General features: G+C 45.4%; 1 protein-coding gene across 1 annotated transcript; it reads right to left on the bottom strand.

Annotated features, from left to right (window-relative positions):
• Positions 1-3,197: 3,197 nt before the first annotated feature.
• Positions 3,198-120,132, bottom strand: BIRC5 (baculoviral IAP repeat containing 5). Its single transcript, XM_085614425.1, has 4 exons — positions 119,775-120,132; positions 45,178-45,287; positions 39,246-39,363; positions 3,198-3,468 (listed from the first exon to the last, which is right to left on the bottom strand). The coding sequence occupies exons 1-4, from the start codon at positions 119,904-119,906 to the stop codon at positions 3,367-3,369; spliced, it is 462 nt and encodes a 153-aa protein (XP_085470551.1). The 5' UTR covers positions 119,907-120,132; the 3' UTR covers positions 3,198-3,366.
• Between the last annotated feature and the right edge of the window lie 24,047 nt (positions 120,133-144,179).

Consider the following 144,179-nt stretch of genomic DNA (forward strand, 5'->3'; position numbering starts at 1 on the left):
TTCGTTCTACCTGGGCAGGGGCTGCCCAATTGTGCAGGGGATGTGGCCCCTGGTCCCGGCGCAGACGGGCTTGCCTTTGGCGCGCCTTCGGCGCGCCCGCTGCGCTGGTCATCGGGTTTTAACTTGTTTTGCCCTTAGCTGATTGGAGGGTTTGGACCGGAAGTGCCGGCCCCTTCCTGTTGCACGTGACTCCCTCCACACAATCCGAAAAATCGGTGGTGGACCGGGGATTATGTGCTTCGTAAGGCGGTAAGAATGCGGTGCTGATATTTGTTTAGTTAAAATGTAATTTTTAAAAGATACACAATTTTACACAATGTTAAAATAGTAAAACAATGTTAAAACTTAAGTGAATCTTACTAACGGCGATGTTGGGAGCCCTTTGCCAGGCGCTCCTCTAACGTAAAAGCAGGCACTCTCGTTCTCGCTCTCACCATTCACTTTAAGCGCGTCCCTCTTGTGCACTCCCCTTTGTGGCTCCCCCTAGCAACCCTCCTGACCAGACCGTGTCAGTACCCATCTTTATCTCTCGCCTCAAACCGCTCTCCCTAACAAATTTAGGACCTCCTGCCCTCCACCTGCTCTCATGTGCCCCCCGTGCCTCAGTCACGTTCCCCGTGGTAGAACCATCTATTCGCTAACTCTGCCCACCTCAACACGCCCTCACCTTCACACCCCTTCACTCTATAACCAGGTGTTCATTTTCATCGTTTTAGCAGTAGTCTCTCCCCTGGTCTCCTCCACCAGACCCTTGTGGCCCTCTTTACCCCATGCTTCTTCGACACCCGTCGTTCCCTCCTCCACTCCATTTCTTCAGGCCCCTCCTCTTTTGGACACATTCATGGGTGGATTATGCCGAATATTTTCTGTTCCATTTTATTTTCATCCTTTCCCTTCTCTCTCCCTCCCATCTGTCACCTTCACCAATTTAGCTCCCTCCTGATTTCTTTACATGCACCTGTCTTTTGTTATCTGTCTATTGTTATCGGTCTCTTTGCTCCTCTCAATTTTTTTCTCTCCTCGATTTTTACCATTCCTCCCCTCTTTCAATAATGTCTCCATTATCTCTTAACTCATTCCTCCCGACCCCTTACCGTCCACACTTCCTTCATCTCCTGTTGTACCTTCCCCTCTCACTCCTCCACATTTTGTACCATTCCCTCCTCAATCTTTGCCTTTATTTGCGTCTATCCTTGAGTCCCCCCAACCACACTTTTGCCTCCTCACTCAGCTCTTTTCTATATCTCTGTACCCTCCTCTATACCCCCCTCTCTTCTTTAGCTCTCTGTGGCTCTCCCTCCACCACCCATTCTGTTACCACCTCCTCTGTGTTTATCCCACTTCATTTCTTTCTCGCTCGCTAGCCTTCTTCGCCTGTGTGCCCTGCTCTTTACACCAACACCTTTTACGCCCCATCATGCTCCCCCTTTTTTACAGCATACACCTGTCCGGTTTCCTCTTGTCGCACTCCTTCCTTTGCCTGCATTCTCTCCTCCTTTCTCACAAACCTTCTCCAGCAGTTTCACATCCATATCCTCACTTCCACCTCTTTTCTCGGTTTGATTTCCCTTTACATCTTCAATTAATGCCCCCATACGCCTTCCCCCTCACCCTCACTCCTCCTGCCCACTCATGTTAATTCCGTATTTACTTCCGCCCACAAATTCCCACCTCGGCCCTGCCTTTCCTCTCTTGACCCATCTCGGCTTCCCTACAACCCCCAAGGTCTCTCTTACCCCCACAGCCATAGATTCTTTTCTCGCCCACTTCACAACCCTTAACTTCCCCGAAACCGCTCCGAATTACCAGTTTATCCCTCACCCTGAAAATTTATTCTAACCCTCTTCCACATCTTCCCTTCCACACCTCCTTTCGCTGCCCTCCCGTACTCATTTGTCTCGGACACCAATATTCTTTGAGTTCCATCTTGCCTCCACAGCCCTCAGTGGGTCCCCATCTCACTTCCACGCCCCTCATACGCTCCTTCTCTCGTGCACTTATGCCCTCCTTTTACTACCTGCCCCATCCTCACCGTGATACTTCGCCTCCCTCATTCCTAGTCTCCTCCTGTACCACCTCACCACATCCTTCGGAGCTACGTCCATTCCTTCCGTCGCTCACCTTCACCCTCTTTACTCTTCATTCCTTGTTCCGCCAGCCATTGATCACACCTGCTTCTTGCCCTCTTTCTTCCCCATTTCTCTCCCACTGAGATCCACTCATCTCTCCCCCCCCCCCCATCATACTAACAAACTCCATGCCCACTCATTCCTTCACCCATTCTGTCCTCAGTGTTGTACGTGTAGCACGTGCTCTGCGTTTACCTTGTATTGTGTACTTTACTCTACGTACTCGTCTTCTGGTACTTGATTTACGTGGACAAGGATGTATCAGTTTGCTAATGTCCACATTTATGGAATAAATGTATCCCACGATTTACAGCGTAAGCTACACTTTTTTTCTCACGACTATTGTCACACTTCGAGCGGTGTGATGATAGTAAAATATTTAAATAGTTTTGCAGACAAAGGAGTGGAAAGTAGGTGTAAAATTAGCAAAACCTGTTTAAAAAGATACCATTTTTAACAAGCATTGGCATAGCCAATAGGTCTCGCCTTTGGGATCTTATAAGTGTTTAGTCATGCAACACTTGATGTGGTTGCACCAAGGATATTGTGCTGGATAACTTCAGCACAATATCCTTGGCGCAACAACATCAACTGTTGCATGATGAAACACTTATAAGGTACAAGGTTTTTTAGCCATGCAACAGGTGATGCTGTTGCACCAAGGATATTGTGCTGCAAAACTAAATACTTATAAGGTCCTAAAAGCGACACCTATTGGCTATGCCAATGCTTGTTTATGGGGGGGGGGGGGGGGTGAAGAGAGAAGATACACTCCTGCTCTTGTGTAGTGAAAATACATATCCCTGGTCAAACCTGTAGCTCATCAAAACGCGCATCGGATTAACAGAGAGCAATAACTATGAACACAAATTAACCGAGACTGAAGTGGTGCGCGAACACCGCACAACTCCTCGCGCACGCATCTCAACGAGGGTCCCCGCTGCGGGCCATCATGCAAGCGGGGACCCGGGCACCCGGGAGCGGCAGCGGGTGAGGTCGTCCGTTTTCAAAACCATGTACTTAGTCTGATCAGTGAAGAAGGCATGCCAAGAAATACTTCAAACACACTAGGTTTTACCACCAATCCCAGGTTTATTTTTATACAGAATAAAATCCATGGAAAGGGTTTGTACAAAAATAAAACGAGCACAAACAAACAGAATAAAAACAGGACAAAGGCGAATTTTACAAGCGTAAAAAATACATGTCATTTTCCCGGGGAGAGAAAAGATAAAAATCAATCTGTTACAGAGATGTCCATTCCCAGTTTCTCAATCGAGGACCGCACCTGTTTTGCAACTTCTTGAAACTGTTCAATTTTTTGAGTGTACTTCTTTTGCTGAAAAAAATTAAAACAGGTCTTAGTTGTCTGTTATTTTGGTTTCACCAAATAATACAATACACCCTTTGTTTAGATATTAAAATGTGCATTCTGCTGCCAAGAAAATAACCAAACGTTACAAATGCAAACATGAGACTGTCAGGTGCGCCAAAAGTGAACATAAGCGAAAAGAAAATTCATGTATACAACTCGAGTTCTATGCAGGAGACACTAACATCGAACACATGCGCGAGCACACTGGAGTAAGTCCTGACGAAGACGATCCATTCAAGTGTTTGTCCGAGCACGCAGCGCCCTCTCCTGGTTAAAGGGAGATAACCGTCATAAAATACAAGTGTCACAACGAAGGTAACGATTCAGACTAAGGCGTAATAACACGCACCTAAGTGCATGCTACGGAAATGCGCCAAGAACAAGCATTTGCAATGCAATCGGTCTCGCCTTTGGGACCTTATAAATATTTATCCATGCAGCACATTATCCTGGGTGCTGCAACCACCGGCTCAAATTAAGCAGGGGGAGAGGTGAGCAACGAGGGAGGGACGAGAAGCCTGTAGGGAGAGAATAGCAACGAGGGAGGGACTAGTAGCAGGGAGGGACGAGCAGCAACAAGGGAGGGACAAGAAGCCTGGAGGGGAGGGAAAAGAAGGCTGGAGGGAGAGGCGAGCAGCAGAGGGGGGAGAGGCCTGGAGGGAGAAAGCAGCAATGAGGGAGGGACGAGAAATCACATCACAACACACCATGACAAATAACGAAATTAATACAACACAGGATGTTTGTCGTTAGATGGGGGTGGGTGTATGCAACCCTCTAGTTTCTGTGCCGAGCGAGGCGAGGCTCCCCGCAAACTCTGCCTCGAGTGCATCTCTGAGAATGAGGAGTGGAGGGGGCGCAGTGCCCCAGCAGTGCATGTTCTGCCACCCTAGGTTGTGCCAACTCCTATCTACAATTCTCAGAGGAGGGGCGAACAATTCGGAGTGCAAATGGGAGGCGAGGGAGGGACGAAAAGCCTGGAAGGAGAGGGGAGCAGTAAGGGAAGGGTGGTAGGGGAAAGGGGGCAAACGAGCAAGTGTGTGTGAAAGATAAGTGCTGCGTCCATGAATTGGGCACTAAGCGAGACAGGAAAATGCTCATTAAGAGTGATGGCGAAGGGCGCTGAAGGGTTAAAAGTAACAGGCAGTTACGGAGGGAGGGACACGGTAGTTTCTCTAAAGAAGATTTAAGGGTTTCAGACCATACCATGAAGCGCAGCATTTTCACTGTATGTTTATGATCAGTGCACACAAGGAAATGTGGAAATCTACCACCAAGTCCCGCTCCAGTTTATGTTCTCGTTTAGCTGGTGCCCAGAAGGTGGTGAGAGCTTACCGGGCCTGCAGTGCGACTGTTTTAATAAATCCCAGTGCTCTGCATTACGAGGTGGTGGTGGGGAATTGCACGGGGATAGTAAGTGACCGCGAGGGGCAATGAGAAGGATTAACAAGCAAAAGTAAAAACAGCAGGAAAAAGAGAGAGACCGTGGTGTAACCTTCAGAACTGCCGACTTTGGACCTGGAAAACCGGGTTTGAGAGTCTGCAGTGGTAAAACTGTGCATTTAAAAATAAAAAATAAATGACGATCATCACTAAAACTATGGCAGGAATGCAGATTAACCAAAAAAAGAAATATATGCAGCAAGAACTATTACGTTGAGACGACTAGGAGGATCACTGAAGGTCAGAAGGAAAGTGGCAAGGAATGACTAAGGGAGCTACCAAAACCAAAACCAGGCACGGCCTCCTCCTGCGGGACAACCAAAAAAACAAACATTTGTGAAATCGCCATGGGAGGAAGGAGCCACATAAAGGAGGGACAATTGCAGTGATAGATAAGAATGCCGCAGCTAACAGCCAATAGCAATGGGTGGGTTTGGCAAAGCCCCAGAGAGAGATACAACAGGTCCTCGCTAATGCTCGACCTAAAAATGGGGGAGGAATCCTCATGTGTAAGCACCAAAGGGTCCTGTTAATACACCCTCAGTGTTGGTCAATGCGGATGTATAGCACACTAAAGGGGTTAAACAAAGGCACCTGGCTCCCTCCAGTGGTAATTATTAGTAATTGCAGTTCAAATTAATTATGATAAATGGTGGCAGAATTCTGGCATTTTATAGGATTTCCAAAATGTATCTTAAAATTTGCATTCAAATATCAACCCTTATCCGTCATTTCCCCCCTTGAAAATTGTGACAAGTATGTAGATCAGTTTTGCGGGTTCTTTTAACGTGCCCTCCCCCCCAACAATATTTAAGTAGCAGATCTTTTAGGTTACATGACCGTACTTCGAGAAAAAGAAAATGTGTGTCGGCATACATAAGATTTTCTATTTGGGGTCAAATGTTCTAATATGGCTACTTTTACAGTTTGACATGTAATACTCTACATAGGGAGTACTAAGTGCACAATTGCAGATCAATAACGACAGGGGTATTTTCAAGCACTAAATCACTGTAACTGCTAGTTAGATGCCGCTGACGTGCTATTTTATGAATTTTTTAGTTTGTTATTGAACAATATTAGCATGCTAGAATGGTTTTCTTTTCCATCATGACTAGTTTTCTGAGGCTCTAAGTTCATAAACAAATTACTCCTCTGAATTTGCATAACTGTCAGCTGTACCTCTGAGCAGCCTTCCTCCTCAGTTTGAATCTAGAAGTGACCACATTGCCTTCCGCCGAGAGCGCACTTTACCTGCAACAACTGCATCTGCCCTGAAGAAGCTTCTCAGGGCGCATTCTGTGCTGGGGTTGAGTTGTATGGCTTGAGGTAGTGTGCAGAATAGAGCTGACTTTTGTGTCTCTACAAGCAGTAGTACTCAGCAAGCTGTTATAATTAACTCTGAGTTTCAGATGTAAGAATCTCAAAGAATATCGACTTGCAGCATGGGGCAACAGATTCGTCAGCTGGCTCGAAACAGTGCTGAGATCACGGTTTGATGAAATTCAGGTGGTGGACAGTAGAACTACCCAGTTTTCATTCACTCCTAGGCATGGCCTGTTTCTTCTTACCTTAACTCTGGATGCTTCAATACCTGTCCCCCAGAAAGGCCTGGGACACTTGGCTCCTGTGTAGAACATGGATCCCTTACGGACAAGCAAGTAGTAGTGTTAGGTCGATGTCAGCAAATATGTTGCCTCCTGTGTGCGTGCTTCAAGACAGACAGATGAAACTTCTCCTGGCTGCCAGGGCACAGAGACACAAGTCAGTGCTGTTTCAGTGAGACACAGTTGGCCTTTTATATGTTTATTTACACCGGAACTCGACTCCATTTGCACACCCTCCTTTCCCACATACACAGGCACTGGGTTCCAGCATTTTAGGACTTCCAGAGTCAGGCGCGCAACGCCCATAGGGCTGAAAGGGCTTCAGCCCCCATCGTTTGTGTCAGACCGGGCTGAGACAGCATCCGGGGTATACACACACACACACAGTTTGAGCTTATCGCAGCCGAGTACTTCACAGATCTTTAAAGGACCATTTAGGTGTTAACGAGTCTTTGTTGTTTTTTCACTCCTTCATCTCCACCCTGCCCCGAAATTTGGCTCTAGTTGCGCCTCTGTCCAGAGTGTATTCCTGTGGCCACCGTGAAGCTTGGACCCTCTCTTGCTGTTCAAGGTTACAGCTCCAGCGGCTAAAGAAGCCCGACCATTCCGTCGAGGAGCAACAGTGAACGTGAGGACAAGTCGGGACAGAGGGCCCAGTTCAGGGTGTGGGTTCGGGCTCTTGAACATTTCAGGCCTGTAGTGCACGTGTGCGGCCCAGGAGGGAGACTGAACAACACTGTCGCTGCTGCTAGAAAGCAGAGTATGGCCAACTGCATGCTCTGGAGGTCAGAAGCGCTCATGTGGGCGCTTTAGGGTTAGTAAGACCATCTGTCTTTGCCTTCCACCCACTTCAGAGGCCTGGGCAATATCCTGACAGAGGGACGGAGCAGGAACAGGATCTCCCCACCACTGATTAAAGGAAGTGGCACAGAGGGCAGTTTATGTGGACTCATTGTGCAGAGGAGGGTAAAAGCAGATAGTAGTCCCTAAAATGAGCAGCAATGATAATTCCTTACAGTTCACAAGTGGATGAGCCTGCCACACACTTAGGTCCTACGGCAATTCCTCCCGATTTATATTCAGATTTGAGTCATGTGACCCAGACCTCACCAAAACATTTGTGATCTTGGCTCCCATGTTTCCTCAGAGCTTCTCTCTACCTCGACTCGTGCGTTTAACTTCAGACGCTTCACCCCCGAATCAAGGCGCACACAAGAGCTAGCGCCGCGGCTGGAGCACTGCAGAGTGAGGCTGCGCTGTGGTGTATGTGTTCTCTATCCTTTGCATGGACAAACAGGAAGAAGTTACCAAAAACTCTTGGCAACATCTTTGAGTGCAGAGATGCAGATAATGGTTAGAAGTAGTGTTTAATTTGTGAGGTGTCCAAAGTTCTGCTCAGATGCCCACAGTCATTTCAATTAAAGATCGGCGCGCCGAACACAAACGGTGATGCTCTTGCACTCAGCAAGTACCTGTGAGGAAAATAAGTGCCGGCCTACCCACCGGCTGAAATTAAGCATGGATTGGAAGACTCCTTGCCAGTCAATGTGCTTCTCTGCATTGGGAGTAGCACTGCAGCTTTGTATTTAACTGGTCTGCTCTGAAGTAGCAATCAGCGATTATCCAGTGTCACGATGCATAGAAAAAGTGTCACCTTTTCAGCGTCTCATTGTGCGCTATGGTGCTTGCCGGCCTGCCTGATGACAACAGTAAAACGGAGACTACACATAATAACAAGCCCGCGAGTGGTGCGCGCGCTGTAAGGAATGCAGCTGCCATCGTGCCCGCCGCTGCACGCGAAAGTGAAACCTGATCCAGAACAGATGGCTCCCTGCGCGCTCCCGATACCCCTAGGCCATGGGAGTGAAAGTTTTGAGGAGAGGCGGGACATGCACCAGTCTTTGGCCATTTGCGTGCTTTCAATTATTGAAAGCCACACGCAAAGGTCAATGGGATGTGTGGGAGGAGGCACACCCACACGGAGAAGGCTCTTGGAAGTCTAAAGGGATTCCAAGAGTCCTCTCCAAGATCGGCGAATGCACGCTGTGCTATAGGCGAGACCTAAAAAGGTAGATAGCTTTCCAAACAAGGCTGGAAATTAAGCAAAAAAAAAATTACACAGGGATACCATAAATAGGGTTGGGGAGGCCCAAGGTGGTGTTGCAGCAGAAAGAAGTGGAGTCACAAGGGGCAGGCAGAGCCATGAAAAGCAGAGTCGGACAGTCAACCTATAGACTTAAAAATAAAAAATAAACTCTGCTTCAAAGAAGTTTAACAAGGGCAAACGTGATAGCAAATATGTTCTGGCTTAATTGTGACTTAGTCACAAACAAGCTGCATTTTAAAATATCGGACAGGTTAAGGCACCTAGCTTTGGGCGCCAAGGAATTTCTAAGTGATTGTAAGGGAAAGATAACTTGCCGTTAATGCAGTTGCTGGAGAGGTAGGTTTCTAGTCTACACACAGTTTTGACTCAAAGTAGCACAGTGTGTTAATGTGCCTGCTGCAAAGCACGTTTAACCTGCAGATCACAGATTAGTATTTTTTGTTAATAGCTCTGTGGGTTAATGCTTTTGCCACAAAGATCCTTTTGTTAATTGCAGTCCATAAAGTGCAATCCTAGTACAAGCACAGCGAGCTATAAACCACCATCAAGGAGGTGCCAGCAAATAGCAAGACATAGGTTGAGAACCTTATTGCACCTCTCCTCCCCATCCCCAAACACCACAAACTCATTATTCTAAGGTGGCTAAAAGGGGTTCCTTTAAAATAGACAACCCCAACCACTGCGATAAGTTTTAAATCCCAACTTTGTTTCTTCCCAGCCCAAGCGCTCTTAAAACAATCTCTACCAGTATGGATGTTGTGACTATTACACCTTGTGACCCTCCTTGTCTTATGTGAAACTTCCAAGACAATGATTTACACACTTGCAGGACTTCTCTGTACAGTGGGTGATATGTAAAACAGATGAGTTCGAAATAGGGTCATAGAACAATAACTGTCCACACTACCCGCAAGATATTGTTTTTACTTTCCCCACCGTCTCCACCAATAAAGGGATACCTTGGAGAAGGTGAGGGATTTTTAATCTCTAGTAAAGCCCTTTGGTCACCCTTCTAATAAGTGCTCCCTGAAATATGGCTGAGCCCACCCTGACCTTTGGGAGTCAGGGTAACCCCGATGATGAAGCAGGACCCTATTAGAGTGTGAGGGAGATTATATATATATATATATACACACACACACACACACACACACACATATACACACACACACACACACACACATATATATAAGGATTTTTTTCTTTCCCCGCACTAGTCACATTGAGCTAACATACCCACTTGGGGTGACCCACCCCTCTATCCCTGGTCCCTCTGTATTGGAAAGGACCACCCCTATGATCCTTGGTGGGATACCTGTTCAAAAGATGTAAAACACTCAGACACCCTACTCTGGGATGAGCAGCACCATAAAAGAAATTAAATAAATATACTAAGTGAAATTTAAATCGTTGTGTGTAAATACTCAAAAGCAGATACATCCAACATTACTACAGTGCATGCATCTCTAATACAGTGAGTGAAAGACCTGCCTCCAAATCATAATTTCTCTTCAGTACTTGAAGTGATTAACAAGCCTTGTTTACCTCCATTTCATTGGCATTTAGGTACTAAGCTCAATATAGCAACCAGCCAAGGTGAGACTCCCAACTAAACGGCTGATGGCCCTTTAAGGGAGGTTTTTATGTTGGGCTTGGCTGGAAATGAAAAGATCCCTCCTCTCACCAGCCACACCTACACCCTATGCAGGCTGGTGCTCTGAACAGAAAGCTTATGCAGCAGGAGCGGCCATTTGACCACTTAGAACCAGTATCAAATAACACAGCAAAGAACCAAGATCGCTTGTGGTAATATTCTTCCAATATATAAATCACAATAACAATTTCATGAATAACATTTTTACAGAAAGGAACTGAGCAATAGAAAAGACCGTTACCACCTGTTGCCAACAAAAAAAAAAAAGTTGATCAGAATCAGCGCTCAGAGAGTAGGTGATCACACAGTGAATAAAAACATTCACTGGAAGAGTGTACGACGTAAAATGGCAATGTAACATACATTGAATTGCCAATGTTGGTACAAATATAGGCAAAGTTCAAATTAGAACAGGTATCACATTCAGTCATCCAATTAACAGAATTGATGGCGTTTCAACTTAAGATGATTTAGACCACAAAGTCCCATTTTAGGTTTTTTGCTCATGTGTATGGCTGGTTCAGGACGGGTTTAAGTTACAAGGTGATTGGATTAAGATTCAAACAAAGAGAAGAGGAGTTGGCCTAACGGCTAGGGCGGTCGACATCGAATCTGGGGAACTGGGTTCGATTCTCGGCAATGATGCTGAACATCCTGTGACCCTGGGCAAATCACTTAATTTACCTTTGCCTAACAAAACAGAACAAAAAAATGAATGTGTCCTCATGTAATGCAACTGTTGCTATGTAAAGCTCTCCGATGCCAGATTCGGGTCAAGTTCGCGCTATATAAAACTCTGTGAAATAAAAAAATAAACAATTTGTAAGGCGCAACTCTGTCACCCCTAGGGGTATCTGGATGCAGGGAGTGTGTGTATATGTCTGTATGTATGTATGTGTGTGTGTGTGTGTGTGTGAGTGTATGTGTGTGAGAGAGAGACGGAGAGACACAGAGAGAGAGACACAGAGAGAGAGACACACAGAGAGAGACACACAGAGAGAGAGACACAGAGAGAGAGACACAGAGAGAGAGACACAGAGAGAGAGAGGGCAAGCGAAGAGGACCGCAGGGGTCTAGTGGGTTGGAAGTTCTGTCGTTGGTTGAGGTAGGCAGGTCAGAGGTTGAGGAGGACTTTTTAGGAGTGCGTGAGAATCTTGAATTGGCATCTTTTCTGGTTGGGGAGCCAGTGGAGGTCTCTCAGTTGGGGTGTGATGTGTGTTCGTTTGGGGCGGTCCAGGATGAGTCTGCCTGCAGCATTCTGTATTTCTTCTGAGGAGCTGGGTGGAGATGCCGGCGTAGCATACTGGGACCAGTTTCAGGGTTACACCCCTCATCAGCCAGGCTAGCTTGAATCCGGTGGAAAAGTGAGCAAGGGACCCACGTCTGAGCAAAAGTTTCAGCACTCCGTCCATCTCCTTGCGTTTGCTTTGTTCGCCCTAAGATGGCAGGGTATGCCCAGATGTGGATCCCTTGCTTACTTTGTCAGTGGATTCAAGTTAGCCTGGCTGATGAGGGGTGTTACCCCCGAAACCTGTCCTAGGATGCTCGTTTCCAGTCCAGGGAAGACATGGCTTGGCAGCTCTGGGTGGACTGTTCCCATAAGAAACAGGGTCAAGGCTGATTTGCATATGGCTAGTTCTGACCTGGGGTGGCAAAGTGAGCTAAAGAATGATAATGGATTCAACCCAGATCTGTGATTGGGGGTGAGTGTTTGAAACGTTTCAGCGCTCTGTCTATCATCTCCTTGTGTTCACTTTAACAAAGTTGTCATTTTTCTGCCCAAAAGATTCTAAGGCTTTCTGGAGTTTCCTGCTGCCTGGGGCTGTATTGGGTTCCCCGTAAAAATTGCGTTTTGGGCACAGACAGTAAACATTAGGGGACTAGGTGTGGGCAGATTGGGCCATTCTGCCACGATTGTTAGGAGTGGAACTGTTCCCCACCACACTTAAATTTCACAGGGCGAATCTACAGCACACACAAACCTAACACTAGTCTTTTGTGACCCTAGACTTCTTTGAACTTTGACAGGGGATGGAATAACTTTCCACAACAAGGTGTGGTTGTAGCCTAGAAAATTCACCCACTTCAAAGGATGGCACTATATATAGATATTGGACCTCCTGAGTCACACTTCAGTACACTCCTGGGCCTGCAGACATTACAGAGGAGGGACTGCCTTGATCCCCAGAGAAGTGGTTATTAAACTTTTGACTTCTGTGGACCGCCAATGAATTACTGGAATCTGGGGCACCCTGACAGTCATTATTGTTAGCCGGGGACACAGAGCCTGAGGAAATTCTATGATTGGTACGTCAAAACTGTATACAAAAATAAGTATACACGAAACAAATGCTCAAATATTGAAATATTTTGTGCGATTCACAAACAGAAAATGTTTGCATATTTTCAAATGTGCTTCTTTATGTGAATGCACTTTTAATTGATTAGTTTTAATATTTAATTGTGTCAAACAGTTGTGACCCTCCAAGTAGGCCTCGCAGATACCTTCAGGGGTCCTCAGACCACAGGTTAAGAACCACTGCTCCAGAGCACTGTCCTGCTGCTTGAGGCCTGCCCTGCTGCTTGAGGCCTGCCCTGCTGCTTGAGGCCTGCCCTGCTGCTTGAGGCCTGCCCTGCTGTCTGTGAAGGAAGACTGGACCTGCTTCCTTCATCCCATGCTACCAGAGTGACTCCAAGGGTCAGTTGGCTGACCTACTGTTCTGAACTATAGGGTAACAACAAGCTCCAGAGGCCTCCCTGTGCCCTGGTGGCTTCTGTTAAAGTGAATCCCTGATCCCCGCGAGGATCCTCCCCAGGCCCTGGCCCATTGGCTCGTATAAGAGTGCACTCCTCTACAACAAAAGGAGAAATCCTCAAGTTCTGGGCTTGGAGCCAGATTTTGAGACAGTAACTTTTTCAGTGGGGCTAACCTGGTTCCTGCATCCGGCCTGCTCACCAGCAAAGTCAACCTTAACTTGTGACTTTTCCCCGTTCTAACACTATCAGATGACCGCAAGTGGCCTTAGTTCTTTTAGGCACTATACTTACCTAAAACGTTAAAATTGCACATCTCTGGTTCTACAGATTGGATTTTTGTGGTGGGATTTTAATTGTGTCACATTTTCACTTTACCTTTTGAGAGCGGCATACACAGCTTACACAGTGCCTCCAAGTTAAGCCCGCCTAATTTTGTGCCAAGCTACCAGAGGGTTAAGCACAGGTTAATGTAGTGAGTTTTGAGGTTCACCCAAACAAAGATTATTGGTGTTGCTTGGGTAGGGTTTTCACCCCCCAATCAATAACACAATTTCTTACATTGGTGCTCAGTGGTGGGATCTATTACTTGCGCTTGTACAGTGCCTGTATGCAAAACTAAAAATCCCATATGAATAATTTGATACCAGATTTGACATTTTTCAATTCCCCTGGATTGTCTTTTGCTTTTTCCAAATTCCCTTCAATTCTACTTGACTTTCTGCACCTATAACTCTACCTGCAAGCGCGTAGTTTGAACTCCGCAACCTAGAGAGCTACACTGTGGCTGAGCTCAAGGGATTATGTGGGGGGTGATAACCAAGAGCACCAAGAAAAAGGAGCTTGATGAACAGATCAGCGATGGACTGCTACACGTGCAAAAAAGCCACACCTTTCAGTAGAAAGGCCATTCTGGTCATCAGCACTAGTTTGTCTGGAAAGAGGGTGGAAGAAGAATGGACGGACAGACCTTGAAGCTCACTCACACAAGCGAAAGTGATCGCAATGAGAAGGGGAGGTAGGGAATAGATGTCCAACAGCTCAAAAGTGATACACAAAGAAAATAAGGGCTAGAGTAAGGTTCCACACTCTGGCATCACAAAAGTTTTAGGAGGAAACATGTGAAAAACACACCTTTGAGGAAACAGGCGCTATTACCAAGGATGGTCAGTTCAGCAAAAACAAAAAGGCTGAGAGATACACAGTGCTCACTGCAAGTTCTTGCTGGCCACAGACAGGACAAACAGTAACACATCCGACAGTCTAGCCTGCAATGGGTCTGTGTTACGGGTGCCCCAACAAGCCACAAACTTGTCCCAGCATCTGGCATAAACAGATATTGTAGAAGGCCTCAAGAAATAGCATCCACTGCTTTGGGAGGCAGATCGAATGCAGCTAACTGCTCAATCTGCACGCATGGAGGTATAGCTTGTGCACAATCCTACCCTGTTATTGTGACAGTCAAACTTCCCGAAGTGGGAGCCTGATCAGAGGACACATGCTCATTCTGGGTACTAAGTTCTCCTGGCTCAATCTGGAGCCCTTCAGGTGACGCGAGACCCGTTCTTGATCATTTTCAAAATTTGGAGCAATAGAATAAGCAGTGCTAAGGCATTCAGGAGTCATGTGTTTCACTCTATGTGGAATGAGTCTCAGAGAGAGAGAGCCTTATTGAGATCTTCAATGCAACAAAGTGTTGATGCTGCATGTTCTCGGCGGCGGAGAAGAGATCAAGCGCGGGTTCACCCCAATGCTTGAAAGACCCTGTGCACCTCTGGGTATTGCTGGCTAAATTCATCTACCCCGGTATTTAAAGATCCCGCAAGGTGGTGTACAATCAGGAAGATGCCCTGATTCAGCCAGTTCTAGATGCGCAGGGCCTCCAGGCACAGAGCCCAGGACCACACCGCCACCCTCCCCGTTGCAAAACCACAGGCAGTGGTGGTGTTAAGGATCTGAACCAGCTTTCCCTCGACAAACAGCAGGAAGGCTTTCATCGACAAGCAGATGGGCCGCAACTCCAGCAGGTTGATTTGGGGTAGGTCTCCGCCAGACACCAGAGTCCTCTGATATCTTCCTCCCACTAATGACTTCCGCAACCTAGCAGTGACTCGTCGGTCACCTCTATCAGCTCTTGGTGGGGTAGAGAGACGTCTGCCACTGGTCCAATTGTGGTTGAGCAGTTGCCACTGTAGATCTTTTGGAGTGGGATCGCATATTTGCTTCACTCTTAACAGGGCTCCATGGCAGAGTTTGCCTTCTCACCAAAGAAGCAAGACCAGTCTAAAAGCACATCCTTGAGTGATACCTGAACGTGATATGAAAAGTCCATGGATCTTTTCTGTGTGACACCAGAGCACCATGCTAGTGCCGATGGTGCTGCATAGAAAGTCGGTCGTGTCCAGACCTTACTTCATGACATCCTTGGCCGCACACCGCCCATCCTGGATGGTGTGTGCCAAACTGGCACAAAATTAAGGTGCAAGTGATAAGATCTCCACAACCAAGATCCATAAATCATGGTAGTAATTTCCCAACAAACAGCTGGTGTGGACTGATCTGAAGGTGAAGTTTGTGGAAGAAAACATCCTGCCAAAATTCCTCTATTTTTTCATCTCTCTGGCCATGGTGCAAGGGAAGTAGTAAGAACATAATGGTTGTTAAACCTTCTAGTGGAGGCTTGTCCTACCAGGCTCTCTGGGGTAGGGTGCTGTGTTAAGAAAGCAGGATCTCTCGGACAACATGCAAACTGTCTGTTTACAGGTGGGCAAGAGAAGGGTTAGTACAAGTGCCCAATAGGGTGTCAGTCAGGTCTTTGTTGAGCTGCAGTAGTGGTTCAGATGCGGATTGTCCGGGTAGTAACTCTTCTGTGATGACTTGGGTTTTTACCTCAACAGAAGGCAGCTGCAGATCTAAGCTGTCAGCCACCGGTGTAATGACCATGGCGAATGAAGCAGACTCTTCTGTGGAATGGCCACGGGGAGAAACCAGTCCTGTGTCAGGTGAGGTATCCAGCCCACTACCCTCTTGTAGATTCAACTAAGCTGGTTGGCACCGATCACAGTCCAATCCAAACAGTAGTTTGAGCACTGTGTAGGGGAGGCTCCTATGCAAAGGTATTATCTTGTCAGAGTATGTGGGCCTGACTTGTAGGAATGGAGCCAGAATATGGCTTCGGCCCAGGTTGAGATTCCATTTGTAGTCGGACAAAATAATGGGTTAGACTTTGACACAGCAGAAACAGGCATGGATCTTGGGGCTGGGTGTGAAGTCTGCTCTGGAGCTGGCAGGGAACCAAATGTGGGCTCAGGAGGCCCAACTGGTGCGAAGGATGGACTCTATTGCAGGCCTCTGAGAACCTTAGGGACTGAGGCCAGAGGGTGCCAGAACGGTATTGGAGAAGAACATGGCCTACTTAAACGTTGCAATCGGTTGTGGATTTGCCAGACTGAGAATTCTGGGTGCATAGGAATCTGCTTCTTGGTAGGGGACCAGGAGCGAGAATGCAGGTTATCTTGAGGTCTTTGCAACTTCTCAGAGAGTGGAGGCGTTGGGACGAGGCTTCTTGAGCATCCTCTGCTTTTTGGATTTTGACTTACATGAAGACTTGGACCGCAATGGCGTGTTGCAGGACTGCCCCAGAGTAGGAATGGGTCTGTGCCCTTAACTTTGTGCAGGTGCTGCCCATAGGTCATCGCTTACGCTGATGACACTCAGCTCCTCTTTACCTGGAATAAAGATGACTCTTCTCCGGCTGAGGCCAGAGCCTGCCTGTCGGCTATTGTTAAATGGATTTGTGCTGCGGAGCTTAAGTGCAACGAGGATAAGTCTGAAATCCTCTTGTACGGTTCCTTTCCAATTCAAGGAATCCCTTTGGCCGCCCAAATATCCTATTCCTAATTCAGAGGGCCGATCTATAAAAAATCTGGGGGTCTGGTTCAATGAAGATCTTAGGTTTACCACTCAGATAAAAAAAGTAGCCAGACAATGTTTTGGTGTCCTAAGATCTCTTAGGAAATTTCTGCCACTTCTACCACAGCTGGCTAAAGAGATGGTCATTCGCGCCCTAATATTGTCACACATTGATTATGCGAATGCTCTTTATGTGGGCGTTCCTGGTTACCAGTTGAAAAAACTCCAGTCTATCCAGAATGTCGCAGCCAGGGTTTTACTGAATATTCCTCGAAGGCCAAGCATACGACAACATTTGCGTGATCTCCACTGGCTGGCTGTCGCAGAGAGAGTGAGATTTAAAGCCCTTACCACAGCGCACGCAGCCCTGTATCAGTCTGGCCCTGGCTACCTTAGGAAGCGTTTTAAATTCTACGTGCCCCCAAGAAACCTACGTTATATGGCACAGTTCCTCGCAGTGATTACGCGTTGCCGCCGGGTGAGAATGGGCAGTAGCTCTTTGGCTTATAAGGCTGCTGTGGCTTGGAACGCACTGCCCTTGGAACTGTGCTGCATCCAAGATGTCAAGCTGTTCAGGAAACGGTTGAAAACATTGCTCTTTGTATAGAACTCCGTTGACTGACTCCCATCTGCTCGCAAGGTACCGCGCCGGGACACTCCCGAGTAGCCGCGCGCGATATAAATGCATATAACATACACGACCTCCTGCGGTGCTTCACAATGTGCAGATAGTCTTCGCTGTGCAGGATCACCTTCATGTGCATCGGGGGCACTCCACTCAAGACTTGGAGTCATGGCTTTACCCCAAACATGACACCTTGTGAAGCTCTGTTCCAGACATCTGTTTGCAACAGTCCCTAGAAGGCTTAAACCATTTAAATTTTAGGAGGGGACACGCTCCTTTGCACACTATATATAAATCGGAAGAGAGGAGCCAACTAGCCAGAAAAATAGAAGTTACCGCCAGCTCCACTTACAAAGGAGGGAAAAGAAAAGACCAGACATCAGTGTGCTTAGGTGGCACCTATATGCACCTCCACTGCAGAGCAGAATGGAGTAGGTGCAGAGCCACACAACCCCATTCTCTGTTGTGGAGAGCTTATGCTAAAATCTCTTCTGGATCCAGTGTAGTAATTTGGGATATCCCAAAGGTTAGGAGCCTACAGGTAGAAGTATCCATAAAAAATTGGGAGGCTGGAGATAGACGCTCCAAAGATTGAGTAGTTGAGACTTTCCTTAAACGGTTCTACCTCCCATTGAGCTATTTTTCCAAGTAACCTGGACACCTTAAAGGAAACCTCAATTAGGGCAGTTTGCTAGTCTCCAGTAAACCTGGTTTAAATCATCCAGGCAAGCCTAAGCACAACACTGGTGCCAATAGCACTACCTATGTAGTCTGTAGAATCCAAACCAGTATGCAGTAAATACTTGGCCACATCTTAACCTCTTGCATTGTTGGAGCCAACGAGGTCTTCAGGACACTCAGGAAGGTCTCGCTGGCCAGGTTTCAAAAAGCATGGGTGTACCTGCCAAAAAAGGTATACTTCATTAGAGAAGCAAAGGCCAAGCTCGCCGGAGAGAACAATTTCCATCAGAAAGCATAGATTTGTTTCTACTCCCCCACTGTAGGATTGGTCAGAAAATAATTAAGGTTCACTTTGCTTGGTGATGCCTAAACCACCAGGCTTTCAGGTGTAGGGTGTTTAGGTGGAAAATCCAGGTCCCTGGGGTCAGTCTGTCGCCTAACCGCTAATCAGAATAAGACTTAGCCAATGTAGCCATCAAGTGAATGGCAAGAGTGGTTCACACAAAGCTGATCCTGGTTCGAAAAATTCAGTTAGCAAATTCACCTCCGCTTCTAGAATGATCTATTGCAAGTCCAAAACATCAGCTGCCCTTCACACCACTTGTGCGAAAGAAGCACTTACTTCAGTGCAGTGCTCAGGTGGCAAGTCGAGCTCCATCTTGGGGGATGTGTCTAGCACACAGGCTGTATAATAACTGGCTGCGCCTTTATGATTTTGTAGCACACTACCAGCACGAACCAGGCATCAATTTGGAATCAGAGACCAGCAATCGAATCGCAGGTCAGTGCCTGAAAGAAACGTATAGTTTCTCGTCTGTATAGTTTTACAGCTTGAAGACTTTTCTGGATTCACTATGCTGTGCATTATTCTGCCATCTAGTGGTTGGGTCCAGAATTTTATTTCTTCTCTTTTTTTCCCCCGTAGCCTGGTGGGCGTCGACATACCACCATTTGGTGTCCTTCTGTGACGTCTACGTGCTTCCTGCGGAAGCTCCCACCGTTGGTCGCCATCTTCGGATTTTTTTTTCTCTCCAGTTCTTGTTCCCTTTTATTTATTCCTCCTGTGTCATCTTCCTGGTGGAGGCGGGTGGGTTCGCTAACAAATCCAGAAAAGTCTTAAAGCTGCAAAACTACACAGACAGGAAAGAAACTATACGTTTTGCAGTGTGAATCTTTTCTGGATTCACTAGCGAACCCACCCGCCTCCGCCAGGAAGAGGAGACAGGAGGAATAAATAAAAGGGAACAAGAACTGGAGGGAAGAAAATAATAATCATTAGATGGCGACCAAAGGTGGGAGCTTCCGGAGGAAGTACATCGGCATCAGAGAAGGACACCAAATGGTGGTATGTCGACGCCCACCAGGCCGCGAAAAAAAAAAAAAAAAGAAGAAATACTACAATTCCGGACCCAACCACTAGATGGCGGAATGCACAGCATAGTGAATCCAGAAAAGAATCACGCTGCAAAACTACACCGACAGGTAAGAAACTATACGATCAGCGTGAACGCCACCATGTGGCGCACTAGGGATATAGGCAGTGTTCCCTGGCACAAAGGCTCTTGCTGTGTATTATTACTCAACCCAAGGTCATTTCATTATTCCCAATCTTGGTGCCACCCACCAATCGCCTCCAGGCGCAAGCAGGGAACTCCATGCACATGACAGCACTGGAGAGGAAATTAGAGAACCCAACTATGCAGCAAAGAGGTATTACTTGTGATCTACTGTCTTTTAGAGCAAATTTCCTAAACGCAAAAAGTTAACTTGAGCCATCTTCAAGGGGGCATCCATTCAAGGCCATGTCTTAAATCATGCTAGTCCTGTATCTGCTGCAAGAAAAGATCTTAGCCACATTCTTAGAGGACGTAGGGTTTTGACTTCATAGAGAACGTCCTTGTTTACACAGTGCAATCAATTCTCAACTTACAGACTGAAATCAACAGATGTGTCAATACCAGAGCACAGGACCTTTGCAAAATAAGTGTTACCAGTAGCAGGGATGTCTACTAACTGCTTTCCTCAGTATTTACTTGGGGACTTTACAGGAAAACTGCAAGAAGTCCGAGAGGATGTACCAAAAAATTGCAGGAGGAAAAACTAATCCTATTGTGCATTGATGATTGGACTGCAGGTGTCCCACATAAGATGGGAAAAAACCTGCAGTAGTTAATGCTGAAAACAAACTCACATACTCCATCACGTCTATGATCTGATCTGGGCTAGTGTTGTCACAGACGGAAAAAGGTAGCTTCTTAAGGGAACCAGTAAAAAAATGATGCATCTTATTTGGCCACGCTGGTTCCATCATAAATATATTGTTTAAAATCAGGTTAAAACCAACATTAAGACAACTACAGTAGTAAAAAGAATATCAAGGTTCACATGCCATTTGGAAGAATTCAATCCATCTTACGAGCGCCAGAATTCTGGGATGACAAAGACTCACCCAGCACTCTTGCACCAGCCAAGATAAACGTATCAAAGAAGCTGTTAATGCTTCTACAGAATTAAAAAAAGCAATTCTCAGGCAGATTCTGCCATGAGGGACTTCGAGCTGGTGGCAAGCGAGGTGTTTTTGCCCTCAGTACAGCCGGACCAGTTACATTCTAGAACTATGACATTATACAAGGGAGTGCCACTTCCACTTCAATATTTATGTGCCCCCATCCCCCGCAGCCACAGTGATAAGATAGTGAGACTTTAGGGGTCATCTCATATGCAGAGGACAGTCATTACCATGGTGCCCAAACTTTAATCAACAAAACTAAAGTTCAGGGAATATACGACTAAGATTGCTGCATGGATGCCCATTTATTATCTTCAAATGAACTGAACACCGGCAAGGTAGAGATACTGATTTTTGGGAAAGCTCATTCCTTTTGGGGCAGTGATTGGTGGCCTAGGGAACTGTTCTCATTCCAAAAAAGGGAAAAAACTAGGCGTTCTAGTTGACAAAAACCTGTCTATGAAAGAACATGTGGATTCAAACTCTGGAACATGCTGCAGCCTGATGTGCATGCTCAGAAAAGCTTCTCAGTGACTACCTTTGCAGACCAGGCAATCACTTACCCAGGCACTTATTGTGAATCGTCTGGACTATGGAAATTAGCTAATGGTTGCAATGAATGAGGTTCTTTTACCAAGCCCCAGATGATCCAGAACACACAGCACGGTTGGTTTGCAACCTACCCTTTCGCTCTCCTTCTGACACATTGAGATCTCTGCACTGGCTGCATATAAGAAAGCACCCTCTTTTTAATCTTTTATGTTTGGTCCATAGGTCTCTTCATGGCAGTGGGGCTCGTTACCTACAAAATAGGTTGCAACCTTACATTCCTATTCACATCCTTAGATCCATTGAGCAACTGCTATTACGCCCTGGCGCACCTGTAGTGTCCGGTACGGCGGGTCGGCCTCTCTTTTTTGCCCCCCACCACTGGAATTAGCTACTGCTATATCTACGTTCCTGCGTCAATCTAGCATATCTTTAAAAAATCTTAAAACAAGGCTTTTTAATCTGTAGATTTTTACCAAATAGATTGTGTGGTCTGCCAGAGCACCGAGCGACCCATGAGGGGCGGGAAGGGGCGATGTGCTTTCTTTACAAATATCTATACCATAACATATGTTGACATGAGAAGTGATGCAAAGGGACCTCCTGCTGGGAATATGTAAAAGTACATGGTCTTCAAGTAGAAACCCACCAAACATGCCCTTCCAGGAGAATATTTACCGGCAGTTGATAATGCCTTGAAACTTCAACACACAAGTTCACCTAAGAGCAAACATTAAGAGTAAAATTGCAGGAGAAAATGTCAAAGCTAAAAAATAAACAACCACTAGCCAGGAATTTAGGATTTTGATGAGGCTGTGTAACTCTACTCTATGCAAAAACCAAAGGAAATGATGGACGGAGTGTTGAACATTGTAAGCACTCACCCCCAGTCAACTGATTTGGGTTTAATCCATCACCGTTCTTTAGCCCACTCTGCCACCCCAGTTCAGACATGACCATATGCAAATCAGTCTGACCCTGTGCCTCATGGAAACAGTCCAGCCCGAACTGCCAAGCCATGTCTTCCCTGGACCGGAAACAAGCTTCCTAGGACCGGTTTCTGGCATTTCAGCCATCTTCAGCCAGGCTTGCTTGAATCCAGTGGCAAAGTGAGCAAGGGACTCACGTCTGAGCATACCCTGCCAACTTATGGCGAACAAAGCAAAAACCAAAGGAAATGATGGACGGAGTGTTGAACATTGTAAGCACTCACCCCCAGTCAACTGATCTGGGTTTAATCCATCACCGTTCTTTAGCCCACTCTGCCACCCTAGTTCAGACATGACCATATGCAAATCAGTCTGACCCTGTGCCTCATGGAAACAGTCCAGCCCGAACTGCCAAGCCATGTCTTCCCTGGACCGGAAACAAGCTTCCTAGGACCGGTTTCTGGCATTTCAGCCATCTTCTCATACATGTAGGGAGTGCTGTTTCACCTTGTCTAGTGCTGAGTTCTGGACACAAATTCAACCTGGAACAAGCATGTCAAAGCCTCTACCATCTGGGCTATTTTACACAAATGAGTTCTTTATATTTTTGGCTGTCTGTATGTGGAGCATGGTGTGTAATGAGGAACGGGTGTTGTATGTGTGTATAGGAGACCACAATGGTGTTTGAGGGACACAGCTATGATTGCCATTGGTGGGAGCTGTATGTGGGGGCAGTGGGAGTGGAAAGAGGAATTTTTCAGCACTGAACTGATTAATGTTCCGTTTGTATCAGTAAAGAGTAGAAAGAACTGAAAAAAGCAGACTACCCTCAAGAAGGGAGATTACCTAATGCTGCGTATGGCTGAATGAAGAGATATTCCATTGAAAGCTTCTAAATGTCATGACAACTGCGAGCAAACTCCACTTTAGTCCAAACATTTGGAACACATTTGAGAAGGCACCAATCATGTACTATTTTGCCACAGATATTAACGCAAAACTGTGCCAGAGCAAAGTTTTCCAAGGGGAGACCAACATTTGTTAACCTTGTACCCAATATCTCAAATCTAGCAATCTATTCATGTTTCCCAACATCTTCAGCATCTTTGGTTCTGTGCCTACACCGCAAGCTCACTGGTTCTTCTGATTCAGAACACCAAGAGGGAACAGAACAGTACACAATAAAGCCCCAAAATATACTGCCTGACCAAATTCGGAAGGTGTGCTCTGAAAGCGTTCATGGTCCCAGGCTTGTCCAACGGTGCCCTACCTCGGGTTTAAATCACCTTCACAAAATAGGAACGCCGTATGTTGCACTCACAAATGCTCAAAAATAAAATAAATATCCCTTGCAGAGCACCTCATCTAGTATTAGAGAGAGTGCAGAGCACCGCCCAGTGAGGTGCCCCGACCCAGCAGAGATCTGCATGTACACTGACCAGAAAAAGGACCCAAAAAGGGCTCTCCACGCAATATTAAGAAACACTGTCCGCCGTCAGAGCAACCTGGCGACATTAAGAAGTTGTGTCCCCGGGAAAAATCACACTATGCAACACTAAGGGGCGCCACAACAAAAGGAGCTTTGCCACTCACTATGCAGCCCTGCCTTCAGCACATTTCGCGATCTGATGTGGTCATCTCCAACGCACTCAGCCCCATCCGGTTTAGAGACACCATCCACAGCACAACTCCCTCCATGGTATGACCACAGTGTGACCGGTCCGAAGCAAAGTACTCCATGAAATATCAAGGATTCCTGCTTCCCGGACCAGGTCGCGTTTAATATTAAAGTGCACAACTGCAAATCTGTCCACATGTTTAGCTGAGCATCAGGGTGATTTTATATAGGCCCTGTTCTAGTGCATACTAGTTCCGACTCTAAGAGCTGCCCCCCGCCACCCCCCTCCCACACTGAACAGATCCACCCAAGCAGATACCTCAATTCAACATTATGGATTTTTCATTGAAACAAGAGTGTTCCTTCCAATATTAAGACAATTGCAAAGCGCAGTGTGCCAACAAGTGCCACGTTACTATATTAAGGACCATTGTTTCCAGCACAACACACCCAATAATCGAGAACTCAGTTCTTGACAAAGTACCCTATTTAAGTAGCTCCATGCCATGCAGATCATCCCATCTATCAGTCACAGTGCATCAAAACCAAGCTATACAAAGTTAAAGACTTCCACTGCCAGCAAAGCAGTCTAGATATTTAAAACAAAAATCCTCTTTTTGGTGGATGCAAAGCCCGATACATACCACTCCTAGCCTCCTGAGGCTCATCTCCCCTACTTCCGATCTCACCCTTGCTCAGCCAGATATGTTACTTCCTGCTTTCAAAATAACTAACTAAGACAACCTACCCGCGCACACAAATCGGTCTTCCCAATACATCCTACTCTAGTCCCGACCACCGCTTCCAGGGACGCCATTTTCTTAAGCCATTACTGCTCAGGGTACAAAGGCGTGACTGGAGATTTCCTGAAGTATCGCTCATTCTCCGACGGCCAGGCCCGCATAAAACTAGCACCACAGTTGGTCATATGCAATATTAGACCCAGATTTAAAATTGCCATGCTCATGGTACTTAGGACCGGAGGTCAGAAGCTATGCAAATAAAGCCATGCTGCCTGGTCTACGATGTAAAGAATATTCCAAGCAATAGCTGAAGGGGGTTAACCGAAAGCACTCGTATTTTTTTTTGTAATTCTTGATAAAATTTATATTACAGAACTCTGGCGAGACTCTAGCCCTACCCTAGCAAGCACCTTCAAACCCAGTTGGTCTCGCTTCGACAATGCTGAGGGAGAGACAATTTGCTTTGCGAAATCCTGACTAGCCATGTTAAAAATAGGGAAAGAAATTAAAACAGGGCATTCTATAATTTCAAGTGGGTCATCAAGTTGTACGACATGGTGCAGATTTACAAGCCCCTTGCGCCACTTTTGCGTCACTTTTCCCATGTTAAAAGTGGCGCAAGGGGCATGTAAATCTGCCCCTATGTGCTTTGCATCATCACGTTTCACTGAAGTGAAGATACAAAGTGTCTGTTCTCTTGAAAATATACAAGATAGTTTGTATTGATTTCTATACTTTTAACAAGCAAGTCTCTGCTATTGCTTTTACAAGCGACGTCTGTGTTTAAAGCCTTCAGCACGGACAAAGTTCAGATTAACTGTTTTCATTATCTGTACAAAAATGTCTTAGAGGGAGGTGAACATTAGAAAATAAACAGTTAGTGGTGAATAAGCATTGGTAATGAACAAGTTACTTACCTTCGGTAACGCTTTTTCTGGTGGATACAGTATCTGCCTGTGGATTCCTCACCTTGTGAATATCCCCTGCGCCAGCATTCCACGGAACTTTTCTTTCCCAGCACTCCACGTTGACGTGGGCGACGTCATAATGCATCGGCTCCGCTCGCAACTCCATTCGACGTCACCGGAGCCATAAGAAGCACACGTCGGCATGATGACGTCAGTTCCACCCATTTTTTCCGTGCCTTCGAGGCGAACAGGTGGACTAACGACAGACTCAAAGAATACACAGTATACAATATACTAATACATATACATAATATGCAAAGGAAAGGAATGCAAAGTAAACCAAGCATTTCCTACAACTGTGCCATACAGCATAAAAACATCTACAAGACCTTTTTCATGGTATACAATGGTGGACAACGGGGAGGCGGGTGGGTCAGTGAGGAATCCACAGGCAGATACTGTATCCACCAGAAAAAGCATTACCGAAGGTAAGTAACTTGTTCTTCTGATGGATACATCTGCCAGTGGATTCCTCACCTTGTGAATAGATTCCCACAGCAGTCCCCACTCCCGGAGGAGGGTGCCCACCTTACTATACCAGAAAGTCTTGCAAGACAGAGTGCGCGAAGTGGCCCTCCCTTCTCATCTCTGAGTCCAAGCAATAATGCTTTGCGAAGGTATGGAGGGAGGCCCAAGTCGCGGCTTTACAAATATCTGCCACAGGAACACCCCGGGCCAAAGCAGAGGTAGAAGACTTGGCTCTAGTTGAATGAGCTCTAATGCCCTCAGGAGGGGTCTTACCAGCCAGGGCGTAGCAGATCTTGATGGCAAGGATAATCCATCTCGACAACGTGCGCTTGTGCACCGCTCTCCCTTTGGAACGTCCAACATAACCCACGAAGAGCTGATCGTCCAGACGAAAGTCTTTCGTTCTGTCCAAGTAAAAGCTGACAGCTCTCTTTGGGTCCAGGCGATGAAGCCTTTCCTCCTCTTTGGAAGGATGAGGAGGAGGATAGAAAACAGGGAGAGTAATGGACTGCCCCAAATGAAACGGAGTGACAACTTTTGGCAGGAAGGCAGCCCTGGTCCTCAGAACCATCCTTTCAGCATGTAAGGTAAGAAAAGGAGGTTTGGAACTAAGAGCTTGAAGCTCACTCACCCTCCTTGCCGAGGTTATGGCTACAAGAAAAACCACCTTAAAGGACAACAGCCTCAAAGGACAACTATGAAGAGGCTCAAATGGGGACCCCATTAGAAAGGTTAAAACAAGATTAAGGTCCCACTGAGGCATTACAAAAGGAGTGGGAGGAAACATGTTTGCAAGGCCCTTGATGAACCTCAGAACAACCGGGGATTTAAACAGTGATGGTTGATCTGGAAGGCACAGAAAAGCCGATAAGGCCGAAAGATAGCCCTTGACCGTGGCCACAGCACAGCCCTGCTGAGCCAAGGAAAGAGCAAACTGGAGAACATCAGAAAGATGGGCTTTTAAAGGGTCAATGGACCTCTCTCCACACCATTTTACAAATTTAGACCACCTGTAGGAGTAAATGGACTTGGTGGAGTGTCGCCTGGCCGATAAAATAACATCCACCACATCCGGTGGGAGAGAAAAGGAACTCAGGTTGCCCCGTTCAATCTCCAGACATGAAGGTGTAAGCTCTGGAGGTGGGGGTGTAGAACCTGCCCCTCCGACTGCAAGAGGAGGTCTGCCCTCAGAGGGAGACGGAGCGGAGGGCACGAGGAGAGGTGGAGAAGATCTGTATACCACACCCTTCTTGGCCAATCCGGGGCAACCAATATGACTTGGGCCCGGTCTTGGCGAATCTTCCTCAGAACCCGAGGAATCAAGGGTATGGGAGGAAACGCGTAAAGGAGTCGTGAGCCCCAACTCAACTGAAACGCGTCCCCCAACGCCCCCTGCATCGGATACTGGAGACTGCAAAATGACGGGCTGTGCGCGTTCTCGAAAGTGCCAAACAGATCCACCCGAGGAGTTCCCCACGCCCGAAAGACGTGACGAACTCCCTCCGGATAGAGCCTCCACTCGTGGTCGGCGGAGAACTGCCGACTGAGACTGTCCGCACGCATGTTCAGCACCCCGGCCAGATTTGCCATCAGACAAATCTGATGGTCCTGAACCCAGGACCATAGACGTAAGGCCTCTCTGCATAGACAAAGAGACCCCACTCCTCCCTGCTTGTTGACATACCACATCGCGGTCGTGTTGTCTGTCAGGACTTGAATCGACTGACCGCGAAGGGAAGGAAGGAAGGCCTTGAGCGCCAAACGAATCGCCCGCAATTCCAGCAGGTTGATGTGAAGCAACCTTTCCTCTGGAGACCACAGACCTTTGATCTCCAGGTCCCCCAGATGCGCACCCCACCCTAAGGTGGATGCATCCGTTATCACTGTGGCCACTGATGGAGATAGATGGAAGGGCTTTCCTTGGGACAGATTGCCCTCTACACTCCACCAAGACAGATCCGCTGCAGCTTCTCTGGAGATCTTGACTGACTCCCTGAGATCCCCATTGTGCTGATACCACTGCTTGCGGAGGCACCACTGGAGCGCCCTCATGTGCCAGCGTGCATGGTTGACCAACAGAATGCAGGAAGCGAACAGACCGAGCAGGCGAAGGACCTTCAGAACTGGAACAACCGCTCCACTGTGGAATAAAGGGACCATCTCCTGAATGTCGAGAATCCTTTGAGGAGGAGGGAATGCTCGACACACAGTAGTGTCCAGTACTGCCCCTATAAACAGGTTGCGTTGAGAGGGCACCAGGTGAGATTTGGGCACATTGATTAAAAAACACAAGTCGAACAACAGCTGAGTTGTCACCTGCAGATGACGCTGCACCATCTCTGGGGACTCTGCCTTCAGAAGCCAGTCGCCCAGGTAGGGGAAAACCGGAATCCCCGACCTCCTGAGATGAGCAGCCACCACTGCCATCACCTTTGTGAAGACTCGAGGTGCGGTAGTAAGACCAAACGGGAGAACCGCAAATTGGTAATGTTGCGACCCAACCGTAAAACGGAGATACTTCCATGACCCAATCCTGAAGTCGCACAGGAAGTACGCGTCCTGCAAGTCGAGCGACACCATCCAGTCTCCTTGCTGCAACGCTTGAAGAACCTGCGCAAGGGTCAGCATCTTGAATTTCTCCTGTCTCAGGTAAAAATTCAAGATTCTGAGGTCCAGGATTGGACGCAATCTGCCGTCCTTTTTGGGGATCAGAAAATACCGGGAGTAGCATCCCGGACACCTTTCCTGCTCTGGAACCACCTCTATTGCACCCTTCTGAAGCAAGGCTAGAACTTCTTTCTGCAGGAGAAGCAGATGGTCTTCCGAGCGATAACCTTGGCAAGGAGGATAAGGGGGAGGAAACTCCCGAAAGGGAAGGGCGTACCCAGTCTCTACGAGGTTCAAAACCCAAAAGGTCGGTTGTAACAGATTTCCAACTCCGTAGAAAGTAGGACACCCGACCCCCCACAGGCCTTACATGATCCGGGATGAGGGATCTAGGGCTGCTTCCCCGAAGCCTCATTTGGAGCAGAGGAGGATGAGGAAGAAGAGGGGTTGCGTCCAGAACCTCTCCGACTCCTTTGCTTCCCTCTATAGGACCTATAGAGGGGATTCTGCTGCTGTTGTTGTTGCTGCTGCTGTTGGGGCTGTCTGAAGGAGCGAAAAGACGTTCTTCCGAAACCCCTAAACTTACGAAAAGACGAACCCCTAGCAGGAGCCTGCAGACCCAAGGACTTCGCCGTCAGTCTGCTGTCCTTAAATCGCTGAAGGGCAGAGTCTGCTTTCAACCCAAACATCTTCTGTCCGTCGAATGGCAGATCAATCAACGTAGCTTGAACATCAGCCGAGAACCCAGAGGTACGGAGCCAAGCCTGCCTCCTTGCTGCCACAGACGACCCCATAATTCTCGCCACCGAGTCCGCCGTATCCAGCCCTGACTGGATTACTTGTCTGGCAGCTGCCTGAGTGTCCGCAACAACCTCCAAAAAGGAAGACTTATCCCCCTCAGGCAACTTAGGGGCCAAAGATTTAATGGAGTCCATCAGGGCATGCACATAAAGCCCCAGAAGGCATGTAGCATTAGACGATTTCAACGCCATACTTCCTGAGGAAAAGGTCTTTTTGGCTGCCTGATCAACTTTTTTGGATTCCCTGTCAGCTGGAGACTGAGGGAAGGCACCCGAAGCATGTTTAGAACATGAAGCCTGCACAACCAGGCTGTCCGGAGAAGGATGTGTCGACAAAAAGTCAGGATCCCCTGGTGCAACCCTGTACCTTCTTGCCACCTGTCTGCACACTGCCGGAGATGAGAGGTTTCTTCCACACCTCCAAGATGGCCTCATTGAAAGCCAACAAAGGCTCTGAAGTCGAAGACGGAGAATGCAACACCTCTGTTAGCAAGTTGGATTTGTACTCCACAGAGGGCAGCTGCAAATCCAAAAGATCTGCTGCCTTCTTGATCACCACATGATAGGGAGCCAATTCCTGTGGCGGAGATGACCTGGCAGACGTATGCTCCCACTCCGGGGTTGTATCCAACCCACTTGCTTCTTCAATACCTTCAAATTCATCAGAAGAAGTCAACTTCACCTTCTTCAACCTCTGCTCGATATCTCCCTTCCTCCAACACCCTCTGGGCCTCCCTTCTCGACCAGATCCGGGGAGCCGGCGACGATGACGTACGCGGCGTCGGTGGAGCCAGAGGTACCGGAGTCGGCGGCGCCATAGGTGGAGTCGGCGGCGCCGGATGCGGCGCCGATGGAGTCGGCCTCGGAGTCGAGGAAGGCTCCGAAGTCTGCTGGTCCCTCCGAGGTCGAATCGGACCCCCAGACGGCGCCGGAAACTGCCAAGAAGGCGCCATCGGCATAAAGGGGGCCTGAGCATAATGCTGCGGCACCCCTAGCGTAAATGCCATCGGACCCACGGGACCAGTTGGTGCTCCGGATGGGTAGGCCGCCCTATTAAATATGCCATACATAGCATTCAAAAAATTTGTAGAATCTGTACCTGGAGCCGGGAATTGAGGAAAAGGAACAGACCCTGTATCCCCTTGTGGGGTCACCGGTGTCGGCTCCGCAGTATCTTCCACCGGAGCCGCAGATTCTTCAGGCACCGGAACAGACTCTTCTTGTTCCTGTTCATCCATGGAAGCATCCGACTCCACTCGAACCGGAGTCGAAGCCTTAGACGGAGCCGATGACTGCGTCGGGGACTGAGCCGGAGTCTGCTCCTTCGAAGGAGAACGCCTCGGTGACTTCGAAGGTGAAGGAGAAGGAGACAAAGCTTTGCTCCAACGTCGACGGGGCGAAGCCGACCTCGACTTCCTGGACTTCGAGGACCGATGTCGAGAAGAATGCTTCCTCTTTTTGTGGTGCTTCTTCGACCTCGAAGTCGATGACTCCCTCTTCGACTTCTCCTTTTTCCTCCCTCTCTTCTCCTCACCGATCTTCTTCATGAAGAGCTTAGTCTTCCTCTCTTTGAGCGCTTTCGGATTCATGCTCCTACAGCATCCGCACTCCTCCATATCGTGGTCTGAAGAGAGGCACCATAAACAGTTCTGGTGTGGATCCGTCATTGACATCAGACCTCCACATTCCCTACAGGGCTTTAAGCCCGACTTCCTAGTCGAAGACATACCGATTTTAACACAGTTACACCGCTAAACTACAAAGTAGCTAGAGAGCACTGGAAAAAACCGCTGCGCGTCGACGGCGCGGAAAAAAGGGAACAGACGTCATCACGCCGACGTGGGCTTCTTATGGCTCCGGTGACGTCGAACGGAGTCGCGAGCGGAGCAGATGCATTATGACGTCGCCCACGTCGACGTGGAGTGCTGGGAAAGAAAAGTTCCGTGGTATGCTGGCGCAGGGGATATTCACAAGGTGAGGAATCCACTGGCAGATGTATCCATCAGAAGCATCAGTTTCGCTCATGTGATGAATAATAAGCTGTTTTTATCAATCACAGTCTGGGACGAAGGAAAGAGCTCCCTGACAAGTGTCACAGGAGTGGAGAGGATGTGGCGCAGCATCCTGTGATTGTGGGCAAATTATTTAATCTCTCCGGGTGATAAATTGTGCTATATAAATCTGCCGCAAGACAAACAAAAGCAGAAAGAGGCAAAACGTTATGAAAAATAGTTATACCAAAGCGGATATTAACAGGATTTCGGCTACAGATAGGAGAAACAGACTAGGAACAAGCAATGGTAAATGCAGGAAAATATGCTACAGCCAATAAAGTGGAGGAAAAGTATGCGGCAGCACAGGAACCAATCAAAAGCCAGGAAAGAGGCGGCGGGATGTTGGCCCCTTTTAAGTTTATATTAAAAACAATAGATTCACAAGCACAGCGCAAGTGAAACCTAAAAACGCAACAAATTCTTTTAAAGTGCTAAGAGAGCACAATCTAGCGTGAAAAATATGAATGACTACAGAAAAAAGTTATTTGACAAATATTGACAGTACTTTGGGAAATGAAAACTTTACCAAATGCCCGAAACGCTCAGCTCCCGTGGAGACTATTTTTTAAACGGACCAATGCAAAAACATTTTAACTATGCATTAAACATTTCTTCGTCAACAAGCAGCATTTACACACCCTACAACTTCTCCTGTCAGTTCGATTGCTTTCTTGTACGTGCAACTGACTTATTTCACAAGGCACAAGAGCACATTAAAAAAACAGATGGGCTGGAGAAGACGGATCTCATAATCCCTGCAAAGACCTTTCATACCAGTGTTTGTAGCGGCATGCTTTAATTAAATCTTTATTAGTTTCACAACAAAACAAACATTAACACAAGTCCTAAGGGTCTCCCCTGACACCCCCGCCTCCCCCGGTCAGCAGTATACTGTACAAGTACGTTTCCAATTACAGCCCCACAAGATATTATACCCCCTTCAGCTACCACCCCAGGATCCACCATTGTGCAGGTGTCCACCTGGTGCTCAACCCTGCTGTTCCGCCATGGAAACATTTTTAACAGTTCACCACATCAGTCCGCACTATTCCCCTTTAGTTAGGAAATGCTTCCAGGGGCCCCACCAGGCACATAGGCCGTAGCCTCGTACTTGTATAGTTTGTCTTCTGTCGAATTTTCAACTGTACCAGCTAAAACCCTGCCTGGAAGGCCATCTCTGGAGGGTAGCTAGAGGCTTCTCCCCATGCATGTCCCGGAGTGTGGTATGGGGAGAGTGGCACAGATCTGGGACACAGCGTGTTTGTGTAAGGAAGTACAGAAGGCTCATCTCTAATGGGGTTTCCTCTACTAAGTCGCTCAATCTATCTGCATAGCCACTCATTATGCGATTCAACTGCATGTAGTGGAGAAGTTGGCTTCCCATCATTTCGTATTATGCCGGTAGTTCTGGGAAAGGTTTCATGGAACTGTCCCTCCAGACATCCTCAATTCTGGATATGCGCATTAGATCAAATTTCCTGTATCCCTCCATCCTTTGTAGGTTTTTCAGTGACTTGGTTTCCCAGGGTGGCGTCTCCATCGTCCGTTTCCAACTCCGTCCCGCAGCTGCAGTCGTCCTTCTCCATATTCATGCCACCGTCTGGTGTGGTAGAAAACCCATCCGACCCCCACCATATAGGCAACTGAGGTAACAGTTTGGGTCCACCGCCCGTCTGCCAGTAAGGAGGGGGTCTTGTTGTGTCTTGTTTGTCCAGTCACTGATTACCAGTAACCGGGAGGCCAAGTCAAAAAGCCTCAGATCTGCGAGAGCCACTAAACCATTGTGTGGCTTTCTGGTCAAGATGGAGGGGGCTATGCCAAGTGATTCCCCTGTCCCATAACAGCTCCTGCCTCTACGTCCTGGAAGAATTTTTCTGGCATGTCAAATGGGGTTACCTGTAGGATGTACAGGCATTTTTGTAGATTAACCAGCTTATAAGGGTCCAGCACCAATAAGGCCAACCTTCGCTAGAGCCCGCTGTCATGAGGATACATAGGCCCCCGGGTACAAACACGCATTTCACATGCTCATGTTTAAAATTGATATCTTTTTAAACAATGACCCAACACATTTGCTTGCACGCCGTATGATAGAATTTTCTAAGAAAATGGTTTGTTTACACAAACACTTCTTCATAAGCACATTATCAGGCCTTGGAACATTCTGTACAAGGACTAGGTTCACTGTGCAAAATGTCTTTTCAGTGACAACTCTGGGTGGGTAGAATTAATAATGACAACCAGAACAGAACTCTGGCATAGAGAAAACGGGTCAAGTTTTATATAAACTGTACCAAGCCTATTTTATTTTGTTTTACTTTTTAGACAGAGGTGCATTTAGAAGGTATTGTTGAGGCCGCTACATGCAGGAATACTAGCCCAGCTGAATACAGTTACCATCCCGAGAAGGACAGCGGCATGCCCTACACCAAGCCTGGCTCCGAGATGACAAATGCCCTCAGATAAATAGTGAGTCGGACAACTCTAAGGTATTCTGGCAGACTCACACACCATACATATTAGAGGATAGGCCCCGCTAGGTACGAGTACACTTAAATGTATGCATATAATCAACGCAATTGCACAATGATTAAACAGGTCATTCTTTTCACCATTCTTGTAACACTGGTGACACTATTTTGCGTCATTTGATTAATCATTGCTGCCCATGTATTTTATGCAAGAATCCATTTGCTTCCAAAAAGAAATAAAAAAATGTTTAAATGTCAATTCATGTACCTCGTGTCTCTTTGGGCATGCCAGAGTTGAAAACAAAAGGGTAGATCTGTACCCACGATTTCCTTGAGAAATCAGGGTTGTCATGTTCTGAGGTTGCAGACAGCATCCAGTACCTTGCAAGGTTTAGAGGTCCAGATGGCGCACTGTGAGCTAGCTAGGAATTAGGTCAACATATACTGATGGTATGCGTGGACTTAGTTCCACTTAGTTTTGCCCCTGATGTTGCCCAAATGCGGTGTCTGACTGAAAAAGTAGGAACCGTACGCCAGCACGTCGTTCCTGTATTCCCCCAGTACCCACCCCAAACTGTCATTGATAAACCGGTCAAGGTCTGGTATCACAAAAATCCCTAGGTATTTAATCCAGTAGGCTCTCTTGTTAGTGGGCACGTTCAGTCCTTCCCCGGTGTCCAGTCCGTCAAGGGGTTTGCAGCAGATTTATTCCCGTTAATGCGGATTCCCTTACCAGTTAATGCAGATTCCTGTGTACATCCCGAACATGTCCATGATCTTTTGGACCCTTCGGTCCAAGCACTCAGGGTCTATCAAGAAAGGGAGGTGGTCATCTGCATAGAGAAAACTCGAAGTCTGGATCCCACATCAGTCCCTGCAGCAGCATATCACTGTATATCCACCTAGCGAGTGGTTCAATGGCTACTGCAAAAAAGCAATGGGGACAACCAGAGGCCCTCTAGGGTGCCCCTTTGAACCGTAATGTTGCCAGTGGGTCTCTTAGTAACTCTACCTATGCCACGAATGACGGGCCAAAATCCACCTTGCACAGGAAAGCCAACAGATATGGCCATTCAACAGTCAAAGGTCTTTTCGGTGTTTAGGGTCAGGAGCACCGCGAGCTCCAGTATGAGATTCCCTATGTGTGTTTTTGACAGCATTGTTTGTTACTGCTTTACATATACCTTGGACAGAGACGAACATGTTCATAAGAATGGCCTAAATCTATTTGCGGTTTACCTGTAACACAACACGCACAGCAAAAAAGTAGGACCTAAGAAGTTGAAAAACTGCCAGCAGGAATTGTTCACTCACTGGAGGGAAAATTGAACCTTTATAATGGAGTCCCAACAATGGGAGGAGGCACCCCCTCCCCACTGTCTGTGCCCAGTGATGTCCCTGTGGAGGCAGCTGCAAGGGGAGACGAGAGGCAGGGGAGCAGCCCCTGGGGACGGAAACCATTATTCAAGAAATACAGATTTCCAGGAAGGCTCTTGACTATAAGATTGGAGCAGTGGCCTCAGAGGTTGATTAGACAAGCCCGTAGAAATGTGTTCAAGAGATTAGGTAATGCAGAAGATCGAAATTTCTAAATTGGAGGACAGTGTTAAAGTACAAAGTATCGTCTCTGGCAGCATCCTTCAAAGAAAGGCATTGATAGTAGAGGACTAGAAGTGGAGCACAACAAAACAACCTTTGCTTTGTTGTATTTCCAGAGGGAGCAAAATGGAAGAAGCTGGAAGAATTCTTTAAAAAAGTGGCTAAACCCCATCTTAACAGAACATATAGCTTCTCTTTTTACCAATGAAAGGCACAGGTCACTGACAGCATGACTGCCGCTGTGGGACCCTCCAAATCCAATGATAACCTGTTTCCTTAACCACCAGGACAGAGACATGATCATTGGAGAAGTGAAACTTAAGGGTGAAATACACTTTGAATCAAATAAAATACTGATCTTTCAAGACTACACAAAAGAGGTCCAGCATCAGCGGAAAACATACGATCAGTAGAAGCAAAAACAGAGAGCACTTTGACTTAAATATATGTTACTATCCCCAGCCAAGCTTAAAGTGATATTCCAGGACAAATATCACTTCTATGAAATGCAGGAGGAGGCATAGGGCTGCACAGAGGAAAGACTCCTGCTCTGTAGGATAGTAGATCGTAACGCTGCCCGGAAACACCATCGTCTCCTGTAGTAAGACTTAAGGTACAAAGGACATCCAGAAAACACTGAAGTGCTCTAGAGGCAGACATACAAAACCTTTGCCTTCAAATCGCAAACCCAGGAAGATGCTCTCAGGAGGAGACTCAGACACTGATGGGGATAAACAGCAAAGAGATAAATACCTGAGCAATGGAGGAGGAACAAAGACTTACCCAGAAAAACTGTAGGAACATGATCATCTAGATAGATGGCCTTATGGAGTTCACTGGAGATCAGATGTCAACAGCTGAGACAAATGGGAGGGAAGAAGGGGGCCCCTGAGGTGCCAGGTAAGATCCTATTATCTGGCTATGATGGGGCACCCACCCGAAATCAATCCCTCCCTTAGTTGGCCATAACTACTAATAGTTTTCCTGCCCTAACAGAGTAGTACTACAATTGAAAATATGTGTATTTGTTCTAAGGAAGGTTAGTGATAATGGGGCAGTGGTGTGGAGAAATTTTCAAAGTTGGATAACAAGTGATCTTTGTAATCATGGGGTTTAAAAGGAGAAGTGGGGAGGAGGAGGAGCTGAAAGTGGAGATGTCTTTGCTATGACCTCAAATAAATGCTCTCAAATTAGCCAGTACTTTTGAGGAACACACAGGGCCAATGGGTGGGAAACAGCATAGAAAGATCATTAAACCCACTAGGATGACACACGTAGACCAAAACTAAGACTTAAAACAAACTCCTGGAAAGTGAATGCCCCGGACAGACAAATAAAGAGTCTCAATACCTGCGGTGGAAAGAGCCAGATATTGTGCTTCTCCAAGAAACACACCTGGTGGGCAATAAATGTAGATTCCTGGGATGGGGTCAGTATGTATCCCTAGCACGAGTTTCTCTTGGGGGCACTGACGAGTGGCTATCTTTGCTAGAAACAGACCCCTTTCCAAATAGTCAAGCAGTGGCTAGATCCTAATAGATGCGTTGTTGGGATACAAGGGAAATGGGGGAGGTAAAGCACCACAATAATCAAATCCTATGCACCACCCAAACTAGTCCAGGCGTATGTTACACACTCCTACCAAGACAGCCGCCCTTTTGCTTTTACTGGAAGGGAACTTAAACAATGTTATGGTGCTAGAAGCAGACTGGACAATTTCCCAATGTTACGCCCACCCCATGCTATGCACACATGTGGAGGCAAAACTCCTGTGGCAAACTATAATACTCCTTCTCCGGGACACAAATTAACTACATATATGGTGGCAAGAGAATATCAATCCTACTGCTAGCAACCCAGACATTATTGGCCTTGTATAAGTCAAGATTACAAAGGAAACATCACTGTTGAAAGGGGAAATGCTGAAGGAAATCCATTAATCAAGAGGGTTTAAAGCATGGGATCGCAGTAATATCTCAAAGGGGTGAAGTGAGGTAAAAATCTTTCAACACTGCAGTCGAAGTATAACAGACTCGAAGTCAGATATTTTATGTGCACCAAACTGAAACAGGCTCTCCAAGGGAAGAGATGGACTGAGATCCTGGAGTTTATAAAGCTACAGAATAGACTATTCCAAGAATGTCAGGTGGGGTTGCAGACATTATGGAGAAATCAAGATAAAGACCTAGGCGCAATGGAAGAAGCAGCTCTAATGCGCCATAGGGAAGTTGAAACAAAAAACTAGGCTATGCCTGATCAAGTCAAAAATCCTTCATAAGATTCAATACAACAGGAGGAGGCTTTATAGAATTCAATGGGCTCCAACAACTTATTGCTTTAAGTGCAAAAGAAAAAAACACTTTCCGAGACACAATTTGGGGCTGTATGATACAGGAATAGTGATGAAGTATATTGTAAAGAGTTTGGTCAGATCCTATAATTTGACTTGCCTTTACTGCCCCAATTTGTAATACTGGGGATCCTGAATCAAGTAGACCTACAAAGAACGAAACTTACATTCTGCGTATTGAGTGATTGAAAAACGTAACCTGGCAAGGAAATGGTGCCAATGAAGTGGGAATGGAAACTGGCATGGGCCTAGATTTGGGAGAGGAAAGAGGGACATGAGGCCAAGGACTGAATCAGGAAATTTCTAAAGATAGGAGGATGATGGAGGGACTTCTATGGGTAGTGTGACAACACCACTGCAGCAGGCACTCTTGGGAAAGGAATAGTACAGAGGGCACAGACTGAGGGAGGAGAAACGAGATCTGGCACAACCGCACACTTGTAAGGTCTAGCTAGGAGTTTGGCATGTATAGCTGTGTCCTACGAAGCATGAACCACCTACTAGTTTAATATGGTTATTTGCTGTAAAACAATACAGGTTTTGAGACTGCCTTTATGACTAGTTACACGGTTTTAAGATACATTTTTTTTTTTTTTTTTTACACAAAACGTTACAAACTAAGATGCCATTATTTCTTGTCTGCATCTGGAGCAATTCTGAATGGGGTTTATTTTTATAGTTCATTTATGTTAAAAATTAAAGAGAAAAAAAGCTTTTTGTAAAATTGTTCTAAGATCTGGTAGTGGGCAAATTTATTCTAAGGGTATAAACAACAAAATTAACTGAAGACCAAAACATTTCACATATGTAATCTAGAAGCATATAGGGTTTAAATCCTTGAAAACAGCTCGACAAAACTTCTTAAAACACAACTGACGGTTGGAGACAAATAAAGACTTCTACATGCCTGCTCGGCAGAGCACTAGGCCTGGGCAAAATTTCTGGCACACTAGTGTAATCTTAATTTTGGTAATGTCACATTATGCATCATCATATCACAGCACGTAATTATGTGGTGTTCACAGCAAAACTTTTCTACGAGCGCACAGTAACAAGGAGAATGACCAAATTGCGAGAAGCTGTTGCGCATGCGTTTTTTGCGCTATATTTTTAATGCGAAATCTTTCCTTCCATCCACATCTGTATTTTCCACTAAAATATAGAAGCAAATGCAGCTTCTGCATTTCGTGCATTTTCACCGAAATTTTTGATAATTACACAAACTTTGCACACCTCCAAGTAGCACATTGTAATCTTAATATACAGGACATTTTAGTGTCCTTTAATACGTACAATCTTATTGCGAGTCCTTTCCTTGTCCAATTTGAGAAATTCACTCAAGGTTAAATCTTCAGTCTTCTTCTTTAGGGTCAAAAAAGCACATGTGGACGAATGCTTCCTATGTTCATCCCTATAAAAGAAAGAACATCTCATGATCAGTTTTACAGCTTTCAAAACACCTTCAGTTCCAGCAGGCCACATACCACAGCTCAAACGCACAGGGGGAGCAAGCAATAAGTACATTAGCCGCTGGTCTTCCAAACACTAATAAGATATAGTGACATGTTCTGGATTTTCCAGTGGGTGTTGACCATATGCAGAGCATATGGTCGCATGTCCATGCAAACTCAGGAGAATAACTCAATGTTACTCATGTGCTAAAACGCCATAGCCCAACCTATTCTTCCCTTCTTCGGCCCTCTAACTCCCCAAGGACTGAGCAGCTTTTCTATGGAAGAGGGCATCAAGAGCCTCAGCAACACATAGGGAGAATTATAAACCCTGCATAACATGCATTTGTAAAGTACTCGTTCACGGAGAAGGCTAGTTTATTGTTACCCAACTCAATGGTACAGCAGTCAAGATAAGAGGGCAAGGGAGAATAGCACATGAAGATAGATGGGGAAAAGAGCTCCAGGAGGGATGGAATACAGAGACTAGGGGCAGCGAGAAGGATTTGCAAGAAAGTGGAAGGACCGTGACAAGTGCAGAGGTAAGTCAGCAGCAGTGAGGTGTAACATGGTGAAGAATCTGCTGCATGAGCAGAGTCGTGACCGAGAAGGGCAAGCTGCTGCAAGAAAAGATGAGGACGAAGCGAGAGGTAAAGACACAGCTGTAAAATGCAGAAGGGATGAAGGAAAGCTGCAGGAGTGGAAAAGGTAGAGGCCAACAGTTAATTTTAATTTAAATGACAGGGACCAAAAGGTTTTCTTGAAAAGGCTGCTGTAACCCATTGTGGCCGAATACACTGTTTGCCCTACCCCATTACCCCATGCTTCTTCTGCTAACACACCACACATCTAGAAACTATATAATTTAGTTGAATCTGCTTTCAACTAATAACCAGTTCAAAGAAAGTGCTCCTGGCAAAATGTTTCAAATTAATGACAATCTTTTCTTGATGTTAATTTTGGAAAATACGATCTCAATGCACATCATGATATATGTACGTATAATAACGAACTCGCATCACAGAGTTGAAATCACCCAATATGACCTTCCCCTCAACCCAGAGTCAGAAGTAAATGGTTAGGGAGGCCCTGTGACCAAGGCCTGAAGCAACCGATTGACAGATCACAGGTGGGGTGACACGTAACCCTTAGACAAACACGCAAGCAGGAAAACTCTGATCGATCCCACATATAGGCAGCGGTGCCACAATGGTCTTAGGGGATTGGCCTCAATAAAACACGTTTGGCCGGAGGGGCGCACGTTCCCAAGACACCATAAAGTCAGATGCCACTAAGTTAGGAATGCTCAGCCAATCAGAACACCACATGCACACTACACACAGTGAGAATCCCCATGCCGAACATCTGGACACGTATCCACTGGTCCTACACGATGTTCAGTAAAAGTCGAGATCCGCACGCGCTCAAAGGACCAGATTTATTGCCTCAAGACTAGGCCCAGATTTCGATCTCTAAAGGAATGTAAACAATTATAACACGCTTAATGTAACGTAAAAAATGACAGCCGAAACCAATGTGCTTTGAAACAGTCTTCAGACCTCTGCTGCCTGCTCACCTGGCCGTTGCGTTTAATTTAACCAACTGTTCCTGTTTTGCTAAATGCCTCATCTTATTTTTTTCAAGGTAAATTCACATTCAAGCAATATTGACAAATTCCTATAAAACTAATTTTTGGGCTCTTTTAAGGGCGAGTGCCATCCTTTAATCCAGACTTTTACCCCAATAAAAAAAATTTAAAAAGGTATTAGAAAGACTCTTTCCTGCCCCTCGTGATGGTCCTCCATGTGCTTTACGCCGCCCCCACCTTTAAACAAAGCTATTACTCCCACTTTTTTTCCCTTTTCATACCCCGTACTACCCCCAATTTAATCCTTTTTTAAGCTCCTTACGTTCACTCTAGCTTTACTTTTTTTGTTTTATAAACCCCTTACAATCTACTGTTCCCAATCCATGCCTCCTGTATACCCGCCTCTTTCCCTTTCCCAGTCTTGTAGCCCTTTAAAATTGACATTTACTATTTCTATGAAAACTTATTTTATCCATGCTCTCTCCCTCTGGTACAGTTTTTTTTTTTTTTTAATCAACTCTTACACTCCCGAGCAGTTTTTGCTTGCTTTATTTTAAGCCTATACTGAGCTCCACATGCCCTTATCTCCTGGCTCTTTCCATTTTTGATTTCCTTTAAAAAGGATGTTCTTAGCCTCTTTAAAGGATTGCGTGAACCACCCATTCGCGGTACTCTCTCTCAGTGCATAATAGTGCATTAAGAGAAGAGCACACTGCTTCCCACTTCAAGCGTTTCCAGTTATTACAGGCATTTGTGACCTTCAGCTGTTGCTTCATTTCGGTGGACGAGACCGAGGTTATCAGCTGTCTAATGTTTAATACTAGGGGGATCTGGATCGCTCTCATCCCGTACTATTACTGACATCTCTTCCATCTGTCCCTTTAGCCTAATGTCTAGAAGGATGTAGTCAATAAAATGTACACATGACCCAAGTTTAATGTAGGAGCACTTGTGCCATCAGAGAGCATGCGGCCATTGCATGCTTGCAACCCACAGGCTAAAGTAATATCCCTACTTTAAGGGCAGCCTTTGAGAGATTTCTACTTGGCATGGATGTTAACTCCGGGATTCCCCATGTTCGATCCTCATCCTCGGATAATTCCCAAATTGCAGTGTTAGGCTCATACGCAACATTTAAAACACCCGCTACAATGAGATAGTGAGAGCCCAAGTGGCCAGCCAAAATCTTATCCAGCAAATGGAGAGTTGGAGATTCAGAACATTTCCCTAAACTTCGATTGTATATATTAACTAGAGACATGCCCTTTGAAAAAGAAAAAAAAAAATAGCCTTGGATGTCCCAGGATAGCCATCTGGAGCTCAGCTACTGAGCAGGAGAGTGATGTGTTTACCCAAGCAAGCAACCCAACTGATGGTCGCCCAGCTGGAGATCTACTAGCTGGAATCCAAAAGCTTTTAAATCCACTTCTAAATATGGGGCCTACAGCTCAGGACTCATGAAAAAAGACATATTGCATGTTTGTCAATAAACCGCCTCCATTGAGAATTAAGTTTAGGCTTAATCCCTGCAATGTCCCAGCTGAAAATGCCTGCAGAATCAATTGATGGAATACTTGAAGGAACACTAATCCTCGAGGCGATGGTAAAAGTTTTTGGGTAAGAGACCTAGCTAAAAGAAATTTGCTAATGGGCAATTGAATAGCAGCAACTGATGAACGGCCAGTGTCTATCGTGGGGTTGACAACACCATTAGAGGATATCACAGAAGGTACAGGCTGCAAATTAAAAGGAGACCAGGAGGGGTTTGTGGAAACTAGATTTGTTAAACCCAGGGCTAGAATAATGAATCTATAGGCTACAGGGACCAAGGTATCTGAAGCGCTGTCGCCAATCTGATGTCCATCTACTTCTACCAAGGAAGAAGGGGTCGCTATGTGACCTAGCTGGCCTAATAGTGGTTAACTCTAGCCCTGGGTCTGTCCTGGTTAGAAGCCATTGGCCTGGGTTGGTTCCGTACAAGCAGTCTTAAATTGCAAATGTTGATAAAAGCAACTCGGCTGGAGAGGGCAGATGTCAGAATGTGCTCTGCCATGTAAGTAGCAGTTAGTCAAAACTTATGGACCAATAGTGGAGGACCTAAAATTAACAATCACAGAATCGCGAGAAAAACATTTGGCCAGTGTGCTAACCCATCCCTCTCTTCGAACCATCAGTATGCTCTAAGTCGCTGAATAAGGGAAACTAGCATATGAGCGTAACCAGTAGAGACCCTTGTTCTTAAGACGAGTAACCAACTCCATTGTGTTGGGAGGCAGACAGGCACACCAACCACATAGGGAAAAGGCCTCAGTTGGAAGGTCGATTACAACAAAGTTGGGTTCACAAGTTGGTCCGATTCTCACCCCCTACCCCAACATCATCCCTCTTGTCCCAGCTCGAACAAGCCTGTGCCTGTACTCCCCCCTGCTTCACACCACTGTTTGGTAAGGGTCGCTGCATAGTGGCTCAGTCTAAAGAAAAAGTGCTCGTGGAAACAACAACCATATACTTAACAGTAGAAGGTACAAGGGCGGTAGTATCCTCGGGTTAGGGAGCAGGCACAGGTCCACTGTGGTCAACATAGACAATTTTAAACTACTTAAATCAATTTCAATTGTCAAACATTCATTAATTGGCTTCAATTTTACTTCCAGAGTGCTAATAAGTCTTTCACACAACATCTCACATAAGTCCTCGGTCTTAGTTTCACAGGTCACAGAGTCCCTCTGCAGTTTGTTACAGATTATTCGCAGTCGTTTAGACTTACTACATACTCTTCCTTTTCCCTGTTGGGCCATTGCATGCCGAAGAGAAGACTTGGATTTCAGGCTCCAAGCGCACACAAGACATTTGAAGGTAGGAGTCAAGGGGGGGGGGGGGGGGGGGGGGTTTGAGCTGGCTCGGTCCCGTAAAGGCACTAGAAGTCACAAGTCCCATATGAGAGGATATTGGCAGTTGCTCAGCAGGAGTCACAGAAGAGTTGGAGGCAGGGCTCAGTTAACTCGATTTCTTTATTGAAATACCCAGAGAGAGCAATGAAGCCCAGCCAGGGATGTTCTAGAGTGGGGTTTAGTCATACCAGCAGGCGGCCTGCACTTTACCATAATAATTAAAATAAACCATACAGTTCCTAAAAAAAAAGTTACATGTTTTTTCAATACCAACTAGGTCAAATGAAAGATGGGTGGCCCAGCCCAGCCTCTTGAGGCGAAGACCATCCACTCTTGGCCCAGTCTTCTTCCGGTGACGGCAGAGGTGCCTCCCACACGGTGGGGCATCCAAAGCATTTAAGAGCATGAGCTCTGCTCGCGCCCCTCCTCCTGGCTGCAGGCTTCAGGTGCAGCTGGGGGCAGGGGGGAGGGGATTAAGAGAGATGTAGTCCCACCCAAGCAGCACAACAAGTGCGAGAAGGTTCGCATCACGTGTCGCTGTGCTCCCAAAGCACTGAACAGCAACAGTTCTGTTCTGCCGCTTCCTCCTGGATGCGGGCTGCAGGAGCAACTGGGGGTGTAGACTTCCACCAACCCTTCAAATACTCGCGCTCTGTCACCCTCTCCGTCCCCCCACCATTTGTCGCAGTTGCAGCGGTGGCCACTCCTGCGCCTTCTCCTGCATCCCTGCCAGGACCGGGACCTACCTGCCCCCACATCCCTGTACAGTCCCCTGGGTGGCAGACTTCAGAAAGAGAATCAAGGCCTGCCTCTTCGGAGACACAGGACCCAGATAACCCAAGGGGTGACACTGCTGCGCTTTACAAAAGCTAATTGAATGATTGAAAGTTCCACCCCAGCAGCACAAAAAGTGCTGCAAGGTTGGCGTCCATCTGTCCCCCTGACAAGGTAAGAATGGTTACTTTGATGGTTACTGGTAATGTATTACTTTGGGGTAGTGTAAATGTACACGGCATGGGGGAAATGGGGGTTACTGTAGCATGTTTTGGAGAAATTGCTAATGTGAGAGATATTAGGAAGCATTGCGCAACTCATACTGTGAGATGCAAAGATAATGTTTGCGGCAAAGTGGCAATGGATTACTCGTTCAGGCAGCACAGGTTACCACTCGTTTCCAGTCTGTGTAGTAGGGTAAAAGTTTGAAAAGAGTGGTACTGCAATACAACCTGTCAAGCGTGACAAATTTAGCACCTGTCCTAAACCCGCCAACATCCCATAATGCCAATGATACTCACATGGGATCATCATCAGGTTCCCAGCCCTCTAACTCTTTGAAGCAGAAGAAACATTGAGCAACATCCGGGCTGTTTTCGCCTGGGCAGTGAATAAATCCAGCTGCTGCCATCTAACGAAAACAAGAACAAAATGCGGTGGTCAGAAAGAAATCCAACATATATGTCAAGAAAATCATAAAACTGAACAAAGTGTGTGTGAGGGGGAGAGGGGGTAAATGTCAACAAAACATCAGTATTGTACGATGGAGGTATTCTAAAGGCTGACATCCACATGTTAAAAGTTAAAACTGCTATAAAGCATTGTATTTGTAAAATACACATTCACAAAAGTAAAGAAAAAAGAAATACTTTTGACCCCTGGAAATAGTCAAACGTATAGCGTTTGAAGGCTCCCAAAAGTTAAAAGAACGTTTTTAAAGTAAGCTAGCTTGTCTTCTGGTAATAAAATCTGAAAGGCGAACAAGTATGTACATTTTTGAAGTGAAAGACATGCTTATCAGTTTCCATCTGCTCTAAGGACACACACTTCCAAGTGGTCTATAAAGACTTAATACGATAAGTAAAATATAGATAGGATTAAGACCGCAAGGGGCTTGATTTCCAGCCTTGCGTTCAGCTAATCGACAATAGAAGTCCTTCTGCTCGCTAATGCTGTACTCCGCAGACAATCTGCATCGCCAACCCAACCCAACCTCCCCGAATTCACATTAGGATTCTAGACGAAACATCAAGAAACATTTGTGTATAATTCAATGTCAACATGTGATTTTAACCGCTCATCACAACTAGGCCTGGATGAAATTTAAATTACAGCGGCGTAATCTCAGGAATTTTGCTTTGTGTAATTACACCATTTTGTGTAATTATGAGCTATTTGAGGTAAAAATGTACATGCACAGGAATAAAAAATAAACGTGTGCAGCTGTTCGCTGTGCTTTTGTTTAAAGGCGACCTTGCACAACAAATTGACACAAGGACTCATTTCATGCTAAAACATAGCATGAAGTGACGGATTTCACTTTGTGCAATTGCTCTTAAGCAAATTACACATGCCCCTAAACACAACTAGCTCTATGGCAGCCAGCCACATTAGGAAAAGTAGCAAACCTCTAATCTTAAGTGCTGCATAAGTCGAACATTAGAGTGCTGACCTCTTATGTACTCCACCTTTCAGCCTGCTTTTACAGGGATGGGGAATTTAATAAGATATCTACTGGTCAATGGGAGAGGTTGCTTCATAAATCTACTTGTCCCGTTAAAATAAAATAAAAATTTTAAAAAGAAGAATCTACTTGTCCATTTGGTGCCATACGGTGACAAATTATGGCAGCAATCTCATTATGTAAGAGCTCTGATAATAGCCTTGCTAATTATGCCAGAGCTACTACTATAGCAGAGCTTGAAAACTAGCAATTTCCTTATTTTGTCACCTTTTTGCAGATCTACATAAAGAGACTGGAGGCAGTGGTCAACAACAGTTCCAGGGTTGGGATGCCCTTTTGAGTCTGCGCAAACCAACTAACTTGTATGTTTTAAGGTTTTCACCAGCTCGTCTCTAATCTTTTCCTATAGTGAGAAAGGTTAGACATGTACTGGTGACAGGGGCCGAAGGAAAACATTTCAGTTTTGCTAAAAAAAAAGTGGTTGTAAGGAAAGTGAACTTGTAAACATTCGACAGATTTTCGCATACATATTTGCTCATGCTAAAATACAGTTAACAAATATTGTTCAGGACCTTAATTTCCTGGTCTACTTTTGTAAATTCTTGTGCCGTCATGAAATACGCAAATCTGCACTAATGCAAAGACATACCATGGGTACACTTTTGTGACCTGCTAGAAAAATTGGGCCCCTAATTAGCTATGGCATTAACCAAGAACTTTTGTTTTTATTAAAACGCTATCTCTCTCCATTCATCTATCGGCTGGCTTCACGGCGAGTGATCACATTCTGCTCTTTCACAAGGAGCATATCAGCACACAAAGTAGTTTTGTTCAGTGCCAGAAACTATTGTGGCAATTTGTGCTTTTTTGAGACCAAAAAAATACTTTTGCAAATGGTTGTTACAATGGTGAAGACCTGGCAGCTTTTGTTAAACTTCATTGTGGGAGCTATGTCAAAACAAGACGCGCACTGACAAAACCAAACGACTGACCAAGAATGTCAGACCTAGTGGCTTTGCCAATTCATGTATTTTCATGTCTTCCATAATCTTGTCTAAAGTGGTTACACTAATGTTCCATTGTGATTTTTTTTTTTTTTTTTAAATACTGGTACGCCTCAGCACATTTTACTATATGATGCTTCAAAGAAATGGTACCCACAATTTCACAGTACTTGAGCAAAACATTTTTCCTAGTTGCATTTTTTGTTAACATTTTATTTTGAAATCAAAGAATCATCAATCTTGCTTTCAAGCCTCTGCAGATATTTGCATCTAATCAGAGAGCATTCTGGGAGCATTATACGAAGCCTCATTGTTAAACTCTGCAAACGTATGTACACATTTTTTTTACCGGAACCACCATCAGCATTGCGGTCCAAACTTACAACACTTATTTCAAGTGCTCACCCTAATTATAAAGGCTTTGCATTAATGTACCATAAATACAAGTTCAAACACCACTATCATAGGGACCCAAATATTACCTCAACTGCAGACAATTCCCTGACCTGCTCCATAATTTGGTACTGTAAACTGGCAGACAAAGGGTTTGTGCTGCAGGGGGTAGGGCCATCATGTCCCATGGACAAAAAGAACACGAAAACTTGTCCTGGACTCCACACAATGTGCTGGGCATGAGCAACTCTTGCCTATCACTCATGATAAAGACTGCAATCAGTCTATAGTTATGCCTCATTTATATTTTTAAACAAGCATTTGCAATGCAATAGGTCTCGCATTTGCAAGAGTTTGAGCTATTGGCATTGTAAATGACAATGCTTTTTATTTATATGTTTTGAAAACGTGCATGCGGGGTATCTATATACACCGCTTGCACGTTTTCAAAACACTATTCCTTGCTTACGAGAAGCAAGGCTGGCAGTAACTGCGCTTCTGTTACTTCCAGCCTTGCTTATAGAAGTACAAAGTGCGTATTTACACACCGTTTGCAAGTTTTCAAAACATAAATAAAAGGCATTGTCATTTACAATGCCAATAGCTCAAACTCTCGCAAATGCGAGACCTATTGTATTGCAAATGCTTGTTTAATAAAGTATTTGACTTGCAGCTTTGTTATATTCATAACCCCTTGTGGATGGAGATAGACATCAGCAGTTCTCTCTCATATTTGTTAAAAGCATGCTGCAGATCTATATTGTGTTCCCTGGTCATCCTTGTGCAGGCTGCATTAGCATTGTCAGTTTCCAGGCAAAGTGTTTGCGTCCAAATAGCAGCATCTTTGCCCCCAAACTTATTATTTATACACCGTAAATCTAAAAATGGTCACTCTTATGAAGGATTTCAATGCATCCAAGACCATTGTTATACCTGTTGATCCAATAGTGGTACAAAAATGTTTTCATATGTAGCAGAATGTGCCCCTTATATTCCAATAGTCCTCTCTCTAATGTCCACCAAGATGTCACCTTTTTTCAACATGAGACAATGGGAGGGACATGTGAAGTAGATTATGGTTGGGGGAAAAATGGAGGGGGGAAAAACATACCAAAAAAAAATCTTAGGATTTTTGGTATAATTAGTGACAATTACAAATCACGTGTGGAAGAACAAACGGTAGTAAGACGTTTCTGTTTAGTAAAACACTGCACTTTTATGGTTGTCCCTTTTTTTTGCTAACATGTTGGCGGTGCTATGAATGAAACCGAGCGCGTTGTCCCTGAAGCGGTGTGGCGCTTAAAGTTAAAAAAATAAAAGTAAAGAAAAAAAACAAAAAAAACAGAAGGATCAAACCCGAATACTGCTTGCGCTCGGAAGAAAAGGAATGCGGACATGGGAGGGGGGGGGGGGGGGGGGGGGGGGGTTTGCGGGAACAGGACAGCAACAGAAAGGGCGCTTAGAATAAAGTCTGCAGCCCTTCCCTCCTGGTACTGTAAAATATTCAGCCCACTGAGCCGTCACGAGTGCAGAGGGGGCATTGTCTGAGCGTGCAAAACCGAAAGCGCGGTGAGAGCGCACGAGATGCCGTGAGCGTGCACATCGGCTGTCCTGGCGTAAGCTGGGGGATCGCCAGAGAAGACACCGGCTATCCACGCTGAGGCTCAGAGTTTGAATCGGAGGCTGAACTGTTGTTGAGCCTGGCAGCACCAAAATACGCTCCTATGGCCAGCGTGACGGCGGCCGCCTGGGCCGAGAGGTACACCAAGCACCCCGTGAGCTCTGGCAGGGCATCGGGGAAGGAGTAGCCGTATGGAGGCGGCGTCAGGGGCTGAAATGTTCTACCGTGATGCCTTCGTCCTGGAGGGGAAGGAAACGAAGTATGTAGTCGTGGAGGAATATGGTGGGGGTCGGCAGATGGCGCAGGGCTGGCTGACACTGGAGGGGGTGCAGGGACAGCTGGGGATTTGAGTGGAGAGACTAAGCGCGGTGCGCACAGACAGGAGATGTGCACGCGTATGGTGCGAGCAGGAGTTGTGATAACGCTGCAAGACGTACGCGTGCACATATCCTGGCTTGCTATACGTGTGTACATGTCCTGGCCCCCTTCCAAACTCAAGTCGACATTAGATTTCGCTAGCGACAGCTCTGCGAGACCTAAAAACTGCCTCCCAAAGCACCTGAAGCAAACAGGATAACTATTTTCTGGGGGGGGGGGGGGGGGAATATAAATAAGTGGAATCTGATCCATCTAGCTGTCAACCAATTGCCAGGACCTCCTACTGGCTACGACTGTAGAGAAAACAGGCAGTTGGAGTTGCACTAGACCTAACAAGGTATCAGCTACTTGCTGGTGTTGCTCGATTTAGCTTCTGCTTTTGATATAGAGAATCACAGCATTTCACTGGATGATCAAAGTAGCAGAGGTTTCTGCATAATCCACTAGCTGCTTTAGATTTTATTCTAGACATTGAAATCATGCGAGGTATGTCTGGAACATCCATGCCCTGCTATGCTAGTGATGTGTGATGAACCTTAGGGCTGCTGTCTATCACCAGTTCTCTTCAATAGTCAGATGCAACCTGTGTGTGCATTATTAGTCAAGCCAGACACTCCACATTTATACTAAAAATACCCAGTTGAACCCGAACATCTCAGACTAACTGGACATGGTTGGTGTAATTGTATTGCTCTTTATCACAACCAATAGATAACCATATATTTGGGTCTGAAATGGAGCTTTCGACTGGCTCTTTATTCCACGTTTGAACAGTAAGGGGGGGGAGGGAGGGGAGGGACCTTTCACAGCAAAATAATTTTACATCCTGAAAAAAGTATTGACAAACACATTATGTTTGCATTGCCTGCAGAGCTATTGGCCTTGCCAAAGCTTCGATTTGAATGTTTCTGATAAAGTATTTTATTTAAGGAAAAAAATCTAAGGTCACCCGTGCTTGTGCATACATCCAAGCACAGATGCAGGCAGACTTTGTTTAATGTTTTTAAAACTCATTTAAAAACAGGCGCCACCTGCAGTTCACATGCAAGATGATGCACACTGCAAACTGTACTAATGTTCTAGTAGCGGTGTCAGAGGGAGCTGCTTATGGACACAGAAGGAACCAGTGACTGAAGTGGCCTGACCCGCTGCTCCATTCTGCACTTGTTGGAAGCAAAGTGTGAATGACACTACAACAGACTAGGTAGAACACTGAAAACAAATGTCCTGCATAATGCCATACAAAAAAGGTCGTCTCTTGGACTGCTCATTAACAACTTTAACCAAAGAACTGTTCAAAAATCGCAAGGTGGTCAACGAGTTCGGGGGGCAAATAACGTACAAATACAAAGGGGTGGTTGAGCAGTGGACATCAGGAGCGTGATCTATAATAAGGGTGTTAAAGTTTGGATTCTTCATAATTACAAATATGTTTGGCAACACATATACTTGTAAGTTACTAAATACGGTCTCAAGATGTTGTAGATGTTTTCCACCATGCCTAATTCTGTATGTGACCTTCTCCAACACAGCCTGTTTAATACCTGTTAAATTATCTTCTTCCGACCTAGACAGTGCTTTTCCTGCTGTTTGGACTCAATCTTAGGCTCGTCATACCCTTAATGCTCCACACTCACCCACAGTCCTTTGGCTCTTGTATATTTCTGAAAGGTCTGGTGTTCATAGCTACAGTAGTCATGATGGCAGTATAGGAAAACATACGATTTGGTGTCTAACAAAAAAGCTAGACAGTAAATTTGAGGGTGGCTGATCGGTCATTCTACAATCACGAAGTGATATTTTAAGTTCTTTGAACTCGGAAAGGAAGATACGGGTCTGAACTGGAGTTGGAGAGCATTCCAAAGAAGAACACCAAGGAGCTTGAAACATCTCAACCTACAAGTGTGTTTGGGGACATTATGGTGCAGGAGTTTAGCCATTACAGAGGATGCTAAAACCTAGGGTAACCATCAGGAAAGGAGGGTTTTCAACCCATTTTTTTTTTTTTAAAGACTTTGGTTAGTTTCAAACCCAATGGAGATCATCCCAACACAGTGCCAAAGGTTTTTTTTTTTTCCCCAGAGATTTCTTAAAGAGTGATCATAAGCGTGTGCTTGCAGACCTTGAAGCACGATTAGGCGGGTATTGTTTGAAAGAACGGGACCAGTGTGCAGGCCTCTAAAGATAAAGGTCTTTATGCATATACACAAGTCACCAAAACATCCTGGACTTCATAGGGAGAGGGTAAAGAATGGTGGTAACAGAAGTGAATTTACTTATACCGGCAGTGCTTGCAGACTTATCATGGACTTTCAGCCGCAACTAAATGTGCGGTGACTGATGAACTGCAGAACTGGCCTGTTAAAGAGCTACCCATAGCTCAGGCATGTGTGGCTGTGACTTGTCCATAAAGTCCTAAAGGAATGGTCATATTTTCAACAGATTGATGTGAATGCTGCAAGTCTTTGCGAGAGTTTACTTGCTCTTCAACACTTAAATGTAATTTAAATATGAGCAACGCTCATGTTATCTTGTGTCCTGTGGAGAGGAGACTGTCGCCACTGGAACAATAAATCATTCGCTCAAATGTAGGCGGTGTGAGCTTGAAGCCCTATAACACAAGTCAGTGTGTCCAGTGCAGAATAATAGATAGCTTGCAGCCATGCTTGCATAGTTAGGCGGACTGAAGTCTTCTAGCTACCTGTGCAAATCACTGCAACATGCAACTCACTTCCAAAGAGCATATGGCCACCACTATGCTGCTGCTTTCTTTGGTATAACTTTTATAAATGGTGGAAATATGCACTACTGCTGGCTTTACTGTGCCTCTTGCACTGCTGCATTTCTATAGAGGGACTGGAGGGAGGGCAAGCCTGCTGCTGCCCATGCAGTAACTGTGTGTACTCAAGACTCATTACTGACGTGGATACAGTTTTGCATCTACCTGAAAAGATAGCATTGAATGCACAGTAACTTATGATGGAAGACAGTGATTGTAATGACTGTACAGCAAACCTACAAACACTTGAGCACACTGTGCGTTTCTCGATGGATTGTACATAGCAATTCTATATCTACTACTGCTACTCTGTGGAAAGAAGGCGGCAGTGGAAAGGAGATTGAAGGGCAAGTCCTAGTCGCCCTCTAGCACTGTTGAAAGCTGCCCGAGGAATCATGTTTCTGTGTGGCATCCATTTCCATCAATAAAATCATGCGTTAAGGGTATCTGCGGTCAGCTACAGCTATAAGAGCTTGGACTTGAAGCTACATAAGAATATTAGCCACCAGTTCAGTGTTCTCAGCTTGTTCCATTGTCCCCATTGTCAGCCCTTGCTGAAGGCGCAAATATCACATTACCACAGCCCATTATTAGCGTTTTCACTGTCCCCTTGGTAACCTATCGTGGTAGGTTGAATTGTGCTCCAGTTTTCTACTCGTCGTGTTCCTTCCTGAACAAGAGTGTAAGAAGTCACACGCTTGCAATAGGCAGAACAGAATACATATCAGTAGAAATTTTAGACTTGCCATCTCTATAAAAGACATCTCAAAAGTTGCGCCATGGTTAACTATTCAGTTAACGATTCAGTGTTTGTTGATAGAAGGGATAAGGCTGTTTAAAGCATGTCCTGCCATCTAGTGTTGGGTCCGGATGTTTGCAAGTTGTTGTTCTTTAAAGAAGTCTTTAACAGTCACGAGGTGAGGCGACTCCTTTCAGTGATCCTGCGCATGGGCATTGACTCCATTGTTAGATTGTTTTGTTTCCGCCATCGGGTTCGGACGTGTATTGCGGCGCTCCGATTCCAAACTGTTACTCGGGATCCCTTCTGTGCACAATTCAGTCTACCTTCATTGGTATTGTTTCGATCACACCTTCAATCATCCGTGTGTTGAAATTAAGAAACTTTTAGTTACCGAATCGGAAACCTCCAACTGCAGCCTTCGGGCCGGTTTCCTTTATCTAACTTCCAATTTAAAATCCATCATCGAGTCTTCTGCCGATGGAACGGACTGAGTTACAATTCTGTCCTCTGTGCCATTCTAAATACCCACGCACCGACCTTCAGATGGTTTGTAACATCAGCCTCGCCCCAGGGCATAAAGAAGACTGACGCTCGTCAGTTGTTCCGATCCAAAAAGACACTGCGGGAACACCGGACTCGACGATGAGAAATGCAGTGGCAGAGTATCAAGGACACCCCCGATATCTTTGGCGAAGATATCGAGCAAGATGAAATGGAAGAGTCTTCAGCAGAAGAGGCCTTCTCTGCCCAGGACTGCAATTCCAAGTTGGCGATCAAACTAGAATCACACGACGTTCCAGCTGGACAGGGTGCTGGGAGTACCAAAGCCCCTTTGCTCACAAAACCCTCCTCCACCACCAGACAAAAGGCTTCTGGGTGGCCACTACCATCAGGCCAAGGTAACCACAAAGACTGATTCCCAACGCCCCACCCTTCAGCTCGGCACAAACAGCAAGACAAGCCTTCCGGCTTGGGCTCAGATGACACCCTTTCAGTTCCAAAACCATTGGTTCTGAAAGATAAAAAGGTGAAATCCAGCTCAGTAAAGAAGCTTTCGGCACCGAAACAAAAAGATGCTCCTCGAAAGCCTCCAGAGCCAATTCTGGAAACCATGAAACAAAAGCTGGATCCAAAACATAAGAAAATTCACAAACATTGACACTGGACATATTTTAGCGAAGTCAGTGCAACAGTCCTCCAAAAGGAAAATAGACACTGGAGAAAAAATAAAATCTCTTAAAAAGAAGGGCATGGCTACTAGCCCTATTCACCACATTCCTCAAACCCCTCCATCTTCTTCACCAGTACCTTTTATACCAGCTTCAGACGCTCCACACATCACACTACCAGACTCTCCGGCTACAGAACCCGATATCAGGGATGACCCTTATGAACAGCAACAACCAGATCCATGGGATGATTATAATCTGGATCTGTGTCTGTTGGTGGATCTATATCTATACCCTGCTAAACCTTCCCCTCCCGATGAGAATACTTCATATCAGGAGTTAATTACCAGGGCAGCCATGAATTGACTTTATACAAGGAATCTCTAGAAGATTCCCGCTTTGAAACTTTAGGAAAAACACAGGTAACAACTGTGATGTTTTATATGTTGAAAGGTATGAGGAGTCATGCTGAAGATATTTTTAAAGATCTAGTGAGGGCATGTATAACAACACCTAGGGTGGAAAAAAATATATATACCCTCACCATATGACCCAGTTTTTATTAAGGGCCAGCTTAGTTTGGATTCTTTAGTTATCGCTAATGCTCGTATAAAAGGAAATTCAAACGCGTCAGGGGATGCACCAACTCCAGATAAAGAGTCAAAGTTAATAGATGCCTCAGGCAAAAGGGTAGCTACTCAATCAGGCAACCATTGGCGTATAGCCCATACACAAGATCTGTTGGCTAGGTACGATAGGGCCCACTGGGACGAAATGGAAGATTACAATATCTCCTAGAAGAACACAAGAAACGAGGGCAGGAACTAATACAGGAAAGGAACCTAATTTCCAATTCCTCTATTAGATGCGCGTTAGATGCTGCGAATACTGCAGCCAGTGTCAACACCAGTATTCTCCTCAGAAGACACGCATGGCTAAGAATCTCTGGTTTCAAACCAGAAGTTCAACAAAATATCCTTAATGCCCCTTTTAAACAAAGCGCACCTCTTGGGCCTCAAGTAGACTAATCGCTTGAAAAAATGAAAAAGGATACAGGAGTGGCAAAGTCAATGGGAGCACTCTAATCTCCTAACAGAGGCTCCTTTCGCCACACGTTTTATAGCGGAGGCTTCAAAAGTAATCCCACAGATGCGGCCGCATATTCATGCAAGACCCAGACACAATCCTCCACCTCTAGAGGATTCTACAAGGGTGGATACAAGGGAAACTATTTTAAAAGGAAGAGGTAGGGGGAACACCAACACGTACCTCTCCATCCCCCAACAAGCAGTGACATATCACTTCCCCTCGACCATTCATCATCTGTCAGTGGAAGACTGCAACAGGTTCTTCCCATTTGGCAATCAACATCAGACAAATTGGTGTTGGACATTATCCAACATGGTTATTACCTGGAGTTCACAAGCAACCCTCCCAAAATTCCACCTCGCATTCACAAACTATTGTTAGAGCACCAACATCTGCTCAAACAAGAAGTACAAGCTCTTCTAAGAGAAGAAGCTATAGAACCTGTTCCACCACAGCGTCAAAGATCAGGGGTGTACTCACTCACTATATATATATATATTTTATCAGAACACTTCCATATGGTCCGACATCAACAGGTGCTTCCGCTTTTACAACAAGGCGACTTTATGACAACACTGGATCTAAAAGACGCATACTTTCACATTGCCATTCACCCAGCACATCTCAAATTCCTCTGATTTGCAATAGTACAAAAGCATTACCTGCTCAAAATACTCTGATTCAGAGTAACAACTGCACCCATAGTGTTCACCAAATGCCTAGCAGTAGCAGCAGCTCATTTACGAAGACAGGAAATGTATGTATTCCAATACCTAGACAATTGGCTCATAAAAGCCAAACACATTTCAAGTGTATGCAACAGAATTGAACTACCATAAACCTTCTACATCAGTTGGGATTTACAATCAATGCACAAAAATCCCATCTTCAAACCTCACAACAGCAACCCTATCTAGGAGCTATTCTAAACACCCAAATGGCTCTAGCATATCCCAATACAGCCAGAATTCACAATTTTCAAACACTGCTACTACAGTTCCAAAGCAACCAGTATCTCCCAGTCAGGACCATCATGCAATTACTAGGGATGAGGACATCATGCACTACTATAGTGCCTTCTGCAAGACTAAATATGCCTCCTCTACAAGAATTCTTAGCATGTCAGTGGAATAAACTCACAGGGTCAGCTAAAAGATCTAGTATTGATAAACTGTTGCACTCATTGCTCTCTGCAGTGGTGGAACACACAAAATCTATCAAAAGGGTGTCCCTTTATCAACCATATTCCACAGATCGTGCTTAGAAAAGGCGCATCTCTCACAGGGTGGGGCGCACATTTCCAACATTTATCAGTTTAGGATATTTGGAACACCAAACAGAACCTTCACATCAACTAACTAGAGCTGCAAGCATATCAGCTAGCATTAAAAAGCACTTCTACCACACCTGATGGGGAAATGTATCCTAGTCCGGACAATATGACAACAATGTACTATGTACAAAAACGGGGGGAGACACTCCCTACAACTGTCACGCCTCTCTTAGACCATTTGGTGTTGAACGATTCATCACAAGATTAAATTCATAGCAGAACACCTTCCAGGGACCGACAACTATTTTGCCGACCTCCTCGGCAGGATGTAGCAACAAATACACAAGAGGGAACTCCAGCCCCAAGATCTCCTTCAATACTTCCAAAAATGGTGGTTTCCACAAATCGATCTCTTTGCGACAGCAGAGAACTCAAAATGCCCAGACTTTGCCTCAAGGTTCCCACACCCTCTAGGCTATGCCCTATAGATAAACTGGTAAGGGATATTTGCTTACGCTTTTCCACCTCTCCCTCCCCTTCCATTTCTGATTCAGAAGCTCAGGCAGACATGTCTCACACTAATTCTAGTGTCTCCCACATGGGCTTGTCAATCATGGTCCACCACACTACTGCAACTGTCAGTAGTTCCACACCAGAAGCTTCACCTCACTTCAAACCTTCTCACACAGAACCATGGAGAGATCAGATATCCACACCCCAAGGAGCCCGACTTAGCGACATGGCTCCCGAAATCAGAGTTTGGATACCAAAACCTACCGAAAATAACAAAGAGAGGGAGTGTAGAGGATTCCTGGTAGAACCTACCTCCTATATCAGACTTCAAATAAACAATGTGGTTCTACTCAATGTGATACAAAATTATTTTTTCTATATTTTGTTATTTTTAAATGGTGAATAAACAAAGCAGTGCCTTATATAATGTCAATAAAGGCACCAAGTGTTTTTGAAATACCCCTCACACACTATGAATTCCCATAGTGTCATGCTTCATCATGGGGGTCTTCCCGTCCCTCTACGGGGCGGGGCGTGCTTCGACCAATATATATATATATATATATATATATATATATATATATATATATATATATATATATATATATATATATATATATATAATATGGGAGCACTGTTGTTAGGTGGAGGAAGAAGACTATGTGTAAGTTGATGGTGAGTGTGATAGGGTTAGTGAGTGAATACAAAAATTAAAAATCCCCTGGCTAGTGGAAAAAACAGACTTTATTCTATTCCCTAGCTGAGAATGTTAAAAAATTGGGGTTACGTAGGGGGTGTATGTCAATTAGATACTCCCTACTGGGTCAACATGTTTCGTAAGCAGTCCCCACTGCTTTACTCATCAGGACCTAAAAATATGTCCCTACTACACTCAAAATTTTGATAGGATTGTATGCCTATTCGTTTACTTTCAAGTCCTCCAAAATGGGAGAATAATTAAAGGTACATTGACCTCTGTTGATTGAAAATAGCGTTTCTTTGGCATTTCATTAGGGATGATTATCCAAATCCATGAGCTGGCATCGGAGAAAGGGGGGGCCTTCTACCAAACAATTTTGGAGAATCACTCCTCACCTCAGCTTTCCACCGCGCCGCTCCGTTTGTATCATAGTGAATACATGGCTTAGGGAGTAATGATTAAATATGTAAATATCTGTATCAGTCTCTCACTTTGTGTATAAGTGGCTGCATGGGTTGGTGAGTAGCTACATGCGTGTCTATATAGGTTATTAGTTGGTTTTTTGAGTATCAGTCTGAGTGTCTGCATGGTTCGGTGGGGGGTATTACGTAGTGCATAGTTGCATGAATGAGTGACTCACTGTTTGTATGTGTTGAAGACAGCATGTGTGCAGGACTGTATGGGTGGATGAGTGTGTGTATGGGTGTGTTAGTGAGTGAATGACTGTCTCAATAGTGTCTTTATGAGTAACTACATAAGTTTTAAACTAGTATATGTGACTATTGGTGTATATAAGTGAGTAAATGTGAGAGTGAGAGATTGAAAGAGTTCCTGTATGAATAAGTATGTGTTTCTATAAGTGATTGTTTAAAAGACTGAGTATGTGCAAGTTTCCGCAGAAGTAAGTGTGGTGGTGTGTGTATAACTGTATATGCAAGTAAATGTATGTTTGATTCTTTATTAGCATGAGTGAGTATGTGTGTGAGTAACTATGGATGAGTGGCATTGTGTAACAGGATGTATAGGTGTATGAGTACATATGTTGAGTGAGTACATGTATGAGTGACTGTATAGGACTGTTGGTGAATGAGTGGATGTGTATGTGGATCTTAGAATTACTGAAGAGGTTGTTGTAACTGGTATTGGTATGTCCATTGTTTTGAAAATTTTAGTCTATTTTTGAATGTGTGTATCAAAGGTTATATTAGGGTGAGAGGAGGTCTGCCACTCTATCACAAGGATGATGTCATCAGTGATGTCACTGACCATGTCATGAGTGACGTCACATATTACGTCATCAGCAGTGCATTGCGGGCGCACAAGTTCTAGTTAGCTGAACTAACTATAACGGGGGAATTTCAATGGTTTTGAACAAGTGAAAAGTCCAGCTAACTATAAAACCCCTGAAACCTATGGTTTTTTCAGTGAATTTCTATGGTTTTTTAAATGCTAATTCCTAACTATAACGTGCCTGAAACCTACGTTTTTTTCTGTGAATTTCAAAGGTTTTTTAAATGCTAATTTCTAACTATGCCTACAGAGATAGGACATGTGAAGAAAGAAGAAAAAAAAAATCAACAGAAAGAAAACAAAGAAGTGCAGAAAGAAGCAACAGAAGTCCTCAAATACGAAGAAAAGTGCAGGAAGAAGGATAACGTGCAGAAATAACAAAAAGAAGAGCAGAAAGAAGCCTTGTTGCAAAATCATCCTGTACCCTCAACTTTTTCAGACGGATACTGGTGGTAACTGAGTCTGACTAACCAGTCCTAGAGCCAGTGCTATGTTAAAAGACACTTAGAATACAGTGAAAACACCTACATACACTAGGGAACATTATGCGTTGGGGTCCCCCTGCGATTAGCATGACCTCCTCTGTAAGCCCCTAGTATATAATAGGGCATGGGGATTAAAACTACCTCTTAAAACAGGCCACAGGGCGTTTTTGCACACGTTAACTCAGGCCCCGTCCCCTCCCTTCACCACTGTGTAAACACGCCCTGTGTCCGTTTTTAATTGGGAGATTAAGTTCATTTGAATCCTGAGGGTCCCTAGGGTCCAACTAGACCACTAGGTGCCTCCAGTAAGCGCCACAGAGCTGCGTTGCAGAGAGGTGTAAAAAGGGGCTTGGCCTCAGAACACATGTCTGCAGCGCAGCTCCCTGGCGCATACTGGAGATGCCTGTTGGGCTAGTTGGCCCTCAGGGACCCTCAGTATTGAAGAGGAATTAATTCCCTAACTTACAACTCGCCAGGGGGCGCGTTTGCAGAGTGCTGCAAGGAGGGGGCGTGGCCTCCGGCACGATGCCAGTCTTTTATTTATTTTAATTTTTTTAAGAAGGGGGGCTGTGTGGTTCCCCTTCTTATTCTAATTTATTGGCCCTGATGACCCCATCCACCAGGGCCTGTCTCCTAATTATATTTTTTTGACCCCAATCCCCAGGGCCGGCCACTGTTTATTATTTTTTAAAAATATATATTTATAGACACACCTAGGACATGCTGGACAAACCGTACGTACCTATCACCATGACGATTTGCGTGGTATTCATTAAAAGATGACTATGCATACAATGAATCCACGTGGAATGTATTTACACCACTAGTGAAGCTCTGACATGTCTGATGCCCTACCGTGCCTAATCCCGGTAGACACCCTTGTCGTTTATTTATACAAACATGGGTAGCTATTGACGGGCACATTTAATACACATGCACACCAAGCCATTCAAAGGGGATTCGACAAAAATTCGACCAAAACTATGCAAGAAACCCCCCATCACGGTTAATAAAACACACATCCACTGCCGGATGTGTAATACTTTTTATTTTACTCTCTGGAAAGGGGACGAACATCACTTGAGAGTCACAGCGCGCTCCTGGCAGAGCCCAATGCTGTGTTACACCCACCATTGCCTGCTGAGTGCCACACACCTCTGTGTTGTATTCCACCAGCTAGTGCATATGCTATGACACTCTCTAGCCCATGTGCACTGTAACACTACCCCGTGAATATGTCATGCCACACTTGTCTTCGCACGGGTTATATTGCCCCATCTAACGTGCCTTCCTCGATGCCTATGTTATAACGCACAGTGCTATGCCTTACATATTACAATCTGGGATCCATATCTTTGTCACAGTGCATATGCAACGTTACACTCCCCAGCACATATTTTATATTACAACTTTAGAGACTAGTTTGGTTACACAACACTGCCCTGTGCATATTATACTCCAAGGCGCATATCGCATAGCACGCGCTAGTGCCTGTGCTATCTCGCGCTCGCCAATGAATCGGTCACTGCGCACAATGTATTGCATATTATATTTCACGCCCGGTTCATCTTATATCACACTTTTTGGTGCATAGTTTATACCATACACTATATCTAGTTTTCATTTTCAATCGTGCTCTCAGGACTATGTTCTATATAACACTGTGTTCACCTACACTTTTCACGGGCATTACATTTTGCGATAGGGGGTGGAGGGTCAGGGGGTGTTTCTGCCAAGTGAGCCCGGAGTCAGTCACAAACGTCCTCTTCTTCCTCAATAAAAGTGAGATTATGCTGCATACTTGTTCATATTTTAAGTAGTTCGCACAGACACAATGTTTTAAAAACAATAAAGTTCCTAATACCCGCCTTCTCTGAACAGTTAGCCTGCTGCCCCATCCCCTTCCTCCCTATCCTCTGTGTGAATCCATGGACTAGCCTCCTCCCTCCTGCCATGCATGGTCTGATGTGCTGCCACTGCCCTCAATTTAGTATGATGTACCAGTCCACTCCTCCTGCCCTCCATTGCCCAATTCTATGCCCCATCATTGACCTCCTGCTTAAACTCTGTGCTTAGCTTGCTGCCCCTATTCTCCTTCCCCCTGCCCTCCGATGTCTTTGTGCATGCCCCTGCTCCATCCTTTTTGCCCACCATGTCCCATGGACCTGCCACTCCTATCTACTCTGAGTGTTCTGTTGAGCTGCAACTCCCCTCCCACCTGCCTAGCATTGTCAAATGACTGTAACCTGTCCCTGCCACCTCCACCCTGCCTGTCCACATGCCATGCCCCTATCCTCTTCGTCCTGTCCTACATGGTCCATTGTACTGCCACACCCTTCTGCCCTCCCTGGTCTGTTGTGCTGCAACTGCTCCTCCTGCCTGCCCCATGCAGTCTGTTGTGAGGCCTCTTCCCCTGAACTTTGTCTGTGCACAGGTCCTGACCCTCCCTTCTATCCTCCACCCTCCTTCTTGCCCATCATAGCCATTGTGCTGCCACTAACCCTCCCACTTGCCATGCATGGTCTTCTGTGCTGCCATGGCCCCTCCCACCTGCCCTGTGTGGTCAGTTAGCTGCCCCTGACCCCCTCCCACCTTCCCTCCATGGTCTGTGTGTATTCCATCACAGTCTCACTGTTGCTCTTCATGGTGTGTCTTGCTTCTAGTGCCCATCCTGCCTGACCTCCATGGCTATCTTGCTGCTCCTGCCCTGCCCCCAGCCCTCTGTTTACATGTGCAGACCCCTACTCCCTCCCTCCTGGCTTGTCTGTTCCATTGTAATGCCCCTGATCCGTCCCTCCTACCCTTTATGGTCTGTTATGCTGCAGCTTTCTCTCCTGTCTGTCCATTATGGTCAGCTAGCTACCATTGCCTCTTGCCCCTCTGTTCTCTGTTGTCCATGTGCATGGTCCTGTCCCCCTCCCTCTTGCTTTCTATGGATTGTTGTGCTGCACTCCCGTCCCGCATGCCCTGTGTGGTGTATTGTGCTGCTGCAAACCCTGATGCTTGCCCTGCAGGGTCAGTTTGGTGCACCTCTCCATGTCCCTCCTGTCCTCTGTTATCCAAGTCCAAGTCCATGTCCCTACCCCATTTCCTTCCATGATCCAATGTACCATACTTGCGAACATTTTGAACTTGGTAAGAGGGAGATTTTGATAAAAAACTGGGGTATTGATTTTCCCCTTTGAGTTACATTGAAAAAGAGGAGATTGTAGACAGGAGACAGATCAAATAAAGCCCTTTTGAGCTTAAAAACATTGGACGTTTCCTGGCTGAATCGGGTCTGTTGGCATGTATGGTTGTACGCCTCTTCCTTCTGCTCACAATGGTCTATTACATTGCCACAGCCTCTCTTGCAAGTCCTGTATTGTTGGTTTGTTGCCCCTGCCCCCCTTTCTACTGCCCTCCATAGTCTGTTGTGCTGCCATGGCCCTTCCTGTCTGCTCAGTGTGGTTAAATTGTTGCCTTTGCACCCTCCTACCTGCCTTCAATTTTCAGAGTCCATGCCCCTGGCCTCTGCCTCTCAACAGTATCCTAATGAACAACTAGATTGCTAACATTCTATATTTATTACAAAAGTGTGGAACGCCTGACGTCATCTTGATGTAATCAAAACTGTAATACCTAGAGCATTTCCTTTAGAAATTACATATATGAGAGCGTCTTATTGGCATCAAAATTATGGTTAGTGCTCTAAAAGACTAAAATAAGGACATATTTTCTGAGTTTTCAAATAGCGAGAAAGCACTTTTAAATTATTTGTTATCTTTATGTTTTTTTATCCAGTTGACCACTTGATCAAATGTTGCACTTAGGGGAGAGCATGTGGTGTTACTTCCAGAACTGCAGACTTTGCAACTGGGGGAACCAGGTTGGAGTTTCTGCTTCAGCTCGACATTCTGTGATTCTGGTCAAATCACTTAGTCTCCCCATGTCTACAACCAAAATGAATTTGTTCTTGTGTGATGTAACCAATGCTCATGTAAAGCACTCCAATACCTGACAAGTCTGCACTATATAACACTGCAAAAACACAAAATAATAAGTGTTTTGCACACTTCTGTCATTGGGCTATATTTGGGCTACATCTTGGTGATTTTGGGCTACATTTGGGCTCTTTTGTCTCTGGTGGCCATCTTCGGAGATTTATTTGTTATGAAGTTTCCTAATTTCCTCATGTACTGCAGTCTCCTCAGTAGGAAATGCTTTCAGTTTTTTACTTTGATTCCATCATGAAGGTATTCAGATATGTCACTCATTTGCCATAAATTCTGAATGTTAGCACTCTAGTTGCTCATTAGATCACTGTAGTAAAACTACTGTTCACCATGGAAGTCTGCTCCTGGTATTAAAAGTGCATGTTTCAGTCTGCATGTCAGAATTGTTTAATGAAATAGAAGAGGATTTGAGAAGTCACTCAAAATGTGCCCTCATTTTCTTTCTTCGCCATTAATCATAATTTCTATGGCAAAATGAACCCCCTCATTGTGTTCCTTTTTAAAATTACATGTTTTAAGTGTTACCAGTTTATTCCAATCAAGATGGCTTCAGGTGTGCCATACTTTTGTCATAATGAAGACAGTAAGCGCTCTAGTTGTTTTTAAGAACATTCTGTCATTGGGCTACATCTTGGTGATATTTGGGCTACATTTGGGCTCTTTTGTCTCTGGTGGCCATCTTGGGAGACATTTGTTATGAAGTTTCCTAATTTCCTCATTTACTGCAGTCTCCACAGTAGGAAATACTTTCAGTTTTTTACTTTGATTCCATCAAGAAGGCATTCAGATGTATCACACATTTGCCATAAATTCAGTATGTTAGCACTCTTTTTGCTCATTAGATCACTGTAGTAAAGCTACTGCTCACCAGGGAAAACTGCTGCTGGTATTGAAAGTGCATATTTCAGTCTGCATGTCAGAATTTTTTAATGAAATAGAAGAGGATTTGAGAAGTCACTCAAAATGTGCCCTAATTTTTCTTTCTGCAGCACTAAATCATACTTTTTATGGAAAAATTAACCCCCTCATTTTGTTCCTTTTTAAATTAAATGTTTTAAGAGTTACCACTTTAATCCAAGCAAGATGGCTTCAGGTGTGCCATACGTTTATCATAAGTAGGACTGTTAGCGCTCTAGTTGTTCTTTGGAACACTCTGGGAAGCTGCAGTATAACACAAAGGAATCAACTGACAGTCTCTGCCCTTGTTGGATGTACATGTTTTACTGAGAATGTCAGACTTCATTCTCACATGACTGAGAAAGATGTGAATTTACAGAAAATAAGCCCTCAGTTTAGCTTATAGATCACCTTCCAAACCTCTGTGGGAAAAGCATGAGAAAATATTTTTCTCTCAATCATGATATCCCAGCAGAAGGCTTTTTCACATGGTGAAGTCACCTTAGAACATACCACAATTCTTAAAATGAGTATGCTACCATCAACAAATGATTTATAATGTAACTAAAGTCTTAAAACCTTCTATTAACTGCAATGCTTTTTAATGAGGTGCTATCATGTATATTGGTCCCAAGATGGCTGCCAACACTTCTTGGATGAAGTGCTGACAGCCAATCAGATCTCAGGATGAGATGTGTGGCTAGGCTCCGCCCACATATATATATGATTTTACTTGCGATTTTCTCAGGAACTACTGAACAGATTGACACCAGACCTGCAAAAGGCACATCCCTGAGCTGAGGACTACCTGCCAAATTTCAAGTAATTCTGTTCAGCCGTTCGGGCTGTACCTTGGACTAAAGGTACCTATGGAAAATTGCATGGGGAAAACGCGTTTTGGGACCCCCCTTTTTTCTCGGCCCCCGCTTGACGAATCCCCCCCGAGACTTTCAGGGAAGGAGCGGAGCGCCCCACCTATTTTGAAAATTTCGCGAGGATTCGTTAATCGGCGCCAAAGTTATTCCAAATAGAATGTTGCGGATTTCCTATGGAAACTAGGTTGTAACTATAACTATCTACTGGCGACCGCCAGTAGATTATATATATATATATATATATTTTTTTTTTTTATCTACTGGCGGTCGCCAGTAGATAGTTATAGTTACAACCTAGTTTCCATAGGAAATCTCAAAATTCTATTTTGAATAACTTTGGCGCCGGTTGACGAATCCTCGCGAATTTTTCAAAACTAATGGGGCGCTCCGTTCAGCTCCTACCCTGAAAGTCTCGGGGTGATTCGTCAAGCAGGGGCCGAGAAAAAGGGGGGGTCCCAAAACGCATTTTTCCATAGGACCTTTATTCGCAGCTACAGCCCGAACGGCTGAACAGAATTACTTGAAATTTGGCAGAGAAATAGCCATAAGGTCAAGGAAGTGCCTTTTGCAGGTCTGGTGTAAATCTGTTCAGTATTTCCTGAGAAAATAGCATTTAAAAGCATATCAATATCTATACGCGCGCAGGGTGCGCGCACCCTAACGTGCGCAAGCGTAATTCTGATTGGTGGTTACATGTTAGTCAACGTTCGAATCGGTCGAAATCAGGAAGTGTCGGCCGCCATTTTGTTTGTTTTCAGTGCGAGAGTGAAAAAGGAAGGTGGCGAACGTGAAAAGGGGGCAGGGTAGAGAGTTCCTGACCCCCTAGCCTTTTTTAAATCGCGGGGGTGCGCGCACGATGAAACCCAAAAAAAAAAAAAAAAACATTTTTAATACGTAGTTTATTGTTAAATATAAATAATAATAATACATAAATAAATTAGCATTTAAAAAAACAGTACAAATTCACAGAAAAAAACATAGGTTTCACACACGTTATAGTTAGGTGTATATTTCACTCGTAAAAAAACAATGAAATTCCCCCGTTATAGTTAGTTCAGATAACTATAACTCGCGCGACCGCCACTCTATCACAAGGATGATGTCATCAGTGATGTCATGAGTGATGCCACTGACCATGTCATGAGTGATGTAATATGTGACGTCATGAGCAGTGGATTGCGGGCGCGCGAGTTATAATTATCTGAACTAACTATAACGGGGGAATTTCATTGTTTTTTTACGAGTGAAATATCCACCTAACTAGAACATGTGTGAAACCTATGGTTTTTTAAGTGTATTTGCAAGGTTTTTTAAATGCTAATTCCCAACTATAACGTGTGTGAAACCTATGGTTTTTTCAATAGATATATATATATATATATATCTCTATCTATCTATCTAAACACACTCTACTAACCTCTTTATGAGATTAGTGAAGATACAAAATATTAAAGCAAGCACAATACACAGTGGGCCTCAGGGGGAGACCAAACCATATATTAAGTGGTATAACAACCACGACTTGACACAGTGCCTGAAGCACGTAGAATCACTGGGACCCCAAGGAACCACCCAAGGTAGTGACACAGGGGACCCACGGGGAGCGCATGTAGTGTGAGAACACAGCCGCGAGCGCCGTACAATCCTATGGGAAAGTCGTGGTTGGAATTTTAAAGCTTAAGGACACAGAGGACTTTGGGCAAACCCTTTCAAACTTAGAAGGTTCTAAGGCCAGCACTCATGTGAGCACCGGAGTACTTGTGTTACCTAACCCAGGGAAGCCGGGTGCATAGGTATCAAATGGCGTCGGGAATCGTCATCGTTTTCAATGGCGTGATGCTGCAAAGTGCTGCTGCCATGAAGAGGAAAAGTCCGGTGGGATTCAAGCCTTGATCAGAGCGGAGAAGAACCTGAAAGCAGAGGGACAGAGTCTAGGTCACTTGCCAGTGACCAAGGGCACGATAGACGAACGCCCACAGATGTCGGGTGTTTCAGGTGCGAAGAGGTGAAGCTTAACTCTGCAACCACAGGGACCAAGAGACGTCGACAACGACCTGAGTCCGCAGGCGAGCTGTCCCACTAAGGATGTTGAGTGTTTGGGGGGGGGGGGGGGGGGGGGGGGGGTCAGTGGCCGGATTGGACCTCGAGAGGGATCACTAAATACCAGCCCACGGAGTGTAGGCCAGTAATCTTCGCTGGAATCACTGCTCAGGGCCTGGACTACAAGTAGCCCAAAGCACAGCCTCAGGGATCGCCAAAAAGCATATGCTGCTGCAAATGTGCATGGTGTCCAGGGGTTTGGGTTGCATGGTCCCTACAAGGGTCTCAGGTTTGCTGAGAACACTGGTCGGTCTTGGGGAAGCTTAGGAACCCACCTCCTGTGTTGCAAAGTCATCGGAGTCCGTCAGGAGCTGTGAGGATGCAAACCGGTCAGATGAGTCTTTGGTGCCTGCTTTGTAGGGGAGTAACTCCTTTACTCCAAGGGAGATTCTTCGGTCATCCAATGTAGTGTAGATAGTTGAAGTTCTGGGATTCTGTAGCAGAGTTTCATCAAGGTAAATCTAGAGTCCTATAGCCAGGGCTTCCTACATTACACACAAGGAAGGGGTGGGACAAACTCTGGGGACCCACCTATAGGAGGGTCAGGACAGAGGGGTGGCTACACCCAAGTCCTTTGTCCAGTTTCGCGCCAGAGCAGGGGCTGATAGCCCCTGCAACCGGTTTGAGCTGGACCATGCACAGGAACACCAAATGTGCCCCCAGTGCAGACATCAAAGCACTCTGAGTGCACCCACCCAGCCCCAATACACTAAAGCCTGTCTGGGAGGTGGTCACACCTCCCTGTGACAGGAAACTTATGGTCCAGCCATCCCCTGCCGGAGTTTCATCCAGCAGCAGGAGGGCAGACTCGTGTCTGTAGTTGGCAGCATCCATTTTGTGATGCCAGGGCTTGCAAAGCTGGTACCGGGTGTACCGGTGCTGTCATATTTCTCCCTCTAGTAGGTTGGAATCATCCCTCCCACACCAGTTACTGGTGTGGGAGGAATGATTCCAAGGTGTTTGACACCAAACACAACATGTTTCCATGCAGCCGTTGTAAAGTTAGCATTTACCGCAAGGTTATACTGCACTTAAGAGTATACGGTAGGCTGCATCACAAACAACCCCAGAATAGATGTTCCAAAGGTTGCAGAGGGGCTCTGCTCATGCAGTTGCACCCTCTCACATAAAACCCAGCACCCTGCCTTCAGGATTGATAAGGCCTGCCATAGGGGGTGACTGATAGGTTTGTATGTGCAGTGATATGGATAGATATAGTGAACCTATATCTAAGTAAGGGGTGCATGCGCCACCTTACACAGGCTGCTGTAGCAGACCTGTTGTGTCATTTTGAAGGGTCTCGCAGGGGTGCCATAATACATGCCGCAGACCCCGAGAGGCCTCTGGCGTACCTATGCCCTGGGTATATAGTATACCATATACTAGGGACCTATAAGACTAATCCAGATTCCAATCTGAAGTGTACCTAAAGTACATGCAATCAATTTAGAGAGAAAGGCAACAGCGGTCTCTTGCCCGCAGTCCAGAACTGAGCACCCTAATCTGTGCCGGATGCCGAGACTGAAACAGGCCTCGTGTTATTAACCCCCGAAGGCTCAGATCCGTATTTTCTTGGAATCTAGGAGGGGGCTGCACCGAGTGCTCCTTAGGCACCCAGCCCAATAGCTACCACTCGTGGCGGGTTGTCTCCATCCTCCCCGTCCCCCCGCAACTTAGTACTCAGTGCTGTGATCTGCGTCGGATGGGCCTACGTCCTGACTCTCTCCAGTGGGGGAGGGGAGGGATTCGGGGGGTGGGGAGTAGCACCTAGCTGGCAAAACCCGACATGCCGGTGTAGGCTGACAACCACGGCAGGCAGCGGCGAGTAGCCGGTTGGGACTGTTCTACCACATCCCCCCCTCTTTTTGCCATCTTACTGACTTGAGCCCTCACACACCACAATGGCGTCGGGTCGCGGCGGTCACAGCTCCGTCCAGGCCAAACTCGACAAATTTGCTTGGCAGAAGACCCAGGAGGGAGACCAATCCACCACAAAACCCCAAGGAGAGCCGACACTGCAAGACATCCTGTCCACCATTATGGGGGTTCGTACCTCCCTTGAATCCAGTATCGCCACAGTGGCCACGGAGGTGGCCCTCATCAGAGCAGACATCAGGTAAATGTCTGACCGAGTTGGTGCCGTTAAAGATACCACCAAGGAGCTGAAATCGGACTAACCTTCTCAAGCGCCAAGTAGGGGAACTCCAAAACGCACAAGAAGCCCTAAACTTGCAGCTAGACTACTATGAAGGCAGCATGCGAAAAAATAACGTTCGAATCTTGGGGGCGTGGGTGGGGTGGGGGGGGGGGGAATCGATTTAGTCTTCCAGGTATATCCATATGCTTATTGTGGCTGTGTACACCACTTATTATGTTGCTGGTTGGCTGGGGAGACAGTAGCAGTCACTCACGGTTGCTTAAGGGAGTGGGGTTGTTTCGCGTTCCCCAAAACTGTTACGGGTGGGCGACAGGCGCTCTGCAAGTTGGGGGGAGGCGGGAGGTTGTGTACCCGTCATGCAGGAAGGCAGGGTGGGGGGGGACTGGAGTGTTTTTACAGTTTGGTTTTTGGTATTTGTGCCCATTTGTCTTCGACACTACATTAACCCAGTTCCAATAGACTTATGGGGACTAACTTAAGGCTAAAAGTATTAACATGGAACGTTAACAGCTTGGGGGATAGGTTCAAGAGGGGGGTAGTCCTTCAGTACATCAAACGTCATACACCGGACATAGTATTGCTTCAGGAGACACACCTTATTGGCAATTCCTGTGGTGCACTAAACAGATGGGGTTACCGACTGGTAGGTGAAGAGATTAATGAAGAGAGAGGAAGCTCACTCGTCTTCAATCTGTGTACTTTCGGTAAACAGGGTATGGGTGCAGACGAGTAGATCCCCCTGAGTAGGGATGAGAATACTGTGAGAGCACGTTCTGGTAGGAAGCGTGTCACTCGAATTGCACTCCGATGGAGAAATTAATCAAGCGAAGGTCATTTTCTGTGTTTCATAGGTTTATTCAATTCACATGAATTTAATCATTCCTTTGGGAAAGTGTCGTTTTCACTGAAGATTGTACATCACAAACGAGTATATTGAAATTCATAACTCGATGTAGCCCAATGCATTTCGGGCCAATGCGGCCCTTCGTCAGGGGCAGCACTAAAAGGGAGGATACAAGGGAACAGCTTTTACTCAATATAATAGTGTCATCAATCTAAAGAGCAGAGTGCAGGAAACATAAATAAAAATTCCAATTTAACAGATTAGCTGTAAATAAAACAAGCAAGAGTGTGAGCAGGATTTGAAAAGTGTAATTGTAGTAAAACGATGGTGCATGGACAAATGCATTGTATTATGCCAAAGTTTTTTAAAAAAAAATATAAATAAACTGAAGTCACGAACGTGGGTGGTGAATCGTGTGAGACGAGTAAAGTGTTTGGAATGGATTACATGCGAACGAAAGAGAAGTGAGCGTGAAACCGTGTAAATAAAGTTAAACAACGTAAGCGGGAAGCGTAGCAAGTGCACGTGATCAAATTAAGACGGGTGCAGAGATAGATCAACTATACGGAAATTGCACGAGAGTAAAAGATGAAAGGTGATGGAAGAATTTAGGTGCCAGGTGAAAAAGAGAGCCAAAGGTGTATAAGTTAACAATGTAGGCGCAGAACAACGCGAATATAGAGAAGCGAGGCGGTGTTAGCGATGGCGTATACTACTTACGTGATGCTAAGTCGATCAGGGCAGAGCGGTCAAAAGTGCCGGTTTCTCAGCAAGTCAGTAGACTATGAAACGTGCGCGGTTTTAAAGGGTGTCAGGTGATCATTATCACTAATCAGATACTGGAGGCTTCATAGCCAATCGTGTGCATTAGTGCTAGTCAATGTGTGGTCCAACGTGTGTGAAGCAGATAGGTTAGTCATAGATGGTAGAGTCCAATCAAGACAGGAGAATACAAGCCTGTTACGAAGTAACGGCGACTGTGTAGCTGCGTGTAAGAAATTACGTGAATAGTAGAAAGTGTATATGGGATCAACACGTGGTAGTGAAGAGTCAAAAAGGAATGTAGAAAATGAAAGAGTGAACAGACGCAAGTGTATAAACAAGCGTAATCTTGAAAAAGATGGTGAACCCAATGGCGAAAAAAGTGATGGCAGTGTGTTAATACAACTGATAATAAAGTAATGTGAAGTAAATAGGTAAGAGTGTATGCGGGGTAAATACAGAAACCAAGTGAGAAAGTATAACACATAATACAATGGTAAATGCAAACACACAGCAATACAAAAGTAGACTGAAGGATACTGGCAAACAATGCTAGTAATAGGTAATAACTAGTGCGACAAGTAACTGGCAAAATAAACAACAAAGATAGAACATCAGGGAATACAGGGTTATGGGGTCCCGGGTCTCTTGGGTGTGTACCCATATGATTCATGTCAAGGTGTCTTCTGAAAACTGGAAAAAAGGTCAGAATCAAAGAGCATTACAAAAAGCAACCAAGATCATAACGATCATTGAGTCCTTTAGGATGAATCGAATCAAGGTTGTTAATCCAAAAAACTTCACGTTGTAATAGGTGTTGGGTATTATTTCGTCCTTTTATGATCGGTACTTGTTCGAGAATCAAGAAGCGTAGTTGACAAATGTTATGTTGTAGACGATCAAAATGGTTAGCAATGGGAGATTTTGGCTGGTGAGTACGTATATTGCTCGTGTTCGTTCAGACGAATACGTATTTTTCTCTCTGTCTTGCCAACGTAAACAAGCCCACAGGGGCATTTGAGTAGGTAGATAACGTTCTGTGTATTACACGTGGCTGTTACGGATAGGTTTATAGGAAAACCTTTGTGAGGGTGTGCAATCTTATTGCCCTTGATAATAGAGTTACAGTTTCCGCAGTTCAAGCAGGGGATGGTACCTTTGAAATCACTGGTATGGAGTTTTTTGGGCGTGGATAAAAGTTGTTTCAAATTTTGAGATCTTTGGTATGCAAATCTTGGTTGTGAATCAAAGATGTGTCGAAAGTCTGGTTCATTGCTCAATATCGGCCAATACCGTAACACAATTTTTTTGATTTGATGGCTTCTCGTTGAAAATTTAGAGATGAACACGGATCTAGTTTCTTGTTGGACCTGTAGTTTAGGTTGAAGCAAGTCCTGTCTGGTAGGAATGTCAGCTTTGGTAATAGCACTTTCCAAGATCGTAAGAGGATAGTTACGTTTTTTTAATTTGTCTATACAAGAGGTTTTACTGGATTCGTAAAGTTCATCTGAGCTGGCAATTCTTTTGAGTCGTAGCAACTGTGAGTACGGTAGATGTTTTTTTAGAGAAGGCTGATGGAAACTGTCATAATGTAATAGGTTGTTCCTGTCAGTAGGTTTGGTGTATACTTGTGTGGTGAGTTGATTTCCAGTATTGGTAACAAGAGTATCCAAGAAAGTTACTGACTCATGACTGATGTTATGGGTGAATTCAATTCGGTGATCCACTGTGTTGAGAATTTCAATCAGTTGATCCAGAAGGGTAGTCGGTCCTTTCCAAATGATAAAGATATCATCTATGTATCTTTTGTAAAGAATCAAGTTATTTGTCCAGTCAGCATTACAGAGAATGTGATCCAGTTCAAAACGGTACATGTAGAGATTAGCGTACGTAGGCGCTGCACAATTGCCCATTGATGTGCCCGAGCATTGCATATAGTACGTTCCGGACCATTCAAAGTAACTGTGGTAGAGTGAAAAATGAATGAGTTCCATAAGGAATATATTCAGGTTGTTGGGTTTATCGGTCTGAAGTAAAAATGATTCAATGGCTTCGAGTCCTTTGTCATGCGGAATTGATGTATATAATGACTTTACATCGATTGTGGCCAATGTGATGTCAGGGGTGATTTGATTCTGTATTGACTGTAGGATGTTTAGGAATTCGGTGGTGTCCTTGATGTATGTTGACATCGATTGGACTAATGGTTGCAAATGTTTATCCAAGTATTTTCCCACCGGTTCATGAATTGAGTTTACGGTCGATACAATGGGTCTGAACGGAGTAACTTTATTTACACGGTTTCACGCTCACTTCTCTTTCGTTCGCATGTAATCCATTCCAAACACTTTACTCGTCTCACACGATTCACCACCCACGTTCGTGACTTCAGTTTATTTATATTTTTTTTAAAAAAACTTTGGCATAATACAATGCATTTGTCCATGCACCATCGTTTTACTACAATTACACTTTTCAAATCCTGCTCACACTCTTGCTTGTTTTATTTACAGCTAATCTGTTAAATTGGAATGTTTATTTATGTTTCCTGCACTCTGCTCTTTAGATTGATGACACTATTATATTGAGTAAAAGCTGTTCCCTTGTATCCTCCCTTTTAGTGCTGCCCCTGACGAAGGGCCGCATTGGCCCGAAATGCATTGGGCTACATCGAGTTATGAATTTCAATATACTCGTTTGTGATGTACAATCTTCAGTGAAAACGACACTTTCCCAAAGGAATGATTAAATTCATGTGAATTGAATAAACCTATGAAACACAGAAAATGACCTTCGCTTGATTAATTTCTCCATCGGAGTGCAATTCGAGTGACACGCTTCCTACCAGAACGTGCTCTCACAGTTACCGACTGGTAGGACACTCAGGGTTCACCTCTGGTTCGAGAGGGGCAGGGGTGCTTCTGCGCAGGGGATGTCAATATATGGTGGATAAAACTTGGGAAGACACCCGGGGCAGATATCATGTGCTCGCTGGTACTTGGGAGGGGCGGGTAATCAACCTTGTGTCCGTATATGCTCCAACAGGTCTTCATCGACCCGTATTGAGTGATATAGGGGGGCTCCTGCTCGAACTCCCAACAGGATTGCTGGTGTTGGGCAGAGACTTTAATCTCGCAATGGATGGTTCTCGGGATTGCCTCGTTACCGGTACTATTTTTTATGCGGTAAAGTCTATCAAGAATAACTCAGTAAATATAAGAGGCAGAATCCGTGGTATTAGAGGTTTTAAAATGCTTTATTCCTATAAAAAGGAAGACAATTCGAATTGTGGGCCTTCTATTCCATCACCACGAAAGTTCAGGAAGGAAGGGCGCATATATTATTGACAGATAGGCAGTTTTATAGAAAATACATTACAGTGAAACAGATGCAAGAGGCGTAACAGCTGATAACAGGTGCATACGTAGCTAATAGAGGGCGTAATTCAAGAAACGTCATTAAGCATGAGGTCACAAGTGGGTGGATCCATAAAAGAATCCTGCAATGTCAGCAGAAATATTTGGCAGAGATGCGCGCGCAACCGCATGACGTGTGATTGACGTGCAACTAGAGGGTGGAGGGGACTTGACATTTAGCTCTACGTGTGGAGACAGAAGTCTGGGGTTATGTCAACCTAATTCCAAATCATATCTAATATCCTATGTTTAAAGAACTGTGTTATCCAAAAGGAGAGGTCTCTTAGGATAGAATCTTATTCTATACTGACTATACTGACTATACTGACTGTTAGTGCGTGTACGAGCGTCTAAGTGTCTACACTAGATGCGAGGGGGTAGGAATATTCCATGGTAACGGGGCTATGAATTACTTGCATGAGGACAGCGAGGCCTGGCCCCTTAGCACGGTAGCTGGAGGAATGTTTACCTAAACTACTAGACAGGAATGCATCGGATGGGGAGCGGAGGAGATAATCTCGAAGGTGAAATACAGTTTTTGGCAGGCGACAGGCTGGATCAGGCACCGTTAGCCGCGCAAGGAGTAAGACAAAGTTCATGGTCACAGATGCAGGCTCAGACTGGAGCTTTCAGAGGCAGAAGACAGGAAAAGGCTTGATGACAGAATTCGGGCCTACTTGCTTGAATCTGTGAAATGTGGAAAGTGAACCACATAAAGTCGGTGGCCTTTCATACTTAGGAATGGAATATCTGACCCATTCATGGCGGATCTGAAAGAGGACATGTTGACGGTGGACGCACATATATTTGCGTCTTCAAAACTGGAGCAGGAGGGAACATACATGTACTTATATCATGTACATGGAGCCGTTGGGGTCTACGATAGGGGACATAACTGATCACAAAATTCATATTTCCTCATTCCCTCCTTGTCCCCTTCGGACCCTCAGGAGATATCGATCTTCATCAATCCATCGATCTGTTCATATAGCATCATTTGTTCTTCTTTCTTCTTCCGGGATCTCGAACGAAAACTTGGAGGTGGGATACACGAGGTGGCACACAGACCACAAATCGCTGGCCCACATTGTAGACATAAGCAGCAACTGAATAGTATGAGAAAGCCAATACCTAGGAAGGATAGGATTCTCCATCCCCAGGCTGACAACACGCCCCAGAACCAACCGGACCAAGTCCAGGTGCCTGGACTCTGGTGTATCTGGCTTACAATCTTATGAAGGCGAGTTATGGCCTTATATACTGACGGCGAATTTTCTGGTATGAAAATGCAACAACTTGATCCGATGACCCTACAAGCTCCGCCCCTATCGGCCAGGATGACGTCAAGGACAAGACGATTTTGAAGCACAACAATCCGCATAGCAGACTGCTCTTCTGTTAAATTGCCTAAGGCGGAAATAGTTTCGTTCACTACTGCTTCAAGGGTTCTGGTTAATCTACGTATCAGCTTACTATTAGTGACTGTACCTATATAGGGAAAGAATCCTTTATTGAAATCTGTGTATTTTTCCCATGCTGTTTCAGTGTAATCGACAATTGGGAGATCTCTCTGTTGTCTATTGTGTACTAAATGGGTATTTCTATGATAATCAGGAGGAGCTAGGAAAACAGGTGGCAGAAGGAATGCTATGTAACAGGTACCATCCCAATCTAAAGGTAGACATATATATGCGGTCTGGCCACATATGAAGTAGGAATGATGGGAAGCTCTAAATGTAGACTTGCCTTGATCACTGAATTTTATTACAGTGGTGCATTTACTATGACCCATGTGTATGGAACCATTCTTTCTTATACATAATTCCCTTTTTACTGGGAATACTGACATGGCGGGCAAGATTGGTGTAGCTTCAGATTCAAAGTTCAGGATCATGAGGTTAAGTGTAAAATTACCTAATCCATATACTTCATTTTCTAGATCAGTTCCTGTTCTTTTGGGAAGTCCCTCCTTGTTAGGGTAGCAGACTTTAAGTAAAACTAGGTTCAGGTTTCCCCAAACCCAGTTGTCTTGATAAACTGCGGAATTTGAATCTAGGGAATTAATCAAACTAAACCATGCTCCACAGGAGCCATGGTGTGTGAACGGATATGGAAAGAGGGGCAAAACTCCCTTATAGTTCTGATAGGCAGGGAGTCGGCCACATATCCAACAATTTGTGGCATTGCTGGTTTGATGGGAATGATGTAGCATACTAATGAATGTGTTGTTGCGCAGCGCAAATCTATAGGACAACTCATGCGGAGGAAATTCACTAAAAGAATGTTCTGCAGTTGTATTATAAGCACGTTTAAGAATAGGGTAATACATGTGCAATAGTATGCTAAAAATAATAATCAGAAGACTTAGAAAAAACAAAATTAATAATGTTACTGTACAGTGACTACGAAGTGATTTACAATACGCATACTTTTTCAGCTGCTTTCGCCGACTTCTTTCTCTATTCCGGTCTAGAGGATACATGTCAGAGGCAAATTCAACCGATTCACCTTGGAGAGGACTTAAACAATCAAATTGTCTGACTTATTAGACCTCAATTTTAGTTTATAAATTTCTGAGTTCGATTGCTCAACCAAGGGGAGCTTTGAGTCTGTCTGTGAGGAAATACAGGGTTGAGTCTCTACATTGGATGGTAGTCCATAAAATTTCTTGATATGACTCGAGTGCAACCACCCTTTTCTTCCCTCGATTTTCACGGCTGTCCTTGTGGTGAGTAAAACCAACTTCGGTGACTTCCACCTAGGATCCAGTTGGGTCTTCCGGTCAAAGTTCCTGACCAGCACCAGGAACCACGTCATGGGGCTTCACCTCAGTATTATCGGGAAAAGCTGCGGATACCTGTGAACGACAAGATTGTAGTGCAGACATCAAGGAAGCCAGGTAATCTGTCAGCATATTACAGTCAACGTCAGTGATTTTACGAGGTATAGGCGCCCCCCACATATTTGGTGGTCTACCGAAGATCACCTCATACGGGGATAGCCCTGTTCGAAAATGTGCTACCATTCTCATGTAAAAGAGCGCAACTGGTAAGGCTACTATCCAATCGACTCCTTTTTCTCTACATATTTTGGACAATCTAATTTTCAAAGTTGGATTATGGCGTTCTACGAGACCTGCTGCCTCGGGATGTCGGACACAGTGAAATTTCCATTGATAGCCTAATAGAAGGGAAACGTGTTTCATTAGTTCGGATGAGAACGGCTGGCCGTTATCTGAGTAGACAACACGTGGTAAACCGTACCGTGGGAAGAATTCTCGAACTAACTGTTCGGCAGTAGTCGGGGCAGTGTAATCTGAAACCGGGTATGCTTCTGTCCAACGGGAAAGAGCACAGACAACTACGAGAACATATTTGAATCCTCGACATTGTTCCATCTGGATATAATCCATCTGGAGGACTTCAAAAGCATGATCGGGAGTTTGAAATCCACCCTGTTCTACGGGGATGCTTTTACCTGGATTAAACTGACAACATATCATACAGGTACGAACTTTTTGTTTAGCTGCTGCTCGCAAGTGCTTGTTGAACCAAATGTGTTGAATGCTGTCTAGCATAGCTTTCTCTCCTAGGTGTGCTGGACTATGTATTGTATTAATGATAACTTGGACCATGGAGTCGGGAAGAAACCATATAGATTTTTCCTTCGTCATCCATCCTTGATCCGTTTGGATCCCTCCTAATTCAGTCCATTTCTTTATTTCTTCTGGTGTAGCATGTGTCTGTATGTCAATTACATCAAGGGCGGGATCCTTAACTGTCATGCAATGTGTTGGTGTCGGAACTATTGTCTTTGTCATCTCAGTTGTGTGAGTCTGATTCTGAGCAGTCTGTTTAGCTGTTCTGTCAGCTAGGTCATTACCCTGAGAAATGATATCGGTAACTTTTGTATGGGCCTTGCATTTCATAATCGATATTGCAGTAGGTAGATGAATCGCGTCTAATAGAGTTTGAATGAGGGGTCCGTGCTGGATGTGGGCACCATGAGAAGTTAAATAACCTCTCTCTCCCACAGTACGCCGAAGTCATGGACGACTCCGAATGCATAACGTGAATCTGTGTATATGTTGACTTTCTTATTTTTGGCTTGAATACAGGCTTGTGTCAGAGCGATGAGCTCTGCTGCTTGAGCTGACAAAGTATCAATACAATTTGTCTCAATAACTTCAGTGTCTGTTGTGACTGCGTAAGCGGCCACTAGCTCTCCTGTACTTGCTCTCATACATGACCCATCTACATATAATGTCAAGTCTGGATCTGACAAAGGGATATCTGTCAAGTCTTGTCTGGGTTTCGTCGTGATAGTAATAACTTCGACACAATCATGTGCCAATGGATCTGTTCCGCTCACTGGTAACAGTGTGGCAGGATTTAACGTATTGCAACGTCTGATTTCTATGTGTGGCTGAAACAATGTCAGTTCGTAACCGGTGAGTCTCGCTATAGTCAAGTGTTGTGTTTGTGTGCGGTTCAAAAGAACCTCTACTGCATGTGGTACTTGTACTGTCAATTGATGTCCTAACACTATGGCATCGCTTTGTCTGATTGCTAAAGCTGTTGCTGCCACCGATTTCAGGCACGCAGGAAGAGCCTGAGCTACTGGATCTAATGTACTAGAGAAATAAGCACATGGTTTGTGTGATCCTGCTTGTTCCTGAGTGAGTACTGACAAAGCAGTACCTTCGCGTTCTGTAACGAAGAGTGTAAACTGTTTACTGTAACATGGTGTTGCTAGGACAGGTGCTTGGCATAAAGCTTTCTTTAAACTTTCAAAGGCGTGTGTATGTTCTTGAGTCCAAGGGAGGACAGTCGATGTGGCTGCCTCCTGTGTTGTCAACTGGATGAGTGGTTTTGCTAGAAATGCATATTGAGGGATCCACTGCCTACAGTATGAAGTGAGGCCTATGAAAGCCCGTACCTCCTTTTGTGTCTTGGGTGGTGGCATGTTAGCGATTAACTGGATGCGGTCGGGTGTAAGCTGCCTTCCCTCCTTGGACAGCGAGTGCCCAAGGTAAACAACTCGCTGGACACAGAATTGCAGCTTAGAAGGGGACACCTTGTGCCCCTTGTCAGCCAAAAATTTTAAAACCGTCAGTGACGCTTTTTCACATTCAGGTTCGCTTCGGGCGGTGATCAGCAGATCATCGACATATTGAAGCAAGGCAGTGTTAACTGGCATGTGGATACTGTCAAGTTCTCGTTTCAGTGCTTGGCTATAGATGCTGGGGCTTTCTGTAAATCCTTGAGGTGCGCGTGTGAATTTAAAACTTCGTCCATTTAAACTGAATCCGAACAAATATTGGCTTTCCGGATCGATTGGGACACTAAAGAAAGCATTCTTGAGATCAACTACAGTGAAAAACGTTGCTTCTGAGTCAATAGCTGTGAGTAATGAAGAGATATCTGGGACCACGGGGTATTGTGGCACAATACATTTATTTAATTCGCGCAGATCAATAACTAATCGATATACTGGTGGAGCTTTTGGATCCGTTCTTTTAAGAATCGGAATTATCGGAGAATTACATACGTTGGAGTCGGTTTCAACAACCACTCCTTGTGCAATGAGCTCGTCAATGATTTGCAGTAAAGCCACAACAGCATCGGGTGGTAACTTGTATTGTCGCATTCGTGGTAGTACTATTCCTGTTTTCAATGTGACACGATATGGTGTAATGTTCATGCAACCAACATCAGTGGGGCCTTGTGCCCATAAATGTGTAGGTAAATTCTGCAGTCGGTGATCCATGTCTCTGGATACGTAGTGACCTTTAAAGTCACGTAAAAATAGTCGTACTCCTTCCGGAGAACAACATATTATAGCTCCTAGAGCTTTCAATGTTTTTATACCTAACAAGTTTTCTGGACAGGATTTAGTGAGCAATAAATCTGTAGTACGTGTCAATGGACCGACTGTAAGTGGAAGAGGTTGTGTTACGTCATTAATTATAGGTTTTCCTGAGAATCCAAGGGAAATATTCTGTGAGCCTGAGAGGGGTGCCCCTGGAACTTCACTACGTCTTATAGTTGTTCTGCTTGCCCCTGTATCAAGTAAAAACTTTCTGTCTTCCCCTAATAGTTCACTATGTACATAAGGTCCCTCTTGGTCTACAGGAACCTCAATAAGGGGTAAGCCAACTTCCCTCTCTAGGCTATCCATGAGTATCGCTGATAATCGGGATAATCTGCTTGTGCATACTGATACATCTGTTGTGTCGTTGCTTGTGTTGCAGCAATAGGCTGCGCTTGTGGTGGTGCTACGGTCTGTTGTGGAGCTGCCTGTTGCGGAGCTAGCTGTTGCAGAGCTAACCTAGGTTGTGCATGCTGAGGAATTTGTTGTTGATTCTGATCCTGTCTAGGTGGACGTGGTCTCATGTGTTCTACCTGTAGCAATATTATGTTTCAGAACTGGACAATCGTGTATATAATGACCTGGTTGTTTACAATAGTTGCATGTCCCTTTCGTTGGACCTGCGGAATCACCCTTTTGATGACCATCGGCTGGAACTGACTGTGCAACAAGCATTTTCATTTTTGTATCTTTCATACGTCTTTGTTCGTGTTCTTGTTCTTCTCTAATTCTATTGTGGTGATATTGTAACATCTGTAGCATCTGTGATGGGGTATTACCTTGCCAGGTACTTTCGAATTTCAATACTCTATTCTTGACTTGTAGCAGAGAATTTTCAACTAATTTTGTCACAAACAGATGCGGGTATGACTCACTACTTGCTTTTATGCCACTATTTATACCAAAACATTTTTCAAAATCGGGAATAGAAATCACTAGTGTCTTCGTCTGGTTTTTGTTTACAGGCTGAGATTGCACCCCAGTCTTCCTTTTTCGTAGTTAATAAACGTGGCAGTACCTGTATTAGTAATCCTGCTAGTGCTGTAGTCTTTTCCCCAAGCCCTGCTCCTGCAGCTCGGGCCTTTTCTTCGTTTTCTAATGCTGTCCAATCTATCTTCTGGTCTCCCACCTCCCATTCTTTTTCTTTGAGTTTTTCATAAACACCGGCGGGTAATAGGACTTTTAATATTTTCATAATGTCGGGGTAGGTATACTCTCCCATGAGTAACATGTCCTTTATTTCATGGTGGAAACCTGCTGGATCCTTGTCATGGCTGGGTACTACTTTCTTCATTTCTAATAATTCTAGTTTAGTTATAGGCGTGTACACAAACACGCGTGTAAAATTATCACCGGCACCTCTAATTGGGTGCACTTCGCGTAACGGGTTCTGTCTATCTATGTGATACATTTTTCTTCCCATGATGGGAACTGGAACGTGTTCTGGGCATACGAAATTTAAATATTGGTTTCGGGATTCTAGAATTTCCTTAATCAAATCAGTACCTGACCCTCTCCATGTATTCGTGAGTAGTTCTGTCAATATGTCAGGTAAGGGTCCTGGATCGGAGTGTTGGCTTTTATATAATATAAGGAGGTGTTGAATCATGTATATACTAGCTTAACGCTGTTCATATGGGTCTAGATTCAGAAACGTGTGTGTAAGTACATCATCATTGTATTCGCCGGGACTGTCAGCCCATTGTACTGCTGACCTGGCTAATTCTTGTTCGTCCATGGAATCGAGCATGTGGTACCCCCTTCGATCTCGGAGTAATTTATCAGCGGCTTGGAATAAGTGTTCAGGGGATTTTGTATTTAGCATAGGGTTTGGAAAATGTCTATTATATTCTGGACGTATTGGACGTACCGGATCATTAAAACCTCTGGTATTATTATGGGGTTTTCCTCTACCTACATAAGCTATCGTTTCTACTTGCTCTGACTCTTGCTCCTCCTCCTCTCTGTTTAGGTCAGCGGCGTCTACCTCTAATCTTTCTTCGTGTATTCGTTCTACTTCTTTGCGGATCTTTCGGTACATGGCGACTATACATAACTGTTTATCATGTCTCCCTTCTGATATATTCTGGCCCCAAGTGACAAGTTTTTGCATTTCTTCCGGATTTATCCCAGGCCGGTCTTGATTTCTGATTACACAGTTTATGAGGAAACGTAACAGTTGTCCCTGTACCTCCGCTTTCTGGTACTCCATGGCTCTGCTAATACTTTCAGGACCTCGCCCTGACTGGACAAAGTGATACATATTTTCTAAATGTGTAGTCATTCCTGGTAGCTTCGTTAAATATATTGCAGCTCGTCGAATACGTAATGATGACAGCAGCATTTCGTCCCGTTTACCGGGCACAGGATCATATCTACAATCTACTAGAAGTTCCTTAAGCATGTCGGGGTTTGCTAGTTTGGGCGTACGTTGGTGTGCTAATTCTCTAAGGGAAAATTTATTTCCTCTGGGTGGCGTAGAAAAAATGTCTGTCGTACCTCCTGTAGCACCGTCTGGGGTGCTGGACGTGAAAGGATTTGTTGAAGGTGAGACAGATTGTAGATGCGGGAAAAACTGTAGAGACGGACGGGCCTGTTGGAACTTGTGTAGGAGTTTGTAGTTGCGGGGGTACAGACGTATGCTCTTGGTGTAGAACACCATCGGCAAGCGATGTGGGTGGTATGGGTGGTATGGCATTAGCATACTCGGGAGCTGCGTCATCTAAATAGGAGGAAAGAAAAACGTCCTTTGCTGTTTTGGGATGTGATTTGGGATGTGCTTTTATCGGAAACAATGGAGGTGGCAAGTCTTTTGGTATTTCCTGAGTAGCCTTAGGTAACCCTTCGGCCAGAAGTGGATACATACCATTCATAAGGGCGTTTCTTTGTCTGTCTACTCGTTCTGAGTTTACTCGGGTACCTTCCTCAAGTAATAGATTTTCTCGGGTTTTATTTGAATTCTCTCTACCTTTCTCTTCCTGTCTGTGTGCTTTTTCTGTACGTCTATACGATTCTTTACGCCATAATTCAATGGCATCTTTCTGTGACTGTCTAGCTTTCTTTTTCCATAATTCTTCTTCTACTCTCATGATGCAATCTGCATCCCAGGTCCCCGTTGCGGGCCATCTCTGACTTTCTGGTAAGTCTTTGGTGTAGTCCACCCATAAATCAAGAAATAATACGGCATCTAGACCATGCTTATGATACATGAAGTATCCTGGAGTATCCCTAGGTGGAATGGGAACGGCTTCTTCGAGTACACCTTTTCTAGTTTTGATCTGTCTTAGTTTCGAAAAGAGCGGCATTTTTAGACCTTATTACTAGAACACACTTAATACAATAAACACAATAATGAACAGTCATTCATACCACAATATATAGAACGTATTTAAAACATTTAATGCTTAACAGTTTTACGAACAATGATAACTAATAGAAAACTAGTTACTGACATTATACTGACACTAGATAATACTTATTTATATGCAAGACATACTATATATACTGCTAAACAGTACAGATACACTGCTGAAACAGTGCAGACCGGATTTGTGTACCCAAACCCGTCTTGACCGGCACAGACTATGTGCACGTTAAATGCCTCCCCGGTAATGGTACTCACCGGGTAGCTCGGAACGGAAGGCCTCGGAACGGAACTGAAACTGGACCGGACTGGACTCGACTCGACTGGACTCGGAACTTCGGAACCTGGCGGGACTCTGTATACCTCGGATCTTGCTCTCTCAGCTAGGCTCTGGTCGGGATACTTCGCACTTCTCACCGCCTCGTCTGGGTGTTGATCGCAGCCTCAGTCGCTCCCGCTTGGCCGGAGGGAGATACAGGAAATCCTGTAGGTACGAGTTTGTCCGTTCAGCTGTGGCAGGAGACCGGGCCTGCAACGCACCGCCGGCGCGTGAGATGAGAAAGTGTCCCTGTTGTAAATATTTCGTTACCGGTACTATTTTTTATGCGGTAAAGTCTATCAAGAATAACTCAGTAAATATAAGAGGCAGAATCCGTGGTATTAGAGGTTTTAAAATGCTTTATTCCTATAAAAAGGAAGACAATTCGAATTGTGGGCCTTCTATTCCATCACCACGAAAGTTCAGGAAGGAAGGGCGCATATATTATTGACAGATAGGCAGTTTTATAGAAAATACATTACAGTGAAACAGATGCAAGAGGTGTAACAGCTGATAACAGGTGCATACGTAGCTAATAGAGGGCGTAATTCAAGAAACGTCATTAAGCATGATGTCACAAGTGGGTGGATCCATAAAAGAATCCTGCAATGTCAGCAGAAATATTTGGCAGAGATGCGCGCGCAACCGCATGACGTGTGATTGACGTGCAACTAGAGGGTGGAGGGGACTTGACATTTAGCTCTACGTGTGGAGACAGAAGTCTGGGGTTATGTCAACCTAATTCCAAATCATATCTAATATCCTATGTTTAAAGAACTGTGTTATCCAAAAGGAGAGGTCTCTTAGGATAGAATCTTATTCTATACTGACTATACTGACTGTTAGTGCGTGTACGAGCGTCTAAGTGTCTACACTAGATGCGAGGGGGTAGGAATATTCCATGGTAACGGGGCTATGATACTTGCATGAGGACAGCGAGGCCTGGCCCCTTAGCACGGTAGCTGGAGGAATGTTTACCTAAACTACTAGACAGGAATGCATCGGATGGGGAGCGGAGGAGATAATCTCGAAGGTGAAATACAGTTTTTGGCAGGCGACAGGCTGGATCAGGCACCGTTAGCCGCGCAAGGAGTAAGACAAAGTTCATGGTCACAGATGCAGGCTCAGACTGGAGCTTTCAGAGGCAGAAGACAGGAAAAGGCTTGATGACAGAATTCGGGCCTACTTGCTTGAATCTGTGAAATGTGGAAAGTGAACCACATAAAGTCGGTGGCCTTTCATACTTAGGAATGGAATATCTGACCCATTCATGGCGGATCTGAAAGAGGACATGTTGACGGTGGACGCACATATATTTGCGTCTTCAAAACTGGAGCAGGAGGGAACATACATGTACTTATATCATGTACATGGAGCCGTTGGGGTCTACGATAGGGGACATAACTGATCACAAAATTCATATTTCCTCACCTCCCAGGGGTGACCCCCAGGGGGGGGATCCCAGCTGTTCGGGTTTGCGTCCGAAATGGGTCTGGTAGATGTGTGGCGCTGGCTCAACCCCACAATTTACTTATTATTCAGGTGCACATAGCCAATCCAGCATTGACCACATACTCAGGCTTGCTCAGGATTTCCAGTTCTTCGTGGCCTCCGAATGTTTAGCCCGAGAAATTTCAGATCACTTCCCGATTCTGATGACAATGACCATGGGGCAATCTAGGAGTAGTTCCACCCTCACAATCAATCCTTGGGCACTTAAGGTGCCTCACATCAAGGAGGCTTTACTTAAAGACTCCGACTACTACTTTAACAAAAATGTTGGGTCGATTTCGTCGCCATCTTTGATTTGGGGGGCATATGGTGCAGTCATAAAGGGCAGGGCTCTGTCACTTATGGTTGGGCATAAGAGGGATCTTACCAAACGCGTGGTTAAACTAGAGGAGGATATCCTAACAAGACAAAAAGGCCCTGGTGTCGACACCCGACGCGGAGGCTCAACACTAACTTGACATGGTGCAACTAGATTACCGTCAGCTTCTAAATGAAGCTGCCACAGCCTAATATACTGCCATTCTGCATAAAATGTACAAACATGGCGAGTGTACGGGCAGGATGTTGGCCTGGTTGGAAAGGAGAGAGCGTGCATCCCGATGGATGCATTCGATTCAGGAGCGGATGGCGATCTTACCGACCCCCAAGACATCACTAACTCTTTTGCTGCACATTTGTCCTCGGTGTACACACCAGCCGTGAACTCACAGTACGCCATGGCTCCGGAACTTCTGTCACTCATTAAGGTTGCTTGTTTGTCCACACAAGACAGGGACTCCCTTGAGGGTGACGTCACAGTGACGGAGATCCAGAAAGCCATCCAAGACATACGATCAGGTAAAGCCATGGGACCTAACAGGCTCCCGATCGAACTCTTCAAGCCAATGGCACTCAAGCTTTCCCCCCACCTGCTAAGCATGTATAAGAGTTTTGACATTGGGGTATTGCCCTCTGAAGTCAGGATGGCTTCCATCATGGCTATATACAAACCAATGTAACCGTAGGGAAAAGACCCAATATACCCTTGAGGGCTTGGGCAGACTGAATAATAACAGGTCAAAGTGCCTACAAGGGATTTTACTTCAAGCAAATTCTCCAATTATTAAATTTTAAAACTTTCTTTACGGGTGAGTTGAATAAAAACACCAGAACTTCATGCTAAATTTTTTAACCGATTGCCTAAACGCAAATATTATACCAACTGGCCTACAAATTAAAAATATACCCATCATCTTTATAGAAGATGAGGATTTTAAAATAGGCTTCAGTTTCGCATCAAACAAGTGTTCGCGCACCTGGATGGTGCTCAGCTATTAAACCTATCAAGTTGCTATCTAAAGAGATTGAGAACAAGATCAATACAGATTCGAATATTGTTAATGCAAAAGCATTGCCGGACAAAATTGCACTAACAATCAAAGATTGAGGAATTCAACTCCCATAAGAAAACTGATAAATTGCCTAAAGATATCAGGAAATACAGTAAAGAAAGAACCTATCCTTATCTTCATAAGGATTTCTATCAGCCACAAGGTTCTAATCAAGGTCCCAGACAAGAACAACGTAAAAGGGTGACTTTTTCTGACACCAACTCCGATACCGACAGTGATCAGGCATCAGAGAACACCTATAGACAAGCTTATGACCAAAAGCCCTCAACATCTAGGCAGTCTTTTTTAGGACAAGACCGGAGAGGGTCCGGCCAACCACAGAGACAACGAGCAACAAAGAAAGGTTGGTTCCGGAATCAATATACATCGGGCTTTCAACAGACCCGGAAATTCCATCCAAACCATTCCAATTTTTAACCTCTCCAAACACCAACTTTCAGAGGCTGAAATATTAGTTCTCTCAGCAGGGCTTTCATTTGTACACACTAACAGGAACGATCATTTTCAAACTAAATTGGAGCTGTATAAATTCTTTCGCTCCATAAGACTTAGAAACTTTTTTCCAAATAAAAACATACCACAAGACAAAGACACCACATCATTCGACCTTTTTTCCAATGATAGCGAAAGAAATTATCACCTTTGAAAACGCCATTATAACAGAAATTGATAATCTATTTAACAAACCTGCTTATGTTAAATACAATTTAACCAAAGATGAACATATGGTATTAAAAAATCTCCAGGCTTTACCAGACACTACTATAAAGCCTGCAGATAAGGGTGGTGGAATTGTACTGTGGGACACGGAGGCTTATAAAACTGAAATATCTAAACTACTGTCAGTAGAGTCACATTACAAAAAATTATCCAATAACCCTACCTCTCGCATAGAGAAATCCATTGTCGAACTCAGCAGAATTGGTTTGGAGGGTGGTTGGCTGAGTGAAAAGGAGGCAGCCTTTGATCAATAAATCCCCTACGGTACCAGTAATGTACATTCTACCGAAGATACATTAGAATGCAACCACACCGCCTGGCAGACCAATTGTGTCTGGTTGTAATTCGATTTTAAAACCTTTAGCCCAGTATGCGGACTTCTTCATTCGTCCCTTTGCAACTGAGGCCATTAGCTACATCAGGGACACCACGGCAGTCATCAATGTGGTGGAAAATCACTGTTTTGACCCCTTGTGTGAACTCTTGGTGTCTATGGACATAGAGAGTTTATACACGAGCATTCCGCAGCAAGAAGTACTTGAGATTATAGAAAACTTACTCAACAATAGACCTAGAGGGGAGGAGCTTCGCGCGCATCCAAGATGGTCACGTGAGCACAGGGCTCCCCGGACCCTTGCCGCTCCTCACAACTTATCCTGACATTATCCTGGATTTGTGGACGGATTCTGGAAGATGAACCTTGGCTGAATCCATAACTCTTCTCAGAACGAAAATCGGACCGGGAAGACCTGAAATACAGCGTCTTGCATTTTGGAGGCCCACCTGGAAGCTGTGCCCGGTGCTTTGGTGAACCGTGGGGCCGGGGAGTAGTTGAACAACAGCGGCATCGGAGCCTTGCCAATGACCGCGACCCCACTTTGTTTCGCTTTTGCACTTCTGCATGTCCTGATCGAGGAGCTACTTTGAACGGCTGGGGTGTCCTCCGGCCTTGGTACTGGACTGATTTGTGCCTTTTTCTCAATTCTCCCGAACGGGCTCTCGGACAGTCTGTGTCTGATCTGCTGGTGCCCCCTTGCTATCGGTCCGGGCGGACCCCACCGGTGAGCATCGCCCAACATGGGGGGCAAGGGGGATCCCGAGAAACGGAAGACCAAGACATCCCTGCGTGGAGGACCAGTCCAGAGTAACATCATGGATCGCTATACCCAGGGTAAAGGGACCCCCGGGCCGGCGGGTGCCGTCATGGAGGACTCCGGTGGGGGTCCGTCCGTCCCCACGTAATTGTCGCTGCAGGACGTTATGGGCGCCATCAACGGCATAAGGGAGACCATCGCCCAGCAGTATGAGGCTCTGGCCCGTAAAATTGACACGGTCGCCATTGATGTTACGTTAATCCGGGCGGATCTCTCTAAGACTAACGAGAGGGTTCAATCGCTGGACTTGAGGACATCCACTCGTCACGGATGTCTCAGACCTCCAGGCAACTCTTGGCGATCTAAAGTCTGCAAACGACGAGATGTCCCGGCGGCTGGAGGATTTCGAAGGTCGGGCACGACGCAATAATATCCGTGTCATAGGTGTACCGGAGACTTCCAACAATCGTCCGGTGGACCTTATGGTCGAGGATCTCATCCTCAATCATCTTGCTCCTTCAGGCCTGAGCAAGTTCTTCGCCGTGGAGCGTGCCCATCGGGTCCCGGGCGGTAGGCCTCGACCAGGCGCTCCCCCGAGGCCTATCATTGCAAAACTTTTTCATTACAGAGACCGGGATGCGATCTTGCAGGCCTCTAGGGTGCACGGCCCAGTTAAATATGAGAATTCCTCCGTCAACCTCTTCCCGGACTTCACCCAACTCGTTCAGAAACAGAGAATGAGCTTTCAGGGGGTGAAGCGCCGTCTTCGAGATCTGGACATCAAATATTCTATGCTTTTCCCTGCCAGGCTTCGTGTGGAATATGAAGATCGGACTCTCTTTTTTGAACGCCCCGACACAGTGAGTGACTGGTTGGATTCCCTGCAGGAACCGGGAGACCGAACTGGGCGTACTGGCGGTGCCGAGGGCGGTGGGCCTCTGCAGGAATAATTCTTGGTCCTCCACTTTGACATTTCCTTCTGTGCTCAGCCAGGTTCTACTTCAATTGTATATATTGTCTATTAATGTTTCGTCTGGGTGCGGGCGGGGACGGGTCCCTTTCCTCCTCTAGGGTCTTTTTGTAGCATGGGATTGTTAGGGCGACAGGCACACTGCAAGTTGGGGGGGGCTGTATAGTCCGCAGGGGTGCAGGGTGGGGGGGGTGGGGGGGGGGGTGGCAATGGTGTGGGGGTGGGAGGGTGACAGTGGTGGATGGGTTGTGTGTTTTTTCTTTTCAAGGCGGTGTTATTGTTTTCTTTCAGTTTCAGGTGTCTGGCGGCGTGCCCGGGGACTCCAGCCTCTTGTGTTGGGATGGGAGGAGACGGGTTGAAGCGGATGTCTTGGAACGTCAACGGATTGGGGGACCGTATCAAACGTGGGGTTGTGTTGCAATATTTGCATCGATTGGCCCCTGATGTGGTATTTCTTCAAGAGACGCACTTGGTGGGAAATGTATGTCATGCTATGAACAGGGGGGGCTACCGACTGGTCGCACACTCTGGCTTCACCACTGGCTCCAGAGGGGTGGGCATCTTGCTGCGCTCTTCCCTCCCGCTTGAGATTGACAAAGTTACTCTTGATGATAGAGGGCGCTATGCGTCTTTGACTGGGCGGTGGGAGGAGCAAACTCTTTCATTGGTTTCGGTCTATGTTCCCCCGGGCCTCCAGACCTCCACTTTCTCTGATGTGGGTCGTATGTTACTTGAACTTCCTGATAGTCTCCCGATTGTGGGTGGGGATTTTAATTCCGTGATTTCTGGCGAGTTAGATCGTTACCCTCCCAGGGCCCTCTCTGCCGCCCAGGCGTGGCTCGGCGGGTTCTTGGACACTTTCGGTCTGGTGGACTGCTGGAGGTTGATGCATCCGACACAGAGTCAGTACACATTCCACTCCGGGGCCCACGGGAGTCTCTCCAGACTAGATTATTTTCTAATGCCCGCGGCCCAGACCACCCGGGTCCGGGAGGTTAAGCACCTGGCCCGGGGCATTTCCGATCATTCCCCATTGTGGCTCCTCTTCGATACCGGGATGCGATCCGCCGGGCGGATCGCCCCCATTAACCCCTGGTACTTGCGTGACCCCAAGATTCGCAAGGGTCTCATTAAGTCGCTTGATCAGTATTTTCTGGAGAATGAGGGGTCCGTCTTGTCCTCAGTGTCCCTGTGGGAGGCCTTCAAAACGGTCCTCCGAGGACACGCCCTATCCCTGATCGTGGAGGCCAAGAAAGCTAAGAACGGGGAGGCTGAGATATCGGGGTTGGAGGCTGCCTTGGAGACGGGTGTCACTCAGGACGGGCTTCATGCCCTCAGCCTGAAGCAGTTCGAATACAAGTCCCTTGTTACGGATGCTGCTCGGACAATGTATAGGGAACAGCAGGGTAGACTGTATGATGCCGGGGATAAGGCGGGTAAATTGATTGCTTGGCTTGATAAGGAGAGAGTGAATCGAGTGGTCCCCGTGCTTCAGACGTCGGAGGGAGTGAGTGTGACTGACCCTGGTGAGATTGTGGAGTGTTTTGCGGACTACTTCTGTGCTGTGTACTCCCCGGTGTCTACTAGAGATGAGGCTGACTCTCGTCACTTGTTGAAGGATATTGCCTTGCCCTGCTTGTCGGTGGAGGAGCGTGAGCAGATGGATGCCCCACTTTCAGTTGACGAGATTGCCACCGCAATTCGTTCCCTTCGCTCAGGCAGGGCTATGGGCCCCAACGGACTCCCGATTGAACTCTATAAACTGCAACCAGATAAGCTTGCGCCATTTCTCCGTCGTATGTTCTCGGAGTCGCTTGAACTCGGCTCTCTCCCCGATGACCAATGCCTGGCCACTATAGTCGTGATTCCCAAGGACGGTAAGCCTCGGGACAGTTGCGCCTCGTATAGGCCTATTTCTCTGCTGAACGCAGAGCCGAAAATCCTTGCCAAGGTTCTTGCGAACCGCCTGCTTACTGTTATTTGCGATCTGGTGCATCCGGACCAATCCGGTTTTATCCCGCACCAGAATACGGCCCTTAACTTGCGGCGCCTACATGGCGTACTTGCAAGGGCGGAATATCTTTCAGAGCCGGCCATCTTGGTTTCCTTGGACGCCACGATGGCCTTTGATACGATAGAATGGCCGTATCTTTGGGCTGCCCTTGCAAAGTTTGGTTTCGGGGCGGGATTTATTAACTGGGTTAAACTCTTATACGCTGCCCCGCTGGCACAGGTGGTCGTTAATGGGAGGGTTTCCCGGCCCTTCGTTCTTGGGAGGGGCACTAGGCAGGGGTGTCCGTTGTCTCCCCTGCTCTTCGCGTTAGCTTTAAAACCGCTCGTTGCTTGGCTCCGTTGGGAACCGTCGATAAGAGGGATCCAGTGGGCCCCTGGCTTCGAGGATCGTGTTCCGTTGTACGCGGACGACATTCTCTTGTACCTCACCACGTAAGTCACTCAATGTGCTCTTTAACATCCTCACTTCCTTCGGCAAGAACTCTGGTTTGATCATTAACTGGTCCAAATCTTGTGTCTATGCCATATCCGGTGGCTTTCCTCTCTTGCCTTCTCGTTTTCCCATTAAGGCGTCCAGCTCCGGCTTTACGTACCTGGGGGTGTACGTCTCATTGGATCCTGCTGTCCGCTACGAGCATAATCTCCTCTCTCCACTTCGGAGATTGAGGTTAGACGTGGCCCGTTGGCGTAAGCTTCCCTTGTCTACCCTCGGTCGTGCGGCACTTTTTAAAATGATGTCTCTTTCGATTTCTTTACGCACTTCAGAACTCCTTTGATATTATTCCTGCGGCCTACTTCCGGGAAGTAGAGAGCTTACAAAGGAGACTTGTTTGGGGCGGTCGTGCACGTATTGCTCTTGCAAAACTGACTCTCCCCTGGTACGACGGGGGCATTGCGCTCCCGGACATCAGGAGGTACTATTGGGCTTCCCAGCTATCTGCTATTAACCATGCAACGTACTCACCTGGTCCGAATCCGGCTTTCGAAATGGATAGATTTTTGTTGCCTGGCGGCAACTTTAACAGAGCGCTTTACTCTCGATCGGCTGGGAGGACCTTAACCGGTCCCACTAAGATTGCAGTACGCTTGTGGAAGGCTGCGAATGTGGCCATGGGCTGGAATGATCGCTTGACGGGCGCGACCCCCTTGTTTGCGTCTGAAAGATTGGGAAGCCTCTGGACGACGAAGGGATTCGAGCGTTGGGACACGATTGGCATCAGCAGAGTAGGTGACCTTTGGGTGAAGGGTGCGGTTAAATCCTTCGCTGCGCTGCAGAGTGAGTACGAATTGAGTGAGAGGGAGTTCTTTCGGTACGTTGAGGTTCGCCACGCTTTGCTCTCGGCCATCGGGGCCGGGACTGCAGTCCCTGTGTCTTCGCCACTCGAGGACCGCATACTCGACGGTCACTTGCCCGACAGTACTATTTCCCTTATCTATAAAAAAACTAATAAACATTCGGGCGGATCTCCTCGTGCGTCTGCGGGAGGCGTGGATCGGGGATGGGGTGGAACTGGACGACGAGGACTGGCAGTCTGCGCTGTCCTCCCCTAAGGAGGTGGCCATACCCGCGCGTCTCCGTCTTGTCCAGCTTAAAATTCTCCACCGTGTCTACGTGACGGGCCCTCGTTTAGTTCCGATGGGTTTCTCTGAAGACGGGCTCTGTAGGCGCGGCTGTGGGCTCAGCGCCACTTTTCTCCATGTTCTCTTGGAGTGCCGTAAGGCTGCGGAGTATTGGCGCCGGGTGCATGCTGTCATGGAATGTGTCACTGGGGTCGCCCTGTTGCCTGAGGTTCGCCGATGTGTGCTGAACGTGTGGGAGCCTAACGATTATAATGCGGCTCAGACTCGGTGGGCGGCCCTTGGGAACATGGTTGCTAAGAGGGACATCGCACAGCTTTGGGGTTCCCGGCGGCCTCCCACCGTGTCAGTATGGAAGGAGAACATGGACTGGTGCATGTGCAGAGAGGAGACTGTATGTGGCCCGGGGTAAGCCGGGGGCGTTGGGTAGAATTTAGGGCCAGTGGAACGCATACCGTGGGAACATCTGCACACCCCCCCTCGTGGACTCATCTGATGCTGCCTTGTCCCCCTGATCCTGAGGTTCCCGGACTATTGCATTTCACCTGTAGATGGTTGTGGCTCTCCCGTCGCCCCCTCCTCCCCCTTGATCATCCTCATTGACCACCCGAGGGTGGAGTTGGAACTGTGTGGTCCCCCAGCCGTGGTTAGACGCCTCTTTTTCGATGGTTTCCGCCTTGTCTTTTGGTGTTATTTTATTTTTCCTTTTTGGTTTGTATTTCTAAAATGTATGTATCCGGATAACTTCTGAGGTGCACTCGGTACTTTGTCAATTCGGCTGAGCCCCAGGGGGCCCATTGCTTCCTTGATGTTGTTGAACATGTATATATTAGCAGCCGGCCCTGGTGGTTGTAGGCCCATGTTTGTATTGAGTTTTTATGTGCAATAAAGGTTTTTCAAAAAAAAACACAAAAAAAAAAAATAGACCTAGACCGCATGCTGTACCAACGGAATTTTTTGTTGAATGTATAAGGATCTCACTTTGTGAAAACTTTTTTCTCTGTATCAACAATTAAAAGGCGTTGCAATGGGGGCTCTTTATGCCCCGGATATAGCGAATATCTAGGTTTCTGATATTGAACATAAATACATTTACAACACACTGAATCCATTTACAGCCAACATTACATGTTGGCAAGATATATAGACGTCTTTTTAATTTGGAAAAGCAGCAAGGAACTTTTATATGAATTTCATAACTGGATTATTTCCAGAAATTCGAATTTGAAATTCACATTAGATTTTGATAATCAACACATGTACTTCCTTTACATTACAATAAAAGTAGGTATAGATAACACACTGTATACCACTTTATTTACCAAGCCAACAGCGCGAAATACCCTCCTAAAATATGATGGTCATTATCCGCAGTCATTAAGGGATGGACTCCCCTTTGGGCAGTTTCTCCGTCTACGGAGGAACTGTTCCAGGAGGGAAGACTGTTTTTTTTAAGCCAAAAAACTGAAGGAGAAATTACATTCACGAGGGTACCCCAAATAAACTACTCAAAAAAAAAAAAAAATCACTTAAGAGGGCATGGTACAATGATCGGAATGCCTTGCTAGAGGTAAAACAGAAGACGATAAAACCCCTGTTGGTGTGTGTCCCCACTTTTGGGACTGCCACTAACAGGATCAAAAGAAATTGTGAAAAAACACTGGACCCTGTTGGCGTCACTTCCAGAATTGATTGAAGAACCATTATTCTCCTTCAAGAGGGGCACAAACTTAAAAGATAGATTAGTCCATGCTTACAAAATGCCGGAGCAGAATATAGTTGATAACATGAGACAGCTTGTACCTGTAATTGGTCATTACAAGGGTAACAATTGTGCAGCATGTTAGAGTACCATCAACCTAAAATTCTTTGAACTAAATGGAGAGAAGATTTTGGTAAAATCTTTCTCTAATTGCAACAGCAACAATGTTGTCTATTGTATTCAGTGCCCTTGTGGCCTGAAATACATAGGCAAAACGACACAAATGGTCAAGAAACGCATTTTGCAACATCAGTCTAGAATTAGATGCAAGGTTGAGAATGCTCCACTTGTTGATCATTACACTCGATTGAAACATACAGAGAAAGACATGTGGTGGGTAATAGAAGTAGTGAGACCTACCATTAGACAGTCGAATATGGATCGGATACTTACAATAAAAAAAGAATTGCTGGATCGGTCGTGCTGATAACATAAGACAGGGTCTGAATTCTGCCACGGAATGGCACACCCTAGCATGTTTGGCATAAAACTGAATGTACATCTAGTCTCTGTACAACTAGATTTTGAGTAGAAATTGTAGCTAATACCATCATGCTCATCTACTGTTAAATATGATGAGGTCTACGATATAACATTAAGATAGTTGTTGGATTTCTTCAGTTCCATCTATTGTATATTCCGGTTAAATTATAAATGCTGCAATATATAATAGAGATACATAAACTGTGTCTGTTATAGCTAGACAAATGTTTCGAAATCACAAACATTTAATTATCATGTTTAAAACTTTATGGGTAATTACAATTTTTCGGTGAGTTTGTGCATGTATGTACAGGCTATGGTACTTGGTTCTGACGATATTTGTTTTGATATAGTGAACATCGCTTTGGTCAGAACGACATAGCTGCAGGGGTGTGGAAATTTCAAAAAAATCTACTTGGCCAGGGGACAAAATGTTACACAAATCTACTTGTCCTGGGAAGGTAACTGCTTGCCCCACCTACTCCATAAATCACTATGGTAGGTCTGCACGGAGAGACCCTGCACTGCAATCAGTGCAACATACTGTGCAATATATATTTCAAGTGCAAGTCCAATTATGCAGTGCATGGTCATGCACTCTTAAATGCAACTCTTCTGGCTGGCTGTACAGCATGTGTGCAGATGTCAGTGTGCACTGCACTCAATTATCAACTATTTTGCATGTAACACATTTTCATATGTAGAGAAATAGTACCTAGAGGCAGAGGGCAGACTGCATTTCTTGAAGTGTTTTTGGCACAGTCCAGACTGTCGAAATATGAACCTCTAGGACAGAAGGGTGTTCTCCATCATGGGGCCAACTCATAGCTGTCCAGCTTCAAAAATCCTCAGATGTGATGCGCTGATAAACGTGTGGATGGGAATAACTGCACTTCTTGGAAGAGTTTATGAAGGTTCATGGGGCAGCAAAATCATGTAGCAGATACACAAGAGGCAGGTGTGATGTTATTATATTATGGTGCACTCACTGCTACATCTCCACATTCTTCTCCCACACAAAGAGCATATGCAGCACTGACAGTAGCTGTACAGGGTTCTCTCTTGCAATTAGTAATGGCTGCAGCAGAGTAAGCTTCCCTAACATGAAGAGGTGCTGCGCAGATCAGCAATGGGTGTTCAAGTTTGTCTCCTTCAGGTATGTAGGACATGTAGCAGTCACGCAGCTGAAAAGCAAGTGTTAGTCTCACAGCGAAGGTAAGGAGTGTTAAGTTGAAAAGACAAATCTAGAAGTGGAAAGCTGAGCATCATTGAGACGGGGACTAGTGAGTAACTGCAACCACTCAACATTTCATGTCACACCCATGGCAGCAAGTCCCGAATACTGTATTCAAAGAGCAGTGGGAGTGCAGCGGTGGTAGCAGGCCCAGTGTACAAGGCTGGAGAAGGTGCTGTCTGCTCAGTGGTTGAAGTGCATTAAAAAAAAAATATGGGAAGTGTGATGCTGAACGAAATGGGGGAGGCAAGGGGAGTGAATCTGGGGGCAGGGTAAAACAAAATACTTTAACTTTTTGTGGTCTTTCACCTTCAGGTAACTACATGTATAATAATGGACAGCTTTCATTGAAATTAAAGTTATGTTGATCAGTGGGAAATGCGGTATCAGACATTATGAAACCTCTATTAGTTCATGCACTGACCAAACCATGAACATTTAGCACAGCAGGCAGGAATCTCTGACAGACCATCCTAAACACAGGCACCCTCATGTGCAGACTGCATATGCATCCCTATGCACGGGTGGCTGTGCAAGTTTTGCTGCAGATTTCTCAAGCTAGCCACAGGCAGCCGTCTTGCAGGTCACTGAACTCCACCAGAGACAACATCAAACTGTCAAAGAGCTGGGTCAACCCTTGACTACCTGGGGTAGAGGTGGAGGCTGTGAGGTGCCTCGCCACCGGGTCTCTGCTGAAAAAGGTTGTGGTCACCGGAGGTGGAAGGGGTGGGTTCTGCTCACATGCAATGAAACAGCTCTGTATCCGCGGGCCTGTCTTGGAGGCTTTGATGCACCTAGTAGTGACACAGTGAACCAGTGACAATGTGGGGTTATGACCCTGAAAACCCCCAAAAATCATTTCTGTAGTCAGAATAAAAAATAATGTGGAGGGGCAAGTGCAGGCATCGAGAGGGATTTTGGGCTGGGCATGAGGTTCTGGGGCGACAATAGGGGGTAGAACAGGCTAAACATTCTTCATGTACCTCTAATGTAACCAAGCATTGAGGGCTCTTTGCCTAAATAGAGCTTGAGAAAATCTGATCACAGGCAAACTGTGCCACTTTCTGATTACAGCCTCCATTACTGATAGGACAGTTAAGGATGTCGAAAGTCTGCTGCAGTGATATGTTTGTAACCTACGTGCCATAGATAGATAGGAGTATGGTAGTTTGGTGGGCTTTTGAACCTGCTACCACATACAAGGTAAAAAGAGACCTGCAGCACCCCTGCTCCGATTCCACTGGGTTAGATCAGCAGGCTGAGTTTTTCTTCAGTGATCTGTTTGCAATGTGCCCGTCTCAGGCTCCAAAGCCAGTATGCTAGTTTGAAGGTTTGATGTGAGAGAGAGAGACAGAGTGAGAGAGTGAGAGAGAGACTCGACAGAGTGAGAGAGAGAGAGACAGAGTGACACTAGTGAGCATGTATTAGTGCAAGGAGGTGTGGAGTTGTTGGCATCTTTATTGCATGTTTAGTAGTTGATATATAACTTAACTCCCTGGAGCAACAGGAAGGATTAAAGAGAACATTTTTATAACCGCAGGAACACTCTAACTTGAGGTACTTTAGCAAAAAACAAATTGTGTGCGTGGAGTCTGTGAAGAGGTTGCGAGGACTAGTGGTTAGTCGGGCATTACTGGGTTTTGCACTCATGTGCAGTTCGTGTTGATATTTTTCAGTTAGTTTATGACACACACATTCTGAGCAGCAGGGAGCAAGAGAGGGTCGTTTGAGAGCTGAATATAACTAAGGTGTGCAGATTACAAGACTGAAAGGAGTAAATTTCACTATGACAAAGTACTGGAATTCGGCTGCTGCAAGGCGATTAGTGACTCAGAGCTCATGGACACGCTACTACAGAGTGCTGGGGTGTCTCTTGCAAATGCTGCATGGCTCCTGTGCAAGCCAACATGCAGGACATTCTGTCCCAGGGGAGTGTTAGGGGTAATTGGCCAATTTTCTATTCTATAAATTCCACCAGTTCCGTTGTAGCTTGTAAATACACAATAGTTACAACTGACGTTAGAGCACTAGTGGGAAATGCTTTTCTTTGTTGTCTCCTGGAAGAAAGCAGACAATGTGTGCCCCCTGAACGCGCAACATGTAATGTGCCAGGCGTCCTCTGATTGAACTGATGTGGTTTGACCCCTACAGTTAAACTGCAAGTAATGAGCTGCGAGAAACATCTTAGGAGGGGGTTTGGGGAGAAAGAGACAGGGCCGAAAGGCGCTTGCAGCACATGGCTGCACGAAGCAGTCACGATCCAAGCAGTTATTTAATAATGTTGTTACACAGGCACATGTTCTGAAAAATAGCAGAAAAACAAGGCGAAGGAGAGAGAACGAGACTAATACTATTAACTCGTGTCACATTGTGTGCAATGTGAGGCGCATATTATATTAGCCCACCAATGAATGAGTGTCCGATTCGGGACACTGGAATTTCTCTTTGTCTTTACATATATTATGTAACAGCACACAGCAGCTCACTGTTCACCACCTCGATTCTCATCCGGGCAAAAAGTAGCCGACTTCGATCAGGCACTTTGCAGGTAACGGATAGCAGTTTCTGTTGCACTCTTATAAAGGAAATTAATACAATTCACATTTCCGCCCACCACTTTTAATATTCACCAGCTTTCACAGGCAATATGCGGTAAAACAAACAGATTGCTCGTTTGCTCTAATGCAACCGATGCAGGAATTTTAAACGTTTACGCCCCAGTACAATTCTTTAACACCACATTTAGTATAATATGAGTCGCTGCATAGTTGAGCTCCACTTAAAAAGCAGTCCGCTCCAAACCCCAAGTTAGCGCGCTCTGTTTTCTCTTGTGGAATCTGAACAGGGCACTCGGTAATGCCGTTATTTTTACTTCAATCCGCTGAGCTCTCAGCAGGATGTGTGCATTGCCTCTTCCCTTCGCGATCAGCAAGATAAAGTTAACTGTATTTCTACCCCCCGTATGCCGCAAGCTCACTTGGCTTTAGCCTGTAAACATTAATGCCCCCCTGCCTCCTCACACCAGTTTCAGGTCGCGCCACCATCAGCGAGATATTTGTGCTATCCTCCTGTGTTAAAACGTCCACCCCATTGATCGGCAAGACACCCGATTGCTGAGATTGCCGCTTGTTGAGACTGAAGTTTCAGTCTCGCAGCCAATCACTGGCTAGAGCCCAGCCATGGGCTGCTAGCCAATCAGAGGCCTCAAAATCGTTTGCAGCTCCCTGCCAGCCTTTCTGATTGGCTGTGAGACCCAGAGTGTCCACAGCCTGTATCATGTACGCGATTTAATGTCTAGTTGTCCGTAGGACAAAATAGACATTACATCTTCTTGCCGGAGGTAAAAATCAACATGGTTCGGGCGTCGGGCGATATGATTTCCCCACCCCTGTAGCTGTGATACAAATTTTTCTGTTTTCATTGGCGCACGTATCACTAAAATAATCATTTTGATTTTTACATATGTACTGTAGGATAAGGTTTTTTTTCATTGATTAATATATTCTAGGTGAAAACAAAGTTTCAAACAACTCTTTTAACAGTCATGCTACTTCCATCTAGCCTTGTGGCAAATGACGAGTTCTCTTTGAATGGGGTGAGGCAGGTTAAGATGGCCGCCACATTTCATCAAGGTTTCTCGCCTTCCACATTTCAGGGATTCCAAACACGTGGTTTCCTGCTCCCGCTGACTTCATAAATGTTAAACGCTATCAGCTCGCGTTTGTTTCCCTTTGTATGGACTGACGTTAGCTTCCTCATCGTCCAGCAAACAATGTAAGTAGAACTTTGGTGTTTTAGAGCCAGTATGTCTCAACTCAATCCTTGTCACAGAATTTTTCATTTAACTCGCGAGGACTAGAGGTTTGGATTAATTGATCCACGAATTCGATACACTAGTTTATTTACTATAGATAATTGTATCTGCACTAAGTAATATGTGGTGGTTACAATTAGGTTTCATTATTAGTTGAATTCCTCAATTTTTAGGTCGAGGGCAGAACCGGAAGTCGGGAGATTTAATGACTTGGAGAAGAGGGGCTTGAACCCGCCCCTCTTCTCCCCTGTTCTCCATTGGCTGGCCTCTTGAATGCTGGCCAGCCACTGGAGAAGAGGTCAGTCACTCCGATCAGGCCCCGTCTTTTTCGGATCGGGGGGCGTGTTTTTTGCAGAAAGTCTCTTTATCTCCTTGGAGGAGAGAAAAGACAAACACGCCCCCGAACCCGAAAATGCCGCTGCCTTTCTCCGAGGCATTTCTGGCTGACCTCGGAGAAAGGCGGCGGTGTTCAAGGCTTCCTCTCCCCCTGCATTCTGGAAGATTTTCCCGAAAATAACTAAAATTTACAATTGTAAAATGTCAGATGCTTCTATAACAATTGCATTTTTAATCTCCTGCCTTCTCCATCGGCACAGATGATAATAAAAATAAAAAAAATAAAAAATTTAATCGGGCACGCACTGAACCAGGGAGGTCAGAGAAAAGGGTGCTCTCAGATGCAACCCTTAAAGCACGCGCTGCACGTCGGTCTGGACAGGTACTTACTTCAAAAGCCGTCAAATTCCTCAAACGACAGCCCTCCGGCCACAGGATGCTTATTAAACGGAGCAGGGCGGCTCGAACCAGTTCATGGACAACCCCGAAGGCGCTGGTGCAAGTTGTAACAGAAAGCGCGTTCTTTGGGGCCTACATGCATGCACGGCTGGCGTCATACATGTTCCGTCCGAATGTCCATTCTCTGGTCTGACGTCACCAGTGAGGCCCTCCCTGCAGAGGCGCAGAAACCGTAATTCATTGTAGCCACCAGATTTCCGGAAGTAGTGACTACTGCAGGTACGCGAGCAGGATTGTACACAAAATTACGCGAGTGTAATTGCGCATAGGATTACGCCTGCGTGAATGCGCACTAAAACTACATTTGCACTGTTGGAAATACTCCACTCCCACACCGGAAAGGGTGGTGGTAACGGGGTCTCTCCAGACATACACAGTGGTAGCTTGGATCGAGTGGTCAGGAATCAGGCACCGTGCTAAGCATACGTCATACCCATACAATAACCATGCGTGCATCCGTTCCAAAAACGACTACACCGTAAAAATTATGAAAATATCCGTTTATCTTCTTTTTCTCTTAGTTACTGATTAAATAAATAATAACACAATCACCATATACAAGGCTTTTTAGATAGTGCAGGTCAAATAAATACTGTCTTAAGGATTCAATAAATAGGGGTGATCATAAATAACTAAGGCATAAATATAAGTGCAATACATACAGGCAATTAAATATTCTGAGGCAATAAATACTGCAAACCAATAAATATTGTGCGACAATAAATACTGTGGAACAATAAATAAGTTAAATACAATGCTCTCAATAAATAATTAAAAGCTGACAGTGACACTTCTAGAATCAGATCACATTTGAGATTACTATGGGCTGATTTGACCCAGGCACAGCTTGTGGTTAGGTGGATGGCTTGAGGGTGTCTGCTCCCTGGCTTGGACAAGGCGGAGGCCTAAACTGAGGTAGATCAAGGGGGGGAATTCTAGAGACCTGGCTCTCTCACTCTACACAACCCCTCTGAATTAGTCTCAGCTCACCCCTGGCACAATCAAGCTGGTTCCAGCACCTCTTTAGCCCCTAGGGTAGTCTCTCAGGATTCCACAGGGCCTTAGGCGCCCTCTATTCCACTTACTGCCCTTATTCTGAAGCTCCGACGCCGCTGGAGTCGTGTCGACGCCGTGAGGCGGTTCCGGTTCGATGTCGGCGGCCTCGGCACAATGTCAGTTCTTGACGACGCCGGTAGGCGGTTCCGGATCGATGTCGGCGGCCTCGGCTCGATCTCGACCTCCGATTCGATGACGTCGGGCAGTCTTGGCTCGATGTCGACTTCGGGCGGCTCCGGTCCGATGGAGACCTCAGGTTCGATGACGTCGGCCGGCCTTGGCTCGATGTCGACTTCCGGCGGCTCCGGAGTGCGATCCCCACTCCCGACCTCCGATGCTCCTCTCCTCAGGTTCCGGCGACTCCGGAGTGCGACCTCACTCCCGACCTCCGGTGTTCTGGAAGGTGCTAGTAGGTTCCAGTGGGTCCTGATGATGTCACAGGTGGCCACCATTTTGTGCTCCAGGCCCTCAGACAGAAGTTCCAGGGGTAGATAAAATGGCTCCCTAAATCTGCAGCAACACTAAAAAATCTGGTGGTTCCCAAAAAGGAAAAATACCAACAGGGTTGGAGGCAAAAGTGGGACAAAATAAATAATGATGAGGAGGGACCACCCAAAGGGCTGACAGGTCTAACATGCACGTACTGTTTTTTTTCTCCAAGAGGAAATATTTTCTCCAAACAGAAGTCTTCCCCCCCCCCCCCCCCCGTACCCCAAATTTCGGGGGAGTTCACCGCCCCTTCCCACAGTGGAAAAGGATTTACTTCTCTGGTAGGAGTAACTCTCCAACCTTTTTCAAGGTAGGATGGACTGACAAAAAGGTTGACAATAGCCACAAACTCACAAGTTTGAAGGTGTGCACAAACTCTACGGGGCAGTCCCACCCTGGCATGCCCACTCCTCATGCATGCGAGAAGAGTTACTCCTACATGGCATCGCACCACGGTGATACAATATTATATGTGACTACATTGATTTTATAGTGCAAAATCATATTTTGCACGTGTAGATCAAGCCACTTGCAGAGGTGAAATGGCTTCGTGAATCCAGCCCCTATTGTCTGCAGGCGGAAACTTAAGGGTACCCCAATACTACACCAAAGTAACACTACGTATTGGGGTACTCTCAGTGCTTTAAATAGGCCGGTACTGTGTGCTGGCACTTTAATTTTGAAAGGGAGAGTACCGGCACTTCTCATAAACAAGCAGGTACTCTGAGTACAGAGTACCTGCACTTCTCTTTTTACATTTCAAGTACTAGGGACTCTTACGTCCCTGAAGACAGGGTGACACTTAGTTGTGGTTGATGCCTTCCAGGTAGGGGGTGGGACAGAGGAGCAGATATCGAGTACCACTTACTGCTCACCCCACTCACACACTAAATTGGCTTAGCACTGCTAATAGCACCAAGGTCACATTTGAGTCAGTAGCGTAGCCGTGGTGCCATATGTCCAAATACATGCAAGTAAATTGGATTCGCTTCCCCTGATTTGACACCGAAAAAAAACCAAGCACAAATCGGTGTGAAGTGGCCTCCTCACACCACTGGGCCCCGGTGTACTGCACCCGCTGCACTGTTGACAGCTTACAGCGGATCTCGAAGGACAGACTTCCTATTCTTTTGTTGTTCTAAAACATAGGGAGGCCTCAAAATAAAGGAACTCCCGCTCTAAATTACTAAATAAAAACACAACATTCACACGGTCTCGTTAAAAATACTTCCCAGAATGCATCAGGTTGGATTACAAACGAGGAGGTTTGGAAATGAAGCTTTACTTCTATACAATAGCCATCTTTTCCAACGGGTGATGGTTTTATGGTAATACCAAGTTTAAATAAAATGTTCAAAATCATCTTTCACACAACGCTAGCCAGAAATGTCCTGTGCTCAACAAGCTGCGATTGGAAAACACCATCGGGGAATGTCCTTGGGCCGGCAAGGTCACACCCAGGCGGCTTCAGTTTGGGACAGCGCCTGGAGCTTTTCAATTCAGGCAACAAAACACTGCAGCTTGGTTGGAGACAAAACCACACGTCTGCCAGTGTGCTAGCAAGTGTGGAACGGCCCCCCCTTGCAAAGCCAATATTTCACCGCTGTGTGCAGTAAATGTGAGCAATGCTCAGAGCCTCTGGGTCCCGGTGTCACTGCACCTGCCGCACCAGCTATACTCCCGCCATCTACTTCTGCTGGGACCTCACATCTGGGGTCAGAGCTGTGGGCGAAGGCCCGCAGGAGACAGGGCGGTGCACAATGACCACACAGAAGGTTTATTTTTAAAAAAGAGGCACTATATATAATAAGGCCCTGGCAGCCTTCAATTTTCGTTCCACTGCTGGAAAAAAACAAGAGGGCGAGGTGGCCAGACACAGCTGGGGCCAGAAAGAGACTCGGATTAAAAACCCACATCTGGGCATTTAGGGAGCTGCCAAAAAGCAATTTAAAGGAATGCTTCCCTGCGGCGAGTTCCTGTGCTGCGGTCGCTATATAGATAAGTCATTCAGTGTTGAACAAACATTGCCGATTTGAAAACTCTTCACTTATCTCAGTAAATTGTCTATTTCTATGTTTGCTGCCACGCCCTCTAATACATAGGACTAGGCCTGGGCGTTTAGTTTGTGGAGTTCCCAAAAACTCCACCTCGCTACGTGGACTTCCGCAAGTGGCGGAACGTTAGACCGCACCGTTCGCACTGATTTTTTACACCAGGTGTTTGTCCCACGCTGGAAAATTAGCGCGAAAAATACAATGAGCAGTGCCAGGGGGCGCTGCTTCTTTCCGCCGCTCGAGTAGATGGTCTACTCTAGCAGCAGCTTCCTCAGCGCGAACGCAAGGTTTCTCAGCGCGAACGCAAGGTTTCTCAGCGCGAACGCAAGGTTTCTCAACGCGAACGCAAGGTTTCTCAAGGCGAACGCAAGGTTTCTCAAGGCGAACGCAAGGTTTCTCAAGGCGAACGCAAGGTTTCTCAAGGCGAACGCAAGGTTTCTCAAGGCGAACGCAAGGTTTCTCAAGGCGAACGCAAGGTTTCTCAAGGCGAACGCAAGGTTTCTCAAGGCGAACGCAAGGTTGCTCAGCGCGTGCGGTCATGACCATCTGCGGCTGCCTGCGTGGAGAAATCTTGCCGGGAGGTGGTCTGGAGTAAACTTTTAAACGCTCGCCAACTTAACACTGGTGAGTGCAAGCGAGGTAAAAACTCCGCTACTCGGAGCAGAGTTTTTGGAACACCGTATGCTGAGGGGAGTGGGAAAAATACCGCGATATGAGTGGAATTTCATGCGTCCAGGCCTACAAAGGACTTATTACTTAAATATTCAATTCCCCCAGCTTTCTGTCGGGCAGCAGTGCATCCTGGGATGAGTGACATTTTTAATGACAACCTCTTCAAGAAGTCTACTCTTTCTCAGAACTGATAAGTAGCCCATGTAGAACTCAACTTGCCTTAGCCAAGTGGGTCTTTTCAGAACACAACTATAACGGCAACCACGGATGTAATATGCCTTTAATTCTGACTAAAACATTAGGAAACTAGCATTTACAATGCAATGGTCTTTGCATTGGTAAAGTTAGAGCTATTGGCATTGCTCATGACATTATTTTTGTTTATGTTTTTGTTTTTAAAACATTTAAAGAAACTGCATTGTCATGAGCTATGCTAATAGCTCTAACTTTAACAATGCCGAGACCGTTGCATTGTAAATGCTTGTTTACCAATATGTTCATGGCTCCCGAATCAAGACTGGAAGCATCTTTAATAGCAATGACCTTAGATAAGTCAATGTCTCGTTTTTTTAAATCTTTGAATATTTAAATTAGTGAAATAAGTCATGAATTCTCTGTAGTGCAACGATTATAAATATCTAAAAGGTCTCTTTTATCGGGACCCTAAAATATATCGATGTCATGTGACAATAATGTGAACTTAGCCTAAACTCGACATCTTGAGATAAGTTATCACTATCTCTCCCTTGTGAGATACAATACATATGAGTGACAAATGTATGATGTTGGTTTACAGTGTTGTGACACAGCTAAGAAATCAAAAGTGGAGGGGTCACACCCCCGGTTTGAAATTACCGCCAGTAATCTGAATTGACCTGGATCTGTTGATCTGGTAGGTCTTGGATATAATCTATAAATAGCCATACTTTATATACGATACTGACATTATTCAGTTTAATATATGTTGGTATTCTCTGCTAGTTACAGCAGCGAGAACGACTTGTCCACGATAAAGATTATTCGGGTTGAGCTTAATCAATAAAGTAAGCATGACGATTCTATGCTACAGCATACGTTTAATTCACACTAAAGCATGCCTTTATTCTTTCACCTGGAATATATACAAATTATAATACTGTATATAATGTTGGTGTTAGTGGGTAGCTATTCACAAAAAAAGAAAAAAAGATTGCTCTTCACACATGGGTTATCTTGATCAACTACTGTATTGAATGGTGAGAGAACAATTATGTTTGCATTGATATAACTAATTGCATTAGGTTTATATAGGGGTCTTTTTATGCAATACCTACTGTCCTGAAGATGGTCTGACGGATTGATGTCATCTAAGACCGAAACGTCGACTCCATCATCTATTTCCGCAATATTCATTATTTTCAGTTGACTTTTTTTCTCATTATGAGATATGTCTGTTGATTCTATTGGAATAGATGTTTTTTCGTGAAATGTGGACAAGACTTAGTGTTATAAAGAAGACACTCTGAAGCAGGTAAGTTCAAGCGTCTTTATTCTGTCATCCACTCTCCGCAACTGACAGCCTGTCGAACATTCCATGGTGATCTCTGGAGGAACGTTCCAAGAGGGAGGAGGGGGCAGGGGAGATAGAGGAAGCTACCACTAGGGAAAGAAAAGAGAAGAACACCACAGAGGAAAGTACCAGGGGAAAAAGAGATTACAACACATCTCCCTACGTAGGGAAAGGGAAAACCAGGGGAAAAGGAAGAGGTGAGAGGGTACAAGGAACCTGTGAAGTAAAGCTTAAACGTATCAGTAACATGGAAACCCCTGGGCCTGGAAGGCGGGGAGCGCCCAGAAGTAAAAGGAAGAAGAAAACGCCCCGTTACATTTTAAGAAACAATTCTTACCTACATCCATATTGTTGGTACAAGCTAGATGAGCGAGATTTTTGATACAAAGCATTGACATCCGAATGGGGTCACTGTGGGATTGTCAGACAGATTACAAATATTCTGTGCAGGCAAGTAAGAAAATGGAATACCCATCCTAAACAACAACGAAATAGAAAGAAGGAGACAGAGAGAAGAGAGGAAGGAACTACGAAATAGAGAAAGAACAGACGTGCCAAAGACAACCCCCAAACATACACACTGGCCAGGCAGGCCAGAAAGGAAGGAAGAATAAGGCATGACGCAAAGTATACACCAGCATACCTACAGACAGACACAATGAGGAGGGAATAACAGATCTCCTCCTGAACAGGGAATGAAAAGAATGAAAATGCGAACGAGGGAAGGCTGGAGACACAGGACGACAACAAGCAATGTAAATCCAGATACCAAGGATGAAAATCATGTATGACATCACGAGGAAAGCTGAACAAAGAGGAAAACAGAGAAAAGGAAAAGTAGATACACACAGTATAACTAATACTTCCCCCATTTTCAATTAGACACTAACAATACAATTGAAACATTTCGTTATACAAAACAGCAAAGTAACTGAATGTAGAAGGACAATAACAGCCAATGGGAATGAAACCCATGACCGTCCACTACTCCTATGAAAGAGTGTGAGGAGCACTGTAAATGGGACTGTGAACCATAGTGTGAAAGCCCGTGAAGGGACAACCCCCATGCCGAGGTCACATGTAGTGCAGAGAAGAAATGGGTCTAATACCCATAAGACGCATCCTGTGTGAGGGTAGTAAAGTAAATGTAAATGGGAATGTAACCCATAGGACGGTACCCGGTGTAAGGGTACCTGTGTAAAAGTAGATGGGAACGTGACCCATGCTACGGTGCCCTGTGTAAGGGTGAGAACCGTGTGTAGCCCATGTAGGCAAGAATATGTGGGCAAAAGGGGCTAGTACCCATTCCCAAACAAGAGTATATGGGCAAATGGGGCTAGTACACATTCCCATCCCTGTGTAGGGAAACAAAGTGTAAATAAGTACACAAGAGACAAAACTGCACAATGAGCCCCTGTAGGTGAATGCTCTTTTCCAAGAACGAAAAAAAATGGACTGAATAAATCCCCCCGAACAATACCATGCAGGATATGAAGGGAAAAAGTAATGCCATAATGTAAAACACTACAATCAAAAACATGCATGCATGTGGGGAAAAAAAACATATAAAACTATCATTTGTGGACAGTAAGCGTTATTAATGTGCAGGTCACCATAATGAAATTCAAAGTGAGCAAAATTTGCCTGTAGGGAATGCGCCACAGATATGACAAACTGAATGAAATCAACTCACGTCACATGTTAGTAATATTTAAATGTTCCTCAGATGAGCCCGGACTCACAGTAAACATGGTGACAACAATGTGGTTTAAATATAAAGAAAACGAAATGCGGCTGATACCTGGCACTAAATCCAGATTGGAAATGCGGGAGAAACCAAGTCCACCGTAATCCCTGTAGATGCCAATCCAAAAATGGCGGAACACACGGAATGCCGTGCAGGATGGCTCCCGTCGCACTTGTGCGCCCAACTGTGTCACCATGAGCATTCAGGCGTAGCGATGAGGCTGACATAATAAAGGATCTACGAAGAGACACGCGCGGCAGCCAGCTTGAGGTAAAGTGAGTGCGCACATTATTTAAACTGTCAAACTAACGGTTATAATGGCACAACAGTAGTAGAAGTGCCGTCATAACTTACCACACAGTGAGGATTACCCAAACAACACACTCCAGCTGGCAATGAAGAGACCACTGAGCACGTAGAAAATGTAGGAAATGTCCAGTGACAGAAGGCACTCTACAAAGAGAAACTGATGCCTGAGCTAGATGAGATACACCACGAAAGTCAGTCACAGAAAACCTTCGGTGACAGGAACACTTTCTGTAAGCATGACACACAACTCACCAACACTGCTCCCTCAGCATAACGTAAGCATGGAATAAGGTGCCCGAAAATTTCTTGCAATGCCAAGTTAGAAAGTCAGTCACGTATTTGCCCAGGGAGACTGGCATGATCAAAACCGCTCGTAGAAAGTATATTTCTGGCAATAAGTAGAATTGATGAAACTGAGGTGGTGCAGCGACGTGGAAACACCCAAACTCGTGTTACCTCAGCATTATAGATGACATCCATCTCAGTAAGAGGCAGCAGCTGTGGGGAACCACAGAGGCTAAGCAGTAAGTAAGCAGCAAACACTGTGTTGTAGACAGGAAACATTTGCGCTGGGTCACATGGTGTAGAAGCTTGATGGGGAAAAACATACTTCCCAAAAATGTTGATAAGCAGAAGGAGAGTGGGCTATTAGTTGAATCACTGGAATCAATATTAAGATTCAAAGTCCAAAATGGGTAGCGTAGATGTGCACAAGGTCACACAGCGTAGGCAGAAGAATGACTCCAGTACATGCCGCTTGTAATGGTAAAAATCATGGTCGTGGAGTGTGTGCCACAGAGTGCATCAGCGTGATAGAGATGAATGTTTTTCCATTAAAGTAGAAGTGGAAAAAGGCACAAAGTGTAGTTGTTTCACCTTAGTCCAAAAAGCGTAAAACAGATGAGCACAGCACGCCTGGGCTAGGGCTGGCCGATGGTGAGGCCACTGGTGGGGTTGTAAGGCATAGTGCTTCATCCTACCTGTGTAGTCTTCTTTTCTTTTCATGGTAGTTTCTTGAGAGAGACTTGTTCTGCTGAAGAAATCCACACTGGGAAAGCTCAAACTGCGCAGGCTCAAGGAATGCACACAGTCCAAAGACACCACAGAGAAGGACCACCCATGTGCGCAGGACCACCACTACCTCCCGTCGACTTCTGAGGGAGAGCGGCAATTTTCTGCTCAAGCTCACCGAGGAACGGACGCTGGGATATGCAGAGGCCGTGACAGAAAACCTGCCAAAGCAAGCAGACACTGCACAAGGAAGAACCGACAGGTAACACCTGCAGTTTCCACTGGTGAAGGCCACTCACGAACTGTGGTGGTCCGACAACAGCAACACTCAGCAACAGTTCATAATGGAGATGAAAACAGAGAAGAGGGGCACTAGGGCAGCACCTCACAGCAGAGCACGTAGGATCCACGATGGTCTTGAAATAAACTCAGGAGACTTCTGCGACCTTAGTCAAGGAACTTTGGAAAGCCCCAACTCTACGTCCTCACAGGCACTGAACCGAGGAATAATCCATCCGAAATGCAGAAAGGAGAGAGCACTGAAAGGGGAGATGACAGGAATGGCCCCCTTCGCCAACACGTCGCCAGAGTTATAAAGAAGACACTCTGAAGCAGGTAAGTTCAAGCGTCTTTATTCTGTCATCCACTCTCCGCAACTGACAGCCTGTCGAACATTCCATGGTGAACTCTGGAGGAACGTCCAAGAGGGAGGAGGGGGCGGGGGAGAGAGAGAGGAAGCTACCACTAGGGAAAGAAAAGAGAAGAACACCACAGAGGAAAGTACCAGGGGAAAAAGAGAGATTACAACACTTAAGTTTTCCTTTTTCATGATTTATTGCTGAATCAATTGTTCATTTGTACTCCTTTTAATTGGATTTACATATAAAAACATTTGTGTATATTTCACAAAAAGATATTCCCGTGTGTGTGTGCTTTATATATTTAATGATTGATTCAGTTAATTGACATTTGGGCTGGTGTTTTTATTCAACTCACCCGTAAAGAAAGTTTTAAAATTAATAATTAGAGAATTTGCTTGAAGTAAAATCCCTTGTAGGCACTTTGACCTGTTATTATATACAAACCAGGCAAACATGTGACGGATTGCAAATCTTATCACCCGATTTCTCTCCTCTCGGCTGAGGCTAAAATATTGGCCAAGATATTGGTCAACAGCCTTCTCCCGTATCTGACCGGATTGGTGCATCCGGGCCAGTCTGGGTTCAAGCCAGGCCGCAATACGGCCTTAAATCTTCGCCGTTTGAATGGGGTTTTGGGACGAATAGATAAAGAAAGATGCCATTTTGCTGTCACTTGACGCAACAATGGCTTTTGGCACCATTGAATGGGAATTCCTTTTCGCAGTCTTGGTCCGAATGGGGTTCGGCCCCAAATTCATTAAATGGGTCAGACTCCTTTATTCCCAGCCGACTGCGCAGGTGGTGGTCAATAACCACGTATCAAAATAGTTTCCACTGCAACGGGGTACCAGGCAGGGATGCCCCCGGTCCCCCCTTCTTTTTGCGCTAGTTCTCGAACCTTTGGCGGTTTGGATCAGGGGAGATCTGATGATTAGAGGGCTTAAATGGACCAATGACCATGAAGACCGTATTTCCCTATACGCGGACAATATCCTTCTTTACCGAGCCTCACCCACAAGATCTCTCAACCAAACCCTAAATATCTTCCGGGTATTTGGAGCCCATTCTGGATACACGATCAACTGGTCCAAGTCGCAGTTGTACGTCCTCTGGGGGGACCCACACGCAACCCGAGGGGTTATAATATACCAGTGGCTCCACAGGGTTTTAAATACCTAGACATTTTTATTACCCCAGACCCGGTCTTGTTCCATGAGTCTAACCTACTCCCTCCATTGACTCGCCTCCGCTCAGACGTTAAACACTGGCAGTCTCCTCCCCTTACTCTTCTGGGACGGGTGGCCCTTTGTAAAATGTTAGCACTACCACCCTTCCTGTACGTGATACAGAACTCACCCAACACGATTCCTGATGCGTACTTCACAGGATTGGAGGCCACGGCGCGTGAACTACTCTAGGAGGGCCGTGCCCCACGGATCGCCATCAATAAGTTGACGATGGGTTGGTATGATGGGGGCATTGCATTGCCGGATATTAGGCTCTACTAACAGGCTTCTCAATTGATGGCCTTCAATAAGTGGGCACATGGTGAGCATGATGACCCGAACTTTCGTACCGATCGCTGGCTTTTGGGAAGGGGTGGTTATAATCGGGCCCTCAAACCCACGCGGGCTTCACCTTACTGGGCCCACCGGCGCATACGGTGGAGATCTGGCATGGATTCAATAAGAAATGGGGCTGGAATAACACTCAAAGGCCACCCCACTCTGGGAACCCGACATGTTGGGCCATCTTAGTCAGTGCCCTGGATTTGATAAGTGGGACATGATCGGGATCTCATCGGTGGGCGACATGTGGGTGAAAGGTAAGCTAGCAACATTCGAAGATATGCAGGCCAAATACCACCTAGCACACACAGAGGCTTAAGATCAGCCACGAGATTGCTGCTGCTCTGCCAAAAGATGGCCCTTTGGCTACATCCACCCCTTTGGAGGATAGACTGTTACTTGACCCTATGCCTTCAAAGGCCATATCCCTCACATACAAGAAGCTTCCGAACAATCGACCAGACCCCATGACCCGATTGCGCCGGGGAGAGGACCTGGGAGAGATCGAGGATAAGGACTGCGCTTGGTGCAACTAAAAATCCTACAGAATGTATTTTGACGCTCGCACACTGTTCAAAATGGGAAGACAACCTGACCCTCTGTGCCTTCGGCGCTGTAATCTGCCAGGCACCTTTTTTCACATAATGTGGGAATGTCCCAAAATGCAAACATATTGGGGGAACATTACAAAACAGATGGGGAGGGCGTGTGGTAAACCTGTGAAGGCTGCCTCTCAGCTCTGTCTGCTCAACATATGGGATGACACTGATCTTACACAAGCAGAACAGGATTGGGCTTCAACGGGTTGGTCAATTGCGAAACGCAATATTGCCCAGAAATGGGGAGCGGAGGCGGCCCCGGGCGATAGATATGGATAGGGCAATGATTGCCGAAAAAGATGTTTTCAAGCATAGAGGGTACCCTAAAAAAAAAAAATGGGACCATAAGTGGGGGAGGTGGAATAAATACAGAGGAGACTTGTGTGTATCCCCTACCATTGAGCTACAGCGAGATCGACGCCTCATGCTGGAGGTCTCAGGATTTGAAGAAACACTCCCGCCCTGATGTGAATATCACGCTTGCTCTATAGTATGTCACCGAAAGGGATGGGACTCTTATTGCGTATGACTATGTGCCCAGGTGCGGATTGTTGCCTAGCATTTATGTTATTCACATGTATGTGGGGAGGCGGTGTGGTGGACCATGCTCAATTCATACAATATTTGTCTTGCTTTCACGATGGACAAACATGCAGACTTGCTAATGCGCTGTACCATGTCTTTTTCTTTTTGCCTAATAAAGATTGTTTATAAAAAATAAAAAAATAAAAAATAAAAAAAAAAAGGTAGAGAGAAAGCAGCTAGGCTGGGGTCCTGGATAGCAGGATCCCAGCCAGTCTAAGTCAAAAACAGTGAAACATCAGTAAAAGGTGGGAGAAACTATAAGAAGCAGATACTACTCTCCTACACAGTGGTAAGGATTCATCTGCTGTTTCCAAGGACTAGGTGGGGCAAACTATACCTCTGCACAGTAAGCAGCTGAAGTTCAGCTTTGATGAAATGGTGTTTAGGTGATGCTAGTTTTGGCTAGGGCAATGGTTTTTAACTTGTGGTCTGGGGACTCCTGGGGGTCTTCAAAGCCTACTCAGGGGTTCCTTAACTAATAGGAAAAATAAATAAAATTAACAGCTTCATAAAGTGTAAATAAAATGTTTTGCAAATGTGAAGAAGTTGGAAACTGGAGGCTAAAACAAGTATGTTAACAGCTTCAAATTGATTCGTGGGAGCAGAACAAGTGCATCAAACAATATCTGAAGGATGATGAGATGCTTCAACTGAATTTAGAAAAGGCTCCAATCTTGCCTTTAAAATTTATATATTTTTTATATTAGTTTGCAAACTAAATGAATAATTTAATTATTTGCGAATCTGTTTGATGAATGCTTGATTCTATATTTTTTGTGCAGTTCAAATCATTGAAAATGCTATGGCCAGGGTCCCCCACTTCCAGTAAAGACTCAGTGGAGGTCCCGGATTCCAATAATGATTCAGTGGGGTCCCTGTAGTGATTAAGTGGGGGTCCACTGGGCTAAGGTATGTCTGAAGCGGAGATACTACCATTAAACAAGATTGTATATGTCTTAATGGTGCTGCTCTAAGGCAATCAATTGTGGTGGTATTCTGAAAAACTATTCTAGCACCTCATGGGAAACCCCTTGATGCTAAGCTTACCAAACTGGCAGGAATCACAACAGCCCCCATGCTCCTAGATTCCCAAATACTCCTGATGGGGAAACAATGTTTACCACACAGTACCAATATCTGGTAAGTTAATATATCTATCCATCTATCGATCTATCTAGATGGATAAATCTAGATGGATATAGATATCTATACATCTATATCTTTCACTTAGCGGATATACGCTTAGATTTTCGGTGTAAAGGCATGTGTGGGAGAGGCATACGAGTGGTAAAGACATGCCTGGCTAAGGCATTCTGTGGTACCTTAATGCATCCCTCCTGATGCCCTAGCCCCCTGCCAACAAGAGTCTTTACTGCTTCACCCCTCCTTGCTCCCTCCCCTCCATCAGGCATCTTTACTTGCTCAATTCCTCTTCCAGCACCGATATTTGCCCACTCCACCTTCTTTCTGAAGCACTCCACCACCCCCTGATTGCCCAAGGCTCTCCAGTCTTCCACTGTCTCCACCCAGAAGTGAGGATCAGGAGGTTAAGTCAACTGTTTGAGGGACAGGACGTCCTCAAAAGTCAGAATGGTAGTGCTGAGCTGAAGGTAAATAAAAAGGTGAAAGGGTCGTCTATATTGCCCACCCCTGCTAAAAAGCTGGCTTTGCGACAAAGAAGGTAATTCTTATCCAACACGTAGCCATCTGTGGATGATGCCCATTGCTCACTCCTGGTAAAATGTTGGCCTCGCATAAGTGGTACTGTATTGTAACTTGTGGGCACCCAGCTCACGGTGCCCACCCATTTTAAAACGCTCGCCATGGCACAAAGGTGACAATTCCCACAATATTGTGGGCATCCATGTAATGGTGGCACCCATCTCTGGTATAATGCCAGTCCTAACTAAACAGTGGTTATTCTGGACATAGTGCGCATCCATGACTCATTGGCACCCACACATGGTGTAGTGGTAGTCCAGGAGGTATGGTCGCAATTCTTGCCGCATTGAAGGCATCCACTGCACAATGGGTCTTGACCATTCCATGCTGTATGACAAGGCACACTAGCCGTAATCCACAGAACACAGCTTCCAAAGCACAGTGGTTTTCCGGCAGTAAAAAAGGTACTTATGATCATATTTTGACCACCCACTGCACAATGGTTGCCGTTCATGTCAATGTGGGCATCAATTGGCCCCATACCTGCTATAATTCTGGCCCATTCGTTGTGATGGTACTTTTCAGCTTGTTATGGGTAGGCATGACATGGAAGAGCTTACACTAGGGTAATACTGACCCTGGTTTAATAGTGATAATTTCTGTCAGTTCAGTTCAGTTCAAAATGCTTTATTCGGCATGTATATACAGCCACATAGCAAACATACAATAAAAAAAACAACAAATATAGACAGGAGTATAGGCCAATTACATGAGTAAATAAAAACAGAATTATGGTACTATCCCCACAAATTAATTATGATACCATCCCCATAAAAAAGCCAATGCATGATGGAATGAACAATATAAAACAGATAAAATAGTTCTAGTAGGCTTCATAATTAATATGTCCAAAAAACTAACAAGCCGATTAATATGCAAGATATGCAAAGTAAAGTGCAATTCGCTGTTCTGAGCATGTGCAAAAGTCGCTTACAATGCTTGATAAAGTGACAGTGCAACTTGCAAGACAATGAACAATATAAAACAGATAAGATAATTCTGATAGGCTTTATAATTAATATTTCTGGAAAACTAACGTGCCGGTTAATGTGCAAAATATGCAAGATAAAGTGCAATTCGCTGTTCTGGACAATTTCTGTCATATTAGCCACGGAATTACAGAGCCAAGGCACAATGGTAAATTTTGAATACAGTAAAGTTAAAGCAAGCTTAGAGAAGACATGTACTAATGAAAGTTAACTTTTACGTATACGTGCTTTGCTAATCCGCTCTCCGAAATCTAGAACAAAAACTTCTTTGCAAATGCTCAGATTTGGGGACATGGTTGGGCAAGATGAAGCCTACTGAATTTGGTAATCATTGTTTTAACTCTTGGTGCAATGTCACAGTCAGTACTTTTTACTGTTGTATTCAGTGGTATAAACTTGGCTGTGTGGCAGTGTCATTTTCCATGGTATCTACTGAGCCTTACCTAGCACGATTTAGGGAGAATGGGCACAATGAATTGAGAAATCTCTTCACATCAACGTTTCTGAGGCACCAATTAGGGACAAACAAAAGAACAGGAATGACCAAGAACTTTCCTCACCTTGAGCACCAGAAACTACAGTCCATCTCACATGCTTAATTCTACAAACAGCAGTTCTTTAACCGTTGCTAATAAATTATTCTCCAAATTTCTAATGGTAGGCCTGTCTTCACTTTTCACACTTAAGTGTGTGAATCTCCACTTTTAACTCCTAGAAATAAAGGCAATATATTTCCATTGACTGGATAGTTTCTCTTCTCCCCCATCTTGTGCCATGCTCAACTAGGGGCATCCAAAGAGGTTCTCTTTGCTTTTGAAATTAATATGGGGGCTAAACAGCATAAGACATCTACAGAATCTCCTTTTTGAAGTTTTCATTATATTCCCTGTACATTTTCTCACATTGCTATAATAACAATGTTGTTGCTGCCTTCAAGCGCTGCCTAAATCTCTAGATATTTCTCATTATGTGCATAGAGCCATATACACTTCCAACCCTAAGCTGATCAGCTGTTCTTGCTGAAGGGGTGGTCTAGTGGTAGTTGAACAGTGGACTAACGGTTTACCCAATCTCTTGCCTGCCAAAGTCTCCAAAGGGAACACAAGAAAATGTTTCTTTCTACAGTGTTGCATCCTCAGAACGCATGCCATCTCAAAAATGTTCCTGTACATTCCTATAACTGCATGAAATCAGTATACTTCCAAATGTTGCCTCTTTCTTAAATGACACTTTCCACTCCTTGCACGCCTCAGATCTCCGAACACAGCATACTCTGACAATTGTTCGCCTTGATCTCCATTAATGCATTTCTGCAAATTGCACACACCTCATTTCAAATCTCAAGACACACTACTCTGTAATACACATGCATAACCCCTAGTGCATTTATTTGTCTCAACCATGTGCAAGAACTCACATACTCCCATAATAATGATCACGCTTAATTTATTCCAACACAACGAAACTTGTAAAAGCATAGAATGGCCTCCTTGCGAGCACAAGATTAATCCTAGTAATGTACAATTACTAATAAACATTGGATAAACCACTAGGTTGCTGTCTGACCTAAAGCGCTTCAGTGCCTGCTCAGGTGCAGCAATGCAATTACAATAGGATTAAAGAAGGCTAGCCTGAGACAGTGCAACAAGCTTTAATGTGATGGGGTGTACTGACAGGGCTCACTGTTCTTGCCTCTTCTAATGCTGTGAAAGGAAGGGTTGGGGGTCATATCTTTACAATGGGAAGGGTCAGCATGACAGGAGCAATTCCCTGAGATCTAGCATTGCGACCATCCTTAATATGGTAAGGAGTGTTGGTAGGGCTCACTGTACTTGCATCTTCTAATGCTGTTAAAGGAAGGGTTGGGGGTCATATCTCTGCAATGCCACGAAGGGTCAGCAGAATTGGATCAAGCTGCCTGTCCACCTTTGAGAGCCTGAGCACGGCTTGGGAAGTGAACCCTTGCTTATATTTTGCCTTCCAGCCTTGAATGCCATTTCACATCCTTCCTCCTTCAAGCAGTACATTTGTCAAGCAGAGTTATATAAAATGCATGGCTACTGCATTTGTGAAGAATTCCCATTCTTGCCCTTTAAGTATCTTTTTACTCATTCAACATAGCCTGGTGCATCTAGCTGTTTGGTTTACTGGGCCTGCTCTAATTCCTCCCCTTTTTGGGTGACCCACTGCCCCAATGGCTAAACTGTTTAGCCCTTATTATAAATTATTCATCTGTCTTTCACATATTCTCACCCATCACACCGCCAAGGCGCTTTGTCCCATAACATGTTAACCATACCTCAGTGATCAGTACATATGGCAACATTTCTCATGTAGGCTCAAAATAAAAACAATACCGTCCCAACAAACACATTATACCTTGCTATCCATGTGGGCAAGCTCTACAGCTCCCTCCCACCCTCTCCCCCATAGAGATAGTGTTATACAAATGCTTCAATACAAAGTATGGATACAATAAGAGAACATTCATAAGACACACAAATACTAGTAAGGTGGCATGCACAGAAGGGCACACTTACTAATATTTCACACAATACAACGCAATAGCTTCCTGCCCAAAAACAATCCTAAGCGGCATATTCCTCTTTCCACGCCTAGTCGGCGAACGTGTAAAGGTGAAATAAAACTCTAAAAAATAAATAAATTTACATGGGATGCCCCTCGTTGAAGGGATTACAAATTACGCTTCTTCAATCACGCCCCTTTCAAGAAGCTCGCCGCCCCCACCCTAAAATCGTTGTTCATCCCGTACATAAACGAACCCCCGCTTGGCATCGATAAACGGATGGCACAATTTTACCCTCTCATAGACTGGCACACAAACGACAAACCCTTCAGATCCACACTATTCCAGGCCCTGGTTACCAACTAACAGATTTAAACACCGGAAAAGAGAAGCCGAAAACGCAACGCTAGTCCTCACCACCTCCCTCCACATATCCCAGAAACATATATCGAATAGTTGTGATGTCCACGGTGTTTGTAAAGGGATCACACAACGCGCCCGACCCTTTCTCACCGCTCGAGGGGTGCAGGCACAGCCTTCTGTGAACGGCCAGTTGGAGTAAGTCTTCTCCCGGTAATGTTGTAAGTACAGCTGCCACTGGGGAGGAAGAGAGGCGCCTGGGATAGAGGTCGCGTCCACCATCATTGAGGGGCAGCCAGCCTGGAATGTAGGAGCACGGTCGGCTCAGTTAGGGAGACTGCTCGCGCCGATACCACCGTTGTGGGTGCCAGGCAGGTTACTTGCTCCGGGAAAGGTGGGACAGTAGCCGGCTTATACGAAAGAGGTCACGCTTGATGAATTGCCAGAAACTGGAGACGCACATACACAATTCAAACTGTTTGGCGCTTTTACAACGTCATCGCGTTTCTGTGCGTTCTGTTGAAATCGGAGTCAGGTTAGTTGACAGACATCCAGACTGCGCATGATTGCAAAGCATAACGGCTGATGGGAAATGTAGTTTCCGGTCACCTGTAATATGAATCAGGAACCGAGTCCGACTGGTGGCCTGCACACATACCTCATGCAAAATGTCTGATGGAAAGTTTGTTCCTGCGGATATAACCATGTGGTCTTTGGTGCGCAGTTGAGTTCTAATATATTATGTGTATTGGCACGTATTATCTTTAGTTGCTTACAATGTATTCCGATTTTTAGCGATCTGACCATTTATAAATTGGAAAGAATTAAACGAAGGGAAAAGAATAGAGGTCTGCTGACTTTGTTACAGGGGAACTAACTAGGTTTGAGTTTCGGCGTTAGCTCAACATTCTGTGACTCTGAGTAAATCACCTAATCTCCCTGTTCTTACAAAAAGTTGAATGTGCCCTTGTGTAATGTAACTGGTGGTGCTAATGTATAGCGCTCCAATACCTTCGGGACGAGTTCACGTTATATAAAACTTCAAAGAAAAGAAAAAACAGCATTTAAAATGCAACAGGGCTCCCATTTGTTGGACTTGGAGTTTTTGGCATTATGTTGCAGGGTGCAGTACCATATGTGGCCAAAAGAGGTCCCCTGGGAATTAAACAATGAGTTCTTCCAAAGTGCTAATGCAAACCATATAGTAAGGACACATCTAAAAGGGCCAGTCCTGATGGGAGGTTACAACAGAAGACAGGGTGCTACTAAGGAGGGACTAATAAGCCTCTTAACAAATCGTCACAGCAGCCAATTCAAAAGATAGGCGGAGAGTGGGCAGAGCTTCAAGTCCATACCTGAATACTGCATGCCAGGCGCTGCCCAGGCTCGACCTAAAAAGAAGTCGCTGGCTCCCTGCAGTGTTCTTGGAAATGTTCTTGGAAAGCCATTCTGGCTGGGCAGTAACAATCATCCTTTTGTTTCTCTCAGCTTTAGGCTAATGCTCTCTCGGTGGTGTAGTAGGGGACCATGCCATTGTTGGCGCATTTAAGCGTATGACAACTATTTAGGGTCTAGAAGACAAGTCAGTACCATAGTAACATGGGTTTCACAGCTTTATGCAGACATACACATTATATGTGCTCAATTGTCACATTTTTCTGTTGCTCACACTAACGAGCTGGAGAAGGGATTTTTCCACTCTTTGCAGTATCTTATATTTCACAATATGTTGATCTCTGTTTTTTGCAAGTGTAATCAACCATGTCTGTATCAAAGGAATTGGAGAAGTACCCTACAGCTGCAGCTTTTGTCTGCTTCCTAAAACCTAAAATCTGAAAAGAGGCATTGTTTACTGTCCTGTGTGGCAGATACAGGAATGAGTGCAAGCAAACCTTCTGCCCTTCCTAGACCACAGTATGTGAAAAGATATAAAAGAAACTGGTGATTTCAGCCCTAATGGCATAAAGATATGGATGGACTTTATATGACTAGTCATAAGATATACTAAATTATCTCATCTCTAAATGAGATAATCGTAACATAAGCTGGGTTTATAGTGTTAGGTTAGGGGTTTGTGGTGGACTATGATTGGGGTCCATCTAGCATTAACCATTTGATCCACTTTGCTGAGTTAGTAAGATGATTCTCACTGGTATTATTTGTAGAGAAACAGCACATAATAAATATTAATTTGTGATAAAATTCCAGATCTTGCGTGCATGTGTGTATTTATTTTGGGGTTCGAGGCGTGGCTCTGCATTATCACCAGCAATTCAAAGATTCTCTGATAGATCTGTCTGAATCTGACACGGTTCAGCAGGAGGGGTGAGAGAAAGCTGCCAGTCTTCCTTTTCTCTGAAAAGGTTTCAATTTCATTTTGAGTATTTTACAGGGCATGACGGTAATAACTCAGGGAGCACAACAGGGGGAAATTAAGCTTCGTTATAAAACATGAACATTCTTTATTGTGTGGTGAAATGTCTGTATTTTTACATACTAGGATTCTGATCGTTCAGAATGTAGGAAGGTGGATATCTGACTATGGTTACCCCCAACTTTTTGCCTAGTGTCTAGCTGGTTTTTCGACTTAGTTGGCCTGAGATCCTGCCATTCAGGGTCTCAGGCTGTCTGCTCTCTCTTTAAAATGGACTCCATGTACCCTAGGTACATACCAAATTGGTAAGGATCACCTTATTGGACCCTGTACAGTGTACCCTAGGTACCCAGGGCATAGGTGTACCCTAGACCTCCCAGGGGCTGCAGCATGTATTATGCCACCCCTGGTCTGGCCTCCCAATCAGACACAACTGGCTGATCACTCAGCTGGGGCAAGGTCATGTAATCACCCCTTGCTTAGGTGTAGTATTCCTATACCTACCTTATATATAGACACATGTGTACCTATCAGCCACTCCTATGGCAGGCCTTAACAATCCTGGAGGCAGAGTGCTTGGTAACATGTGAGATGGTGCTCTAGCATGAGCTGAGCCTGTCTGCAGCTTTCGGAACCATGTCCTTATAGCTGTTCTATGATATAGCCTACCATATACTCTTAAAGTGCCTTATAATCTTAAACGGTTATGGTAACTATGGTTTGGCTTTATCAAAACATGTCGTGTAAGGTGTCTAACACTTTGGAATAATACCCCCATACCATTTCTGGTGATGAGGATATTATTCCTCCCTTCTAGAGGGAGAGACATGTTAAAATCCTTCTTTGCTGTTTAACTCTAACCAAAGCCTCAGCATCATAAAATGGATGCTGCTGCCACAGACACGAGTCTGACCTCCTGCTGCTGGAAGTGATCCCGGCAAGGGAGGTTTGGACAATAGGTTTTCTGCTTGGGGAGGTGCTAGCACCTCCCCAGACAGACTTTAGTGTATTGGGGCAGGGAGGGCTGAAAGGAATGAGACATGCCTGGGCACACAAGGTGTCCCATGCATAGTCCAGTTCAAACCGGTGCTGGGGCACTCCAGCCCTAGTCCTGGCGCGAAACTGGACAAAGGGAAGGGGGTGTAACCACCCCCCTCCCAGGTCCCACCCATAAGGCGTGACCTAGCAGGCAACCCAGCCCCCCAGATTAGTATAAGAGTGGTAGCTGGGCCCCAGGAGATTAGATTATCCTGAACCTGCAATTTGAACAGAAATTCTGGACCTTCGACATTCGACGAAAGAAGAAGACTGAAGAATCTCCCTTGTGGCCAAGGAGTGGCTACCCTGTGCAAACAGGCACCATCAAGAGACTTACCCTTTGCTTTGCTGAAGTTCTACGAGGGACCGACAGCAGAGCCCGACCAGAGCCTTGACTTCCAGACTTCTCCGACCCTGATTCACATCCACAGCCGAGCTGAGATCCGTGGAGGCGACGAGAGACGTGGGACCGGCTACCTGGGAAAAGTGTCGAGTATCTTCCAGCGCAGCTTCTGAGGTACCCTCGAAGTTGTGCATCGGGGATTGAGAAGCCCCAACCCCAAGCACCATCTGCACCGAAGATCAGCCCCCCACACTCCACGAGTCCAGCATGGGGCCCTTCTGCATTTTCCTGCTTGCCGCGTCTGTCCGGTTGCTTGCCCGTTGGCTAGCGGCCTTTGCGACGACACACCTTTGAATCTTCACTGCTGGTTTGGCTCCTCCAGACTGGCTCCCACTCCTCTGCAAAAGAGAAGCACCCCAGACCTTCCTGGTCTGCAAAGCAAGTCCTCCATTCTTCGTGGGTTCCGCTTGCCAAGGCTTGGTGAGTCCTGGTTCGACTTCGACGCCGCTGACAGCAAGAGCCTTCGTGGGACAGCTCGCCTCCTGGTCCTGGTCGTCCTCGACGCCTCCTGGTACCCGTGGCGGCTGCGACAAGCTTCACCTCTTCACCTGCAATCTTCACGACATCGCCTGGTTCCTTCCTGGTTCCACGTGGTCACTGGCTAGTGACCCAGACTCTGTCCCTTCTGCTTGCAGGTATCCTCTCTTCTTGATCCCAGCCTTGGGATCCACCGGACACTCTTCACTGACTGCCTGTCAGCAACTTTCCTTCAGGCATCCATAGAAGTCCACGACGAAACCCAACGCAAGTTCACACCTATGCACCCGCAGCCCGTGGGCTAGGTAACTTGGGTACTTTGGTGCTCACAAGGCTATTGACGATCCTAGGGTCTAGTTTCCGAGTCTCGACTTTCTAGCTATACCAGAAGTGTCCTAAAACTGCTTATTTCTAACTGCTAGTGATTCTATCAACTTTTACGCATTACGCGTGAGTGTTTCCACTCTGCACCTGAATCCCGTGGGCCTCCCACTTCCTAACTGTTGGTAGTGTAGTGTAGCCCCAACGATTCCCTAGGCCTAGGCCTATTCTATTTCCGTGACAGTGGTCCTTATACCACTTCTTTAGTATATGGTTTGCGTGGCCCCTAGGGCCTAACTGTATTACTTACCTGTGTGACTTAATGTATGCTTAAATAAGACTGTGTTGTACTTATCTCGAATCTCATAAAGAGTGCTGAGGGTTTGACTAGAATAAATACACTTTATTTTATATATATATATCTGTTGTGGTGTCCTTTCATTTGGTATTCAAGGGATTATATATGGTATCACAGCTGGCTTCACATGCCATTCAGAGTTTAGCCGAAGACTGCTCTTGTCCATGCTACCACTAGGATAGCTGGTCTATGAGGTTGATTTTACAACCAATCACCATAAGGGTTGTTTGGACTGATGTACAGTGTACACTAGAACTAGTGACATCATACATCAGGCCAACTTCTCACATTGGTGAGCAGCGGTTGGGATCTGAGCTTGCTGTTGTAATACCATTGTAATATTGAGATACTAAATTGAAAGATCACACAGATATTGTTTAGGTACATATAACATAGATTATAATACTTAAGTCCTACTGGACTTAGTTGTTGTAGGTTGAAGGGCCTAGCACACCTTGACTACAACTACTAGAGAGGTTTAGTAGATACAACTAGTGTAGGTAGGTGCACACACCACACCCTCACTAGAATCATGTCCCTGAATGAAGATCACACTGATACTCCCTCAGGAGAGGAGAATCCTGGACAGATTCCCTCTAGATATGATGCATTCACTTTCCAGGAGATGAGACAACTGTGTACCTCCAGGAGATTAACACAGGGTTCCAACCCTACCCTTAGACAGCTAGTGGAGCTTCTGGAGGCCTATGATGCTGAAAGAGCTGCCAAGTATGGTGCCATAGCTGTAGATAAGGGCCTCCCCTCCACAGAAGAGACCCCTGACTTAACTGATACAGATGAGTTAGAAGAGACCTCAGAGGAAGAGGGAGGTAGCAAGACCCCAGTCAGAAGACTTAGTCAGGCTAACTTAAGCTTGCATGGGAGCTTGCATGGGAGCTTCCCTTACAGGCCCCCAAGTAATCTTAAAAAGAGAGATAGGAGGGGTAGATCTCCCTCAGGGGACTCTCTCCACTCCGATCACTCAAGAAGCTCCAATGCTTCATCCCACAGGGGGATGACTTCCCCACAGAGGAGAGAGCATGAGGCCAGAATGAAGGAAGCCAAACTGAGGATTGAAAGGGAAGAACTTGCCCTTGCCAAAGAGAAGCTTGCTCTGGCCAGAGAGCAAAAATTGTGTGGGTCAGAACCCACTGGTGGCAGCAACATTCCTAGAGATAGGGATATGTCTTATGACCATAGAAACCTAAGCAAGATAGTCCCCCCATATCAGAATGGGGATGACATCCACAAGTGGATGACTGCTTTGGAGAGGGCCTGCAAAGTACAGCAGGTACCCCAGAGTCAGTGGGCAGCTATCTTGTGGCTCTCCTTTTCTGACAAAGGTAGAGACAAGCTCCTCACAGTCAGTGATGAGGATGCTAACAATTACAAAGTCCTGAAGAGTGCTCTGATAGATGGGTTTGGCTTAACCACTGAGCAATATAGGTTGTTGTTCCGAGACACCCAGAATACACAGACACAGGACTGGTCTGATTTTGTGGATTGTGCCACTAAGGCTTTGGAGGGTTGGTTAACTGGCAGCAAGGTGCAGGACTATACAGGATTGTACAACTTGATTATGAGGGAGCAGATCCTTATTAATTGTCAGAACCAGCTTCTCCATCAACACCTGGTAGACTCAGATTTGACCTCTCCCCAAGAATTGGGAAAGAGGGCAGATAAATGGGTCAGGACCAGAATTAGGCCTAAACATCCGGGTGGTGACCAAAAGAAAGATACCACCAAGCCTCAAGAGAAGGGTGGGGATAAAACAAAAGAGAAATCTTCCTCAGGGCCCCAAAACTCCACACAGGGTGGTGGGTCCCAAGCTCCCTCCTCTACCACAGTTAAAAAGCCTTACTGCCATGAATGTAAAATTCCTGGGCATTGGAAAACTGACAGCAGTTGCCCAAAGGCTAAAAACAAAACTGTTCCTCCAATTACTCCTGTCACACCACCTATTACTGTCAGCAGTAATTCCCCAGGTGGTGGGAGTGCCCCCAAAAATTTGGTTGGGTTTTCTTGGGGAACACAGGGGGACCCTGGCTTAGCCAATTCCCCTACAGCAGCTACTCTTGTCTGTGATGGTGGCATGGGGTTTGCCTACTTCACTGCCTGTCCCAACACTTTGGGTAGGTACAGACAGGAGCCCTACATCAATGGTAGAAAAGCTGAGGCCTACAGAGACACTGGAGCTAGCATCACTATGGTGGCCCATAGGCTAGTTCCCTCTGAGCAGCTTTTGCCTGGTTTCTCATACCAGGTAACTAACATTGATGGCAAACAGAACAGTCATCCCATGGCAGAGGTATGTCTCAGCTGGGGAGGTGTCACTGGCCCTAAAAGGGTGGCAGTGTCCCCAACCTTGCCTGTAGACTGCTTAATGGGGAATGACTTAGAACTCTCAGCTTGGGCTGGAGTTGAACAAGACACCCATTCTAAAATGGTAGGCCTCTCACAAAAGGGTAGTGGGGTTGTGCCAGCCACAACCCCTGTCCAAGTAGATTTCCTCCCTGAAAAGGTTGGAAGGGCAGTGGTAGCCACAGCCCAGGCACAGACAGACTTCCCTGTAGAGATTGGCAGAGCTGTGACATTCACAGCTCAAACCCAAACTGAGTGCCCCCCTGAAAAGGTTGGCAAGGCTGTAATGGTCTCAGCCCATACTCAGACTGACATAGGCGTAGTGAAGCCTGAAACTATGGATCACTCCACACAAACAGAGAGTAGTGGGGAGGAAGAAAAGTCTCCCTCTCCCTAGACATTAGGAAAAGGTCAGCCTCAGGGATCTGACCTCACCCCTTGTGAAGGAACTGCCCCAGAGGTAGCCAGGCCTGGCCTGGCAGAGCCTCTGATGTCAGTGGCCCCTTCCAAGGTGGGACCCAGTCTGGTGCAGGTAGCCTGCCTCTCTCTACCCTGCCTCAGTCAGCCCAGGGCTGCAGGGATCAGGGAGGCCAGTGGACCCCAAGAGGGCCCCTGTCCACAAGAACCCCCCATCAAAAGAATGAGGATTGCCTGGCTAGTAGCCCTAACCAGGTGATGGTTAAAAACATTCCTGAGGGATCTCCTTTACAGGTAGTTAGGGACCTCCCCCAGAGGGATTCTGTTGGGCACAGGCAAACATGGGACCTTAGGGCCCCAAACCTGACCTGTCCCTCCAGTAAGCCCACAAAAGGGACCCAGCCTCCAGCTTTAGGTAGCCAGAGGCTGACCCTGAGAGCACAGTGCAACTCAGTTAAAGAAAGAAAGGCATCCATGGTGGAGGATGATTGGAGGAAGCTGAGGCCTCACTTTGAGGAGACTCACTTCAGTACTCCATCTCAACACCCGCCTTTTACTTAGCAAAGATACACCAAAGGTAGAGATTCCCTATGGTGGAGACCCTATGATACCTTTAGGGTGAGGGATTGCTTAGTGGACCATGAGACAGGGGGTAACCATGCCAGTGCTGGTTCTTCCTTATATGGCCACTTAGGCAATAGAGGCTTACCTTGTCAAGGACAGCCTTATCTCCTTTCGTTTGGGGGGGGGGGGGGGGGTTGTGTAGGAAGGTGGATATCTGACTATGGTTACCCCCAACTTTTTGCCTAGTGTCTAGCTGGTTTTTCGACTTAGTTGGCCTGAGATCCTGCCATTCAGGGTCTCAGGCTGTCTGCTCTCTCTTTAAAATGGACTCCATGTACCCTAGGTACATACCCAATTGGTAAGGATCACCTTATTGGACCCTGCACAGTGTACCCTAGGTACCCAGGGCATAGGTGTACCCTAGGCCTCCCAGGGGCTGCAGCATGTATTATGCCACCCCTGGTCTGGCCTCCCAATCAGACACAACTGGCTGATCACTCAGCTGGGGCAAGGTCGTGTAATCACCCCTTGCTTAGGTGTAGTATTCCTATACCTACCTTATATATAGACACATGTGTACCTATCAGCCACTCCTATGGCAGGCCTTAACAATCCTGGAGGCAGAGTGCTTGGTAACATGTGAGATGGTGCTCTAGCATGAGCTGAGCCTGTCTGCAGCTTTCGGAACCATGTCCTTATAGCTGTTCTATGATATAGCCTACCATATACTCTTAAAGTGCCTTATAATCTTAAACGGTTATGGTAACTATGGTTTGGCTTTATCAAAACATGTTGTGTAAGGTGTCTAACACTTTGGAATAATACCCCCATACCATTTCTGGTGATGAGGATATTATTCCTCCCTTCTAGAGGGAGAGACATGTTAAAATCCTACTTTGCTGTTTAACTCTAACCAAAGCCTCAGCATCATAAAATGGATGCTGCTGCCACAGACACGAGTCTGACCTCCTGCTGCTGGGAGTGATCCCGGCAAGGGAGGCTTGGACAATAGGTTTCCTGCTTGGGGAGGTGCTAGCACCTCCCCAGACAGACTTTAGTGTATTGGGGCAGGGAGGGCAGAAAGGAATGAGACATGCCTGGGGCACACAAGGTGTCCCATGCATAGTCCAGTTCAAACCGGTGCTGGGGCACTCCAGCCCTAGTCCTGGCGCGAAACTGGACAAAGGGAAGGGGGTGTAACCACCCCCCTCCCAGGTCCCACCCATAAGGCGTGACCTAGCAGGCAACCCAGCCCCCCAGATTAGTATAAGAGTGGTAGCTGGGCCCCAGGAGATTAGATTATCCTGAACCTGCAACTTGAACAGAAACTCTGGACCTTCGACATTCGACGAAAGAAGAAGACTGAAGAATCTCCCTTGTGGCAAAGGAGTGGCTACCCTGTGCAAACAGGCACCATCAAGAGACTTACCCTTTGCTTTGCTGAAGTTCTACGAGGGACCGACTGCAGAGCCCGACCAGAGCCTTGACTTCCAGACTTCTCCGACCCTGATCCACATCCACAGCCGAGCTGAGATCCGTGGAGGCGACGAGAGACGTGGGACCGGCTACCTGGGAAAAGTGGCGAGTATCTTCCAGCGCAGCTTCTGAGTTACCCTCGAAGTTGTGCACCGGGGATTGAGAAGCCCCAACCCCAAGCACCATTTGCACCGAAGATCAGCCCCCCACACTCCACGAGTCCTGCGTGGGGCCCTTCTGCATTTTCCTGCTTGCCTCGTCTGTCCGGTTGCTTGCCCGTTGGCTAGCGGCCTTTGCGACGACACGCTTTTGAATCTTCACTGCTGGTTTGGCTCCTCCAGACTGGCTCCCGCTCCTCTGCAAAAGAGAAGCACCCCATTTGGCTCCTCCAGACTGGCTCCCGCTCCTCTGCAAAAGAGAAGCACCCCAGACCTTCCTGGTCTGCACCAGAAGCAAGTCCTCCGTTCTTCGTGGGTTCTGCTTGCCAAGGCTTGGTGAGTCCTAGTTCGACTTCGACGCCGCCGACAGCAAGAGCCTTCGTGGGACAGCTCACCTCCTAGTCCTGGTCGTCCTCGACGCCTCCTGGTACCCGTGGCTGCTGCGACAAGCTTCACCTCTTCACCTGCAATCTTCACGACATCGCCTGGTTCCTTCCTGGTTCCACGTGGTCACTTGCTAGTGACCCAGACTCTGTCCCTTCTGCTTGCAGGTATCCTCTCTTCTTGATCCCAGCCTTGGGATCCACCGGACACTCTTCACTGACTGCCTGTCAGCAACTTTCCTTCAGGCATCCATAGAAGTCCACGACGAAACCCGACGCAAGTTCACACCTATGCACCCGCAGCCCGTGGGCTAGGTAACTTGGGTACTTCGGTGCTCACAAGGGTATTGACGATCCTCGGGTCTAGTTTCCGAGTCTCGACTTTCTAGCTATACCAGAAGTGTCCTAAAACTGCTTATTTCTAACTGCTAGTGATTCTATCGACTTTTACGCATTACGCGTGAGTGTTTCCACTCTGCACCTGAATCCCTGAGCCTCCCACTTCCTAACTGTTGGTAGTGTAGTGTAGCCCCAGCGATTCCTAGGCCTAGGCCTATTCTATTTCCGTGACAGTGGTCCTTACACCACTTCTTTAGTATATGGTTTGTGTGGCCCCTAGGGCCTAACTGTATTACTTACCTGTGTGACTTAATGTATGCTTAAATAAGACTGTGTTGTACTTACCTCGAATCTCATAAAGAGTTCTGAGGGTTTGACTAGAATACACTTTATTTTATATATATATCTGTTGTGGTGTCCTTTCATTTGGTATTCAAGGGATTATATATGGTATCACAGGTGGCTTCACATGCCATTCAGAGTTTAGCCTAAGACTGCTCTTGTCCATGCTACCACTAGGATAGCTGGTCTATAAGGTTGACTTTACAACCAATCACCATAAGGGTTGTTTGGACTGATATAAGGTTTACACTAGAACTAGTGACATCATACATCAGGCCAACTTCTCACACAGAAAATACAGGATTTGAATATATGTAAAGCTGGTATATAAGAAATAATTCATACTTAATTTTGGTCTGTTGGCACCAGAAGGCACTTACGGCTTTGGCTGTCATTGCATGAATTATGTGGAGGCACTGCGTAATATATATTGAGCATTCCATTGTGTGTTTTTTATCACTTCTGCTGTCTGAGGCCCGAGAATGTACAATTGGTACAGCCTGTCTGAAACTTTAGGCTTTTTTAAACTGATCAATAGCACTACCGTAAAAGCCTGTAGGATTCATCTTATTTGGTTTTCCTTGGTCTTTGAGTGTGAGTTTTTATCACTTTTTGATATTTCTACCCTTTCTCTTTCAAGCAGAAACTCGGTCATAATCTATGATTAATATTTTACACTGAAGCGGCAGGAAGCATAAGTAAAGACTGGTGCTATATACATCTTGAAAAACGATTAGCCATGTGACATTGCATAACCATTTTTTCCTGTAATAATACATAGTGCTCTCTTGCCAAATTATTTAAAAAACATATTTTATTAGATTTTTGAGAGTACCACAGGGGCAAGAGCCCAACAAAATCCACATGAAGATTTATTATGAAAAGATTACCAGTCGTGGAAATATTAATGGGTACAATTTGTATAGATAAGAAAAAATAATAATAATAATACACCAAACACTGCGCACATACTTTCCCACCCCACCCACAATAGCAAGCAAATATCAATACCCCGCACATCTGGATAGATAAAACAATAAAATACACAGCATAGTCGGCAAACCTCCATAGAACCACTGTTACGGGGATTGTGATGGTAGAGGTGGAAGATCAATGCCCCGGTAGGTGGCCCAACAATACAAAATTGTTTTTGGGGGCAGCTCCTCGCTTGAAAAATTGCCATTTCTGCACCCATACATTTATCTAGTTCTCTACACCACTTAACCATTGTCGGCGGAGAAGTGCCCTTCCATAATTGAGCAATATCTCTTATGGCAATAGTAAGAGCGAGAAAGAGTAGATGCTGCTTATAACGGTTCCGACCTATTTCTTCCGTACTATGAAGTAAAAACAGAAGGGGATCGTGCGGGAGGTCCCACAACAACACCTCTTTAAGGCAAGTCGATACCCTACGCCAAAAGGGCTGCAGGGCCTCACAGCTCCACACCGTATAAAGAAACGTCTCCTCCTCCCTGTCGCATTGTAAGCACTGGGGAGATGCCACAACTCCCATCCTCCAAAGACGTAGGCGGGTATAATACACGCGGTGCACATACTTAAACTGTATAAGATGGTATCTGGGCGCAACAGTGGCACCACGGGGACTAGCTATCGCCTCCACTCAATCGTCATCTGTCAGTTCAGGAATGTCATCCTGCCAAGCCCTTTGTGTTTTGTGTACGGTTGTGTTGGAGTGCGTCATCAACATCTGGTAGATCTGTCTTATTTGTGGGCTCCTAGATCCCCCATAAGAAGTCGGCCTTCGAACGGGTAGAATTCGGGGAGGTCAGGCAGAGTTGGAAACAGGGGAGTCAAGGCAGGACGTAGCTGGAGGTACCTATAGAACTGAGTTTTTGGAGATGGAAATCCTCCTGTAGTCTCTTGAAGGATTTAAGGACGGTGCCCTGCATAACATCCCCCAAGGTGGAGATGCCAATCAGATCCCACTGATGGAACCCTGTTCAGTGCAGCCACTGAACGCAAATTATTCCCGTGCCATAGGGGCGTTGCATGCGTCAGCTGCATGTGCCAGCCCATGCGCCAAACCGTGTACCTTTACAGCCTGATCGTTGTTCGACTGGCATGTGGCAAATGGTCAAGGTTACACGCACTGTAAAGGAGCTGCAGGTGGGGAGTTCTCCCCTTGGCCGCATGCTCTAGTGCAAATACTGGGGCCGCAGGTGAGTTATACCATCAATCATTAATGATTAACAGGTGAGCCGCAACATAATAAGAGTATACATCTGCAACCGCGGTACCGCCACAGTAGGTGGATTGTGTACAGGTCTGAAGTGCCACCCGAATCGCCCCTCCCCCCATAAAAATGTATTGTGTAAGGCGTTGATCTGTTGTAATGAATGTGCTTTTCGCTAAAAGGACACACCCAAACCCTGCACTCCCACTTTGAAGGCAAATATACCACTGCACCTTTAAATAATACACTTTGAGTAGCACCCCTGAAGACAAGGAAAGGACGCAGCACTCCCTTTAGGCAGGGCAAGAAAACAAATTCAGGTGCATTTAAAATAACACACACAAGTTTATTAATGCAATAATTTAAAAAGGTAGGCCAAATATATCAGTAAATGCAGACTCCCAAATATCAAGTGAACAATTAAATGAACAATGGAAATAAAATGCAGAATATACAAGTAACAAAGAGTAGAAAATATATACAAAATGGTTAGAAACACCTCACCGATTGAATTTGCATCATCCTTGCCAACTCCAGCTGGGGAAGCCCTTCAACAGCCCAGGACGGACTTCAATCAGGACTCAAGTTCCGTCACCTCCACAGCAATACGTCTATTCTGTGGTGAACTTCCATCTGGCCCTCGAAGGTTCCCAGCTTAAATACCATTACTAAACGTGAGGCGAAGCTTCTAGAAAACCTTGCCCCCTTCTCATTAGAAAAAAACGAGCTGGCTGTACCAGTCTGCATCAAGGCCAAGACGGAGGCTGGCCAAGCTCCCGTATTTTGACTCCGAGGCAGAGTTGTACATTCTCACATCTTCCAGACTTAGCTTGACGAAGCTCCCACTAGGCCTTCCAGAGTACGTTAAACAAAAGCAATCGCTCAGAAAAACAGAAAGACCTTGAATGTGAATAACCAAAACAACTTGCAAGCACTGCTGTGCACGCCGAACAAACTGCAGCAAGGCAAAGCCAGGGAAAAAAGGATGACATGAGGCCATGTCAAAGCCAATAATAAGCACTTATAATTCTCATAACCCAAACAACTTGCAAGCACTACTGTGCACGCAGAAGCAAGGCAAAGTCAGAAAACAAGATGACATGAGGCCATGTCAAAGCCAATAGTCCTGTTCTACTCTGTGACAGCTCCCACTAAAAGACAGCAAGATTACAAGACAGAAGAGAAGCAGGCATATGCAGGACCATCCTACATTAAGGCTAGGGTAAAATGACACATTAAAGTCAGTTAAAATGATGGTAGTGGAAGGTCATCATAGGGTGCCAAACCACAAGAGTGGCTCTTTCATTACATTCCACCCCATGACCTTTGACTATCATCATTTACATAGATCAAAAACTAGACTTCTTAACTGAAGGCACAACTATGTTTGAAAAACACTGAAATTATAAAAGCATGTGATAATCACTTCAAAGCATGTCTTAACTGAAAAACACAACTATGATTGAAGCACTGCATTTCTTAACTGAAAAACACAACTACGATTTAAGAACTGCATTTCTTAACTGAAAGCACAAAGGCATATAATAATCATTTCAAAGCATGTAGAAATAGCTAATAATCATTTCAAAGCATGTAGAAATAGCTCGTGCATATCTAGATACTCAGCAAGAAAAAATGTTTGATGGATACAACAAAATACATGAATCAAGCATATGAACTCAGTAATGCTCCTAATGTCTCAAATGGCTAATACTGGAACTTCTACTGTTGATAGTCCAGAAAAAGATTCCCCTTTTTGGCACATATATGGATAACCTCACAAACTCATACAGGTATCAAACTCATTCAATCACCAGAACAAGACACCAGAATCTGAACCCAGTCCAAAATTGTTGTGAGTAAAATTACTGTATTTTATTAAAAACATGACACAATAACAAAATGTGTGACAGTTACAAAACAATAAAATCAACGCTTGACGTTATATTTGTTGTACAATGAGCAAGCAATAAAAATTACAATAAAAAAGCAATTCAAAACATAGGGAGAACACAAGTAAGAAAGATGTTTTCTAATCCAAAATAAAAAGGAAGACAAAGGACCCAAATCAACTATTCTCCTCAGTGTAGATACTGATATTTAATTTTTCAGAGAACAGATGTCACTCCAGTCTATAGTCTGCCATTTTTGACTTGCGTCGACGCGTTTCGGTGGAGGACTAAGGATAGAAGACCACCTTCTTCAGGACAATTTATTATAATCTCCCAAGGTACAGACAATCTAAATGAATCATAAAAACTTAACATTAAAAACATTTGAAATGCGTGCATTGTATATACATATCAAAACACATGATATCACTCCTTACAACTACTCACAAAATTAATCATTATATGGACAGTTTTATCTAGGGCAATTGGTTCCACCCGAGAATCTATCGGGTACCAAAAGACCATTAGAAGATAGAGCAGTGTGGTTCTCCTGGTGATTCATCATACAAAGCATTCATGCCCAACAATTCTCTAGAACACCTATTCAAATCAAACCATTCTCACACAGTTCTTATTTTAGTTTGTTGAAAACTAAACTATGTTTAATAAGGGTTATTACCTTATGGGTTGACCAGTACATCCAAGAGGTAGGTACTAGTGGACTCCTTGCCTTATAGTTATATAGAAGAATGCGCTTAATTCAATGGGAACATATAGGAGCAGGCCTCTTATTCTAGAGAGATTGAAACAGTCATAGTTATTAAACCATCTCTCTTTCTGCTCTGAAATGATGTAGTACACCAATATCTATATTTTTATTTACCTGCCTTCCTGCGTTTCCGTGTTTGGATGCGATCAGGATGCGAAAATTTATGGACAGATCTTATACTGAAAGAAAAGTCCATGCATGAGTATCATACGGACACACCCACAATTCCAATGGTGGAAATTACACTTAACACTTACTTAGAACTAGGAACTTTCCCAGATGCAGAACGTCTATGAAGTGAGAATGATGCTGTATTCTTTTTAGAAGATGCCCTGCTGGGGAGCCGTTACTTCAATCCCCAATATGTTCAAAAGATCTCGGTGTTGCATTGATTCTCGAGATTCTTAGATTTCTATAAAGGATCAAATGTGAAGAATTCATGGGGTAAGTATCTATTGCAATATGCCCGTATCCCTGATTGTCATTGTTTCAAGCACTGGATTAAAAACTCTATAGCTCACTGGTTGACCCCACTAGCGATAAAGAAGACAAAACTACAATCAAACCGTAGTTCCTTTGTTTTGTCTTCTTTATCGCTAGTGGGGTCAACCAGTGAGCTATAGAGTTTTTAATCCAGTGCTTGAAACAATGACAATCAGGGATACGGGCATATTGCAATAGATACTTACCCCATGAATTCTTCACATTTGATCCTCTATCCTTTATAGAAATCTAAGAATCTCGAGAATCAATGCAACACCGAGATCTTTTGAACATATTGGGGACTGAAGTAACGGCTCCCCAGCAGGGCGTCTTCTAAAAAGAATACATCATCATTCTCACTTCATAGACGTTCTGCATCTGGGAAAGTTCCTAGTTCTAAGTAAGTGTTAAGTGTAATTTCCACCATTGGAATTGTGAGTGTGTCCGTATGATACTCATGCATGGACTTTTCTTTCAGTATAAGATCTGTCCATAAATTTTCGCATCCTGATCGCATCCAAACACGGAAACACAGGAAGGCAGGTAAATAAAAATATAGATATTGGTGTACTACATCATTTCAGAGCAGAAAGAGAGATGGTTTAATAACTATGACTGTTTCAATCTCTCTAGAATAAGAGGCCTGCTCCTATATGTTCCCATTGAATTAAGCGCATTCTCCTATATAACTATAAGACAAGGAGTCCACTAGTACCTACCTCTTGGATGTACTGGTCAACCCATAAGGTAATAACCCTTATTAAACATAGTTTAGTTTTCAACAAACTAAAATAAGAACTGTGTGAGAATGGTTTGATTTGAATAGGTGTTCTAGAGAATGGTTGGGCATGAATGCTTTGTATGATGAATCACCATGAGAACCACACTGCTCTATCTTCTAATGGTCTTTTGGTACCCGATAGATTCTCGGGTGGAACCAATTGCCCTAGAAAAAACTGTCCATATAATGATTAATTTTGTGAGTAGTTGTAAGGAGTGATATCATGTGTTTTGATATGTATATACAATGCACGCATTTCAAATGTTTTTAATGTTAAGTTTTTATGATTCATTTAGATTGTCTGTACCTTGGGAGATTATAATAAATTGTCCTGAAGAAGGTGGTCTTCTATCCTTAGTCCTCCACCGAAACGCGTCGACGCAAGTCAAAAAAGGCAGACTATAGACTGGAGTGACATCTGTTCTCTGAAAAATTAAATATCAGTATCTACACTGAGGAGAATAGTTGATTTGGGTCCTTTGTCTTCCTTTTTATTTTGGATTAGAAAACATCTTTCTTACTTGTGTTCTCCCTATGTTTTGAATTGCTTTTTTATTGTAATTTTTATTGCTTGCTCATTGTACAACAAATATAACGTCAAGCGTTGATTTTATTGTTTTGTAACTGTCACACATTTTGTTATTGTGTCATGTTTTTAATAAAATACAGTAATTTTACTCACAACAATTTTGGACTGGGTTCAGATTCTGGTGTCTTGTTCTGGTGATTGAATGAGTTTGATACCTGTATGAGTTTGTGAGGTTATCCATATATGTGCCAAAAAGGGGAATCTTTTTCTGGACTATTGTCTTTTGGTGCTCTACCCCTTTTTGTGGCATAGAGCCCCTCTCTTTTACTTTGTATTAACTTCTACTGTTGAAGCAGCCAAACTTATATATTTAGTGCTAAAAAAAAAGCAACATCAGCGTCTTCTAACATTTCTCTCCAAATGCAGAACATTTTTGTCGTTCTTTTTTTCTTTTAAACAAACAGTCCTTCTGTGTGAAAGACACACAGACTTGTCGCATCTAAAACAATAATTGTGTACATTATACTTGATGTTCACTAAATCAGTTCATCGGTCTTGGAGGTCTGTCTGGTCCGTTCAGCCACAGGATGTCAGCTTGTACTGTCCGGCGATCCCTCCAGGCTTGGGGGGGGGGGGGTCACATACACAGGAAGAGATATCAGGCACACCAACACATCGCAGTATGATGACCTGGAAAAGAAACAAGCATCACTCTTCTTGCAAAAAACAGTTTTCAAAAGTGCACATTTTCCTGCCCCTGTTTTAAGTCTAAAGGTACAATATTATCATTCCTGTCTGCACGGTTCACTGCTGGCTCTGGGGAATTGTCTGAGAATTCTACCCACGCTTCAGCCTCTAAATTCTTGGTATTGGGATGAAATTCTCTTTTTTCCTGCACAGTAAGAAGGGCTGGAGCAGTCTCCTTCCTGACTATTTCTCCACTCACTGCTGGATACTTGCTCCCTTTATCAATTGGCAGAAGCCCAAGGCAATCCAGCTGCTCTGTCTGCTCTGGTAATTTTCCTTTCTTCAACACACCCCTCACCTTCTGTGAGACTTGTCTGGCTTGTGTATTCTGACATAAGAATCACATTTCTGAATAAATCTAGGGGGATATTCATCCCTTCATTTTCTGCCCACCTGTTTGTATGGTCCTTATCTCCCAGGTGCTCGTATTTAGTCATGCAATCATGTGTCACCCCCTCGGTCTCCAAGATTTTAGCCTTTTCATCTGCAAGGGAATTAAATGTTCTGTCATGCACTGTAGCTGCGCTTTGCAGTACAATCTGCCACTTCACTTGGGGAATCCTGTGTCTCAAACTCCACCCCTGGACTTTCTATTGGGACCTGCACAAACTGTTCATGCAAAACTGCAGTCTCTGTCTGTATATGCCACTTTATAACAGTGGCTTCCTCCCATTGATAAATCACATTGTGTTCTATTGCTCTCTGCTCAGTGTCTTTTAATGCACAAAAGCACAAAAACATTTGTATTTGTCCAGCATCTGAATTTAAAAGTAAAATAGCACACTGCTTCTGAACTGGCACACAATACACTGAATTGACCATGCTTTTAAAATCATTTCTTTTTTCAACATATTGTTTTTCCATGCTGAGAAAAATTCATAATTCACTGCCATGTCTGTTTTATACCTGGAACCAGCGATCGCTAACAGACTGATCCGTCTATCTCCCTGCACATTCCTTTCTGGCTGAGTAACATCCTCAAAAGAATTAATTAGGACTGTTTTTGAAGCCTGCAGATTAACTGGCACGTTCTCTAAGTTCACATTTTTCACATTTTACTCTTCATAGCTGGTGAAAACAAACGGCTTCAGAGCTTGGTACATGTTTAACCTTTTGTTCAAAGCCTTGGTTTCAAACCGAACATCAGCCAACTCCCGTCTCAGCTCACTACAGTCTTTTTCTAAATGTTCACATTTTTGATACATGCTAAACAACACATTCAAAATGACACCACTGTTTCTGTCTGTAATACCAAGGGGTATATTCACAAGAACGTGTGAAAAAACATCACCACAAAATGTCAACCCAACTTCAATCGCAGCCTATTGTGGGAAAATAACCCTGTGTCAACGTGGAATTCACAACAAGGCGGTACCATGCGATAGTCTGCCGACACCGCGGACAATGTCCGCGATACAATCACCTCGATGGAGATAAAAACACAAACCACAACGCGAAAAAACATGCGATGAGCCCATTCATGATGAGGAAAGCAGGGATAAGCACTGCCAGGCACTGCGATACACACGGAAGGTGGGAATAAGCACAATAAAAGCCATAAAAAAAATACAAACCACACAGAAAACAACAGCCAAGCACAAAGGAGGCAACCCGAGCCAGCAGACAACCCCACAAGCCCCATTGGCAACTAAACATTGTACATGGCAGGCCATCTTGGACAAGGTGATTGCATCCTGAGAGCAGAGGAGGATAATGGAAGAAAACCAGGACATCCGGAATGATGTGAAAGGCACAAACAAGCAGAAACATGCCAACAACAAGAAGGCAGCAATGCACACCGGAGGTGGGAGTCCAGCGCCACACCAGGAGCTGGATGACATGGAGGAAATGGTGTCCACCACATCAGTCTACAGATGGTGGCAGGACTCGGGGACCAGAAACTGCCCAAAACAACAGACACAACAGCAACAGGAAGAGGAACAAGCAGGGACTGGGGTGACGGGGGGATGGGCACAATGGCACACATGCACAATTAAGCACAGCACAACTGTAGACAAACCATGCCCAAGAATAACAACATCAACCAGGAGCACAAGTCACACAACCGGCAAAATCACACCACTGAACAAGCACAGAAGTGAATACCACATTGCCTGAAAGGGAGAAGGGTGAGCCAAATTGGAGCTGAAGGGACATCTCACACACAATGCAGCACACACACATAGGAAGCATAGCACCCCAACATCGAACACAATGTGATACAAACACCAACATCTGCACAACCTAACACAGGACACAAGTGCACCCGCCTGTGGCTGGTAAACGGCCATATACATCTGGCTAAGCACGAAACAGGGACATGATAATGCACTAGTCCACACACAGTCCTGATGGGGTATCAATGCACGTATGGCAGGGAGACAGAGAGTCCGTGGCACACACATTGGCATACAAATCAAGACACAACACAGTTGGAGACAAGTGAAAGTGAGGAAACTTTATCAACAAGTGCGTGTCAGTTCGGCCAAAAGAGGTGCCACGAAATGCATACCAATGTAGCAGCATGTCTGAATGGGGAACGTAGGAAAGCGGCCATGTCCACATCGGGGGAGTCCATCACCAACACAAGTCAGTGCCAACCCACGTTGGTTGTCCGCGCCGGGAACATGAGTCCAGGCCAATGCAGCCATGTCCACTGTCGTCTTGGGACATGTGACCAGATTCCCAACACGCAACCAGGCGTCAGAGCAGGTGCAATGGGTCACATCCAGTTGTGGCTGCAGGTACCTTGTCACTCGTCCATGAACGCAAGTGCAGCTGCATAGGCCAACATCTCCAATGAGCGATCGTTGTCCACCACATCTGACATGTTGTCAATGTAATCCATTCACTGACCCGCACAGATGTGCTGACTCCAACCACTGGACCCAATGTGCACCAAAGCCCAATCGGGTAGTGGCTCAATGTGCTCACTGCACACGACGACTCGTGCAATCTCCCAGGTCCAGTTTCCAGCCTGCATGCCAAACATCCATGCATGCCATAAACGGGCATCACGGTGACACTCCTGGTCATGGACCAACAGGGGGCGCAAACACGCGTCGTGATCCAGGTCAGCTACCGTCACGTTGGAGAGGCAGACAACCATGGACCACTCGAATGTGCACGAGCGACAATGCAACACAGGCTGAACGCTGGTGACATCTGCAAGGTGGAAGCTCAGCCGGTAACTGATCCGCAGCACTGCCAACAGCAGTGCCCCCAGTACATGCAGCAGATATGCACGGTACAGGTCCATGTGACTGGAGTTGAGCATGTGTCCAAGATGGTCTGCCATTATGCCAGTACTTCTGCGTGTGGGATGTGTACACGTTAGTCTCACGTCGGGCAGTGCGTAGTGTGGGAGTCGCAAGCAAATGCTATCGTATCTGTCGGGGTGTGCTGCCCATATGCAAGTTCCTGCTCGGAGCTGCAGATGTGCTACCGCCTGATAGTTCAGACAAAGGACCTTTCATCCCTACAGTGACTTCACCATATGCATGCATACAGGAGATAGACAGAGGTCTGTTGTGGGTGTGGTGGGATGTCTGCGACCTTGGGAATCATGGATGATATGCCCAGCACGGGGCACATGAGCGACCTCACTGTGTGTTACGTTGCCACAGCTGCTCCTCCCTCCCACGAGCCCCCACACTTATGTATGCTGCCTCTGCGGTGTTCCCAGGGGGGTATGGGTCCTGGGGGTGCTGGCGGGCCATGGGTGGTGCAGTGGGTGTTGTGGCCCTCATGGGTATCCGGGTTGGATGATAATTGTCTCCATGGCATCTGTGGGTCTTCCTGTGTGGCTCTTGGCTTGGCTCCCTTTCGTGCTGCTGGTAGTCGTCCTGCTTAACACCAGCAAAAGGCAGGTGTTAAATACCTGCGGCTACCGCGGCTTATCGCGTGGTTTTTACTCGCATCGCAGATCTGGCAGCTCGTTGTGAAAGTGGTGTTGTGGTTCTTTCGTGTGTTTTTACACGAGAACGCCTACTCTGCATCTCATTAGGGTCAGTTGGTGGTGTCCACAGAGGAGATATATTTTGGGGCAGTTATCGCGGGTATACTGGTGATGTCTGCAGTTTGCACCAGCTTGTGAATGGGGTGTTAACTCTATCTCCACTTTTGATGCGTTAAGGTGGAGATAAATCGGAGATAAGTCCTTGTGAATATGCCCCCAAATTGTTTTCCTTCTTTGAGAGGGACCAGCTCCATCTGAAATAACTCAGTTGGCATCTGGGACTCTGTAAGCATTTCAGAGAGCATTTTCCCCTTTTAATCTTTTTCAAATCCTGTGAAAGTGACGCCAAGATGTAATGAATGTGCTTTTCGCTAAAAGGACACACCCAAACCCTGCACTCCCATTTTGGAGGCAAATATACCACTGCACCTTTAAATAATACACTTTTAGCAGCACCCCCTAAAGACGAGGAAAGGACGCAGCACTCCCTTTAGGCAAGGCAAGAAAACAAATTCAGGTGCATTTAAAATAACACACACAAGTTTATTAATGCAATATTTTAACAAGCATTGGCATTGCCAATAGGTCTCGCCTTTGGGACCTTATAAGTGTTTAGCCATGCAGCACATTTTCCTGGGTGTTGTGCAGCCAGGAATTGAAGAGCTATACAACTGTACAATAGTGTGTGAGAAAGAGATAGAAGGAGAGAGAATGATATAGATGTATAAAGAGGCTGTGGTTGTGTATGTGGAAGATAGTGAAATAAGTCGATAATATTGTGTGTTTGTTGTTATTATGTGAATACTATGGCATTGAAAGTGTGTAGTAAGATATAGCGTGTATAATATTATAATTGTTGTATTAGTGTGTGAGAGAGCAAAATAGTGTTGTGATAAAGAATGAGAGAGAGAGCGGGACTTGTGGGATAGTTACATGGGGAGGTGTGAGATGTAGTTTTAGTCAATATGAGGATCTAAAAGGAGTTAGTATGTGTTAGTGCGTAGTTTAGATAGGTTATAGGTAGTGTGAGGGAGGATGTGAGGGGATAGTATTTGGTGGGCATTGGAGGTGTTTTATGTGGCTAGGAGCCCAAGGCCCCATCACTCTCTGTGACATTTCTTCCAAACTGATGCCTGGGGAAAGTCAATTAGAGCTCTGCCGCATGCAGTAGCCTGTCTGAAGCCTGCTGTCTGGAGCGCCGGGTGCCCTCAGCGGCTGCCCTTCCCCTGCCATTGTGGAACGTGGTTTCAGTGCGCGCGGTTACCGGAAGGCCGCCCTCAGCAGCATGGTAAGAATTTCCCTGATCTATCGACTGTGCGCGAGGCCCGGCTCCAGCGACAGACCTATAGCAGAAGGTGCAGTCCCCGAGCCCCCATTCATTCTACTGCTTTACATGCGGTTAATCGGCTGCTAAATACGCTCACTGCCGCCGACAATATTTCAGTTGTTAAATTACACGAATAGCGTGCACGTTCCACTATAGCCACGAATGCTCTTGCCGGGAATGAAAGAAGTGCTTTTTGTTAATATTCCTTTAGTTTCTATTTATATTTTTTGCCAACTTAAAAAAAGAGAATGCTGGATTCAGTTTGCAATTAAGGTGTGCACATTAGCACAGCGTAAGATGAACAGAATGTGTATGTACTTCAGATTCACATAAAATATATGTGTATTATGGGCGCACAGCAGACCAGCACCAATTTTTGAAACCTGCTGACGGCCTGTCGTGAATATGGAGAAGTTGGCTGCACTTCCGGTTCCTGCATAGCCATTAGGTCATGGACGGTGGCCTGCATGTGACATAACACTTAGACGTCTGGTCGAAGATCTCACGCTTCTTAGGTCAGCTTTTAAAGGGTCCATAACAAGGATTTCAGAGGCTGTGGGAAGTATTATTTTTTTCTCTAGCAAAATGCTAAAATAAATATTGTTGGATTACGTGAGATGGGCAAGGGTAGACTGCACTTGCAGCCTGCAGTGGGCACAGAGGCTCACATGATCCGTGTCTGCTGTGTGAACGCTTCACCCATACTTTATTTGCCCAAAACTACAAATGGTTGTTTCTACGAATTGCGCATCCAGAGTTGTTTTATTGGATCGGCCATTTGCAGACTTTACACATACTTCCACCATTAAATGTTACAGGAGTGCAAGCCTAGCAGAGCATTTCTTTATTCGAATTAACTCCACTGCG

This window comes from Triturus cristatus, chromosome 7 (genome assembly GCF_964204655.1).
Source record: "Triturus cristatus chromosome 7, aTriCri1.1, whole genome shotgun sequence".
NCBI classification, from domain to species: domain Eukaryota; kingdom Metazoa; phylum Chordata; class Amphibia; order Caudata; family Salamandridae; genus Triturus; species Triturus cristatus.

Excerpts from the sequence above, each read along its gene's own strand:
- BIRC5 (XM_085614425.1), bottom strand. The coding sequence starts at position 119,906 with ATGATGGTGGACGCGACCTCTATCCCAGGCGCCTCTCTTCCTCCCCAG. Across the intron at positions 39,364-45,177 it reads GAACCTGATGATGATCCCAT|GGATGAACATAGGAAGCATT; the intron begins GTGAGTATCATT and ends TTTCTTTTATAG. Across the intron at positions 3,469-39,245 it reads AAAGGACTCGCAATAAGATT|CAAAAGAAGTACACTCAAAA; the intron begins GTACGTATTAAA and ends AATTTTTTTCAG.